The 144,179-nt window shown below is 35.6% G+C and overlaps 1 pseudogene; it reads right to left on the bottom strand.

The window, feature by feature from the left end:
• Positions 1 to 36,846: 36,846 nt before the first annotated feature.
• On the bottom strand, positions 36,847 to 112,067 carry LOC149145146 (mitochondrial import inner membrane translocase subunit TIM23-2-like; annotated as a pseudogene).
• Between the last annotated feature and the right edge of the window lie 32,112 nt (positions 112,068 to 144,179).

The raw sequence follows: 144,179 nt of genomic DNA, 5'->3' as shown, positions 1-144,179 counted from the left end.
CCCAGATTGAATAGTTGTTTATAATTTTACTTTTAGATTAAATCATCCATCCAATATCATTAGATATTAGAGAATCAATCACTTATCCATCCTATTTACCAATCATTGGGAAACTGGTCCCATTATATCCAGTCGGAGCCACCACACCAAATAGAAAAGGAGCTGCCTTTAATGTCTGGACTGGGTGGTTATCCCCGATGTTGATGCAGTGATTTTCGAGGCATCAACATTTTTGGCACTAGAAGGAGGGCATGAACTGTGAATTGCGAGCAAACCCAAACCTATAATCGATTATGAGAGTAAATCTCCCTCCACCTCAGCTCGTACCTCCCGTTTGCATGCTGGATCTCCAATATCCAAGCGAGAAGAAGAGGAATCAACTACCACTGCTCAAACCCACCATACTTCAGAACGATTAAGTTGTGAGTCCCCTGAAGTTCAGTCTCTCATCCATAAACTTCAAGGCTTTTTGATATCTCCACAAAAATCTGAGGTATCTCAAGTTAGTGAGACTTCACAATTTAATCTACCTCACCCTCTCACTAGACTTCAGAGTGGAAAGCTCGGTATCAAACTTACTGAGTTGCCTTTACCTAAAAGGAAAAGGGAAAAAAAGAATATTGAATGATCTGACAGTGAAACATTCTCATCAACATCTTCCATCTCATCTTCCCCAGTGCGAAGTCAGCCATCCACTCCTTCATTACATATTGTTGTCCATCAGGGATCAGGAACTTCAACATCCCAACCTATTCAATCCTCAATATCAACTCCTTCCCAAACATCTGGAATTTCATTAGCAATATCATCCACTACTGGTGTTTCAATGGCGGATCCATGGAATAGTCTTGGTGTGGTCAACATGCCTGCACCATTGCATCCATTGCCTAACTCTCCTAAAAAGTGTTTACCCAAGTTTAATCCATATGCTAGAACATAAGCCGAAGAACATATTAATAACTTCATGTTATCAGTTAATTTGAAAGGAGTGATAAAGGGAGATGATGTCGCTAGGTTTTTCCCTTATACTTTGCAAGGATCAGCGGGATCTTGGTATTTTTCCCTACCCTCTAGATCCATTACCAGTTGGAACATTTGCCAAGAACAGTTTCTTACTAAGTATGGCGATGATAGATCTTTAGCCACATTAATCAATGATCTCTCCAATCTTAGGATAGAGCCTAAAGAACCTATTAAGGAATTCAACTCACAATTTAATAAACTCTTGAATAAGATTCCAACCGCCTCCAAACCAAGTGAGAAAATCAAAAGCAAATGGTATATAATTGCCCTACCCTCAAATATAGCTGTTTTTGTAGACAGGGCTGCAAAACCAACTTTAGCTAAAAACATGAAAGAGGCACTTGCGGTAGAGAAACGTATTAATGCTTTAGAAAAGAAAGCTGCTCTTGAAGATAGAAAATCCAAAAAAGTTTCTTTCAAGGATGATTCAAAGAAGAAAACCCCTAAAGATCCATATGATATGGAAGGTTTACAAAAAGTCCTCAAGACTATGTCAAATGAAATGGTCGAAATCAAGAAGCAAGTAGCTGAAACCTCAAAAAAAAGGCCATTTAGAAATTTTAAGAAACCTGAATCAAAACCACCAAATGTTATATCCAATGCTGATTCAGATCCTGAATAAGAAGAAGAAGATGAAACAGTCTTGCCATCCGAGGGACCTGAAGAAGAAGAGACTGTCAAATGCCATGGGATGTGGGATTTTATTTTACCCACCATCGATACAGAAAATGAACAAGAAGCTTTCCCTGTGACTACCAGGAGTAAAGGTACTCCTGAACCTGTCCAGACAAATTCGAAGAAAAGGAATGCAAGTTCCACTACTACTAAAGAAAAGATTCCTACAAAAAAATCTTCAGCAATACCATCCCAAAATCAACCATCGTCTTCAAATCTACCTTCAACATCTAAGACATTGGTAGTATCAGATTCTATGGACTACAATATTATCGAAGATATGAAGAAGACTAAGGCGAATATTACTATGTTTGAACTTAGCAAACTCAAACATCGGCAGAAGTTACTTCTTAAGGAGTTAAATGTCGTTCCTTCTTCACCTCTTCCCAATGCTATATTGTCCAAAGCCGCTAATGATTTAGGCCAACCACCTTTTGGTAGAGTGGAACCTACTGATGCAGTCTTAATTGGGGATCGATCAAATTCTCATACTCCTCCCTTCCTCTTAACCTATGAGATCTATAATAGAAACCTACACAACTGTTTGATTGGCTCAGGGGCTTCCTCTAACATAATGCCAGCTTTAGTTTGTTCGAAACTGAACATCGAACCCCAAAAGTCTGCAATTCATATTGTACAGTTGGATAGAACTAAGGTCTAGGTTTTAGGAGAAATCAACTTAGTAACTATCAGGTTATCAACTGATCCTAGAGTGGTTCAAAGAATTGATATTTTAATCGCTGATACACCTGAATTCTATGGGTTGATTTTAAGTAGAGATTGGTTCGAAAAACTCCATGGTTATATTTCCACTGATTGGTCTCATATGTGGTTACCTTATAAAGGAAAACAAAATCAGATCAAGATTGATTGGGAGAAACAAATGACCCATACAGTTACTGAATTTGAACAGGAAAACCATCCAATAACATTCAATAATAATATTTTGGGGAATTATTCATCTGAATCATTCTTTAGCAATTTCACTGCCCAACCATCTCCTTTCCCAGTTAATAATTTCACATCTCAGATCAAAAACTTTTCACAAACAGATAAGTCATGATGTTTTCATGTTACTGAGGAAACTATGAATAAAATTGTTGATAATTCTTTATTTTGGTCACTATATTTTGACAGGTCTAAATCTAGTGAAGGCTCAAGAGCAGGATGTATTTTAGTTAGCCCTCAGGGAGAGAAAACGATGTTATCATGCAGATTGGAATTTGAATGCACAAACAATACAGCTAAATATGAGGCCCTAGTTCAAGGACTCTACAAAGAAATTGACCTCAAGGTTCAATATCTGAAAGTTTTTGGTGATTCATAAATTGTTATTAAACAGGTTAGAAATTCAATCCATTGTCTTTCTCGTCATCTCAAACACTATCAGTCTCTGGTTCAGGAACTCATCTCACAATTTTTAGCATTCAATATTTCTCCCTTCCCTAGGTCCCAGAATGCAGCAACAGAGCTGCTAGCTAATGTTGCTTCCAGACTCCTACCATCAGAAGATTATAGCCCAGATAGATTTTTAGTAGAGTTAATTTTTAGACCATCAATTCCCGATAATGTCACCAATTGGAGAGTTTTCAATCATGATGAAGACATTTTAAATTTCTTGACTTCTGACAAGTCCTAGGATGACCAAATCATTGATGAAACTAATCATGACCTTCAAATGAAAGAAAAGCAAGAGGAAAACTCAATACAAAAACCAGTGGTCAAGCTTGAAGATCTTTATGATATTAAAGACAGGTTTAAACGGGTGACCAATTCAAAACTCCAAAGTTCTACTTTAAGATTTGAATTGATAAACCTAGGTACTGAGGAGAACCCTCAAAACATCAATTTAGGACTAGGAATTTCTTTAGATGAAAGAACAACATTCATTAGGTTGTTAACAAAAAAAAAATATGTCTTCACTTGGAAATATGATGATTTGAAAACATACGATACATCAATTATTCAACATACTATTCCAATGCTTTCTGAACAAAAACCAGTGCAACAGAAGTTAAGAAAGATTCATCCTAACCTAGAGAGTCAAATAAAGGCTGAATTAAATAAACTCTTGAATGCTAAGATAATTTTTCCTGTGAGAAATTCAAACTGGGTTTCCAACATGGTGCATGTTCGAAAAAAAAATGGCGATATCAGGATTTGTATTGATTTTATAAATATTAATAAGGCAAGTCAAAAGGATAACTTCCCTTTACCTACTATGGAGCAAACATTACATTCAGTAGCGGGTTCAGAACTAATGTCCTTTTTAGATGGTTTTTTAGGATATAACCAAATTTTTGTTCATCCTGATGACAGGCTTAAAACTACCTTCAGAACTAAGTGGGGAACGTATGCCTACCAAAATATGCCTTTTGGACTCATTAATGCAGGAGCTACATTTCAGAGAGCAATGGACATAGCATTCAAAGGATTGCTCAAATAATTAGTAGTCGTCTATTTAGATGATATTACTGTATTTTCCAGGAAAAAATCTAATCATTTACATGATTTAAAACAAATCTTTGAACATTATAGAAAGTATGGTATCTCTCTTAATCCAAAGAAGTCCCTTTTTGCCCTTAATCAAGGAAAACTTTTAGGTTTCATTGTTTCAAAAGATGGTATCTATATTGATCCAAACAAAATTAAAGAGATTTCTGAAATTTCATTCCCTCACAATAAAAAGTCCATGCACTCATTTTTGTGCCAAATTAACTTTGTTAAACGTTTTGTTCCAGATTTTTCCCAGATTATTTTACCATTGCAAATGATGATTAAGAAAAAATCGGTGTTTAAATGGGGATCTGCAGAAAAGGAGGCATTTGATTCCATCAAACAATCAATAATTAATGCCCCTGCTTTAAGCACTCCCAATTTTTCTAATCATTTCATACTATATACCCTCGCATCCGCTTCATCATATGCACCAGTGTTGACTCAAATTAATGATCAAAACTTGGAAGCACCAATTTCGTTTTACAGCTCAAATCTTCAAGGTGATGAACTAAACTATTCGGAAGATGAAAAACAAGCCTTTGTTTTGTACAAAGCCATAAAACACTATAGGCCCTTCCTCTTAAAATCTCACACAAAAGTTATAGTTCATTTTTCAGTAGTAAGACAATTACTAGTTCAAATGGAATTAGGAGAAAAGAGAGCGAATTGGGTCACAACATTACAAGAATATGACTTGGAAATCAAGCCAGCAAAGATTGTCAAAGGCCAAGGTTTTTGCACATTGTTAGCAGGAGCATCCAACATTCAAGAACCTGAAAGTATAGAAGATACTGAAGAAATCAATCAGATAACTACCACAGGTTCTGAATCACAATATACATATCTGATTTTCTATTTAAAAAATGGGTACGCTCCTTCCAATCTCTCCTATAAAAACAAATGTGCCATTAGATTGAAAAAAAAAAAAACTTTACAGTTATAGATGATGTATAGTTTAGGCAAAATTATGATTCAATTTTATTAAGATGCTTAGGAAAATCTGAAGCTCAAAAAGTTTTGCAGGAACTTCATGATGGACCAGCAGGAGGACATTTTGGAGCTAACACCACAGCTCAAAAAATCACTCGTGTTGGGTACTATTGGCCCACCTTGTTCAGGGATACTCATGAATATGTAATAAAATGCCAAAGCTGTCAAACCTCCAGTGGAAGACAAAGAAAGCTAGCTTTCCCTTTGCAACCAGTCAACATAGAGCAACCATTTGAGCAATGGGGATTGGACATCATTGGAGAAATCACTCCACATTCATCCAAAACAAATAAGTATATCCTTACTGCCATTGATTACTTTACTAAGTGGGTTGAAGCGATTCCTTTGAAGACAACAAACTCTGAGGCAATTATGGAATTCATAGATCAATTCATTATTACTAGGTTTGGTGTCCCGAATGCTCTCATTTTTAATAACGCGTCTTATTTCTCTGGAAATTCTATGTTTGAGTTTGCTATCAAAAGGGGATTTAAATTGAGGTATTATGCAAAATACTAGCCCCAGGGCAATGGTTTGGAAGAATCCACCAATAAAAACCTTATTAGAATTATTACGCGAACTATTGAACAGAATCATAAAAATTGGCATAAATCTTTGATATTTGCACTATGGGCTAATAGAATAACTCAAAAAGCCTCTCAATCTAGTGTATGTAAAGGAAGCTATCATACCAGCTAACTTAGTGCTTCCATCCTTAGCTTTAGTGCAATTTATTGAAGAAAGCCCCTCATCTTCTATTGAACTAAGACACGATCAAATTTTGAAACTAGAAGAAGAAAGGGAAAAAGCCAAAATTATTCGCGTGAAACATCAGCAAATTATCAAGTCATATTTTGATACAACTTCAACCAGTTCAAAACAATTACAAGTTGGTGATCTATTTTGAAATGGGACAAAGCCCATGAAGATAAAGGAAAACACACAAAGTTCCAGAAAATGTGGCTCAGACCATTTCAAATCAATGAGAAGATAGGCCCTTCTACTTTCATTCTACAAGATCTATCAGGAAAGAGAGACTCTCTTACTGTTAACGGCCTTATCTTGAAAAAATTCTTCAATTGAGGAGGTAACCCCTTCTCCATTTGTAAATATTCAATTTCCAGCTAAAATTTTGTACATAGCTTAGATTTTTAGGATTTTAGAAGAATAAAGTTAGTATTCCATTGGTCTTTACTATATTGAAAAGTTTCTCAAAAGAAATGGTTATGATATTCGCTTTTAAAATGGAAGCCTTAAACGAAAGGAAGATTTCTAGGAAATTAGGTATATGTAGATTTTGAAACCCCATTTTATTTCTGTAAACTCTTCTCAAAGATTAGAAGTACTGTAAACCATTTCAATCTTTTTAAGTAGCCTGAAAATGGTTATCAATATAAAACATATACTGATTCAATCTTAGCATCTTCAACTCTTATCCTGTCATCCATCTTCTCTTGAGGAGAAAATTGTTCATCCCATTCATCAAGGGTTATAATTACTCATAGTGTAATTCTAAAATATATTTGAGGTGAAAGATAAGAGGTCTTATCACAAGCCTACTTACCATGATCATAGGGAAATAGTTCAACTGACATTACCAATACTGCATACCAAAACAGGGTAAAGGCTTATAATTATAAGACAAGGGGTCTCATCACGAGCCAGCTTGTTCAGTTAAATTATCACTAGTGAATGGCATTGTCAAATAGCTCGGCACCAAACCAGGACAATGGCCTTTTATCTTACAAAATAAAGAAAAAGAAAAAATGATACAAAAATATGAAAACATATTTCTAGATTCATTCTTTTTAATTATACTCTGAAATGGATGGGATAATGAATGATCAAATGGCTAAAAAGTATCCTTGTTGAGACTATAGACATTTGCTGGCAGCAGAGGCTCTACCTATGGCAAAGGAGTCATTATAAAGCTAAGTTGGAAAAGGTTTTGTTTTATCATTAGCAACCAAGCAAGGCTAGTTTGAAACATAGAATGTATTTAATTGTAACATGAGAAGAGGATAGCAGAAATAGTTATCATTACATTCAGAATTTATGTTTGCCTAGTTATATTGGATTTTTTGCTCGGATTAGATTTTCAGATTAAAAAGTTTAAATATATGAACTTTTCCCAGAGATAACTGTTTCTCCAGTGAATCACCAATTGTGGTGTTGTACAACAACCCCCCATTTCATAAATGTTTTCTTAAAAAAATCATAATATGAAATGGGTCCCTTTTAAACATAGATGTGTGAATAAATTGGTATTAACTTATTATTATAAAAAACCCTCATCATAAGGTCTGACTGAAATATGATATCCCTTTTAAACAATGATAAAAGAGGCCTTTTAAACAAATCATAAAGCTTTTTATTATTACGAAAAGGTGATCACAAGATCGCATGTCGCAATAATAAAAGGAACATAAATAAAGGCCCATTGAATTACTCCGATCCGAAAAGGGAAATCGCTATCGGATATTGGGGAAAAGTAAAGCGCATCATTTATAAGGCATCCCCCATTCCTCCGATGCGATAAAGGGCATCGCTATCGACAATCGGCTGTGGTAATCAATGCGTTAATTGTGACACCTTCAAATTCCCTGATGCGATAAGGCGTATCACCATCGGCGATTGGCGATTTGGCAAAGGCATAAATAAAGTGACCTGAGCCCTATCCCGATTGCGATGCATTAAATCAGGGTGTGTGTTTCTAAGCATATTAAATATTGGCATGCATTATATCACCTTTGGTGATTGAACGATATTTTGGACTATTATGAAAACCCTCCCTTTCATGTCACCAATCATCAAATGCGATTAACCGCCAACAATCTAAGCCACGCTTGAATCAATAGACATTATGATGGATTATTTAAAAGTCTCCTTATCATGATTGACAGGTGAAGCGGCCAATTAATGAAGCAGTTATGCCGAGATTTTCCACCTAGATTCTATCTGCAGCAATTTTACCACGATCTTTGATTACTCGTTAAAAGATATAACTATTCCATATTGGCTATTGCTATCTATTTCTCTGTATCACACTGGTTTCCTTACTTGTGCAGAATTCATCAAAGTATCAAGTTTCCAGCAAATGGGAAAGAAATCTAAGAGATCCGCTACGGCAGCGACCCCTGCAGTAACAGTCCAGCCCACCAGTGACCCAGGACCAAGCAAAAACGGCCTAATTTCGGACACTACATGTGTCGGCCTTGGAAATACAAGCTGGAAAAGCATCTATAATTTGATTGAGGTAGAAGAACTGGAGGAAGTGTCAAAAGAAGCTACGGCAGACTCAATTAGCAAATCAAAAGCCTCGCTGAAAGATTTGGCCGACTCATTTTTACACACGATAGCAGCTCGAGAGAAAATTCTTCGTTACACTGATGTGGTCAGATGGGTGGTCGAACAAATTCCTATTTCTAATAGGACCTTTTACACAGTTGATGGAAGAGTTTTCGGTTCATTTCAGCCTGACGACTTGAGGAAAATGTACCGTTTCCCCGAACATGAAAAGAAATACAACAAAGCTTTTCGAAAGAAATTCGCAGAGGAGAATGTGATCGAATCAGCCCCGATTAGACAGTGGAGATAGAATCCCACAAAGCACAAACATGAATCATTGGGTAAGTACTCCATGGATTCCTTAGCATCTCCTTACTGTTACGCTGGAGCAATGATGTGTAGGATATGGGGAATGCATGATTCAGCAATATTTGATATCGACATGGTTCCTTTAATGGAAGCGGAAACTAGTAGTTATGTCATGGATTGGGCCAATATATTGTCTGATAAATTAGCCTCTACAATTCTTGATTTTAGATTCAATTCACGCAAAACCACCAGGACTATTCCTCCCTTCTATTACAGTGCTTATGTTATGGATATGCTTTTTCTAATTCCAAATACCTGATACTTGGGTGGAGGTGGATGCCACAGGACCCTAAGCCAATCCACATCTACCATCGGATGTTATGGAAGGCACATTATAAAGACCACTTGTATCAAATCTGTAATGGTTTCATGTTGCTTATCTATTATGCCATTTTTGATAAGCCTGCCCTAAGGATTTCTGAGGAGGCAGAAGATGACTTGACTGTTGTGGGAAATTGGTTCGGGGAAGATAAATTCACATATATATGGGTGTTTGGTAGTGCCACAAAACCCCATGTCCCCCCATTGTATGTACTGGATAAAATTTTGGCACGAGAATTAGCTTACCAAATCACAACCGCTGGAACGTCCAAAACTCTTGGGACTTCCAAAAAGCAGCTATGGCCCATATTCCCATTAAGATGCAGTGTTTATACCATACTTGATTGGAAACATGCTGAGAAGGAGGTAGGAAAAATAAATATGCTCAATCTTGCGACCATCCTAACAGGCAATTCAATCCTCGGAGGGTTGCCTATAATGTGCTTGAACAGGCCAAACTTACTAAGTTTGACCATGAAAAAGATGAATTTGATGATTTATTTTCTTCAGCAGAATCATTGTCTCAGGTTAAAACATTGGCCAAGATGAAATATAATGATGAAGGACTGGTAGAATTCAATAGGCTCAGAGAACAGAGGTTGCAAACTCTTCCTCTGGACTTGTTGGCTACTGCACCAACAACTAAGTCAAGCGAGCCTGGGTAGAAGAGTATTGATGAGTCTCCTGCTATAGAGAAAATTCTTGGAAAGGAAATAGAGCAGGAGAAAGGAACAGAACAGGAGAAAGGAAAAGAGCAGGAAATAGAGCAGGAGAAAGGAATGAAGCAGGACAGTGAAGTTATTGATTTAGAGACTCAAATTGATCCCAAACTCCTCCAAGAGTGGCAGAAATTTGACTCTATTATAAAAAATCCTGAGATTTCTCAAGGATTCGGCACACCCCAAGTGACAATCAATCAAGAAACAACCACAACTACGGTTCTGATGGAAGGAACCAGCGGGCTACCCAGTAGTAAAGATGCAGAAATAATTCCCAAAGATCGATCTGATCAGATTGTTTTACATATAGAAGACATACCACCATTAGACGTCTTTTACAGTCCCAAACACAGGGCTGTGATGAAAAGACAGAGGAAAAGGAGGAGACTTGATCAATCTTCCCTTTTGCCAGATCAAACAGAGATGGCTAATGTGGTGTGGAAGGAGGAATTGAACCCTTTCGATGACCTTACAAAACTCTCCTAGTATGCCAGAGCATATTCGGCAGCCACCATGGATAAAGCCTCGGAAGTGAGCAGTCTCCTTAAGGAAAAAGATCAAATAATTGATTCATTGCAGTCGCAGGTGTCTGAAGCACACTAGAAAATAGAACAATTGGAACAACAACTATCAACACATCGGCAGACAAACAACCAATTAAATGAGCAATTACACAAAGAGAAACAGAGGATAGATTTGAGTGCAGTGCAGAAACATAAGGAACTATCTGAAGTAGTGGCCAAATTAAAGGCGATGAATGAACAAATGAGCAAGACTAAGGATGAGTAAATCGCTCAACTGTCACAAGAAGTAGAAAAGATCAAGAGCCTTCCTCAAGTAGCAGAGTTGATAACAGAAGCTCTACAAATCAATAAGGCATTGATTACACAGCTGAAACTGCTATGTCATAACATTTCTCTGGCTGAACCTCTTTGTGAGATTACTACATCAACAGTTGATAAATCAGTTGAAGCTAGACAGGATTTAGAATAGGCCAATGAGACCTTAACCAGTTTTCTTGCTTGGCAAGATTCCCTTGAAGGACAGGCTTCAGATCTTCCCAAAATTCTTGAGTCACACAAAGACATCTTGTTCCTCGAATGGTAGATGCAACTAATGAAGGCAAAAAGAGAATCCTCAAGATGTTGGTTATCTACTAGCAATTTAATTAAATTTGTCAATGACACTCTTTATCTGTCTAAGATGATTTCACAGTGTAATCCAGGAAAATTGACATCGGCCAAAACCTTGGAACAAACATGCAATCAGGAATTGGAAAAGAAAGGAAGACTAATGCTGGTATCCAAAGTTTAACTTGGGATACCGTTTGGTTTTTCTTAATCAAGCGATATAGTCAGAGGGCCACACTCAAATGTTTAACTGATCCTATCAGTTGCATGATCCCCGAGATCCAAGCTACCACATATTCAGCTCAACTAAAATCTCGCCTAAGCCACCCCCCCAGAGTTGCAACCGATGCTAGATATCTGCCAGCTCAAGCCGAAGGGAGATCATCCGAAACAATGAATCATGCTGCCGACTGAAGACAAGCCGATTTTGAGGAGATATTCATATCATAGTTGTACCAATTAAATATCACTTTTATTTTGTAATTAGTTAGCTCAATTTGTATTTATAGGCCCTTTCATGCATTTGGAAAGGGTCCTCAATTTTGGTATAAACTCAAATCAGGAAGTCACACTATTGTGCTTCTGATCTATTTTTTTATAAAGACTAGGCTAGTATTCTAAATTTTAACAAAGAAAGCTTTGATGATATGTGCACTATTTCCTTTCGTGGAAGTGTTTCTAAGCTGGAAAAAGGAATTTGAATGCGATTGATATTGGGAGTGACTCGAATAAACATATGGTACTATTATCTATGCTCTTGTGTCATTTTTATGTGAATCAACATTTGTTTAAATTTTGCTATCATTGAATATATGTATGTGTTTTAACAGCAATCCTTGTACCTTTCACTATTGAATGTCTGAGGACTGTTATTCTTTCAATCATATCTGTGTCTATGATATATATGAAGAATAGTGTAATAATGTTTCCTTGATTTCTTTTTTCAACTATTTGGGCTTAGTAATTATGATATGAGTAAACATCTTTGCTTACCAACAAGAGTCATCTATATGCCTGTTTTTGAATGAAGACCATCCAAAGTTACACTAAAAAGCAGCAATTTCCCAGGATAGAATAGTTGTTTATAATTTTACTTCTAGATTAAATCATTCATCCATTATCATTAGATATTATAGAATCAATCATTTATCCATCCCATTTACCAATCATTGGGAAACTGGTCCCATTATATCCAGTCAGAGCCACCACACCAAACGGAAAAGGAGTTGCCTTTAAGGTCCGGACCGGGTGGTTATCCCCGATGTTGATGCAGTGATTTTCGAGGCATCAACACATTTATAAATATTTTTTAGGGAAACAAACATCCATAGAAGTTAAAACCATCATTTTCATAGACATATTTGCGCACTACAACGCCAAACTCATATGTCAATAAATTAATGGCTCCTTAAGTCCCTAAAGGAGTTGTTTCACGCCCTAAAGGATCATGGTCAACTGATTACATCATTTCCCAAAAGTTCCACCTGAGAAGGTACTCAGAACTGACCAAAACTAGACCATACAGATTGCTCCATGGGCAAGGTGTGATGCATACTAATTGCCAAACTGGCCAGGTGCAATGCATACTAAAATGGCCTTCTATGGGGTGCAATGAGAGAGAATAGACAAATGGCAGAGACAGTTTGCTAGCTGGATGATCATGGAATCTTCCAGAAACTTCTCCTGTGACACTTGCCTCTTTGAATTCGCCCAGGGATGAGTAAGAGATCAATGAAATCTCCAAGTGGAACCAAGAACTACCAGTGGAATGACACTAATCAAAAGCCCAGAGCTAACTCACACCCTTGTAAGACATTTATAAAAGGATCCCTCATATGAGAGATCTAGAGGCTAGAATTTTCTATTTTGTAAGGAAGTGTTGTTGGTTTGTTGGTGAGAAGAGACATTGCATTGTTGGGTGATTTGCTTGTTCATGAGGTGAAGAGGGCTTCTACAAATAGGAGGATGATGCTGGATCAGAGAGCTGGGTTGTAATGCTCTCTTACATTACTATTAATAAAGTTCTTTGAGTTTTCCTCCATATAATCGTGTATTTGTGAATCTTGTTGTTTATGAATGTAATTATATGATCAATGTGTTTCTGATTCTGCATTGTTTATGATGTTTTAGATAGAGATGCTTTGGTAGTTTGTTGTTACTTTGACTCTACAGGTACTCTTTGAAGCAGGACAAGTAGGAGAGAAGTGGCAAATTATATCAAGGAAAGGAGAAATCAAGCTAGGATCAAAGCAGAAGATCCAGGATGGTCCTCTTTTCTCCTCTTTCATCTATCACACTTAAAGGAACTCTTGAAAAGCTTTCATTGTTTTTTCTCTAAGATAGCTACCCATCTTAGTGGGACTAGTAGTTTGAATCGACACTAGTTTTCCGGAAACAAAATGGTGACTCCATTGGGGAATGAATAGTTTGTTTATTGTTTTCTTTATAAACTACAGACGAGCCTGAAGTTAGCCGACTAGCCTTCGAAACACCTTTTCTATGAAATTGCAAAGTAGATGAATGCTGCTTCAGTCAATCTCTGGATTAGTTTATGAACTGAACATCTTACTTACAAAGCATTCTAAGTGCCCTTGTGGTAGCTTAGAACCTCATCAGATCTTACCCCTATGCTTTGTTTTACTGTCCATCATTACTTAGCCTAAATCATTGAACTTAGCTGCAAATTTTGAGCAAAAGCCAAGCTCAATTTCACTTCCTGACCCATCACACTGTCTATAACTGTGCAACCTGGATGCATCGCACCTTCTGTGTGTTGTAGGTGACATGCATCCTTGTTTCCCTGTGTTGTAGGTGTGATGATTGAGTGATACTGTTTTCATTTCTGAAAGTTTGTTTTTTCCTCGTTGTTTTCAGCTTTATTCAGTAGTTCTTGCTTTTCATGATCAATACCCTCTTGCTGAAACCTTCTTCCTTCAGATATTTCAGCCTCCATCAGTTAGGAATTGTAATTTTGTTTGTGTATTTGTCAATCATTTACTGTCTTCCTTTGTCAAAAGTAGCCTAATCGAACTGTCGTTTTTAATGCAAGTGTCATAATTGTCATTCTGAATCAGAAGAAGAGTGTCGTAAAGTCTTCCTCTTCAAGAGAGTTGATTGTACTTTTTTCATTGCACTAGATTTTGAAATTATTAGTATTTGAAGTGTTGAAAAAAAATTTAAATTCAAAATCAAAAAGTGTCACCTTTGTCTTCCTTTCGTTTTGAAAAGAAATTGTTTGAAATGTCGCTTTGAAAGAAAGTAGTTCAGATTTGTACTTAGCTTTCCTTCTTGGCATTCACACATTAAGGAGGTGGAAAAAAAATACATGCACATGCATTTGTATTTTGACTGCATGCAAAATTTGATTTAGGAAAGTGCATTTAGTGTGTGCTCTATGCTCTCTGCTAAAAGAAAATCATAATCTTCTTTCATTTGTAGCTAGGATTTTCATTGCTAAAAGAACATAAATGATTGTTTATCAATTTAGATTGCATATTTAGGAATGTCACATCTACATCATCCGCTGAACCTTGAAATACAAACTTCTAAGCAAGATCAACTCTAAAAAAGGCTCAATGAACATAAAAACACTTTGGAACCTAACGCAACACATCTAGAAGTCTAGGCTAGAGACGTGTTCCAGCTTCGTAAAACTTGGTAACTATCGTTTTCATCGAAGGTTGGGTGATTCCTCATCTTTGATATGAAAAGTGCCAATACGAACTTGTGCTCCCCGTACCGTCAAGTATATATTGTGAGACCACAATAGGCTGATATCCTTTATCCTTAGGAAGCCGTGTATGCCGCCCTATCGATCACAACTCACTGAACACATCATTCGAGAAGATTGACTGTCGTACATAAGTCCTTGGTAATTTCTTTATCATTTATCACCATGGTGTATTTTGCGATCGGTTTGGTCATCGCTCTGTCTAGACTTCCAGAGCAGTGACTTTCATCCCTTTTCAACTCCTTAAAAGAAAAGGTCCATCTAAGCACTTGTCACTTTAGGCTCATTAAAAATCGAAGGCGACTACAGTCACCTTTAGCTTTTTCTTGACTCTTAAAAATTGAAAAAGTAAGTTGCGTCAAAGTGTCTTTCAGATTTATTTTAATCAGAATAACATCCTTGTTCCTTCGTTGATCTGAGGTTGAGATAATGGAGTCTACCAATCAAGGAATCCCTCTTGGAGAGAATCCTAGTACTTTCTCCTCTTGGGGAGACATTGGTTCTCCATATATGGCTACATTGTCCCTTTCAGGAATCACAATCGACCTGTCGGTATGGCTTTTCTTGACCTCTGTCATTCAAAACACCATAATTCGTCAACAATCTAATTAAAAACCAGATGATACTGAAGTTACTCACAACTCACTGAACACATCATTCGAGAAGATTGACTGTCGTACATAAGTCCTTGGTAATTTCTTTATCATTTATCACCAAGGTGTATTTTGCGATCGGTTTGGTCATCGCTCTATCTAGACTTCCAGAGCAGTGACTTTGATCCCTTTTCAACTCCTTAAAAGAAAAGGTCAATCTAAGCACTTGTCAGTTTAGGCTCATTAAAAATCGAAGGCGACTACAGTCACCTTTAGCTTTTTCTTGACTCTTAAAAATTGAAAAAGTAAGTTGCGTCAAAGTGTCTTTAAAATTTATTTTAATCGGAATAACATCCTTGTTCCTTCGTTGATATGAGGTTGAGATAATGGAATCTACCAATCAAGGAATCCCTCTTGGAGAGAATCCTAGTACTTTCTCCTCTTGGGGAGACATTGGTTCTCCATATATGGCTACATTGTCCCTTCCAGGAATCACAATCGACCGGCCAGTATGGCTTTTCTTGACCTCTACCATTCAAAACACCATAATTCGTCAACAATCTAATTAAAAACCAGATGATACTGAAGTTACCCCTTTGCCTTATACTTCGTTTATTTCTATTTCCCCTTCTTCCTCTTCGCTTGGTGAAACTAGTGACACTAAAAACCAAGTAACTAAGAAGAAAAAGAAAAGGAAGGAGAAGAAGAAGAAACCAAGTAAACAAGGGAACAACAATGCATCATCTGGTGAAAATCCGCACACAAAGATCCCCAAACCAAAAACTCCATGCACAATTTGCAAGGAGAAACATTACCATCAATATTTCCCTAGCATCCCGAGGATCTTGAGAGAATGGTCTCCTCGGTTGCACCATTCGGTGTCATCAACCCTAGATAGTCAGGTTGATAGTGCACCATCAACTAGTGAAAATGAAGTTAATAGGCAAAAATGAAAAGTCAGAGTTCCATGTAGGTTATGTGAAGGTGATCTTACTCTTCACCATTGTCCTTTTCTGGATGAAGCCAAAAGCATTTTGGATAGTCGTCCTGCTTCACCGCAGCAACTTCCACCTGGATACAGGAAACTCTTGCCATGTCCTTCACTAGTTGAAAACCCGGTTGACATAACTCAATTGTCAATCGAGCTACCTATCATTAAAAGTGAATCTCCTGAATCCACACTGGACCAAAGTCAACTGGTCGAGATGGCAGTTGACCCAGTCTTGCCTTCAGAAGGCCACCTTCAGATGATACAGTTTCCAAAGACAATGAGAATGACAGCGTTCAAATTGTTTTTGTCGATACAGAGTCTAATGAACTTGGGGGAAATCCACCCATTCCTTTACAATAGGAAGAGATCCCCTCAGTCCATGAAACTTATCCGGACATTTATCCGATACCTGGTCCGAGCAGTCTAGTCATTTTCTTTTGTTGCAATCAACTAGCAAAACCCCTCCTTCCATCTAATGTATCGTTCCGCATCATAGTACAAATTACAAAATGATCGTGTCTGGCACTGTCATAGATGAAGGGGCTTCAGTGAGTATCCTTTCCTCAATTTCTTGGAATGTGCTTGGTTCGCCATTGCTTTTGCCTAAGAAACAAAATTTGTCGGGCTTCAACAAAGGAACAACTCGACCATTAGGGATCCTTCCAAAGTTACTGATAACTTTGAGAAAGAAAATTGTTCACTTGAATGTGATGGTAGTCAAAGGTCCACAAGATTACAATATACTCCTCAGACGTGACTATATATATAGCATGGAAGCTATTGTTTCCACATTCTTTTGAGTGATGTGTTTTCCACATGAAGGCGGACTAGTGCAACTTTTCGACCAACTTTCATTTCCTGGTTCAAACACAACTATAAATCAACCATCATCCCTAAATGGTCTCTTCGTGTCAACAATGTCTCTTCAACCTTCATTTCATCCACCTAATTGCAGTGAGTAGTTCGGTGAGTGTGATGAAGTTTAGGGGGCATGCACCCTAGTCTGCTTCGATAGGAAAACCAAGTGGAAAAGAGAGATTTTCTTGAAAGGTCATAATACTTGGACAGAAAAACATTCCCGTATAGGTTATGTGATCATTCTGACACACTTATTTCCTTTGTACGATTGTGAGAGGAAGCTCACAGTGTTCACCTCTGTACATTATGTGATTGGAAGCTCACAACAATCACCTTCTCCCATTTCGATGGACAAAGCAAAGGAAGAGATTTTGTCTGCCGACAGAAACAATCCTGCCTAACCGCAAGGACATCCATTTGGTAACTGGAAACCCTCCTTTTACTAAAACACTTGGGGGCATGCAAACCTTTGTATGCAAGTGAAAAGCAACCTTTGAATTTCTTAGTTTGTAGGTTCTCAACCCTTTAACCTCGTAGCTCGGTCGTTTCTAGCTTGCATAAAAAGGCAATGAGCACATGTTATAGTAGTGTTCAAGCTCATTAAAAAATAAATATACCAAGAGAAATTATCAAAATACTAGTAAGAGCAATGTTCCCACAAGGTTCAATCTCGTTAAAAAATCAACCTACACTGAGCACATGTTGGCACAAGGTTCAAGCTCATTAAAAAAATAAACCTGCCTTTAGTAAATAACCTTTGTGATCACTGTGATATCAGCCCTTTTGAACTTTGGTTGTGTTCCTTCTGTCAGTTCCATTCATTTGGCCGACCATACACTTCCACTTGATTGTTTACCCTTTTGAGGAACATCTGCGACGAGTGATTCTGATTGCCACCCTCTTCACACTGCCATGTTTTGACAAGTGCCAAACTTACCTGGAATCAGCTGCTACCCAGAAATACCACTCGTTCCTAACAAACGAGTCCCTTTTAAAATCTTTTTAGACTCATTAAATATAAAAGGATTTTCGAGCCATTGGCCTTTCTAGCTCGTTAAAGTAAAGGGAACGCCATCCCTCTCATATATTTTAATCTTTTTGGACTTGAGGGATTATTAGATAAAAATATCAAGCACTTGTCTTTGTCAACTCGTTAAAACTATCAAAATGTCATCTCTTTTGTATTATTTTATACTTTTTCAAACTTAAGGGATTATGCCAAGAAAAAGAACTATTAGAGTCTCCTTTTAGTCTCTTTTCAAACTCTCTAAACATGAAAGGAACCGAGTTATCTTTATCATTAAACTCGTTAAAACAATAGTGACAAACTTGCCCACCTAGACAAGAACGAGTCTTACTGATGCTAGGCTCCCTAAACACAAAGTGAAAGGTTTTCCCGAAGGGAAAATTATAGACCAAGCATATGTTATCCTCCTCAAGCTTGTCAAAAATAAAGAGGTATTGGTCAGAAATGACTAGGGAAAAATGGGAAGAAAACTTGAAGAACTTTATTGGTAACAGGTCGCTCTTAAACATGACACTTTCACTCCATCACCGTGATTCAGTTGGGTTGGGTTTTTCCATTCACCATCACCATTGGTCCTCTGTACCCTGCATGGGGTTAATGCTACTAGTCCATATCAGTGTCGCCAATATGTTCAAGAGAATTCATTCAGAGAATTCACCATCCAGCAAATGCCTCATCCACTATAGTACATCTGCACTTCATTTTTCATGACTACAATTCCTGAACCTTATATCATCATATCATTTTCACCTCCAAAAAAATCATTTGCTCCATTTTGCGTCGTAGATATGGGATATATCAAAGACCTCCTACGACAGGTCACTTCTTGTCGGCATCAGCTCATTATCCAAGAAGTTGACTTAGAAACAACCCTTTGAATACTTTGAAGCTTGCATGCCTCGATGGCATGTTTCTCACTTCCAGTGATAGGTTTACATCAATGACCTTCGATCGAAAGACTTTGCGTGGTGTTCGACATCATCTCATATATTCACACCATGTGAATTGTACTATAGTACCTTGAGGGTCATCATCATTGTTGGTGACTCCACTCGCATCTGTTAACAACTTACATCATTGGCTAGTAATCAGGCGATGTCTTTCCATGTTCTACTTCAGAACATCTTTTCACATGGATCAACTTTTACATCAGATGAATATTGGACGAGTTTTGAAGACCTTGGATCTAGTTTCATCCATCCGGGCTACGATATATTCAAGCAAATAAAGACAATTGTACACAGAAGCTACACAATTAGTCATCTAAGTCAGGGAAGATGACTCTTCATGTGAAGAATCACCAATTTGCAATAGTAGACGGTTGTCTGTCTTGTGTACATGAAAATGAATTTATAAAGCTAAACATGGGAATGTCTGCCTTAGCTAGATCATGAAAATAATATGATGATGATGTATTGTATTGTATCTTATACAGGTCACCTTCCAGTATGAATACCTCAGATCCTCATGATAAAGCATTTCACCCGACATCAGAAGATTTACGACCTCATGCTTTAGGGGCAGCTGTTATAGACATATTTGGGCACTACAACCCTAAACTTATATGTCCATAAACTAAGGGCTCCTTAAGTCCCTAAAAGTGTCGTTTCACACCCTAAAGGATCATGGTCAACTGATTACGTCATTTCCCAGAAGTTCCACCTGAGAAACTACTCAGAACTAGCCAAAACTGGACCATACAGGATCCTCCATAGGCAAGGTGCGATGCATACTAACTGCCAAACTAGCCAGTACAATGCATTCTAAATGGCCTTCTGTGGGGTGCGATGAGTGAGAATAGACAAATGGCAGAGACAGTTTGCTAGGCAGATGATCATGGAATCTTCCAAAAACTTCTCCTGTGACACTTGGCTCTCTAAATTCGCCCAGGGATGAGTAAGAGATTAATGAAATCTCCAAGTGGAACCAAGAACTATCAGTGGAATGACACTAATCAAAAACCCAGAGCTAACTCACACCCTTGCAAGACATCTATAAAAGGATTCCTCATCTGAGAGATCTAGAGGCTAGAATTTTTTATTTTGTAAGGAAGTGTTGTTGGTTTGTTGGTGAGAAGAGACATTGCATTTTTGGGTGATTTGCTTGTTCATGATGTGAAGAGGGCTTCTACAATTGGGAGGGTGATGCTGTATCAGACAGCTGGGTTGTAATCCTCTCTTACATTACTATTAATAAAGTTCTTTGCATTTTCCTCCATATAATCGTGTATTTGTGAATCTTGTTGTTTATGAATGCAATTGTATGATCAATGTGTTTCTGATTTCGCATTGTTTATGATGTTTTAGATAGAGATGCTTTGATAGTTTACTGTTACTTTGACTCTACAAGTACTCTTTGAAGTGGGACAAGTAGGAGAGGAGTGGAAAATCCTATCAAGGAAAGGAGAAATCAAGCTAGGATCAAAGCAGAAGATCCAGGTTGGTCCTCTTTTCCTCTCTTTCATCTATCACACTTAAAGGAACTCTTGAAAAGCTTTCATTGTTTGTTTCTAAGATAGCTACCCATCTTAGTGGGACTCGCAATTCGAATCGACACTATTTTTCCCTAAAACAATCATACTTATTAAATCTCCATCAAAATAGAACCTACAATGTCCAGTATATATAAAATAACAAGATAATTATTGTAACATGATCATCATATATAATTAGTACAAGTGATTCAAATATCTATAACTTAAGTGAATTTGACAACATCCATCATGAATAGTAAATCAAAACAATCATACATAATAAATATGCCTCCAAATTATCAAACACTTTCAATATATGAAATTTGACAAGTCAATATTGATAAGATCATCATCATATATAACTGAAACGAGTGAAATTCACCTATACTAGTAGATCCATAACCTGTAAAAAAGATACATGTCCAACAATCAACATAAGTCAAAATGATATATCATGTACAAATGATATAAATAAGAATTATAAATTATGTAATGAAAAATGATACAAGTCAATATGATATGTCATGTCTAAATGATATAAGTCAAAATGATACATGTCAAAAGGATACAACTCAATAATGTGAAAATGATACAAATCATATTAACCATGGAAATCAACATCATAACAATATATCAAAAATGATCCATGATGTACAATCTATATGATCCTAAATGTCAATAGCTACTACCAACAATTTCCTCATGATCATCATCCTCATCATATGTATTAGTATCAACTTCGTTGTCATCTGTATTTGTGTCATCATAAGCATCATCTTCCATCTCAGCATCAAACACAACATGGTCTAGATCTATTTGATGAGAATCATTCAATTCTTCTGGAAGATTCTTGCTCTGCCAAAAAATGTTTAGAATGAAAAGTTATTATTTATTTCATGCAATAGTTAATTTCTCTCATATATATCTAATATTACAACATATGAAATGAAACAATAATCATATTACATCATATCAAAATATAGATATGATAATAAAATTTCAAATAAGTTACAACGAAAATTTCTTTCCTATGATATAAAACATTAAAACATTCTAATAAATTTTAGTAAAGATCATAAAAAATTTGTTATACAATTTAGCTATTAATTGTAGATTTTATTACATAATTTTAAGTATGAGCCCTCTTTGTTTTCTGCTATATATAAACTAAATTTCCACACTCAAGTGAAGGGATGGTGATTTTTTCCTTTCAATGTTGAGTAGCTAGATGTAGTAAAGGTGTTGAAGAAGGCATGGTTATGGGGAATAAAACTAGAGTTAACTCCAGGATAAGCAGAATGATCATTAGGAATTGCACAAGTGCAATTTCAACTATTAGTGCTCACTCTCTAGTTGCAAGAAGTGATGAAAGCGAGCTTCCCTTTGTCTATGTCACTTCCTGGAGAAATGGTTGTGTTTGAATCTCACTTTTAGAATAACTAGGAGATAGAGGGAGCGTTCCACCCTAGGCTTAGGCTTAGATGTAAAAAAAGTTAATGAATTGTGGGAGGATGAAAGAAATTGACTTTAATTGAAGAATGAAGGCAAGAGAGGTGACTTAGAGGTGACCAAGGGTTGTCCTAAAGGGCTGCTACAAATCTGCACTAAAAGTGTAAGTTGATTTTTCATTGCAACTTCTAGAAGGGAAACACTTTCCATATAGATTATTGTTGCAAATTATTTTTGTTTGCCTAAGAGTTTGAAGACATATTCAATGTAAAGTTTTTCAGGGCTCATGATTAAGGGTCAAAGTAAAAATCAAGATAATTCTTGGAACTATGAATTGGCATTGGTCACGTCACAGATTGGGCGTGATGCACCTCTATTCATTGGTGAACCTATGGATTTTAGATGCGACAATAATTTTCAACTAAATAAATTGAAATTCCTTATGAAATATCGTCTTATTGATGAATTATAATGGTGTTGGAATACTTTTGGAATTAGGTTTGAAACCTAATGCAAACATAGTCGATTATGCCCTTTGGTGATCAAGGGCATTGATCCCAACAAATGTTTCTTTTGGTCAATTGTATACAAGTTGAGGGTTGAGCACTGGTTACGTGGATTGCAACCATATATCATGGGTAGGATCCTTTAACTGGCTTGGACTAAAAGAGGATCCTCAAAATTGACTTGGCAAAGTTATGGAAATGAATTGCTTTGACAACTGACGAATAAATTTCATTGGAAACAATCATTGAGTTTTAGAGACACCATTCTTTTATTTTATATTTATTTTCAAAATTATCCATGTTGATGAGATAAATAGGCCATTGGCCTATTGTTTATGGATCATATGTTATCGAAGAGAAATTTGTGGCCTTGAAGGAGATGTAGCACCTCGAGGATAAAATTGAGGGGGTAGAAATCCATTTCATATTGTTTGGAAAAGATTAAAATTGGGCATCCAAAGAGGAGTTTCTGACACCCAACACTACACCAACACTTGGGGGATGAAGGAAACAAATTGAGAAGAAAAAACATAGGTAACATCGTATTGAGAAGCAGATGTTGTAACAACAAATGTTGTAACAGTAGATGTTGTACCAACATGTGTTGTAACAATAGATGTCATAACCACATTTCAATGTTAAATATTCTAAAAATGTTGTAACAGTTGATGCATAACACCCATTACTATTGAAAATGTTGAAACTACTACAAATGTTGATTTTATAAAAACTTCTACTATTGAAACAATGAAAATTACAATGAATTATGTAACAACACATGTTATAACAATAGATAGGGTAAATCCATTTTATCTTTCTTGTCAAATCTTGAAAGTGAGCAGCGAAATAAGTGTTTATGTCGCCTAACACTACACCATCACTTGGCAGATAAAGAAAACAAGTTGAGAAGCACAAAGATAGGTAACAATGGATTGAGAATCAGATGTTATAACATCGGATGTTGTAAGAACATATGTTGTAACAACAAATTCCATAACAAATATTGTAACATCGAATGTTGTAACAACAAGCCATTTCATCTGGCTTTTCAAAGCTTGAAAGTGGGTATCCAAAGATGTGTTTTTGACACCCAACACTACACCAACACTTAGGGATAAAGAAAAACAATTGAGAAGCAAAAACATAGGCAACCGCAGATTCAGGAGCATATGATGTAACAATGGATGTTGTAACAAATGGTGTTATAACAAAAGATGCCATAACAGAACGAATTTCAATGTTAAATATGTTGAAAATTTTGTAGCAACTGATGTTGTAACACCCATTACTATTGAAAATGTTGAAACTATTGTAAGAGTTGATGCTATGACCACTGCTACTATTGAAAATACTCAAATAGTGACCATTACACTCGATGATGTAACAACATATGTTGTAATAATGGATGTTGTAACAATAGAGGGGTTATAATGTCATTTCATCTTGCTTTTCAAATATTGAAAGTGGGAAGCAAAATAGGTGTTTTTTCCACCTAAAATGACACCAACACTTGGAGATGAAGAAAAAAAAAATGAGAGGCAGAAACATTGGTAACAATAGATTGAGAAATAGATGTTGTAACTATAGGCGTTGTATAACAAGTCATTTCATCTTTTTTGTCAAAGCTTGAAAGTGGAAAACCAAAGAGGTGTTTCTGCCACCCAACACTACAACAACTCTTGGGGGATCAAGAAGGCAAATTAAGAAGCACGAACATAGGTAACAACCAATTAATAAGCATATGTTTTAACAACAATATTTTAAACAACTAATTGAGAAGTAGATATTATAATGGAAAATGTTGTAATAACAGATGCCATAACAACATGTCAATGTTAAATCTCTTGAAGAAATTGCAACACCTGGTGATGTAACACCCATTACTATTGAAAATGTTGAAACTACTATAAAATTTGATGTTATAACAATTTCTACTATTGAAACTACTGAATGAGTGGTCATTAAAATGGATGATATAACAACAGATGCTATAACAATGGCTATTGTAACAACATATGTTGTAATAATAGAGAGGGTAGGAATTCATTTCATCTTTCTTATCAAAGCTTGAAAGTGGGAAGCCAGAGGGGTTTTATTACATCCTAACACTAAACCAACACTTATGGGATCAAGAAAACAACTTGAGAAGCACAAACATAGGTAATAGTGAATTGAGAAGTAGATGTTGTAACATTGGATGGTGTAATAGAAGATGTTCTAACAAAAAATGCCATAATAGATATTGTAACAAAGGATGTTGTAGCAAAAATCCATTTCATCTTGTTTGTGAAAGCTTTAAAGTGGGAAGCCAAAGAGGTGTTTTTTCTAGCCAACACTACACTAGCACTTGGGGGATCAAGATAACAAATTGAGAGGCACAAACACAGGTAACAATGGATTGAGAAGTGGATGGTGTAACAACTAATGTTATAACAAAAAATGCCATAATAGCATGTCAATGTTAAATATGTTGAAAATGTTGTAGCAGCTAATGCTGTAACACTCATTACTATTGAAAATGTTGAAAGTGTTGTAAAATTTGATATTATAACAACTACTACTATTGAAACTACTAAAATAGTGACCATTACAGCGGATGTTGTAACAACGTATGATTTAACAACGAATGTTGTAACAAAAAATGTTGTAACAATTGAGGGGCTAGAAATCCATTTCATTTTTTTTGTCACAACTTGAAAGCAGGTAGCCAAAGAGGTGTTTCTTCAACCAAATAATACACCAACACTTGGGGTGTTGTAACGTTTTCATGTTACATTGAAAATTTCAAAATTTTCATTCAAAATTTCAACAAATTTTGTTTTTATTGAAATTTATAATAGTTTGTGTGCAAATGTATAATGTCACAATATATTATTCTGTTTTATTTTAATAAATAAAATTCAAATCGCCGCATACTAACTATCGTGCATCTTCTATTGGTAGTGGTTGACGCTTTTGTGATCGAAGAATCTTGTTCTATTGTTAGACCCCTCCCCTGCATGCTTGATATTTAATGAAAGGGGGGGAGGGGGTGGGGGAGCATGCAAAAAGTTATTTTTCCAAAATAAATTTTGCAACGTGGTAGTGACATATGAATAATGCATCCTCCCTCACTCATAACCACTTACCACCTACCCCCCACGTAAAAATTCATTCTCTGTCTTTGACAACAAATATCTCCCACCACTATTTTATTGAATTTTTTCCATTTAATTCTACATATTGTTTTCCATTTAATTCAAAATGTGTTTGTTATCTAAACATTCATTTCATTCCATTTTCACTCTCCTTCATAACTTAATCACTCCCGCCTTTCTTTTCCCCTCTCACCTTTCCTTCAGTCGTCACACATAGAGAATCAAAGTGAAAAATTATAGTAAGCCCTCAACGACAACTCAGAAATACAACCATACATTTTAAAGGTAATTCTGCTCCTTTCTACAAGTGGATAGTTTAAAATGAGTTCATGATGTAGGAAAAACTGCCTAAAGGAAATTTCTCTTTCATTTCATAAATCCTTATGGGGCCCTGTGGGTTATGGCCCACACTTACATCGGAAGCATTTACGTTGGTGGGTTTTAAACAAAACCTTGACCAATCACCAAACAAGGATATAACACATAATCTGCCAACGAACATCGGTCCCACTCCGAACACACAAGACTGGACCCAAAATAAAATAAACTTGCATCCATAAACTTCTCAATTCCACTCAGGCTCAAGCTTTATTGGCTTCAATCTCCACCGTTGATCTCACCCTTCAATCTAATAGATGATGGTCCACCCGATCAACCAACCTAATCGTCGATCCTCCACCATTTGATCAAGGCACACTTAATCCAACGGTCAGCAGCGATATTGGATGCTTGCACAACGTTTACCTACCCTTACGAAGCCGATAAGGAATATAAATCCTTGACCTATAAATTTTTGGGTCCACTTTCGAAATTAAAGTTCGATCACTTTATGACCCGATATTCATTGGATATAAGAGGCCATCAAATCTACGGTTTGTGGGACTTCAACTAGCACACAGTTTAAAAACGGCCTTAACACCCGCAGTTGACTGTGACCTAAGAGGTTGAATATGAGATCGACAGCTATGAGCGAGTGTAGGACTTCAGCCATGATCAAGAAAATACGTACTCTCCTACCACCTTAATCGACTGGCCAACGTCGATCTAACACCTCTGTTGATCTGACAATCTAGATATATTCCTCCGCTATTCTTCTTCCACCATTAATATCTGTCGATCTAGACAATTTGACGACTCCCTCTATGCTTGTTCACTTATGATGGAATTCACATTGCCACCCAGATTAACTCTACCACGCTCTGTTTAAACACTCACACACATATATCATATTAATGCTGGATCGCCATCGATCCTTATAGTGATCGATGGTCGAACAACAATCCTGCAACATGTAATTTCACTTATTCAACACGGACATCTAACTATTGGTAACCACACACAAGAAATCCACATAACAAATATATTTATATTATACAGAACCAATTACAGTGTAAGGCATTTCAGCCTTAGTCACAATTTCTCTATCGATTACATTGTATTCTCACTCTCTATCTATGCTCTATCTACCTCACAATACATACTCTCTTTATATAGGAAATTACATAAGCATGGATCATCCCAGATCCATGATTTCCTCTCAAAAATCATCCAAATCTCTTTATTCACATATATGGCAAATAATTACATTAAATTAAATCTTCTCGAGACTTATCAATTCCATCAAATTAGCTCGTTTTTAACAGAAAATTGCTCCCGGTTTACGTGATTGTCCACATCTCCTCCTCCATAGCTATGAATTTGACTTATAATTAAGGGTGGTCGGATGCTCCTGCATCAGTTCAACTGAAGGAAAAGAGTCTCAGGTTCAATCTGAAACCCTCCGACAAATTGATGATTTTACCTTAGTTGATAAAGAAAGTAGAATAGAAGATATAAAATCAAAGTTTTACCTATATGAATTGCAGAATTTGGCTTTCTATATGTTTCAAGATAATATCGACGTGTTTCCTTTATGGGAGTCCTTTTTACCCTAGTTCATATTTTCTCAAACTCATACGTTTCTAGAATATTTAGTATGGTGTGCAGACATGTACTTACCCAATGAGAGAACCTTAATTTCTTGAAATGGTGAAAGCCTATTTTTTGTATCTTCTAAGTCCATTTTAAAGGCCCTGTGCATATTGTCTCGAAGTTATTTGCACCTATTCTCTCGTGAAATTCTCTTGGAAATATATCATAAGTTAACTTCTGAAAAAAGACGGACTATTTTTGAATTATTCATTCCTGAAGGGACTGGTATTCCCACTCACAATCAGCCTTATCCTTCACCAATGTTTCAAGAATTCTCAAGACAAATCATATCTATTGTATGTTTCATTTTAGGGTATTAGAGTGATGAGAACATAGATGAAGTAGTTCTATATTTTCTAACAAGTTTTTGTCCACATAGGAAACTGCAAATCTTATTCCATTTTAGTAAGTTTTTATCTAAGACCATTCATGACGAGTTTCTCAAATTTGGAGTTGAAAAATATTTTAAATATCAGCCAATCCTGGTGTAATTTTTTTTGTATTATCAATCGTACAGGTTCCCAAAATAATTGTAAAAGAAGGATATTCAAGGAAATTAATGACTTGTGATTCATTGGACTTCCTTGGTTAGAAGGAATTTTGAGGAATTTTCCTTCACTAATTTTGTGAACAAATTTATTCACATATTCTATAGTCTATTGATTAGTGATATTCCTCCAATATTTTCACGTGAAATCAAAAGGATTATGCATCTTAGTGAATAAACAAGGCTTGGTGATTAGTATTTGTGCCAACATCTTACAAAAAATAGATTGTATGGGTGTGAACATCCACCCTATCAGCTACCATTTTTTTTCCTTTGTGTATTTTTGCACTTTAATTCATCAAGCAAAGCCTCAAAGTAGATCAAGTACATTTTTTACCTAGAAGGAAACAAACCATGTTTAAACTGAAGGAACATGTAGGGCCATTCATAGTAAATCAAAGGTCAGAAAACAAAGAGGTCGAACAATTATTAGCACCAATGAAGTTTAAATTGAGGGTTATTTGGCCATATGACCCCATTAGGAGACTTTTAGCCATCAAAGTTTAGGAGAAATCCCCACCTTAGTTTTATGTTTCAAATCCTAAGATACAGAAGTTTTTTGATAAGGTCAACTCGGAGGAAAACACTTTGCAGGAAGTGACAAAAGAACAAACTGTGGAGAAGCAAGCGGGAAAAAAAATTTGGTTACACCTCAAATGAAAGAAAAATAACTTAAGAGGACCAACCAAAGCTTATCAGAGTCATAAATGGAATAATTCAGAGTATACAAGAGGAAGAAGACAAACAATATGGAGGGAGTGGTATAAGAAACTGTCTCATCTGAAATTTCTTCACCAGCTAATATGGTTGTTTCAGATGAGCCTATTTGCACAATGCAAGAATTGGATTGAGGGAGAGAAAAATATTCTCCTTCTTCTTATAACCAAAAATATATCTTCTGATTTTTTAGAAATCAATAAAAATAATGAGGCTTTGAAGGCAGTAGGTTATGCCTAGTTCTAGAAGAAAACTTCTTCAACTAAAAATAGGTTGCTTTCAGCTCTTGATATTGGAAAAGGTGAATTCAAGTTAGCATTTCATGAAACTAAAGTTTCTACTCCTAAATTTGTTGGAGATTATAATAATTATGTTTTATCTTTCAATACTAAATGGATGCATCCTATAGATCATATTGATCTGCATAGACAAAATGGTGAGATGACCTATTCCTCTCTCATTAGTTCTACTTCAAATGTATCAAAATTGCATAATTCTTTGAATAATACTCATGCAGAACTTAAAATGGAAAACACTTCTTCTCTAGCGAAGGATGTTAGGATCAAATCTCTATAATGTGATTAGGTTTGGATCCAAAAAATGTGGATGCAGCTCAAGAGAATGTTAAGAAGAAAAATGAAGATATTCAAGCACTTAGAACGGAGTTGAAGCTGCCCACAACAGAGAATTCCAAAAAACAAGAAATTAGAGAATTATATAAGGATAAGGAAACTTTATTATCCTTTATAATTCAAGAGAACCTACAGATTCAAAAAATTCAAGAAAGGTTGGAAGATTTGTTAAAACAGAAGGACCAAACTAATAATGTAGTAATTCCAGCAACAGAAACAGGGTCCATAAAAGATATTCTTGTAGAAATACTATTACGGGAATTACCTTCTCTTAACATAAAGGATGTTCAAATTCATAGATTAAGAGAAAAAATGGATAGAGATGAGATGGACAAAATTAAATCAGACAATTCCTTAATCAAGGAACTAAAGCAAAATGCAAATTTACAAAAGAAATTAGAACAATGTTTGAGCAACTCTAATAGTATTAAATGTTTATCACAAGCCAAAGAAAAAACTGGGATAGAAATTATGTTATTTATGTTTGATATTTCGCAGCCTATGGATACTATTGTAGAACAAGAGGAGTTGATTGAAAGAGCCAAAGAAGTTATTAATGACATAAAAATACAATTGGGAAATAAACCTAGACAAGCAAGTCAACTAATAAAAGCTCTAAAAATAAGATCTAGGGAAGAACTTAAACAACTAGGAATTGAAGATAGAACATAATCAATTATTCATACTAGAAAATTCCTCATGAAGAAAAATATGATGTTGAAGGCAAAGGAAACATTTAGTGGTTCGAATCTACTTCAAATCTTAGTTGATGACCTTTTAATCTACTATGAAATCAAACACTTTTTACTAGTAAAATCTTCTTTTGAGAAGTATACTGATGCAGATGAATCGTACAGAAATATGATTGATCTCAGTTACCCAACATATTAATAATGTCAGAAGTTGGTCAAAGATGATTAATGCATCATACTAGCAACATATCACAATTATTGAGAATTTTGAGGAACAAAAACAAAGTAGTTTCAAATACATTTAACCTGAATGGAAAAATCAAGAGTATTTGCAGACACTTTTGGAGCAATTTTCTATTTTTAGTTAAAAGTTGTTTAAACATTATCCAAAGCTTTGGATAAAGAACACTTTGAATGTAAATATGTTAAGAGATAAGATATTTTTTAAAGCACTCTATATAGACCTTATTTTTTTAATAAAAAAGGGTTGATATCTCGAGAAAGTGTTCTTAATATTGTTGTAATACATTCAACTTGGATATAATCGAAGTCTTCTAGTTTCTGTTCATGAAAACGATTATGACTTGTGAGTTACTTGTGTAATTTCAAAGTTTGTTTCCATGTATATTTGAGAATAGTACAGGACATTGGAAAGGGCTATATTGAGTATCAATCTCCCTAATGTCCCTCTGCAAATTTATGTTCACAACTAAGTTAGAAATGGAACAATTTGTTTACTTTACTGCCCAAAAATATTTAGATTGTTGCTTTAATGATGTATTTGGATATAATTGTGTTGACTATATAGGTACATCTGTACATATCTTATATTATTATATGATTAAATGTTCAGGGTGAATGTTTAGACTTCTAAATTTCTCTCAATTCCTCTTTCAAAAAAGACATAAAAATTGTATGATGTTATAATGAAACACCAGCACTTTGTTAAGTCTTAAGGTTAAAAACATTATAGGCATAAAGAAATCCTTGTTTCTTTGCGGTTCTCCAATCCATACAAATCCTTGACATTGATGCTTTGGAAAAGTTCTTTAGCCGAGGAATTTCTACAAAGATATAACATGGGGGATCAAGAAATGAAATTGAGAAGCACAAACATAGGTAACAATAGATTGAGAAGGATATGTTGTAATAATAGATGCAATAATACCATGTCAATGTTAAATTTTTTTAAAATGTTATAACACTCAATATTATTGAAAATGTTGAAACTAATGTAAAATATGATGTTATAACAATTGTTACTATTGAAACTACTAGAACAATGACCATTACAGTGGATGTTGTAACAACATATGTTGTAACAATTGATGGGGTAGAAATCCATTTCATATTGTTAGTCAAAGATTTAAAGTGGGCAACTAAAGAGGTGTTTCTTCCACCCAACACTACACCACCACATGGGGAATCAAGAAAAAAAATTGAGAAACACAAACATAGGTAACAGTGGATTGAGAAGTAGATGTTGTAATAACGGGTGTTGTAACAAGATATGCCATAACAACATGTCAATGTTAGATATGTTGAAAATGTTGTAACACCCATTAGTGTTGAAAATGTTCAATATGTTGTAAAAGTTGATGTTATAATAATTGCTACTATTGAAACTAGTGAAACAATTACCTTTACAACAAATGTTGTAATGGCATATTGTAATAATTGAGGGGATAGAAATCCATTCCATCTTGCTTGTTAAAGATTGAAAATGGGAAGTCAAAGAGGTGCTTTTTCCACCTAACACTACACCAACACTTGGGGGTTCAAGAAAAAAATTGGAATCAGAAACATAGGTAAGAATGAGTTGAGAAGTATATGTTGTAACAACAGATCTTGTAAGAGTAATTCTTGTGAAAATAGATGCCATAACAGATGTTGTAACAATGGATGTTGTAATAACGAATGTTTTAACAAAAAGTCGTTTCATATTGCTTGTCAAAGCTTGAAAGTGGGTATCCAAAGAGGCTTTTCTTAATAACTTTTCATTTGTGTTATTCTTCTTCTGATACCTGTGTAATGAAGTTTTTGGTTTCTTTCAATAGCATAATTATCAATACTATGAGATTAGTCGACATACCCATGCCTTTTATCTAAGAAACCTTAATGAAGTGTTCTGAAATCTCTACATCTTATTTTATTTCATTTCATGCTCTATGTTGTATATCTAATGCATAGGATTTTGTTTATCCCTTTGCTTTAAACCTCAAATTTCTTTATGTTCTTCTCTCCATACTACAATGACAATTCTAAAGGTTTTAATCACAAAAAAGTAGGCCAGTTGAATTTTATTCATTAATTTCTCCAAAAACTATCTCACATTTCATCTAAAGGTCTATCATCACTTGCCCCAATGGTTTGATTGTTTTAGGATTAATAAGGGTCTGATAGAGTTGGAATAGTGAGCAAACTCATGTTGTATTCTAGAATGTAGGAATAATTTTGTTTTGAAAAATCACCAAGTTGTGTGCTAACCATACTCCCCATAAGGCTATAAAGGGAAGTGTCCTATAGATTTTCAAGTCCTTTCTTTCAAACTAGGCCTTCAAAGTTAAAATCGGCTCCAGTACATGCCTACATCGTAAATTCTGATATTAGCACTAGTACAAATTGAGAGATTAATAACTACATGACTAAAAAAGTTAGTCACCACAATTATTTCAAGTGAGTTACTACTAAATTTGAGCAATTTTAAGTTACCCAACTAAAAATGATTAATTTAGTCTAGGGATAAAATATACAACTAGATAATAAGGGACCCAACTAAAAGAAACTAACTTAAATGAATAATTTAGTCTAGGACTAAAATATATGACTAGATAATAAGTGAAAAAATTAAAACCGATTAACATAAATGACTACTATAGTCCAAGAATAAAAATATGACAAACTAACAAGTATATGAATTAGTCATTTACGCTTGTCATTTATAATTGCCTCTCTAAATCCATCTACATTGTTAAAATTTAGATACAAAGGGTTCTTTGAATCCATCTACAATTTTAAAATTTAGAAACCCCTTTAAGGGGGTCTCTAAATATACCAACAATGTTAAAATTTACGTAGATGGATTCAATGAACCCATAAAAGGGCTCTATGAATCCATCTATAATATTAAAATTATAACAATTTTATACAATATACAAATTAAGTTTACAATATATAATAGTTTTATATGCCCTTTGGAAGGAGGGACAAGAAGAGAGTTTGAAACTACTATAGAAGTGTTTTAAGGGTTAATAAGAATGTGTTCCTCACATCTTAGAGACATGACACACTATTCGTTGTGGGGTTTTTGTGGCGTTCTTACATACCATGGTTGATTATTGCACTAAATTCATAGAGACAATGATTTTATTAATTTGAATTCAAAGTATGTTGATTTAAACTTGGTCAATTAATATAAATCTAGATTAATCTAAAGCCATATTATTTTATAAATATTTCTATAGATATATGCATTACAAAAATATGCACAAATTCTAATAGCTCACTCACATTCTTAGAATGTGCACACATTATTATTAGAAAACCACACATACTAACAATTCTTGTGGTTCTTTATGTAGAATAACATGCCATGGCTCTGATATCCAAGTTGAAATCTAAAGATACCTTAAACAATATCTATGTGGTTGTCTGAGGGTTACAATATGTTTTGAGGTACATATAGTGAGATGAGAACTACAACGTTTCACACAGTTTAAGGTACATGGCCTAGTTTTGGTTAGGACATGGTAGTTAAATAGAACATATGCAATACAAGTGGTTAGTAGTTATGCCTAACTAGTAAGGTCACATTGAATATGCTTGGTGAGCATGTTTCTTGAGTGGTATTAGATACTCAAGTGCAATAAAATTTCTAGCCCCATGAAAAATGTTATTAAATCCATGTTTGAATGCAAAATTTGTGGAATTTTTCTTCACTCTCCACACCCATTTCATTGGAGAAGTTGATCTGGATATATTGGTGAGGATGTTAACAATTCAAGTTGGGAAGAATGTAAGGACCTTCCTTGAGGTTCCATTGGAAACATTATCCTATATATCATGCTAAGAAAACATGATAAAGGGTGCATGCATGGTTTATATGTTTCATAGTCCTCATGACCAACTCAAAATGATCCCTGAGACATGTAGGATGACTTACTAGTTTAGTGTGGACTATGAGGATGAAGGATGTCTAGCCTAACAAGCATGGATGATCAATGAAGTGTTGTAGCAAAAATTCACCAAATGATAACACAATCTGGCAATGTGTTCGATAGTATTTTAGGCATGGCAAGGCAAAATCATTGATGAGTGTATTGAAGGTAAGTGGAAGCCTATTTCCACTAGGTACATGACCTTTAAAGAATTATGAGAAGTTGGTCTAGATGGAGACAACATATTCTTACGCTAGGTGGTTAGTTATTCAAGTGTGTTGGCTTGAGGGAGGTAGCAAAAGGTTGTTTTTGTGTGGGTGGTGATGATACAACATTGCCTATAATGAAACAAGAACTACAACATTTCCTATAGTTTAAGGTGGCTGACTTGAGTTCGGTTAGGACATGTTGGCTAGGCATAGTTCGAGTGATGCAAGAGGTTGAAGGTCATGCTCAAATAGTAATTTCATGTCAATTCCATAAAACAATTAGGTTTCTTGAGTGGTATTAGATTCTTGAGTGGATTGAAAAGTTTACCCTCATGACAAATGGTATCAACACCACATTTAAATGAAAAAATTACAAAGTATATCTTCACCATCAATGCATCATCCATTAGATAAGCCAATGGATCCATTTTGAAGAAGATACCAACAATTAAATTTGGGGGGTGGGGGAGCGGTCGGAATGCAAGTATCTTACTTGAGGTGACATTAGCAACGACACAATCGACAGAATGTTAGGTAAACATGACTAGGAGTGGAAATTGAGTTTATATGTTTGGTATAATTTTTGAGTGACTTAGGGTGTTTCATGAGAAAATTAGGATGGTGTACTAGTTTGGTGTGGAATAGGAGATCCCCCTACAAAGGGTTGATCATTAACAAGGAATTGTGACACAAACTTAGGGGAGGATGATGTAAATTGGCAATGTGTTGAATAATGTGTTAGCCATGGAAAGGGAACATCATTGATGAGTGAACTGTAAGTGGAATCTTGTTTCCATTAGGTACATGATCGTTGAGGACTACAAAAGGTTGGCCTTGATGGATATAAAACAATTCTATATTGGGTGGTCATTTGTCCAAGAGTGCTTGGCTTAGAGGAGGTGGTAAAATGTTGCCTATGTTTGGGTGGTGATGATGTAGCATTACTTACCATTAAATGTACATTTCAACCTTTTTTATAATTTAAGGTGCTTCACTTGGGTTCAATTAAAACATGTTGGTTAAGCATAGATCGTTATGCCTAACTAGAAAAGTATATCAATGCTATGCAATGACTAAACATTTATAACTATATAGGAATGTTTTAAAATAAAATAAAAAATTTAACTTTGTGACACCTCTCTCTTACTCTCTTTTTCTTCTTCTTAATTTTTTTTTTTTAAATAATCATAACTTAGTTTTATACCAACCGAGATCCATATCAATAACATATCTAACAAGCACATAGAGGGATCAAGTTTCTTTTCACTCTAAAAGAGATTTGCATCTCAAAGTGCTTAATAGGTCTAGTGTTAAGATGGATATAAGGTAGTTTAATTATTAATTATTAATTTAATTTTATTTTATTTTTATTAAGTCAAAATGTTTAACGAAACATTAGAACATCTCTATTATTTCGGGATTTTATTTATATTTATATTTTATTTTGTTTACTCTAGCTCCATCAAAATGTTTAACCAAACATTACATTTTTAACTAGACATAAAAGCATCTAGCCACAGTTAAAAGTGGAGGAGCTAAATTTCACTTAATAAATTAAAAACCTAAAAAATTAAAAAACTTATAAAATAATATTCAAAATTATCTTTTAATTGAAATATGTACCCATAAATAAAAATCTTAAAAAATTACAAAACTATTGAAATATGTACTAATAAATAAAAAACCTAAAAAATTACAAAACTAATAAAATAAGATTAAGATGATTTTTTCGTTGAAATTTACTTTCCCTCTCTTCCGACTTAATCGACGTCTTACTCGCATCTCAACGTTATTGCAATTGAAATATGTCCCGATAAATAAAAAGCATAAAAAATTGCAAAACTAATAAAATAATATTACGCATAATTTTTTCATTGAAATTTCGTTTCCCTCTCTTCTGACTTCGTCGATGTCTTACGCGCATCTCAATGTTATTGCTTGTGTTGTGTGGAGAAATTACATTCGTTTTTAAGAAGCAAAAAATTCTTTCAAACAAAATAGTAGCAGCATCTGCGTTATTCCTCGCTCACGTTTGCATGGAACAAGGAGCTATGACCAAAACTTCCAGACCGTTTCCTGCTACCTTCATAAAAATTACCCAATTTTTGCCAGAAATATATCTAGACCATACAGGAGAGCTCAGTTAAATTGGTACGTAACTCTTAAGAGCATGTTTTCGTGTGACGAGAGCTCCGAAATCAAGTCCCCAGATTGCGCCAGCGCCGATGACTTCAGCTGACCTTGGGCTAGCGGTGGCCTTCTAAATCACACCGGTGCGAAGACCAATGCAAAAGTTGTTGAAAATATCGTCAGTATCGCTGGGAGCCATGATCCCACTCTCCAATCCTGCGTAGAGGAGCCTTGTGATGCCCAATATGTTGCCAAACTTCATTCCTGTGTGGCTAGAGGCGTTCAAGACAATATTAACCCCGAGCATCACGGAATATCCTGGGCCTTCAATCCCTTGACCAGGCCAATGTTAGGACCAGAGATGACACCGTGGAGATACCCGCAACCCTTGTAATAGGTGAAGTACGGATCTGGTATATATTCTAAATCAGCTTGTAATCAATGGAACTATGCAGAGCTTTGTAGGGATTGTATAGGTGCCTACGACCTCCTCCTCAACATTCTCAATGATCAAATATTTGATTACTACTTTTGCAGGGGTATCCCTACCATGATTGTTTCCTATGGGCCGATGCTGTGACATGCACCTTTTATAAATGAAAAATAAATGATGACAAGGAAAGCGAATAGAGGCGCAAGAATGGAACCAGTATTGCAGGCCCATCATTTTCTACTCAATTAACGAAATAATTCCTTGTTTCAACACCTTATTTCCATTTTTTGGATAACTGATCAAGGGAGAATCTATTCCAAGAGGATCTCCTCTTAGAGTTTTGGAATCCACGATCTGAATTATGATCACTTGTTTTTAGACATTGATAATCCAATTGGGGTATAATAACATATATAATGTGAACTTCAATATATTCTCAAATTTGAATTTTTTGACGATGGCATGCCCCGATTGGAAAAGGTGTTCACTTCAACTTAATGGAAAATGAAGCAAGAATATATATTCATTAGTGAGGAAAGAGATGAGAGATGTAAAAGATGGAGGAGTCGTAAGAAAGGACGAGACACGTTAGATCTGGAAAATCCACCATAATAAGGGGAGGGAACAGAGAAAGGAGAAGGAGAAAAGGAGAAAGGAGAAGTCTGGGTGTGGGTATTATTTGTGTTCAAGAAGAGCTTGGGGTTCAATACCTGCTTGGGCTTCAATCACTTGCTTTGCAAAGTAGTCATTGGGCCTATACTCACTGGAATTTCCATGCGGCTACTAGGGAAGCTATTACACCTTACCCCATGATTATTGGGTTGGAAAAATATCAGTTGGGAGGCCTTATCCAAAGAGAAGAACTTTCAGCATTTTCTAAGTTCAAGGATAGGAGAGAAAGGCTTGTGCTTTCAACCTTTTCTAAGTTCAAGGATAGGAGAGAAAGGCTTGTGCTTTCAACCTTTTGGTTGGAAGGTAGTTTATCACTTGTAATTCTTCTGAAGTGTAATGGAACATTTATTTTTTAATGTTGATATTAATCCACAGTACCTTATGTAATTTTCCAAGGTGAAGTAGACCTCCTGGACTGGAGTTTATGGGTTTTAATAGTCTCTTTATGAATGTAGGGGTTTAAGTTCCCACTAATTTCATTGTGAATGCAGGCTGTAGTTGCATCCACATCGGCCACATAGAAACATAAAGACCAATGAATTGAATATGACGAGGTGAACATGGATCCTACAGTTAGTATCATATACTTGAAGTTTGTTTATTTCAGCCTACTTATTTCAGAAGAGGAGCTCATCTCTTCATAAATAGACATTGTTAGTGGTTAGAAACTGACTAATCAACATATCATCTCATGAATGGCTTTTTATTTTTTTCTCCTGTTCCTTTGGTTATTTCTTATCCTTAATTATTAACCAGACGCTCTAATAAAATAGTCTCTTTTGTTCCTGGATAAAAATATTTTCTCTCCAACTATTGATAGAGATAGAAATTTGGGGCCAGATATTATGCACAAAGTGTAATCTTAGAAGTATTTTTCAACAATGGTGAACCATGTCATATTGATTCTTCCTCCCATGTCAGCCAAAATGTTACCCTGCAAATGTATATTGGAAAGTTACAAATGAAAGTCACCTAAGACTGATATTTTATGATAGCCTTGATTCATTCTAAATTATTCAACAGGAACTCTACTAGTAATTTTACATTCTACCAATCCGTTTTCAAAAGGAAAGTCAAATGGATCAATTATCCCATTATTTCAACATCGAATGACCATAATTAGATACTATATATGTGAAAACTAATATAAATTGTAGGCTGTCTTCCTTTGGATTTCTACTAAGTTCAACATATCGTTCTCCCGTAAGCTGCAAAATTTCCTCCCACAAACCAGGAGTTGAAGCAGAGGTAGAATTGATCAGATTGGGGTTGCAGGCTTCTACATACCAGTAATCGAAGGATAAATCCTCCTTAACTAATTAAATTCCCAACCTGCATAACCATGAAAGAACCTGAAATTTTCGCATTGAGTCACTTCATTCCTCACAAGTTTATTTGCAGAGTGTAAGTTGTTCCTAGCACCATACCACAAACCAGGAATAACTTCATCAAAATTATATTTAACAACATTCTCACCTGTAGTTAATAGGAACATTATTTCTTCAAGAAACCCACCAAAACGCAGTGGAAAATCTACAAATATTATAGCCAAATCTAGATTAGTAGGCTTCATGTCTGTGATACACCTCTACAAAACACGATTAAGGATCACCCCAAATTCATCCTTTCTGGGGTCATTAGATCCTCCTTTAAGAATAAAAACTATTATTCTCTCAAAACTTTGTGTTCCATCAAGCATTTTAGTTGCAACAAGTAGACAACCTGATTTAGGTGCCTCAATTGGATGAGCCCATTTAGGACCTAATTCTATTGAGGATTCTCTCCCACTTCCTAGGTCACCATTTCGACTCTTCTGAACTTGCTCTGATGCCACATTTTTTTATCAAAATTCTCTCCAATTGTTGTGTGTGAGGTGAACCTGTTCACTGACATCTTCTGATCCAGGAGAGTTATACACACTTTTACCGTCCAGGTTATCCTCTTCAAGGACAGGTTTGTTTTCATTTCTTATTGAAACGCAGGGACCCTATAGCCTTGTGCTGCCCAAATCCTCCCTTGTAAAACCCCTTAGCTTATCTAAAGGGTGAATTTTGTGGGACCCAATACTCCATATGAGCCTTTATGTTTTCTCAGTCTACAGTGGCTTAATACAACACTTTTGTTGTTCGATAATCGTCAATTATAGGATGAATTTATTGTTTGGTTAGATTTGGAGAGAGTGGGATGGAGCGAGTGAGGGGGAGGTTCTGCAATTCGGCACACTGGATTTCCATGGAGGGGCCATTGTACCTGTTGAAATGTGAGGAGGAACAAGTAATAAGAGGTCTAATGGTGGTGATGAAAGCTATGAGTAGAATCTGAGCATATCCCAGCGGATCTTATGTAAGGATGGATGTGTTGAGGCTAATTTGAGGAATTTCAAAGAGCTTTCCCAATTCCTTCGTTTCTCTCCTCCAAACTACTATCCAATGGATGGGAACTCTCCAAAGCGCTAGAAAATATGAGGTATCATAATATTTGAGGCTTCTTCCATCAATACTTTAAATTGTTTATAATGCATAAAACTATGCATTGCCATTAAGAATTATAGCTTTGATCCTCTATCCACAATGGGTGTTAAATTGCATTAATGTAGATCTTCAGTTCATTAGATTTTCAACCTTGTTTGTTTACCAAGCATTCTATATGTAAAATTCTCATTGTATAACAACATGGGATTGCTAGGTTTCTAGTTATGTAGTTGTCTAACCTCTTTAGTATTTGGAGTCTTACTTGATACATATGAAGACAAATGGGATGAACTACAAACAAAGAGGGTGAGATAACTTGATACAAAGACTCTTATGCCATCAAAATGAAACTTACAAAAAAATTTGTTCAAGTTATCCTTTGAAAGAAGTCATTCATCCTTGTCCTTTTTTAACATGACTAGTTTTTGTGACACTTAATGATCACTAATTCATTTTCCGCTCACTTGAATTTATTAATTGAAACTACGATCACATATAAATTTCCTTCCATATGTTTTTCTTGTGTATCTCTTTCTCAATTGTTGCTTGCTTGAAATAACTTTTTGAGGAAGACATCATTGTATCTCTTAGCTATGTTATCTCACCTCTGAATCCACTAAAGTGATATCCCATATCTAAAGTGATATCCCATATCTTCAGGTAAATCTTGAAAACACTTACATTCATGCATCCTTTGGAGCACATTGAAATATTTCAAACAAAACTAAAGGATATTATGTAATTCAAAACTTAAAATGGAAGAACTATAACTAATCAAACAACTTTTTTGATGGATTACATGTTGGTGCATCTCTTCCTATTGTAAGTCATGCAGCTAGAAATTATTTGTTCCTCGAAAGAACTCTCTAATGAAGAAATCATCATTTCCCTTAGATATGTTATCTCACCTCTGAATCCACCAAGGTGATACCCCATATCTTCACTTAACTCTTGGAAACACGTGCATTCATGCAACCTCTCGAGGACGTTCAAATATAACAAACAAACAAAATTGAAGAAGATTATCTAATGCACATTTTGAAAATGCTATTTACAAATGAAAATGTAGTAGAACTAGCTAAGTCTCTCTCATGTAGTTAGTTGTATTCTAAACTTCCATACTCTTCCCACCCAAAACAAGTTTAGAGTTAGCAGTACCATAGTTTTCTATATGAGAATAAATTCTAGTTTATTTTTATTATATATGTGTACAGAATTATCATTCCCACAAACATTTTGCAAATGTCTTGCTATGACATTCAACCTCTTGAGTGCATTTTTTTTAAACTTTCCATTTGTCTGTATCCTAAACATATTCAGTCAACTATATCCTTTAGGGTCAGCATGAGCATCCTTCTCATGGGCATAACTCATTTAGGATCAAATATTGTCTCTATTGGAACTTTGAGCTGGTTCAAGAGCTAGTGCCCCACGATAGGAAGATAATTTGATGAAGAGTATCAAGAAAAGAGGCATGTACAATGTGATACCCATCTCTAAGACAATATGGTAAAAAAATGTATAGTAAGGCTCTCCAAATCCTCTATTTATGTAATAGGACAAGAAATCCAACTACGCAAGGTGAGGCTACACCTTTCCAAACAGCTCAATTATTTTGTACAAGAACATATGACCTCAATTAAAATAAGATATGCATATTTATAGGATAAATAAGGAGAACATTACAATACTGAGCAATAGTACCCCCATACTTGAGTAGCCATGACCCATGATAGCCACCTATCTTCACTCTAGATTCATTTTCTAATAGTATGTTCTACACAGTCTCTGAATTTTGCACAACATTTGTACAATGAATCATAAGCACAGTGTAGCCAGAGGGTAAATATAAAATTTCTTTAAATGTGTACTGTAAATTTTGTTTCATTACTACATGAAAAAAACACTATTAAAGTAATAAGTTCAGAGCGAGATATTGCTTTGAGATTCTTGGTTCAAAAGGTGTTGCTCTAAGATTCTTGGTTCAAAAGGTGTTGCTCTATTCACGTGAAGCTCAAATGGCCAGAAATTCTACACATCAAGTTAACAACACATAGACACTAACATGAAACAATCCTTATCAAGGATGTGACTTCACAGTTTACAAAAGAAATTTGTCATGCCTTTCAGTTGGATGAGGATCCTTGCATAGGTGTTTCCCATGTCTGCATAAAATCCACCTCTATGTCTTCTAAATTTCAATAATGAAGCCGAAAAACATCAAAAGTGGGCTTCTTCGTTGAGATAAATCAACGTCAACCAAATTGATAAAGTTCTAGCATGGTCGTGAAAAAACATACAAGACTAAATGCTACTATATCATAGTTGGAAAGTCTAAATTATGAATAGAAACTTATATAAGAAAAGAAATTTATAAGAACATAAGAACACCCCAACATTGTAGCACAATTGTCTGACCTTTTCAGGATCAGGAGAAAGATTGGTTAGACATTTACTTTCCACAAGGTTAAACAGGTCGTGTATGCTTTTTAGAGAAGATATTTAGAACAAGTTTGTTGTTGTTTCCTTCAATACCTTGAAAGCATGGCTTCAAGTTACATGCATCAGAGCTTCCTAGAAGTCTATAATAAGAGAAGCCTTTCAATCGGATTTAGCAAGGGTGAGTAAAGATCAGTAAGTTGCCCAAATCCATTGAATGGGGTATAGATTGTAAGACTGAAAAATGAATACCCATTTCCTATTGATACAAGGCATTGATAACTATAACTGCTATCATGGATGTCCTTTAAAAACAATAACCACAGTAATATCAAGCATTCTTAGGAAGGAGAAACCATTCCCTTTGGCTTTATGGCATTTGCAATATGGGAGATGATGGTTGGATGTCCTCGTGTAGTTGGTATTGAATTTCAAGGTATAAATACCTTTCAAAACTAACTAGCTCATTATGAAGAAGTATCCTTGTTTATGAAGAAATAATAACATATTTCTTGTGAGAGACAATGAGTTATATTTTATTGAAATTTAATTTAATGCGTATTTGTTAAGGATAACCATATATTGAACGCAAACATGCTTTCTAATCTCAATTTGTTTTTTTTGGACTCAAATTTTAAGTGAACGTGAATATTTAATAGTGGAAGTGGAACATCTTGCCACACAACGAAAGTCTTGTTTGGCTACTTCACATTTAACATTCGGACACAAATTTCCTTCTACGCTACATAAGTCTTCTTTGATTATTTTAGATTAAGACTCCCTAATGAAATATACTTGAAATGAATGCATTAAGCCCCCACAACATCCCAGTCCAAGGAACTGACTTAATTTCAAATTAATACTAATTATGACTAAAATAATTTTCTTATTGTACAATACAATAATAATCTTTCCAGAGAAGGCAAAACAATACAAGCCAAGTGAAGTGATACTAAATTTGGCTACTTCCAAGCATTGGAATTGGGCCTCCACCACCTTTGGTTCTTAGAAGTGTACTTCCAATTAAATTTGGAATATATAAAGGATTTTTTTGTAAAAAAAATGTTACAAAATGCCACTTAAGCGAATGTGGTAGACAAAAGAGACTTATATTAAAAAATTATGATTAATGCTTGAGAAAGGAGCTATGTGACAAATGTTGATTATATAGCTTGGCATCGATACAATATTAAATTTGCACATGCACATATGCAGAACACTTGTAATGAGAGGAGGGACATTTGATATAGTATTCAATGTTTAATTAACAATACATAATGATATCTCCATGAGAGAGAGATTTAAGGTAGAACAGTGCCACTAGAAAATGTGTCCATAAAGAAAATAAATGTAAATTAAATTCTTAAATCACTCCATAAATGCTCATAACTCAAAGGTACTCAGTATCTGATAGTGCAATTTTTCTAGGTCATGTTGGTGGTTGTTACTAGACTTATATTTTCTTTTCTTCAAGGACAACTTCATTAATGTCCAACTCTTCTTGGTGACTTGGGATTCTTGTATTTATCTCAAGTATTAGTTAGGGCTTTGAACTCCTAGATGCTAATTGTGTAGCTAGGAATCATTGCCATAGAAAACTTGCACTTGCACATATGCAGAATAGTTTTAGAGATAGGAGATACATCTGATGTATTATTAAATATGTCTGAATTATCCATACATAATGATATATCTGTGAGAGAGATATCTATGGTAGATAAGAAATTATTCATAATGCAACCATCAAAAAGGGACATGTGACTTTATTAAATGTTTAAATCACTTTACTTATTTGAATGCTCATAATGGAAACACAATAAGTATTTGTCAGTGCAGTTTTGCGAGATCATGATGACATATGGTGTAGGATTGATATTATTTTTTGCTTCAAAGACAACTTCATTGGTGTGAAACTCTTCTTGGTGACTTGGCATCCATGGGTTTCTCTCACTGCTTGGGTATTTGGGGATGTCTTTGGATTTAAAATTTATTTGCAATCTAGTTTTGGATGTATTTCTCCCCTAATGAAAAAAGAAAGTACCAAGTATAATACAAAACATGACCTTTAAAACATTGACTCTAGTTTAAGGGTTGAAGAGTAAATATCACAAACAATTATATATGCCTTGTGTTAGAACATTCTCTTACCTTCCAAGCTCTAGTTTTGGTTGAATAAGGTCTTGCATTGAGTAAAATTACAATCTGAAATAAATATGGTGTAAAAGAGTTGGAATCTATTCATAGTTGAGAGAACTAAGCTCCTTTGGTCCTCGGTACTAAGTATAAGACATTATATGACTACTAACGGATAAAATATATAATTTAGTGGTTGAACGAAAGATATCGCTAAAAATTGTATCTGGTCTCTGTTGGAATATTTTATTGCCTTCTGAGAAACACTTTTCGTTAAATGAGGAAGATATCCTCCATAAAGGGAAACTAGGAGCTAAAATAATTATGAATTAATATATTAGAATCCATTTATAGTTAAGAAAGTTGAGCTCTTTTGATTCTTCGATATCTCATTTACGTAACTTTTTGTTGTCTGCCACTTAGCTTGAAATGAAATTTGAGCTTCTAATACTTTGTTTCTAATTTCTATTTTTCATCATTGGTGTCTATTTGTACTTAGGAACAATTTAAGGTTTTTGTTTTCACATTTCTACTCTCTTTTTAAATTCTATTTTCCATTTTATTTTCCACCCTAATTGCCAATTTGGCTTATACTCGTTGGCCTTTAACAAAATTAGGTCAATTTGGAAGCTAGAATTTTATATTCACAATATTTAATAGTTGGGTAGGTGCATGCGAAAGTCGCATGTGCATACAACTATGGATGCTAAGGAAATATGAAATCATTTAGCTCGGCAATTACCTTATGTGGGGTTTCTTGGTAAGGCATTCTTATCACCATTGGAAATTTCAAGGTAGACGTTCACTGAAGAATTGAAAAACATAGGAATGTTTGTATGAATTTTGAATTAAAATATCTCGACTTCTAATTGAAGAGCATATATTAGGATCAAACATTAAATGTAATTTTCTTTTAGACATTTGTGCCAAGGTTGAAGTATTCTGGTTTTCTTAGTCTATTTTTTTTTATAAGTACATTACTTGTTTTCAAAAAGTTATTTTTATTACTTTTTATGTATGGCTTGTTTCTTGAGATTTCCTCTCATCAAATATTTTTATTACACCCATGCTTTGGAATTTATGGTTTTGGAGGCCTTGTCGCTTCCATGCATTGGGGAGGTTATGTCACAACATTTATAATTGTTGTAATTGGCAAGTTTCCTATATGAAACTATGAATATTATCTCTAGACTCAATATTTGAGTTACAATATTGTTTCATTATTCTTAAGAAATTGTTTGTCAGGCTAGTTATTGGTCCAAAATGGATTTTGGATAGACTCCTAAGTCTAAGTGTTCCTCACAGAGGAAAATGAAAGTCCACAGAAGTTCCTAGAAATAGCCCCATTGCAGAGATATTTTCACTCTGAATCTACTGCAACTTGAATTGGAAAACACTACTTTGGATGCAGAAGTTATCACAAAAAGGAGTTTCCCTTTATCCTTTGGAAAAAGAGATAAATCTTCCAAAAAAAAAGGCAAAAGCACCTCATAGAGGAAAATCGCATTGGAAGGGTGAGCGGAGGACTTAAACAGAGACGAAGAGACCCCCCTGATCACTGATTTTTGATATATCGGGTCAGAGATAGGCCTGTGCTCAATGGTGGGACCCTCGACCGAGTGATATTGCGATCGCTGATATCGGCAGATTAGCATTAGTGATGCCAAGAGGCAAAGGACGGACCCCCAGGCCAACGCGACTTGTGATTACGATATATCGCATCACAACGTCGCCTAGTAGCGATGTGAAATGGAGGATAACGCTAGACCCGATGGATTTTATACACGCGACAATATAAATTTTGAGATCCAATATACATCAGGTTTCTATGTATTGGCACATTTCGGCATGAAAATTGAAATACAAAGGAAAATTCCTCAAAGTGATGCGATGCGATCTGGACCGTCGGATCATGGGATCAGATCAAGGGCCATGATTAAATCGGCGATCGGTGGTCCCCAATAATAAGGCCAATATGATTTGCGATAGTGATCGGTAATCCCCGATGCCGATAAGGGCTAGACCCGATACATTTATAGGGCCGACTTCATAATTTTTGAAGTTTGATATGGAGCAATTTTACAGGTTTTCCTGTGTATTTGGGGTTATTAATTATAAACTCAAATACGAAGGAAACCACGACTAGTGACTTGCGATAGTGATTTAAACGCGGACCCGATGGAATTTACGGAAGAATTAATAATATTTCAAGTCTGAAAAAAGGCGTTTTGGCAGATTTTTACAATGTTGCTGTGTATTTCCTTGTGTAAATAGAGAACGACTATTTTGGTAATTCTAATGCATCGAGGTTCCCTTTCATTACAAAACAAGTGGCCACCATACCCAGAGACATTTAATAATGATTGTTTAACGCTTAGAGTGGATTTGAGTAGACAGAGGCCAAAAGCGAGAGAGCCCAAAAGGGAAATGAACAGACAAGTGCTGACTGGCTTAAAAGCCATGAATGTTAGATACGGGAGGGGGTTTTTGTTGAAATCGAGCATAAGTAGGCAGCGTAGAGAGCCGAAAGAGTGAAAAATCCTTAGAGCATGATTGACATGCAGCAAAGCTGCAAAAACCTCGCTGGAAGGTTGTCAAGGAACGCTTGGAGGTCAAGCGAATCATAGAGGCACACAGAGGCCGACATAGAGCTCAGAGAAGCCACAGCCATAAGCCTGAGCCAAGAGCTAGAGTGAGAGCGCAGAGCCAGAAAGATTGAGAGCTTCAGGGCCATGGATGAGATGGTGTCTGAGCCCATTGTTTCTATGTAAACATTGGAATTAAGTGTAGAGCTTGTAAAAGGACTCATACCATAATTCCAGAGAGCCTAGTTGAGTTGACTAGAGCTCTAGGAGACGTATCCCAAGAGTTTTAGTGAACTCGAAATTAAGATTGTTGTCCATGTGTTTGTTATTTGCTACATTGCTTCACTGTCATATGTTTTATATATTATTTTAAGCAATTGATTTACCACAGATAAATTGTTTTAAAATAAACATCAGCATACACCTATATTTTCAAGCATATTATCAATTCCGCATTGGTTAATCAATAATTCTTGGGACTTTTTAAAGCTTTGGAAGTGGGAGAGGTCCTTTTAAGTTAGACAAGAAGTCTAAGTGCCCCATTTTCATATCAGGTGGTATCAGAGCTTGAGATTGATTAACCTCACCTTCAAAGAAGTTTATATCATAATTTTTGATTGACGGAGCAAATATTTCTTGTCTAAAAGGTGTTTAAACAGTTAGAGGTTGATTGTATGCTTGTTTGTAGACTGACTATTTTCTGAGTTTGAAGAGGTGAAGGGAAAGCTATTGATAGCTCAGTCCAGGAAGGACAAGAATGAAGAAGGGTTGAAGGAATTCTTTTATTCCAAAGGACCTCAAAGCAATCCTTGAAGCACAAGAGGTTGGTTGCAAAAGTTTTCTTAAATAATCTCTTTTTTCACCTTGTTTGAAGTTTTTTTGTTCATTGGTATAATGGTAGCTCCTACAAGTGAGTACTCAAATTCTTCTTTCTTCACAAGGGTCTTTGATGAATACATGAAGGAATATTTGGCCACCATGATGGATATGGTGGGAGAAATATATGAGGATGGAAGGAAGAGCAACATACTTAGAGAGCAGTTGAATTCCGTGGAGGAAGAGAAGCAGATGCTTTCTGAAAAATTGCAGGAAATGGAGAGGAAACTTCATATTACAAATATGAACCTAGAAAGGATGTATGATTTGGAGGCACATCACTTTGTTGCACAAGAAGCCTTGGTCAAGTATTGGCTTGCGGAAGAGGTAAATAGTTCCTGTTTGTCTTCAAATTCTTCTAAGAATTCTTATATTTGTTTTTTTGAAAAACATATTAGAGGCATAGGTTCCAAGCTAATATCCAAGATGGGCTATGAAGGAAAAGGCTTGGGCAAGCATGCACAAGGTATTGTTGAGCCAATAATGGTTGAGGAAAGGCCTAAGTATTTGGGCCTTGGCTATGGACAGTCTTCTGGAGAGAGTTCTAAAGATACCATGAAGGCCATTGAAACAGTTCCAAGAAGGAGCTTCATTTCATGTCCTCTACCTTAGAAGTGTGGAGATTGTATTCAGGATGAACACAATAGCTTGAAACATCATTTGCAGGATGTAGGTGTTCAAAAGCACACACTTGAACCAGAGAGTTGTGGAAACTCTGACATCCTTGAAGAGATTGATGGTGTTCCAAAAGGAGTCACTTCTTCTATCAATTCACCTCCTCATGAAGGCAATAAAGGTGAAAGAGAAAGGTATAAATTTGGTTCTAATCATATTCCTTTTGATTTTGCAAAGCATGATAAATTTCCACATAGATATGGGAAAAGAACTGCATGTTCCTTTTGTGCTTTGGATAACCATAATGTTTCTAGATGTTGGAAGAGAATGGCCACATACAGGAAACTTTTGAAGGAAAAGAAGCAAGATGCCAAAGGCCCATTGGACAAGGCAAATCATGCTATCAAGAGGATGCACATGCACTGAACTTACTGCCATAAGCAAGGGCATATTGCTAAAAATTGTTGGACTGTGAATCCAACAATGCTTCCACAAAAGCTAAAGAAGGTGGAAAGAGAAAATGGCAGAAATGGAAAGGAAGATTCCATGAACGATGTGTCTTAGGATGATTCACATGTTGATGCCGATGTGCAGACAAAGAAGGGACCTTTGAAATGGATTGGTAAGAAATGGCTAGACTTCTTATCCAATTAAGATTGCATGCCTATTGATGCATCTATTTGAATTTCTTTGTTGATGAGATGGAAGTTTCAGGATTTTACCAAGAAGATGAGTGGAAAAGTTGAGTAGGAGGCTCACTTTGTTGCTGCAACATTATATTTCATTTTAGCTTTGAAAGTACCATGTGCTTAAGTGAAAGTTGAAGCATGAAATGCATGCATGAGCATGAGATACATAAACAGAGGGATGTTTATGTTTTCCTTGTATTTAAACATGTATATGTAATTGACTTAAAGTGTTGATTGCTTTGTTTTTAAACATGCATGTAATAAAATATTGACTTGGGAAAATTTGATTTGGTCTCCAAGATGGAGATAATGATGAAGTGTTTCATCTTTTGAAAAATGGTTCTAATGGTCTTTTTTTTACATGCTTGAATTGAAGGGTCATTTGTTTTAAAGGCATGTTTTGTGGGCTTGTTGTCTAGTCCATCATTTGTATGCAGATGTAAGACATGGAGATGTTCACAAGATGTGAAATTTATTTCTTTTGTTAGACCATCCAGTTGTTGTATGTATTTCTATTATTGTTAACAGTGGTTGTTGACAACTTTTCAAACATGTACAAATGAGAATTTTGTGGAGCACATGTACTTCACATTTGTTTGAGCCACCTTGGATCAATGATCAAGGCAGAGAAGTTCAAACTTCCTCTATGACCATCTCAGCAAGAGTTCTGCAGGAAGGCAAGGAGGAAGGCAATTCTTCCCATGAGGACCAGCATATCCAGAAAGGAAAGTCGTCAAAGGCCTTGCTTCAGAGGAACTATGCAAGGCAAGTGTATGGAGGCTAAAAGAAGACGGTGTTGTTACTCTTATTTACTATTCATATTAGTATATTAGTCTTTTGGAGACCAAAAGTTATTTTAGTGGGAAGGTGTGATCCAAAAAGGATTTCAGATAGACTCCTAAGTCTAAGTGTTCCTCACAGAGGAAAATGAAAGTCCAAGGAAGTTCTTGGAAATAGCCCCATTGCAGAGATCTTTTCACTCTGAATCTACTGCAACTCGAATGGGCAAAAACATACTTTAGATGTAGAAGCTATCACAAAAAGAAGTTGCCCTTTATCATTTGGAAAAAGAGGCAAAATCTTCAAAAAAATGGAAAAAGCACCTTATAGAGGCAAATCGCATCGAAAGGGTGAGAAAAGGACTTAAACAGAGGTAGAAGAGACCCTCCCAATCACCGATCTCCGATATATCGGGTTAGAGATAGGCATGTGTTCAATGGCAAGACCCCGGTCCGAGAGATATTGTGATCGTTGATATCGGCAGATCGGCGTCAACGATGCCACGAGGCAAAGGACGGATCCTCGGGCCAACACGAATTAAGATTGTGATATATCACATTGCAATGTCACCTAGAAGCGATGTAAAAAGGGGGATAACACTGGACCTGATGGATTTTATACACACGACAATATAAATTTTGAAATTCGATATATGTCAGGTTTCTGTGTATTAGCGCATTTCGGAATGAAAACCGAAATACAAAGGAAAATGACCTAAAGCGATGCGATGTGATCTGGATGATCAGATCACGAGATCAGATCGACGACCAGGATTAAATCGATGATCGGCTATCAGTAGTCCGCAATAACAGGGCCAATACAATTTGCGACAGTAATTGGTGATCTCTGATACGGATAAGGGCTGGACCTGATAAGTTTATAGGGTCGACTTCATAATTTTTGAAGTCCGATATGGAGAAATTTTATGGGTTTTCCTGTGTATTTGGGGTTTTTCATTATAAACACAAATACGAAGGAAACCACAACTAGTGACATGCGATAGAAATTTAAAGGCGGACCCAATGGAATTTAGGGCAGAATTAATAATATTTCAAGTTCGGAAAAAGGAATTATGGCATATTTTTATAGTGTTGATGTGTATTTCTCTGTGTAAACAAAGAATGACTGTTTTGGGAATTCTAATACGCCGAGGGTCCCTTCCGTTACAAAATAGGTGGCCACCATACCCAAAGACGTTTAACAATGATTGTTTAATATTCAAAGGGGATTTGAGCAGACAGAGGCTGGAAGCCAGAGAGCCCGAAAGGGAAAATGAACAAACAAGTGCTGATTAGCTTAAAAGCCATGAATTTTAGAGACATAAGGGGGTTGTCGCTGAAACCGAGCATAATAAGGCAACGTAGAGAGTGGAAAGAGCAAAAAGGCATGAGAGCATGATTGACATGCAACAAAGATGTAAAAAGGTCGCTAGAAGGTTGTCGAGGATCGCTTGGAGGTTAAGCGAATCAAAAGGCATGCAGAGGCTGAGAGAGAGCTCAGAGAAGCCAAATCCATGAGCCATATCCATGAGCTAGAGCCAAGAGCCAGAGCAAGAGCAGAGAGCTAGAAAGACTAAGAGCTTCAGGGCCAAGCATGAGATAGTGTCTGAGCCCATCGGTTCTATGTAAAATAGTGGAGTTAAGTGTAGAGCTTGTAAAAGGACTTATACCATAATCATAGAGAGCCTAGTCGAGTTGACTAGAGCTCTAGGAGATGTAGCCCAAGATTTTTTGGTTAACTCCAAATTAAGATTGATGTCCATGTGTTTGTTATTTGCTGCATTGTTTCATTGTCATATGTTTTATATATCATTTTAAGCAATCCTTTATAGCACATAAACAATTTTAAAATGAACATCAACATACACCTATCTTTTGAAGCATATTATCAATTCCGCATTGGTTAATCAATAAGACTTGGGAATATTTAAAGCTTTGGAAGTGGGAGAGGTTCTTGTAAGTTAGACAAAAAGCCTAAGTGCCCCATTTTTAGATCAGTTATGGTATCATCGAAGACAAAAATGTCAAATTAAGTTGTTATGTTGAACATGGAAAAGTTCATGCTTGTACAAAAATACAAAGAGAATCAGATTTGGAGGGTGTGTATTCTTCATCTCTCATTCAACCAATAGTGGATGAAAAGTTAAAACCTTATATCCATGTTTTTCTGAGATAAATACAAAAAATGGGTTAATTTGTCCCTTTCAAAATGGCCTGAAGTCAACTAGATCAATGTGACTACATTATACATTACTATTTGTTCACCAATTTTTTGTTTACAGACAACATGAGGCATAAGGCATGTCTCACAGGATGAACTTCGAATGTCTTCTCATTGGAGTTTTACAATGGTATGTGGTTTGAAGTGTTTGTATGTTAATTTTTTCTGGCCTCTATGTTTCATTCTGTACAAGGCATATGTACCTGGAGTCATGCTCTATTGTGTAAGATTCTATGGAAGTGGTTGTTCTCTTAATTATGAAACTATTTAGTTTTGTTGTAGAGATTTAATTGTAGCACGATTTTGAGTTCCAAATATGCTTGTCCATATTTTTCAAAAAATATATTGTTTACAATCATGTACTAAGAATGTCAAAATAGAGTAAGATATTTGTTTCTATATATAAATGCGCTTGCATGGAATTTTACATATTCACAATTTTTCAAGCTGCACCACGAAACACACTCACGTAGGCTAAGTGGTTATGTATCTTAGTATAATTTCTAAGATTTTGAAGTACTGGAATAAAAAAGATGATGACTGAAGAAACAATTTTGATAAATTCCATTGATGCCAAAATTGTATATTGATCTATAAAAATTATGAAACATTTGAATCAAATGCGAACACAAGTAATAGATAGTGAAACACCAAGGGCATCCTTAGTCCAATGATTATAAAGTGTATCATGGTTAGTGTGGTAAGTAGTCTTAAATTTGAAGGAGATTTTCCTTCAGCCTTTAGTTTATTTAAACATTTTGATGAGTATTTGATGTAATTGAGATTCATTTAGCAAATGTTCAATGATAATGCATTTACATTGAGTTTTTTGTTATGTTCAAAAGAGCTTGGATGAGATTAGTAAATGTAATTAATGCTTTCAATGACTCAACCAAATAATTTTAGTGGTATAGTGGGCACCCAAACTATATATTTTCTTGTAAATTCTTCTAATGGCGGGAACAATTATTGTGTGTATTTCTTTTTCCTCAAACATGTAACCAATTTCCTCACACTTTCGCCCTAAGCAAGAGTATGATATTTCTCTTCTCTCATGAAAAGCCTCATTAAAAAATTAGCTCATGAAGAATGAATATTATGGATATGTCACAAGTGGGATTAAACTGAGATGGCGAAAATAATGATTCTTCCTACCAATAACCCAAGCTACTAAATGTTATTGACAATTCTTGTTTGTAATTTATGGCTTAAATTTGTGATTCCATTATGCACCATGATATATTCTATGCTATCAAGGTATTATTTTATTCCTTTAAAAGAAATTAAATCTCATGAGGTTATATTATTGTTGAAATATCAAGCTTCAAAGAAGATTTGAGTACAAATTTAAAGCTTCTCAGTGAACATTGTTAGAAATACTTTTTCATGTTAGAATTGTTTAATTCTGTTATTGGTTTTTGAAATGCCATTTTAACACATTTCATATTGTGGTCATTGGAAAATGATGAGTGTAAATATCTATTTAAGTTTGAAATACGATATGTAACTATTACAGTAGAATCCTTGTTCAAGGTGATGGGTTTTAGAAGTTCAAATTTAGGTCATAATTGCTAATGATCGACATATTAATCTAGAAAGGATGATATATAAAATATATAGGATGATATTGAAGTAGGAGGTGCAACTTATGGTAATTACTAATATCATAATCAAATGCAACAATATGTATGTGTTTATTCATATGTATTCAATATACTATTTTTTTATGAATAATGTACTATTTTGGAATGCTAATAGGTGCATATATCCAAGTTAAAGTCAAATTATTGGAATGAAGACCAACTTAAGTGTATGTGAAAAGACATCTAATTTTCATATATTTAGTTTGAACCTTGTGTCTTATATGTTATTGTAATAGCATTTCCATCGGTTCGAGTTGAGGAGAGGTTTACACTCCTGTATTGTTTACTGTTGGAGAAGGTGGACAAGAGAGAAATTAATAAATAATTAGCATTATAGTTTGAATTGTACCTTATTTCATTTTCAGAAGAGAAAGTCAATATTGATGGTGAAACATGGGAATTTAAAAAAATAAGAGAACAATAAAATTGGACCAACGAATGTAGAAAGGGAGAGAGAGAAGACAATTGGTCTAGTGATACCCTTAAAGCGAACATCTTGCATGAGATCCAGACTGATGGTAAAATATTTAGAGTTGGGGAATTCACATGCAATGCTTTGGCAACACAGTGCTAATGTTTTGAAGTGATGAAACAATATTTCACGTGTAAATTGTATTCCAACCAATATTAAGATGGAAACTCATATTGTAATACTTGGCATTTCATATAATATAATTTATGTGGTTGAAATTATTTATAGTTAGACTTGATATTATTTAGTCTTGTTGTTAACATATGTAACTTTGTGTTTTCATGTTAGATGAACATGCACATTGTATGAGACTTTTTTTTTTAATTTAGTCACAAAATCATACTAAATAATTTAATTTAATTAGTAATGAAAACATGAAATCAATCTAAAACTACTAAATTAGTGCTCTATATTGATTAAATATTAGTACAAATAAAATGGAAATACAATGACTAAATTAGTCGTCTATAATGCTTATTAATTAAATTAAATTAAATGAGTATAAACTAATAAATTAGTTATTTATATAATGAATATGAATCTACCAAAAAAATATAAATGACTATTGTTAACAATAAATTTGTGATTCCAAATGACGACTATATTTTTCATATATATGACTATTAGTAACTAATTTAAAGTATGTTATAACATGACCAACATTTTTGTCATATTTCTTTAATCATTAATTGGATTTATCGGGTGATCATATAGTAGTATATTTTGTTGTGTATTTGGTCATTAATTGTGGCAATTTATGACTAAATATACTACTAGATGATAAATTTGAGGCAATCAATGAATGATAGATCTAGATCTTGGGAGGAGGCCCCCAAGATCTAAGAAATGAAATGTATCTTCGAGGCGGGGAGGCCCCAAAGATCTCAAAAATTGAAATGCCAAAAGTAAATAGGAGAACACACAATAATGAAACCACAAATATTTTTTTTTTAATTAAAACATATAATAATTGTAAAGGCTACATTGTGGTGGACAATCGCCACTTTTACAAAATGTGACTTATTATTTATAGCCTTTTTTTGTCATAATACCACAGGTAAATTCCATGGATGGGTAAATGCCATGGGTGAATTAATACCATGGGTGGAGATCACTTACAATACCACGGGTAAATTCCATGAGTACATAAATACCATGGGAGGATGAATACCTAGGGTAAATTCCATTCACAATACCATGGGAAAATATCATGGGTGAATGAATACCATGGGTGGATGCCACTTACAATATCATGGATAAATTCCATGGGTGGATAAATACCATGGGTGGATGCCACTTACAATACCATGGGTATATTCCATGGATGAATGAATACTATGGGTGGATGAATACCATGGGTGGATGAATACCATGGGTGGATACAATTCTCCATTCAGATCATTGTCTACAAACGAAGATCCGAGGATAGAGATACCCTATAATTCTTGTCATCAATTGTGATACTCATAGTGTGCGACCTAGCAAATGGAATTCTATGTAGCGTGGGTTTGTGGAATACCCATAACAATAAAAAATTAAGATTCGAGGATAGATATACCCTATAATTCTTGTGACCGACTATGATACTAACAATGTGTGGCCTAGAAAATGGACTATGACAGCAAGGATTTTGTGTGGTTGACCCATAATCATGATGTTGACTGTTGATGAAGTAGCAGTTACCTACAGAGCCTGGGGTGGGAGGCCACATCTCCAAATGACCCAAGAAGAATATTTCTATGCTGAAACTGATTAATTTTGAAGCATGTAGCTACTAAAGCAGGGTGGGGGGGCACATCTCTAAAGGGAACCCACTCTAAATGATGTTTAAGATTTAAAATCGGCATAAATCATCAATATAACTCTGAATGTATATTATAACCTATGTTTGGAAACATAATGACCATTATACATCTTCCCATGTGATTGAGATTGCAATCTGGACACTTGGGAAACTCAGATTCACACTGCAACACTCCCACCATCACAAAAGTTCTAAAAAAGATAGTTGATTTTAAGTCAGTCATACCCCCCTCATACGGACTCCAATTCGACCAATTTATTTTTTGAAATTGAGTGAATTTTTGGGAGGAGCTCATATCTATAATCATTTTTGTGAAATTTTGTACAAAAAATACAAAACATGATAGGAGAGCCACTGTCCACGAATTGTTATCAAAATAATTTCTTCAACATAGATGATTTTAAATCAATGATATCTCTTCATCCGGACTCCAATTCAACTGATTATTTTTTTTTTAATTGGGTATTTTTTCGCAAGGAATCTTGATCTATTATTTTTTTTAATAAAACTTTCACCAAAATTTTTAGATCGGATCTTCAAATTTCCTCCCAGCAAAATACCTGCAAAAAATTGAAAAACAAATTCTTCCCGCTTTTCCAAAGAAAGTGATCTTTGGAGGTCATATCACATGAATGAATTTTTTTGAAGATTTCTGCAAAAATTGGGAACTAAAATATGTTTCAAACCTTCATTCCAATGGAGACGTAACCTAGCTCTGATACCATTGATCTAGATCTTCGAGGGAGGCCCCCAACGTCTAAAAAATTGAAATGGATCTTGGGGGTGGGGAGGCCCCCAAGATCTAAAAAAATGAAATGCCAAAAGAAAATAGGAGAATACACAATAACAAAACCACAAAGACTTTTTTTTATTAAAACATATAGTAATTGGAAAGGCTACATTGTCGTGGACAATTTCCCCTTTTACAAAATGTGACTTTTTACTTATATTCATTTTTTGTCACAATGCCACAGGTAAATTCCATGGGTGGGTAAATACCATGGGTGAATGAATACCATGGTTGAGTTTCACTTACAATACCGTGGGTAAATTCCATGAGTGGATAAATACCATGGGAGGATGAATACCAAGGGTCGATGCCATTTACAATAGCATGGGAAAATATCATGGGTGAATGAATACCATGGGTGGATGTCACTTACAATATCATGGGTAAATTTCATGGGTGGATAAATACCATGGGTGGATGCCACTTACAATAACATGGGTAAATTCCACAGGTGAATGAATACTATGGGTCGATGAGTACCATGGTTGGATGCCATTTTTCATTCGGATCAATGACTAAGATAAATATGGCTAACAATTGGTCGCATTATAAGATACTGTAATTAGCCACTATTGGCCACCAATTGAAAAATGGTCATTTATATGAAAATTGTAATCATTTTTTTAGTAACTAATTATCCATTTTGTACTATTGTATAATAGCCATGTCCCTACATATCTTCTTAATTCATTCAATATATATCACTACAACAAATGTTTTAGATCTCAATACATCCTTCATCCCACCATATGGAAAATAATTTCTATGACAAGTGCTAATACTCAATATCATCCCTAGTGCTACCATTCATCTTCACTCCTTCTCTATGGTTTACATCACAAACTCTATTTCTTAGTCTATTGCGTCACACAAGCACTAAGCACTCTCCATGACGATTATATAGATGAAATAATGATGGCAATGTAGACAAAGACATTCTCTTCCCTCTATATAGAGTAGGTGAGGGAGGAAAACATTGGTGACGTTGACTAATTACATAAGAAATTTAATTTGATGCACAAGATAAGGTCTCCAAGTGAAGTGCTCTCTCCCTAAGGTATACATGTCAAGATACCAATCCTCATGTTGCACGCTCCCTAAGCATGGGTTGAAATTGTCAAGTGTTCTTCATCACCAAGCTTCTTACATTCAAAGAAAATCATCCCATGCTCCTCAACACATGTATCATGGGTCCATAATCAATCCCATGTAATTTACTCTCAACCAAAGCATCTATAATCAAAACCATGTAATATCTTTTTTGGTCTATGAATTATGTATTACATGGTCTTGCATCTCTCCTTTTGCCTATGGTTTTTGGGAAAGGACTTGATAAAGCCATGATTGGATATTGACTTGTAAGGACTTGATCATTGTAAAATGCTGGTGTTATATAAGGGTGTTATGACCGATGGGAGCACAAAAGAAGTGAAGCGGCATATAAGCAAACAACTCAACACAAGAAATGAAAATTGACATATTAATATAACAATATCCAACTAATTTATTGGAAGTAAACTAATGAAACCTTATTCTTGATCCAAATAAAAAAATAAAACCACTTTTTGTTTTGTATCATATTGAATTCCAATTGTTATGGATATTGGCCATATTGTTGCTCCTCTCAAAACATGGCATATGGACTAATTAAAGTAATTAAAATCCAATAATTTACATTTTTGTACAAAATTAAAAAAATATATAATTCCAGATATTAAATATACTTACAAATTTTCATATTAATGCTTCTAAGCCTGTTTGGCCACTGTGATGTGTGATATGATATTTGCCAAGTATGCCCTTCAAGGTGTTGTCCTGAAACATACACTAATTCAATTTATTTATGCACTGGTAAAATATAAAATTTGTTTCATGAGTTTGAAATAATGTTATGACCAAATTTTAATACCTATGTGCTCTCCTCATTGAAGTTCATCTGTGCATCTTCTCTATCATATTATTTCACAATCTCTTTCCATACTTTCATGCTTACATCAACTGATCTTATTTTGGTCCTTAGCTTGGCAAGAACTTGTTTTATGTTTTTCATTTAGTTGCAATGGAATCTATTGCAATTTTGTGTCATTTGTTTTTTTACTTACTTTACTCACCAACCTGTCCCAAATTTAGTCTCCATGTCATGGACGACTACGTTTTGAAGGTGCATGGTTATCTTTAACAATGGAATATTTAGATGCTATTTGAAATATTTCAGGCATCATTCCTTCAACTTCAATTTCATATCTACGAATGCAAGATGAATAACATGTATCGGTGGTGGAAGAAATATGTCCCAGGAGTGGCTGGGACATTGGACGTATTTGTTCCCTATTCCATATTATTAGAGGTTATTGTGATTTTTTTTTCCTATATCTTTTTCTCAATCTAGGATTTGATGGGGAATCAATCAATTCTCTTTGAAAGGGTTGACTTGCTTGGATTGTTTCAGTGCCTTTAGTAGATCGTTCTTCCACGAATTTGGCAACCATGGACAAGTCCATACCTTCTAGTTTTTTCATTGATTCTACCCCCAATATAGAAGTCATTGGCTCTTTCACATTCTCACTATCATGTCCCTATGTATGTATAATAATCATTCTATTTTAACTTTAGAAATAAAAAATAAACCTTAATTTCCTCTTTTATAATTTTGATATTAAAAACAAAAAATACAATTCAAACAAGAAATGAAAACATGTACAAATCTACAAATTGAGTATGAAAGGCCTCATTCTAGAAAGAATCAAATACCTTTCCTCATTTCCCTCTACTTCTTGACATTTTTTGGCATGCTTGGGTGAATTTTTTTCCTTCGGATTGTGGAAAATCCCTTCTCTTTTCTCCCTACATTTTTCTCCCTTCCCTTTAATTGTTTTAAACAACAGTAGTGAAAAATGGATGGATAGGGGTTTTATTTTCATCTCTTCTAGGGGTTAAATGAGATGCAAAAATTGATTTCATGATTGGTAGAGGTCGAATGACACCCTAAATTCATTTTTTTATTGAAATCCACAACAGCGGAGGATAGGTCCGTTAATATCTTTGCCCACCATCAACAAAGATCCAATCAATTAGTTATTTTCTTTCATAGCCTTAGCACATTGCCCTAACTCTAGTCTACTCCAACTATGGTGATATAGGTTGATATTGGTAGCCACCCACCTTTTTCACTTGGACCCTCGCCATTATTTCTTTCAATTTCCTTAATTGTAGCACAATTTACTATTTTGGGAAAATTTTCAGGTCGTGAACTTCCGCATCCATTTTGAGGCCCTAAACATTGTTTTATGTTCTTAGGGAATTCATGTTATTTTTTCTTGTATCATTTTTGATTCTATTTATATATGTATTTCATTTTGTTCCTTCATAAATCTTGATCACATGGTTTGCTCCAACACCGCAGAGAAGTTTAAACCTCCCTTGATTCGCAATTGGTGCGTATGAGAATGGAAATATGGTGAATGTATTACATTTTTTGGTTGAATAGATGGGATACACAATAGTTTTATCCATTACACATGTGAATTATAGATAGGTGGTGTTTCTTCTTTTAATTTATTCAATTTGGCTGAATATACAGCGCTAATTTGGGTTCCATTATTTATGGATTTAGTGCAAACTATTGGTTAGGAAATGTAGTCAGTTTGGGGTGCTAATTGTGCCTAATTTAGCACCTATAATATTGCATTTGTTCTCATTGTATAATTTCTATTCATTGTCATCTTTTCAATTTGCAATGTCGATGTGGTAGGCTTCCATGTTATTCTATTTTTTTTGAGGTCTTAGATACCAATATTGGATGTGTAATGTGCATAGGCACATGCGATAATCTGAATTGTTGGCTTATGTAAAGCCCTATAAATGGTTTTTTACATAATGGACGGTGTTTTATGTCATATTTTCCTAGCCCACTAATTGATTTGGTATGATTTCAAACTTTCTAATTTTATTTTAATAGCCAATGACTCATAATGTAACAATCCACTAGTTATACTCACATACACACATTTTCACATTTAAAGATTATGTTGCTTAGTGATTATGTATAAATGTGACACAAACATTTTTCGATCGCGGCACTCACTCTTTATTTATTATAGGGTGGATGGTGGAATTGAAAATTTGTCTCATCCACAAGTTAACTTATATTAATTATTATATTATATATTGAGTTCATTTAGAAGAATTAAAAATCAAAATTTGAAAATAGTATATTCTCTAACATATAGGGTCAAAGGATTTCTTTTAAATATACAAAAATAAAATATCTTAAAGTTTAAAATTTTGGATGAAGGGTTTGAATTAAGTTAAATAAAAATATGAATACAAACAAAAATAGTCCATTAGTTTTCATAATCCCCATCTAAGATTTATAATAGTTGTGTCATGTCGCCATATTGGGAGTAGAAATTAACAAAAAGGGTATATATTAAAAAAAGGGGCATTTTAGCTAGAAAGGTGTATTCAAAACTAGTTGAGCTTAAATCGATTATGTGTTTATGCAATTGGACGAAGAAACAATGAAGTGCATAGATTTTATATGACTAATGTCATTGTTCTGTATTACAGGATCTAGAGGAGGCCATCGACATAGGACGTGGGCGATGTAGAACTAATAAATCAACGAGAGGAAAGTGGGTGGCCATAGAATCACATACAAAATTTGCAAATATAATAAAGATAAGAAAAAAAATCAACCTAAGAAAAAGGAGGATGGTTTTTATGAGTTCACGAATGCTACAACATAGGAGAGATAAAGTTATATAAAATATGTTGTTTTTTTTTCAAATCCAAAACATGATATCGATATGTAAAATATATGAGCAAAGTGAGGTTTTGTGTTGGATATCATATTGGTTGAAATAATATAATTGGTGTGTGTTGGGTGATTTAATTGTGAGTTAAATCCGTGTCATTAATTTTCAACCTGGGGTTCGTGTACTAAGGTATACGTGTACTATATGTACTAGGTTGTTATTTATCATAATAGATTTATCGGATGCAATTAAAACTAATTACAAAGAAAATTAAATCAATCCAATCCAAAACATTCCAAACAAAATATAAATAAATTGAAATCAGACTTGCATAAAGGAAATCACACTTTCCTGAAATTGAAATGACTCTTGGATAAAGGAAATCACACCACACTTTCATAAACGAAAAAACAATTAAACAAAGTCTTTTGTAGAAATCACATGAGAGAATTTTTTGGCTTTTTCTCTCATCAAGTATATCGTAAGAAAAATCATACAGAACAATATCTTCATGCTAATTCGCATTATTTCCTAGCTCAAAAGCTTCGTGTTCTCAACACCTTAGCTACTAGAGCTTTAAGAGTTTCTGATGAGAACCATCTCAAGGAAGAGAAAGCACATCTCCTAAGTGTTTTCTTTAACAATGGGTATAGTAGGCACCAATGTACTAAGGATTTCCTCATAAGTTAAAAAGTTCCTAGTGCAAAGAACGATACGAAGGATCGATTTTCTGGTGTTCATCTTGCCTTTATCCAGGGGACCAATGACAAGATTACAAGGATCCTAAGGAAGCATAAGGTGGCTTCAACCTTTTGGCATTTAAATACCATACAGAGCTCCCTTAGATTTGTACAAGACCCAGTGAACCCAAGAATATGAAGGGTGTTTACGTTATCCCATGCTCTTGTGGGATTTCGTACATTGGTGAGACTCGTCGCTCGATTAATCAAAGGATTTGTGAGCATGCTGCTGACATCAAGCATGGCACGGCCCGCTCCTCTGCTTTGTTGGAGCATACAGATAAATCTAAACATCACATCTACATTGAGGAGGCCCAATTCATTGCTAAGGTTAGTCATTTTCATCATCGTAAATTGAGGGACGCCCTAGAAATTGAAAAAATACCCAATAATTCGAATAGAGATGATGGTTGGAATATGAGTGGAAGTTGGGTCCCTGTCTTGTCCTCCAATTTTTTTTTTATTTTTTATTACCTATGTAGTTATTGGCATCCTTTTTATAGTATTTGTTGTCGATTTGTTCTTCATTAGAGTTTATTTTCTTTATCCTTCATGTTTTTTATGTAGTTTACTATCCTCTTCGTTCTTAGCTCCTTTTAGTATTTTTGTTATTGGTTTAATGGGCCTGAGCCCCATATTTTATTGTTGACCACATTTTATTTATTGATTAATTTTCTTTGGATATATATATATATATATATATACATATACATATACATATACATATATATATATATATACATATATATATATATATATATATACATATACATATACATATACATATACATATATATATATATATATATATATATATATATATATATATATTGACTTCCGTATATTTTTGTTTTAATTTATTTATTTTTCCATTAATTATTTTTAATTTATTTTATTTTATTTCCATTAGTTATTTTATTTATCAAATGATCTTGTCTCGATTAGTGTCTTCACTCGTTTTTATAACTTTTGACTCCCCTCCTTTAAAGTTTTACTTTGATTATTTATTTATTTATTTTAAAAACTAGCTGTTTAATATAGCGGTTACTTATTAATAATCATTTTTAATAAATTAATAAACTATTATCTTTATTTAAATATTATTTTTCAAGAACTAGTAATATTTGGTTTTTAATAAATTAATTTAAATATTATTTTTCAAAAAGTAGTCGTTTAATATAGTTGTTACCTATTAATATTTTTAATAAATTAATGAAATAATATCATTATTTAAATAATCTTTTAAAAAACTAGTTGTTTAATATAGTCGTTACATATTAATATTTTAATAAATTAATAAACTAATATCATTATTGAAATATTATTTTTCAAGAACTAGTAATATTTGGTTTTAATAAATTAATTTAGATATTATTTTTCAAAAGCTAGCCGTTTAATATAGTTGTTAGTTAATAATATTTGTTTCTAATATATTAATAAATTAATATTATAATTTAAACATTATTGTTCAAATATAGCCGTTACTTGAAATTATGTCTTCACATTGCTCTCTATTTAAGCCTTTGCCATGGTCTGCCTCTTCATCTAGTCCGAATAATGAACCACACTTGTGTGTTCGAAACACGTGGACCAAAAAATTCTCTCATGTGATTTCTACCGAAAGTCTTTGTTTAATTCATTATGGATCACAGAAGCTTGAATACAGAAATAACACTTGCTAAATTGAAATGACACCACACTTGCGTAAATGAAATAACACTTTCTGAATTGAAATCACACTCACACATGCTAAAATGAAATCACACATGTTGAAAGGAAAGGCACACTTGCATAAAATGAAAACACACTTGCTGAAAATAAATGAAATAGCATAACTACACTATGCTACCAATATGCACAACAAATGTTCAAACTGTGATTGATGGGGACCCTCCATTCCTCAGCAAGCACAACGAGCAACTATCACATCTTGGAGATCAAAGTAGTAGTATGTATTTCATGAAATGAAGTTACAAGATATTACAAGAATTCTCTATCCTCACTTTACAAATTACATCCTGAAACATGGAACTTGGAACCTCCTAAATAACAACCTCTAACCAACAACTTCTAACTAACAACTATCAACCTCCAACTTAAGAAACCTTTGTATGAAAGATGCACTCCTATTTATACAAAAATTGAAGGTAAGTATTTAATAAATATAGATCCTTAAACCTCTCCTAAATCCACATTTATCTCTTGGGGTTACAACCAATCACCTGAAAATATAACATACAAATCCTCTCAAAATTATCTCTTATTTTTTATAAGAGACACATATCAAAACATCCATGATTCTTCTCCTCTAAATGTTCTTAGTTAACGATCCACATCTTCTACAAATATTCCCCAAATATTCACTAGTTGGAATTTGAAATTCGAATTTGTGCTTGGGTAGCCAAATAGGATTCTTCTAGAATCTCCAAGAAGGCCTACAGTATCACAAAACTCATACCACATTTAGATATATATGAAAACATGTTAATTTCCTAATATTTAATCATAAATTCTCTTAAAATACTTAAAATAAATGACTTTGAAAATACTAATGATAAACCCATATGATCATGAAAATGGTTACTAATGTAGGATTATGGGGCTATAGAGTTACGGAGTGAGGGTAAAATGATGGAAATGTGGGTAAAAGTGGATGATATTTTGGAGACCCAACATACCCCCTAACTGAAGATGTTGCATGTCCTCATGCAACTACTGCATTGATTCCCTTAACCATAAGCTGATTTTCCTGAAATGTTTTCTTTCTATATCATCTTTGGCTTTGCATTGATTCTCTTTTAACTTTCCATAATCATATCATTTGATAACTTTATTCTTTTTATAAAGTGTTCTTTGAAATATATTTGATTGCAACAAATTTTTATGGTTGGTTCTTATGCGACAAACAAAATTTATGAGCATTGGTTCTTGTGTAACACTACTTTTCTTCTTTTTGTTGCATCAAAACATCGAGAATTCCTTTTTAAGTCCCCATAGTGGTTCTCAGCCATTTAATGTGATCATCAATTGATCATTTGAAAAACATATAAAATTTCGGAATCAAAATGAAATAATACTTGACTAGGAAAAATATGTTGCTTAGGATGAAATGAAATGTGACATATGACATGAAATGTGAATATCCCTTCCCCCCAACTAAAGGTGTTTTCAGTTTTTGGAAAATGAGAAAAGGAATATAAATGAGGTCAAGGATTTTCCAAAATCACAATTTTAGCATTTAAGGAATTACATGATTAAATGTTAGAAAACAACATACCTTCACCTACCTGAAAAGTGGACAAGCTAAGTATATAGAAGAGTGTGCCTGCTGCTACTTGATCATGGAATGTGAAGTACAAGAATTCGATTTTCTTTTTCTTTCTTTTGTTTGTATGAATAGAGGATGAAATTGGAAACTTTATTGCTATGGATGTTGAATTCTAAATTGAGTCTTGTTGCAAGCTGCTGAAATCACGTAGTTTTCATTCATTCCCGCTCAATGGCATAATTCTTATCTATGTGAATAGATGTGTCAATGTCGAACATAGAAAATAAATTGTTGGATTATTGGCCATTAACGAATTCCATTAACCAACACGAGACTAATCACCATTGATGTCAATGAGAGTCAGGATGCCTAAGTACATCTTACTAGGTACGAATAGATGCGTCGTAGTCCAGTCACCTAGAAGATCTAACAAATAGGGGACATTGATGTATTCCCACTATTTATTGTTGAGAGAACTTGCCATTAAGGCATGAAAGCCTCAAGGTACTTGAAATACCTCAAGCATTGATCCCATATGATTTGTCGGAGTCGATTGGACAAGACTTGTTAGAAGGGAGGTCTTAATGGATACTCCATCATCTAACACGAGTATAAAATAATAATTTGAAGGACTATAGATGGAAAATTTTCATTGAAGCAATGTTTATTTGACAAAAGGGAAAAGGAAGATGGGGTGACTAGACTTTATAAGGGAGTTTAATGACTTTATTTTTGGGTTAAGGGTGAGTGAAAATGAGGTATAAAAGTATGAAGATTGGAAAGGGAAATTAGATTTGGGTAGTAGGGAGATGGAAATTTATGGATCGATTGTAAGCTTAGAATTAGTAGAAATGGTAAAATTGGTATATGTTTACTAGAAATGGTGTAATTGATGTAATTTGAAATAGAATTATCATGCTCTTCTGAACGAAACTTGGTCTTTAAAAGGAAATCATATATATAGTGATATTGTTTCGTCGTCCTAGAACCTGCAAAAACATAACACTTTTCTATAATAAAATGTAATACTATTGAGAGAGAGAGAGAGAGAGAGAGAGAGAGAGAGAGAGAGATGATTAGTCTCTCTTCATCTGATACATGGAAAAAAATAAAATAGAAATAGTACTATTAAAAAAAATTCAAGGAAGAAAAATTAAATGCACTTTTCCTTGTTTGGAAAGCAATACCTTGGATCACCTGTTACTGTTTTGTTGGTCATTTTGTCATTGTGTTTCTAACCAATTTTGAGCTTGACACCTTTTATAAACACACTTAACACTTCAATAATAGACCTTAAACCAAATTTTCATAAGTAATTAAATTGTGTTGACTCTGTATCTACCAAAAAATCTTGATCGTTACACTACCTTGCCTCTTTTCATATTGTACTTAGAGTCGGATCGTGGTTTGTCAATTATCGAAGTTGGGTTTCTAATATTTGAAAGCTTTTATGAAGGTTGAATCATGTGATGGCATTTGTCCATTTTCTCTAGCACTCCACCGTTACCCACAATCCCATGGATCAAGAAAATGCTTAGAATTCAAAATTCTTGGATCATATTGAAACCAACACAAAAGCGTAGATATCATCACTCCAAATCAAACTCAATTCATTTCACTAAAATCCATATTTGGATGATCCATAAATCACATTCAATTAGTTTTAGGAAACAACTAAAAAAATGGATTTCGAGTTGCAAGAGTGTCTAGTTAGTATTCTGTACGCTGACTAGGTCATGACTTTGCAAGTTTGCTATTCCTTCATCGGCCAATGAATAGTTCACACTTGTCATAATTTGACTAGTTGTTTATATTTTATTGGTTATGATTTGCAGTGGTGGCCCAATGAGGGAGTACCACGTGGTCCAACCAGTGGTTGCCACGTGACCTCATCATGGTGGACTAAAGTTTGTTAAAGGTCGAATCACCCTCCACAGGAATGAAGCAACAACCTCATGCCTATCAACAAAGCTCCTTTACCAATCTGCTCACATATGTTTCTTTTTAACTAAAGTTCTAAATGTCCAATTAAAGTTGAATGTGTGGAACATTGGGGGAAGGGGTTGGGGCTAAGCCTTAGCCCTTGGCCACTCTAGAGCCATGGAACCACTGGCGGGGGTGAAGAGCTAGCCCTTAGCTCGACCAAAAGTTCCATGCATCTATAATATGATGAGTGCTAAACTTAAAGGGTGTTACAGAGGAATTGGGGGCTAGCCCCAAGTCGTATGACCCTCCATATGACCACACCGGTAAAGTAAAGGGGTACAAAAATGCATTAACCCTCAAGGCAAGATATTCGACACCTAACATGTTCATATCACACCACGTGTCTGCTATTTTTAGAACTAGGGGCTAAATGGCAGATTTATCCGTCCTACAAGTTCAACCACGGATCAAGAATATAGGCCAAGTTTGCTTGCGGATTCCGCGTTCGCAACGCATAGACCAGGTTTAGGTCGAATTGTAGGATTCTTAACAATAGAATTTGAAAAAAAAACTTGAAACAATGGTATTTACTCAAAGTTTAGCCAAATGAGGTGCATGAAGAGTCAAAACAAGGGTTTTCGATAGTGTTGGATCCATTGGAGACATCATTTTTGTTGTTTGAGCTTTATAAAAGCCTATAGTTATATATTTGAGTATGAATTTAGATCTCTTACCCAATTTTTATTGTAAAATTTTAAAACTAACTTTATTCAATTTTCTTTTATGATCTTCCAGGTTGTAGAGAGCACAATAAGAGAGCATACTCAAAAACATTGAAATTCTTTATTCATTTGGAATGTAAAATTTAAAAGACAAATTGAAAGGATTCGATCTCTAACTTCAAATTTTGGCTCTCAAAATTCTGTTTGTTCTCCTTCTTCACAAATATTCCTTCTCTTTCTACATCTTCCTGCAAATGTTTAGTGAGTGGGGTGGATCTTACTGCACCACCAACAAATAAAATTGCAAATAATATCAAATCTAACTTAAAAACTTAAAAAAAAAAAACATCACCAAACTTGGTTTTATTCATTGATTCTACCCTACTCTACTGTATTGGAAATAGATTTTTTTTCCAAGTGTATGCATATTTCTAGTGTAACCATGTGTGTAATAGGAGTAAAAATATATCCATGCTTAATTTTCAAAAATATGCATTAAAATACATCAAAGCATGAATGTTATAGATCTAACCTAGAAATATATGAGAATACAAATAAACCCAATAAATAACAAGATCGAAATAGATAGAATTGCTTCTTTATTAATATCAAACCCTTAAGGTAGGGCAACACCATACATTCACTCCTTAACCAAGGAGAACACTCCACAAGCCATATGCATGTTCATACAATAATCCTTGGCCTCTCAAAATGGGGAGTCTCTAGCCTCTATATAGGCCTCATACATACAATACCATGGGTCATTACCATGGTTCCCTCAATGTCATCTATCTAATACCATGGGCTTATTACATTATTGCTAACTACCTATGGTCCCTTACATGATACATGTTAACCACCTTATTTATTACTATGGCCCATCCCATTATTACATTATTCCCTTGGGTACCTCCCTTTGTACCCCATATTATCCCCCCTAGATATACTACATTCCACCCCCCTTAACACGTTTCATCCCCGAAACATGGGAAGAACACAAATAATAATATCTACTCAAAAGAGTAGTCCATTGGTACCATGCAGGTGCATCTAGCCATCCAAGAGAAAGGTGAACTCTCGATCTAACTGGTGCCTAGCTCGCTTGAGATGGAAGTTGATCCTCGTAGCTCTTTTGTGTTGATGTATAGTAGGTGGATCGTCGCCCCTCTCTATATGCAATGTGGGGGTTGTTATCCTTGTAGCAAATTTGTTGCCATATTTTTGGTTGTTTTCTTGTCGGGTGACATGGGTGGTGATATGTTGAATTTTTAACCAACAATGTATCTTTCTTTAATTTACCACCTAAAGGAGCCTGATTGGTATCTATTACATGTTGTGGTGCCTATTGTTGTTTCTTATCTTCCAATATTATTTCAACCATTGAATCCTCATCTGATGTAACATTTTCTGCTTCAGCCTCCTTGGACTCTACATGTTCTTCTGGTACCTGGTTTGATGTTTGTGTTTGGTTGTCGACCATCAATGATTCATCATCTGATATGTTTGTCCCTAGACCATCTTCTACTTCAGCCTCCTTGGACTCTACCTGTTTATTGATGGAAATATCTTGTAATGTAATTTTCTTCTTTTTATACTAGAGCTTTAGGAATTTCTTCTACACATTAATATTTATAGTACCCATTGATTCCATCCAAGGGTATCCCAAAAAAACATCCTCATTAGACATATCTGAAGCATAATAATTAGAATTCAATACATACTTGTCCATAAAAATCTTCAAATCTTTATAAACTTGAACATCCTCATTATCAATCTATGCAGTTTCAATGTGTTTTGCTGGAACTTGCAATATTTTTTCCAAATTAAGACTTATAAGATTTTGCTTGCAACTAGGATTTATAAGAAAAATGTTCTTCTCCTTCTGAATCAATCCATGAACATGCAATAAGGAGATATTAGCAGAAAATAACCCTTTAGGTTTCTTGGTTTCCTTCTTTCATGTACAAATAAAATATTTGCTAGCTTTTGTGGTTTTCTCCTTTCTAGTATGAGACCATTCGTCCAAAAGTAGTTCTTCTATTACATCAGTGCTACATAACTTCAGAAACTAACTGTCAAGTGATTGCCACCACATAGCGGCGTCATTTCTCAAATAAGACCCTATTTTGTCCTTACAACACCTTGGAAGGTCCAACTTATGATATGCTATAAATTTTCAATAGAAGTCCAATCATATTGTCATTTAAAAAACTTACTGCTATAAGCCATGAAGGGGGTTTGTAAAACAAATCGCTTACCTGGCGAAAATTTGAAATGGAAACAATTTCATCAATATTGCTCAGAATCCCTTTTATGACCTATTTTCGGAAATGGAACAACCATTCTGCATCTTCCCATGTGGTAGAAATCCTGATCTAAGGACTGGAATTTCAGATCCGTGGTGCAATTGTCCCACCATCACAAAAACTTTCTGAAAAAAGAGCTGATTTTAAATCAGCGATATCTCCCTCATCCAGACTCTGATTCGATTGAATTTTTTTTTTGAACTTGGGTATTTTTTCACAAGAAATCTAGATCTGCATTTATATTTTTCACCAGAATGTACAGATCTGCTCCGAAAACTCGCTGCCCTGAAAATGTCTACAACCCAACTGATTTTTAAGTCAGCAATATCTCTCTCATTCGGACTCTGATTCGGCCGATTTTTTTTGAACTTCAGTATTGTTTCACAAACAATCTAGATCTGCAATACATTTTGCATATTTTGCACCAAAACGTACATATCTGATCTACAAACTCACCGCCCAAAAAGTTCCTGCAAAAATAAAAATAAAAATTCCGCTTTGCCCAAGAAAGTGCACTGATACCACTTGTTATAGATCTAACCGAAAAATATATGAGAATACAAATAAATCCAATAAATAACAAGATCTAAATATATAAATGCTTCACTTTATTGATCAAACCCTTAAGGTAGGGCAACACCATACATTCACTATGTTATGAAACCAACTCAAGAAAAGATAGAGAAGATAGATCAACGCCTTAGAATTTAGCCTCTTCGAGGGGGCAACCTCCTTTACATTACATAAGTGAACAATTATTTGATGATTCAAATGACAAAACCTCCTTTCTATATATAGGAGTCTAAGGAGTAACAATATAATCTAGCTGACCTAACAATAATAATATAAAGCCACAAAAATAACAATAGTGGGATTCTATGGGGCACAGTAATAACAATATGGGGGCAATAGGGGCACAACAATATTAATAAGGGGTATAACTACAATAGTAATGGGTTAATCATTAGTATTATAGGGACCCAACATGCTCCTCTCCTTCAAAAAAGTGTTGTCCTCAACGCTTGAGTAGTTCTGGATATTTCTGCATAAAATTCTCATCCTCCCATGTGGAATCTTCGGCGGATAAGTTATTCCACTTGATAATATACTCTGAAATTGATCGATTTCGTAGCTGTCAAGTTCTTATTTCTGTGACTGCTTCTGGTTCCAATATAATTTTTACTTCCTCGTCAAGTTCTGGAAATATTGTTTGAACTAGGAGCTTGTCTCCTATAACCTTCTTTAAACATGAAACATGGAAAACTGGGTGCAATCGACAAGCTGCAGGAAGCTCCAATTTGTATGCCATAGTACCAATCTTTTGCAACACCTTGTATGGACCATAATACTTTGGTGATAATTTATTATCCTTCTTAGCTTGCTTGAGGGACATTTTATTATATGGTTGTAGCCGTAGGAATACCCAATCACCTACATCAAAACTTCTTTCACTGCGATGTTGATCTGCCTGTTGTTTCATTCTATTTTGTGCCAACACGAGGTTATCCTTTAAGATTTGGAGGACTTGTTTTTGATGTTTGATGTGATGTTCCATTGCCTGAACCTTAGAATTTTCTCCTAAATATGATTTGATGGATGTTGGTTGATACCCATAAAGTGCCATAAATGGGGTCATTTTTGTTTATGTATGGAAGGAAGTGTTATACCACCATTCAGCCAGAGGCAACCATTTAACCCATTGTGTTGTTTATCAGATACAAAGTAACGAAGATATCCTTCCAAACATTTGTTTACTATCTCAGTTTTCCCATCAGATTGAGGATGATAAGATGAGCTATGAGCTAACTGAGTACCAAGACAAGAAAATAATTCTATCAAAAAATTTCCAGTGGAAATGTGATCTCTGTCACTTACAATAATCTTTGGGTTTCGATGTAGCTTTTGAATTGTTTCCATAAATGCAGTAGAAACTGTACTGGCTTTAAATGGATGTGATAATGCACAAAAGTGTGCATAATTGGTAAGTCTGTCAACTACCACCATCATGACACTCTTTCCCTCAGACTTGGGTAAACCTATGATAAAATCCATTGAAACCTCCTCCCAACGTTGGCTTGGAATGGATAAAGGTTGTAATAGACCCGGTGTCTTAATTGTTTCAACTTTATTTTGTTGGCAAATCAAACATTCTGCCACAAACTTTTGAATATATGATTTAAGGCCATCCCAAAAAATTCTTTCTTAACCCTGTGGTAAGTTTTTAAAAATCATGACTGCCCTCCTAAGGGAGAAGTGTGCAATTCCATAAGAATCTTTTGTTTTAGCTAGGAATTATTATAGAGGTATAAGCGATCTTTGTACCATAACGAATCATTTTGTCAGCTAAATGTATCAGACGTACTGGAATCTTGTTGTAACTTTCGAATAAGTGCCCACACTTCTTCGTCATTCTTCCATTCCTCCCTTGCTTCGTTTATCCAATCTGGTTGGATAATAGAAATGGCGCACAACAATGCTTCCACATCCTCATCCTTTCTTGAGAGTGCATCTACCACCACATTTTGCTTCCCTTTTTTGTAGATGATTTCAAAGTCATAACTCAACATCTTTGTGACCCACTTTTGTTGCTCTTCAGAGGATAATCTTTGTTCTAAAAAGTATTTAAGGCTATCATGATCCGTTTTTACCTTGAAGTGTCTTCCCATTAGGTAGGGTCGCCATTTCTTAAGTGCATGGAGTATTGCCAACATTTCCTTCTAATAAATAGCTTTGCTTAAAAACTTTCCCTTGATTGGACGACTTTCAAAAGCAATGGGTTTTTCATCTTGCATTAGAACAACACCAATTTCATTTGCTGAAGCATCACATTCCACAATAAAGGTTTTTGTGAAGTCTGGTGTAGCTAAGACTGGTGTTTGGCACATTTCCTCTTTAAGATGTTCAAAGGCCTTTGCTGCTTCCGGAGTCCATGAAAATGCATCTTTCTTCAATAATGTAGTTAGAGGTGCTGCTATTCTCCCATAATTCTTAACAAACTTGCGATAATACCCTGTCAACTCGAGAAATCCTCGCAGATGCTTTATGGATGTGGGGATTTTCCATTACTTAATGGCTTTAATTTTGCTAGGGTCTACCTTAACTCCTTCATGAGATACAATATGACCCAGATATTCCACCTCCTGGACTCCAAAGAAACATTTGGATCTTTTTGCATATAATTGTTTCTCCTCCAATAGTTGCAGCACACTGTCAACATGTTCAACATGATCCTTCCAAGACTTTCTGTAGATTAGTATATCATCAAAAAATACTAACACAAATTTTCTAAGGAATGGTTTGAAAATTGAATTCATCAAACCTTAAAATGTTGAAGGTGCATTAGTAAGGCCAAAAGGCATGACCAAAAATACATAATGACCCTCATGAGTTCTAAATGCTGTTTTCGGAATGTCTTCAGTCTTCATTATGATTTGATGATATCCTTAACGAAGATCCAACTTGGTGAAGTAAATTGATCCATGCAATTCATCCAGTAATTCATCAATGACAGGAATGGGGAACTTATCTTTAATACTGAACTTGTTGAGCTCCCTATAATCTGGACACATGCGCCATGATCCATCCTTCTTGTGCACCAATACTACTAGAGCAGAGAAAGAACTTTGACTCGGTTGAATTATACCAATCTCTAGCATTTCTGCAACCATACGTTCAATTTCACTCTTTTGGACATAGGGATATCTGTACGGCCTGATGTTTGGAGGAACACTTCCTGGAATCAGATGAATAGCATGATCATGATCACGCATAGGTGGGAGACCTTTGGGAGTCTCAAATACCTTGGAATGATTGTCCAAGACTTTTTGGAGATTTAGAGAAATAGATGATTCTGATGTGGAAACATCCAATGAACATAATTATGCAATTACACCTCTTTGCTCCTTTTTTAGAAGCTTTGTCATACCATTAGAGTTGATTATATTTCCTGGTTTCCCTGCAATACCCCTTAATTCAACTTCCTTTCCTTCCATAGAAAATTTGATGAAAATTTCTTGAAAATTAAAAGCTATTGTACCCAAGGATTGTAGCCATTGGACTCCTAGTACAACATCATCACCTCCCATTGGAATGGAAAGCATTGGGCTAGTCAATACATATTCTCCCATGGATAGCTTGATATTATGGCACTTTCCATAGAAATTTATTGTTCCTCCATTTGCAATCATCACTTGACACTCTGGTGCTGGATATAGGAAGCAATTCAATTCTTTTTCTACCTTACAATGAATAAAATTGTGGGTTCTTCCTGAATCAATCAACACTATTACCTTTTTCTTCTTGATTTATCCTTCTATCTTGATGGTTTGAGGGGTGGTAATTCCTACCAATTCATTACAATATATGGTCGGATTTATTTGTTCTTCATATAGGCTTTGTTCCTGGAGTATATCCTCTTCTTTTGCGTTTTCTTGCTCCTTTTCTTCTTCCTCTTCACAATCTATGTAGAATAATTTCTTCTCAACACACTTATGACATTTATATATTTGCTATCACAACTGTAACAAAGCCCTTTTGCTCTTTTTTCTTCCAATTGTTGTGGTTTCAACCTTATAGGTTGTGGAAGACTAGGGGCAACAACACTTCCGTCTTTATAGTTGTGAGTGGTATGCTTCCTAGTTTCCATAATTTTGCTTTCCATTTTTCTTGCTAACCTGAATGCCTTCTCCAATGAATCAGGTTCCCAAAGGCGAACATCGTGTTGGATATTATCCTTTAAAGACCCTATGAACACATCAATCCTATGCTCCTCTGGAATGTCTTTTACCCTTATGTTCAATTTTTGGAACTCCTCAATGTGCTCCATTATTGAACCCTTTTGTTTGAGACTTATGAATTGGCTAAGAAAAGTGTTTCTTTTTGTATCCTCATAATGTGCTATCAATTCTTCCTTAAAAATTGCCCAAGTGATAAATTGTTTACGAGAGCAAAGCCATTGATACCATACAAACTGATTTGGTTCCAAATATAAAGTTTCAATACGTACCTTTTGTGTGTTTTGCACATTATTGAGAACGAAGAATTGCTCCATCTGTAATATCCATGTGGTGGGATCCTTGCCATCGAACTTCCTCATATCGATTTTTAGAACATGGTGAGTCTTCGATCCAACATTTCTTTTGTTCTCATCATGAGTTTCCTTTAGTACCCTTTCACCCTTAGTGACCATTTCTTGTAGCAACGTATTCATATTTATCTTCAATTCTTCCATCTTCTCATCCATGCCATCAATTTTAGCGTCCATGCCATTCACTTTAGCTTCCATGCCATCCATCTTAGCTTCTACGCCTTTCCTTAAACCATCCATCTTAGCTTCTACATATTTCCATAAACCATCCATCTTAGATTCCGTTGCTTTTTGTGCAAGTGACACTTGTTGCACTTGTTCTTATAATTTTGATATATCATATAGCATTTCTTCTTCTTCTTCATGAGTCATGCTAGAGCTTTCAGGTTCATTACTCGGTGTCTGCATTTTCTTTCCTCGGGGCATCAGTTACCGATAATAATGCTCTATTATGCCCTTTGAATTCCTTCAAAATAAATTTTCAAACCAAGCTTAAGCAAAAATTTAAGAAAATCTACACACCTTTTTTCACTTTGTAGGAGCTCGATATTGCCTCTGATGTATCTATGTACTTTTCAATCATCTAGTTATGAATTTGTGATCTGCAGTAGCCCTCTATGTCCTCTTTCCAATGCCACAAGTCTGGCCCAAATTGGATTCTCCAAGGAAGAGTTATGCGAAATCTCCCACAGTGACTTGATTGTAGACTAGTTCAGTAGAGCGAACTTGTACGACGTGCCACGAGTCACTGTTTCGACCTTTCGATCTGAAAAATGCATACAAGAAACTACAGTCCATCTTCTTTCTGTACCTTCTTACAAAATTTCAATCTGATCCCCAGAGAAAACGTTATGATGATTTTCCCCAGGTCACTGGTTTGGAATGTAATTCAGGAGTCTACAAAAAGACCAACTTCCTCAGATCATATCTCTAAAAATATAGCGCGAAAAGCTCTGAAATTTTGACCCGAGGTGCAAAGTGATTTCTTCTCAAATGGGTTTTTTTGTAACTTCTGAAACATCGCAAAAAAAAGTTATAGGGAAAATGCCACGATGACTTGTTTGGAGCAGTGAAACCCTAGAATCCAAAGCTCTGATACCAAATGTTATGAAACCAGCTCAACAAAAGATAGAAACGATAGATCAACGCCTTAGAATTCAGCCTCTTCAAGGGGGAAACCTCCTTTACATTACATAAATGAACAATTCTTTGATGATTCAAATGACAAAACCTCCTATCTATATATAGAGGTCTAAGGAGTCACAATATAATCCAGCCGACCTAACAATAGTAATATAAAGCCACAAAAATAAAAATAGAGGGATTCTATGGGGCATAGTAATAACAATATGGGGGCAATAGGGGCACAAAAATATTAATAATGGGTATAACTACAATAGTAATGGGGTAATCATTAGTATTATACAGACTCAACAAACTCCTTAAGGAAGGAGAACACTCCACAAGCCATATGCATGTTCATACCATATTCCTTGACCTCGCTCAATGGGGAGTCTGTAGCCTCTATATAGGCCTCATACATACAATAACATGGGTCATTACCATGGTTCCCTCAATGCCATCTATCTAATACCATGGGCTTATTACATTATTGCTAACTTCTTGTGGTCGCTTACATGATATGGGTTAACCACCTTATTTATTACTATGGCCCGTCACATTATTACATTATTCCCTTGGGTACCTCCCTTTGTACCCCATATTATCCCCCCTAGGTATAATATAATGAAAGACCAGTTGTTTTGATAATGCAATCAAGAATTAAGGAAGAATGAAAGAGTGTTGTGAATTGATCCTTGATTGGAAACATGTTTCAATAAGGCCACGACATTCCTCATTCCTTTCTTGGTTTAGATCACATTGAATATCCTTCTTTATTATGCATTATTTAAATTTAGATTCTAGTGGTTTCTCCCCATAAAAAGTATTGCGTGATTCTTTAGTCTCTTCAAATGATTGACAAGAGGAATCAAAAGAGACTTGAAGATCTTCTTGGGTAGGTGGAGAGATAGAAAAGTTTCCGAATGCAGTTAAAATATAATCTTCATGAGAGGTAGATATCCCGGTTGTTGCTAGAATTCGACAAAGTTCTTGGAAGGACATTCTTCAAACTCTTAATCGTCTATGAATTACTCCAATTGGTTGATAATTCTTGTCGTGCACACAGACTAGTAAAAAGCTTTAAAAAAATATTTAATATTGAATATGCATCATAAATTATTTTAATATTATTTTAACCATGCATCTAAGAATGAATGCAACTATCATGATTTTTCTAAACTTTCAAACTAAGCATCTATGTATACCTCCCTCGCAATGGCAAAAAAATATTGGCTGATTTAATTATGAGTTAAATCCTTGTCATTAATTGTCAACCCAGGGTTCATGAACTGATGACGTATAGGTGGTTATTCATCAAAATATATTAATCTAATGCAATTGAAACTGATTACAAAGAGAATTAAATCAATCCAATCCAAACCAAACATAAGGAAATTGAAATCACACTTGCATAAAGGAAATCACACTTGCTTGAAATGGAAATAATAGTTGCATAAAGGAAATCACACCAGACTTGCATAAATGAAATCACACTTGATAAATTGAAATCACACTTTCAGAATCGAAATTACACCACACTTGCATAAATGAAATCACACTTGTTGAAAGGAACAATACACTTGCATAAAATGAAAACACACTTTCTGAAAATAAACAAAATAAAATAACTACAATATGTTACCATTATATACAACAAATTTTCAAATTGTGGTTGATGGGGACCCTCCATTCCTCATCAAGCACACCGAACAACTGTCACATCTTGGAGATCAAAGCAGTAGTATGTATTTCAGAAAATGAAGCTACAAGATATTACAGGAATTCCTTATTCTCTCTTTACAAATTACATCTTCGACCCTCCTAATTAGCAACCTCTAACCAACAAATTCTAACTAAAAACTAGCAACCTCCATCTTGGGAACCCTTTGTTGAAGAATGCACTCCTATTTATAAAAAAAATTGAAGATAAATATTCCATAAATATATATCCTTAAACCTCTCCTAAATCCACATTTATCTCTTATGGTTACAACCAATCAGCTAAAAATATAAGATACAAGTCCTCTCAAAATTATTTCCTAGTTTTGATAAGAGACAAATTTCAAAACATCCATGATTATTCTCCTTTCAATTTTCTTAGTTAATGATCCACATCTTCTACAAATATTCGACAAATCTTAATTACTTGAAATTTCAAATTCGAGTTTGTTTTGGGTGGCCAAATAGGATCATTATAGAATCTCCAAGTATGCTTACAATATCAGAAAACTAATACCACTTTTAGATATATATGAAAACATGTTAATCTCATAATATTTAATCATAAATTCTTGTAAACTACTTAAAATAAATTATTTGGAAAATAATAATGATAAACCCATATGATCATGAAAATGGTTACTAATGTAGAGTTATGGAGATATAGCGTTGCAGAATGAGCCGAAAATGATGGAAATGTGGGTAAAAGTGGATGACATTATGGAGACCTAATAATGTACTAAACATTATTGAATAGGTTATGTATTATAGGGGCAAGACGAGACCATGGAAACAAATTTGTGCCATATAAAATAAGGAGACAGTAAATGTTGTAGGACATTAGGTAATAAAATTTTGACTTAACTCAGGAAGCATATGTCCATCCATTTTCATAGTATTATTATAATTTATAGTGTATTATACAATCTTGAATTAAATTAATACATGTTTTTAATATTTCAGATAGAGATTGGAGCAAGTGCATAGCCTAACCATTCAACTAGCAAAAGAAAAAAAAACATATATACGTGGGTGCGCATGTAAAGTTATTAAATCATGAATAACATAGTGGGTGCAAGATGATATGACAATGGATCCTCCATATACAACAAATAATTGCACTAGAAAAGAGGTTGGTCAAGACTGTAGTGCATGGGACGGGATTAATTAAGTGATATTTGATTATATTTCTTTAAAATTGATACATTTATGATTTATCTAATTCTTGCAAAACATTAAACAACAGTTGTGCTTGTTGATAGCTAGAGGATGATGAAGAAATAATGGCTACTGATACCCAAGCTAATCCAACTAGTCTATTAAGATTTGGACGGGATGATCCAAGCCATCCTTTAAACCATACTAGGGTGAAAAAAGCATATTTAAAGAGAAATCTACCACCTAATAAATTTGAACAACAGATGAGCTTAGCATACACTCATGACATGCCACCTAGCCATAATGATGATGATCATGATAGTGAAAATGCAATGCATGAAGAAGGATTGAATGAAATGCTTACAAGTTTCTTTGGGGATGGAAACAATGATGACAATAATGATCATATGGTTGACAGTAACAATGATAGCAATGGTAATTACCATCAATGTAATGTTGATGATAACAACCAGAAAGACTCCATCAAGAAAGCAACAAAGATACATGTGTTCAGTTTGGGTGCAAGTAGAACTTTAAAATTGACATGCTCATTAATATTGTTTGAAATAAAGTCACTATTTTGATTTTAGGACAAAGGATTCACCACCCTACTCAAGCGAGTTGAAATCTATTTCTTACAATTCATTGTCAATTGGTGTATGTAATTCGTAAGCATTCGTCAACTTTAGTTATATTTGTTTAAGGGGATTTTAAAACCATATCTTGTATATGAATAGTCATATTATATATTATCATATAAATCATGTTGATCATAAGTCAAACATTCAATTCCTCTAATCTTTGGAAATCCTACAGGTGTTTCCGGGAAAACTAGTGTCTTTTCGATTCGCTAGTCCCACTAGGATTGGTAGCTATCCTAGAAACAAACAATCAAAGAAAATTTTGATTTCCTTTATGTATGATAGATAAGAGAGAAGCAAAGGGACCAACCTGCATCTTCCACTTAACTCCTTGCTGGATTTCTCTCTCCCTTGATAGAGCTTGCACCTCTTCTCCTACTTATCCCGCTCAATGAATACCTATAGAGACGAAGTAACAAAACACCACCAAAGAATATCGATCTATTATATCATAAACAATGTAGAATCAAAAATACATTGATCATACAATGACATTCACAAGTAACAACATTCACAAATACACGATTGAATGGAGGAAAACTCAAAGAACTTTAGTAATAGTAGAAGGGAGAATTACAACCCAGTTGTCTGATCCAAAATCATCCTCCCAGGATCGAAGCCCTCTTCACCTCATGAAAAGAAACATCACCCAACAATACAATGTATTTTCTCAAAGATAAACTATCAACACTTCCTTACAAATTACAAAATTCCAACCTCTAGATCTCTCAAATGAGGGATCCATTTATATATGTTTGCGAGTGTGTGAGTCATCTCTGGATTTTTGATTAGTGTCATTCCACTTGTTGTTATTGGTTCCCTTGGAGATTTCTTGGATCTCTTACTCATCCTTGGGTGAATTCAGAGAGGCAAGTGTCACAGGAGAAGTTTCTAGAAGATTCCATGAGCATCCACTTAGCAAATTGTCTTAGACATTTGTCCATCCTCATTCATCACACCCTACAGAAGGTCTCTTTAGTATGCATCACACCTAGCTAGTGTAGAAGTCAGTATTCATCGCACCTTGACAGTGGGGCAATCAGTTTGGTCTAGTTTTTTCCAGTTCTGAGTGGTTTTTCAGGTGGAACTTTTGGGGAATGATGTAATCAGTTGACTATGATCCTTTAGGGTATGAAACAACACTTTTATGGGTTAAAAATCCTTTTTTTATCGACATATAAGATTGTGGTTCCAGTGCCCAAATATGTCTATAACAATTGCCCCTTAAAGAATGAAGTCCTAAATCTTTTGATGTCGTGTGAAATGCTTTATCATGAGGATCTGAGGTATTCTAACTGGAAGGTGACCTGTATAAGATACAATACAATACATCATCATCATATTATTTTCATGATCTAGCTGAGGCAGGCATTCCCATGCTCAGATTTATAAATTCATTTTGATGTACATAGGACAGATTATTGTCTACAGTTGCAGACTGGTGATTCTTCATATGAAGAGTCATCTTCCCTTGGCTTAGATGACTATCCGTGCAGCTTCTGTGTACATTTGATGTCTTTATATCCATGAATATATCGCAGCCCGGATGGATGAAACTAAATCCAGGGTCTTCAAAACTCGTTCAATCTTCACCCTATGTACAAGTCGATCCATGTGAAAAAATGTCCTGAAGTCGAACATGGAAAGACATCACCTGATTACCAACCAATAATGTAAGATGTTAACAAGCGAGAGAGGAAACACAGATAATGATAATTACCCTCAAGTTACTACAGTACAATTCACGTGGTGTGAATATATGATTCAATGTCGAAAACCATGTAAAATATTTCCGTAAAAGGCCATTGATGTAAACCTATCACTAGAAGTGAGAAAGGGTTGATTCTAAGTCAACTTCTTGGATAATGAGTTGATGTCAACAAGAAGTGACCCGTCATAGGAGGGCCTTAATGTATTCCACATCTACGACACAAAACGAAGCAAATTATTTTCTGGAGGTGAAAACGATCTGATGATACAAGGTTCAAGAATGGCGGTCATGAAAAATGGAGGTTGAAGGTATTGCAGTGGATGAGGCATTGACTAGATGGTGTATTCTCTGAATGAATTCTCTTGAACATATCGGCGACACTGAGATGGATTGGTAGCATTAACCCCAAAAGATGGATAGTATGGAGGACCAATGGTTATATGACCGGTGAATGGAATAACCCAACCCAACTCAATCATGGTGATGGAGTGAAAGTGTCATGTTCAAGAGTGACCTGCTACCATAAAATTCTTCATGTTTTCTGCCCTTTTTCCCCAGTCATTGCTAACCAGTACCTCTTTACTTTTTTTCAAGCTTGAGGAGGATAACATATGCTTGTTCTATAATTTTCCCTTCAGGCAAACCTGTCACTATGTTTTAGTGAGTCTAGTGACAGTAAAACTCGTTCTTGTCTGGGTGGACAAGTTTTTTGCTATTTTTTTAACAAGTTTAACGACAAAGACAACTCGGTTCTTTTCATGTTTATAGAGTTTTAAAAGGGAAAAAAAGGAAACTCCAGTAGTTCTTTTTCGTACCATAATCCCTTAAGTCCGAAAAAGATAAAATAATACAAAAGGGATGACCTTTTCATCACTTTATCGAGCCGAAAAGGACAAGCGCTCGAAATTTTTCATGAGATAACCTCTCAGGTCTGAAGAGTTTAAAATACACAGGAGGGATGGGGATTCCCATTACTTTAACGAGCTGGAAAGGCCAATAGCTCAACAATCTTTTCATATGTAACGAGTCTGAAAAGAGTTTAAAGGTGACTCCTTTTTGAGGAATGAGTGGCGTTTAGGGTAGCAACTAGTTCCAGGTGAGCTTGGAACTTTTCAAAACATGGTAATGTGAAGAGGGTGGCTAACAGGACCACTTGTCGCAGTTGTTCCTCAAAAGGGTAAACAATTAAGTGGAAGCATATGATTGGCCAAAAGAATGGAGGTGATGGTAGGAACACAACCAAGTCTCAAAAGGCTAATATGATGGTAATCACAAAGGTTATTTACTGAGGGTGGATTCATTTTTTAATGATCTTGAACTGCTAGAAACCATGCTCAGTGGCAGGTTTATTTTTTATCGAGCTTGAACCATGTGATAACATTGCTCATGAGGGTGCGGGTTCATTTTTTAGTGAGCTTGAACCTTGAGGAAAGTATGCTCATTACAATGGTCAAAAGATGTCCCTCATTGGTAGGTTCATTTTTTAGTGAGCTTTAACTCTATGATAACATATGCTAAATTCCTCTTTATGGAGGCTAGAAACGACCAAACTACAAAGCTAGAAACAATAAAAAGCTAAGGAACTACTGAGGTTAGGTAGCATGGTTTTGTCTTCCTTCTAGACAAAACACTTCCTTTGCTTTGTCCGTGCATTGCAGACAAAGGTGAATGGTGGATAAAACCAATCACCTAACCTAAGAAGTTGAAACTAAAAATATAAAAAGCTAAAACATGAAATTGGTTGATTTTTGCTTGCATAAAAAGGTTTGCATGCCCCCAAGCATCGAGAAAATGAGAGTTTGTAAGTAACCATATGGAAGTCACTGTGGTTAAGAATGATTGTTTCATGAGAAGACAAAACACTTCCTTGACTTCATCCACATAGTGGATAAAGGTGAATGGTGTTTCAAACCAATCACATAACCTATGATGAAATGGTGTTTCAGACCAATCACATAACCTAAAAGGAAATGGTGTTTCAGACCAATCACATAACCTACAAGGAAATGGTGTTTCAAACCAATCACATAACCTACAAGGAAATGATGTTTCAGACCAATCACATAACCTATCTTTTCACCTAACTACACGCCGCAATCAAGGAAAACTTATCTTTTCTGTTGGGTTCATCTCAAAATAGACAAGGGTGCATGCCCCCTAAGCTTCATTTCATTCACTGGACTACTTGTTGAGTCTTGAAAATGTCATTCATTTCCATTACACTTTCACTATTATGTCCATTATATCACCTCCATTTCACTACTATGTCACCACACTCATCCCACTTTCATTATCATTGAGCCACATTTATGTTTTTCCAATCTTTATCAATTCTAAGCCTTTTAAGTGAATTTGTCGTTAAAAATTAGAAAATAATGTGCATATGCTTATACCTAACAAATGGGTTGAGATTGTTAACATGTGTAGGTTGAAAGGAGGCTTCTAGAAGACCCTTATGTGGCACTCTAAGGCCAAATTCGAATTTGAGTGGAAAGAATCATGGGATCATGAGGATATGTGTCACATCTCCTAATTATATTGTAACTCTAAGAAGACATGTGTCTTATTAGTTCCTATTTTTATTAGGACTCTAGAGGTAGAGGGAGAGATTCATGGACTCTCATTAATGAGATGGCTTCTCATCTTTTTTTATAAATAGGAGTCTCTCTCCTTCGTTTGTTAGCTTATTAGTCTTTTAGCTTGTGAGTTCTTTAGCTTGGAGTTTGTAGTTCTTCCTTGATGGCTTTTGAAAGCTTTGGAGAAATTTGTTGTACTTTGTAATTTTGAAGAATTTGAATAAAGCTTTGATGAGAATTTGAATTTCATTTTGTAAATTTTTCTTTGATTTCATTATGTCATTTGATTGCTTTCAAGTTTGATAGATTAGATTTTTCATTCATGCAATTTAATTCATGCAAGTGTGTTCAACCGGTTGATTGTAGATTAGTAATGCACATAGCTTTTTAATGACTAATGACATGATGGAATTATCTTGTCCTTCTGCTGATTTATTTTCTTAGTTCTAATTCCAGCACTGTTTATTTCTTTCAGTTTTGTTTTGTTCATTTACTTTTCTGCAAGATAGATATTAGATTGCTCATGTCATTTTCAGTTACCTCCTATAGCCAGAGCGACTCAAATAGTGAGGGATTGAAGTATGAATGCGTAGTTTGATATTAGTTTATTTTTCTGCAAGTTAGTTATTGAATTACTCATGTCATTTTTAGTTACCTCCTATAGCCAGAGCGACTCAAATGGTGAGGGATTGAAGTATGAATGTGTAGTTTGATATTAGTTTATTTTTCTGCAAATTAGTTATTGAATTGCTCATGTCATTTTCAGTTACCTCCTATAGCCAGAGCGAGTCGAACGGTGAGGGATTGAAGTATGAATGTGTAGTTTAATATTAGTTTCATTTTATGCAAATTAGATATCAGATTTCTCAATTTGTTTATGATTACCCCTATAGCCAGAGCGAGTCGAATGGTGAGGGGTCAGAATATGAGTTGATGTAATATGATTTAGTTTACTTTGCTTACAGTTTTTGAATCGCTTTAAGTTCAGTTTTCTTTTTATACAGCAGCAAGGATACTGGGTTTCATAGTCACTAGCTCATTGTTTGGTTGTTGCATTATATTTTGATTGAAGTAGATGCATATTTACACTTTTATTTAAGTACTAACTCCATCAATAACATGTTTTAAGATCTTTTGAAGTGCTAAGTTTTGGAAATTACCATTAGGGACATAGACTTTTTCTTGAAATCTACATCCATACTTATCCTTTAAAAGTATTCTTAAGACCTTAGAATAGGATTTCCATTTGCATTAGGCACTTTAGGAAACCAAAGAAAAACAAAACCCCAAAACAAAATAAAATCTATAAAACAACGAAGTAAGAAAAAGGTTAACTAAGCACATATAGTGCACCACACTTCATCAGTTTACGATACCCGGATTGATAATTTATGTAGAGTAATTTAAGACGTTAAATTGACTAGACACTACTCGTTGCAATCAGGTGGATGGAATGAATGTTGAAGAGACACTCTTGATGCAAAGAGATCATTTAGGGATGATGTTGACTTGGAGTTGTGTTTGAACAGGGAAATGAAAGCTGGTCGATAAGTTGGATGATTTTTCCTTCATGGGGGAAACACATCACTTGAAAGAGTGTTGAAATAATAGCTTCCATGCTATAAACATAGTCACATCCGAGGAGTATACTGAAATCTAACAGTCGTTGGACTAACATCACGTTCAAGTGAACGATTTTCCTTCTCAAAGTTACTGGAAACTTGGGAAGGATCCCTAATGGTCGAGTGGTTCCTTTATTAAAGCCTAACAAACTCTGTGTAATAGGCATAATCGATGGTGAACCAAGCACATTCCAAGAAGTCGAGGAAAGAATACTCACTGAAGCCCCTTCATCTATGATAGTGCCAGACACGATCATTTTGTAAACTTGTACTATGATTTGGAATGGTACATTATAAGGAAGGCAAGATCTTGCTAGTCGATTCCAATCAAAGGAAGTCATTAGACTACTTGGAGGGGGTACCAAATAAACGGGTGAAATAACCCCTTGAGTAGCGGGAACTAGGGCATTCTCTTCCTGTTTTGAAGGAACGCGTGGATTGCCCCCAAGTTCATTGGACTTTGAATTGACAAAAAGAATTTGAACAATATCATTCTCACTCTCTTTGGGAATGACATCATCTGGAGGTGGATCTTCTGAACGCAAGACTGGGTCAACTGCCATCTTGACCTGTTGACTTTGGTCTAGTGTGGACTAAAAATATTTACTTTCAACGATAAGTGTTTCGATCGACGGTTGAGTTATGTCAGTAGGATTTTCAACTATTAAAGGACTTGAGTTGAGTTTCTTATATCGAGATGGAAGTCGTTGCGGTGAAGTAGGATGGTTATTCAAGACTCTTTTGGCCTCATCCAAGAAAGGACAATGGGGAAGACGATGGTCCCCTTCACATAATCCACATGGAGTTCTCACCTTTCCTTTTTGTCCAAGAATTTCATTTTCACTAGTTGATGGTGTGTTGTCAACATGATCACCAAAGGTTGATGACACCGAACGGTGCGAACGGGGAGACCATTTTCTCAATATCGGTGGAATGTAAGGACAATATTGATGAAAATGGTTTCCTTTGCAAATTATACAAGGATATTTTGGAGATTTAGTGTGCGGACTTTCACCACATGATTCATGGTTGCCCTCTTGCTCAACTGACTTCTTCTTCTTCTTCTCCTTTCCTTTCTTCTTCTTCTGAGGCACTTGGTTACTAGCATCAATATTTTCACTAAGCGAAGATGAAGAAGGCAAGGGAGAAAAAAACGAAGAGGAAGGTGAGGGGTCAACTTCAGCATCAACTGGATGTTGATTCGATTGCTGAGGAATCATGTTATTTTGAACCACAGAGGTTGAGAACAACCATACTGGCATGCCAATAGTCGGACCTCGCAGAGACAATGTGGCCATATGAGGAGCACCAATATTTCCCCAAGAAGAAAATGGACTAGGATTCCCCTCAAGAGGGATTCCATGATTGGGAAACTCCATTAACTCAACCTAAGATCAACGAAGGAACAAGGATGTTATTCCAAATTTAAATAAATTTTAATGACGCTTTGCAACAACTTTGCTTTTTCAATTTTTAAGAGTCGAGAAGAATCTAAAGATGACTCTAGTCCCCTTCCATGTTTAATGAGCCTGAAGTGACAAGTACTCAGATGGACCTTTTCTTTTAAGGAGTCAAAAAATAACAAAAGTGAATACTCTATAGATCTAGATAGAGGGATTACCAAACCGATTGGAAAACTGCAAAATACACATTGGTGATAAATTAAAGAGAAATTAACAAGGACTTATGTACGACAGTCAATCTTCCCAAATGTTGTGTTCAGTGCATTGCGATCGATAGGGAGGCAGACATGGATTCCTATGGATAAAGGATATCAACTTATTGTGGTCTCCCAATATATACTCGACAGTACGGGGAGCACAAGTCCATACTAGCACTTGTCGTATCAAAGAGGAGGAATCAACCAACCTTCGATGAAAATGGTAGTTACTAGATTTTATGATGCCGGAGCACGTCTCTAGCCTAGACCTCTAGATGTGTTGCATTAGGTTCCAAAGCATTGTTAAGTTCATTGAAATTTATTTTAGAGTTCATCTTGCTTAGAAGTTTGCTTTTGAAGGTTCGCCACATGATGTATATGTAAAATTCCTAAATATGCAATCTAAAATGATAAACAATCATTGTTTATTTTTTTTTAGCAATGAAAATCCTAGATACTAAGGAAAGAAGGTTACGATTCTTTCAAACAAAGAGCAAACAGCACACAGTAAATGCACTTTTCCTAAATCATTTTTCGCACACAGTCTAAATACAAATGCAAATGCATGTATTTGTTTTCGTTCCCTTAATGTGAGAAATGCCAAAGAGGAAAACTGAGTATAGATCTGAAATATTTTCTTCAAAGCGACATTTCAAAAATTTCTTTTTCAAAATGAAAGGAAGACTTAAACGGAACTTTTCAATTTCGAATAGAAAATGCTTTCGACACTTCAAAATATCAACAAATCAAATCAAATACATGACAAAAATTTCAATCGACTATCCAATGAAGGAAGACTCAACGAAACTTCTCTTTTTCATACAAAACAACAGTTATGACACTTTTTTGCACCAAAACGACAGTTAAATTTTATCAACTTTTCGATAATGGATTGTAAATGATGGAAAAATACATAAAATAACTTGCTAATCCTAATCAATGGAGGCTAAACTATGTAAAGCAAGGAGGCTTCAAGAATGAGATATTGTTCATAAGCAGCAAAGAAAACTAAAGAGAGCTGAAAACAAGGACAAAAACCAAAATTTCAAGGAAAGAAATAGGATTACTCAGTCATCGCACCTGTGCTTCACAGAAACAATGATGCATCTCACCTGCTACACTCAGGAAGTGCGATGTATATTGGTTTCCAGTGGTAGACAGTACGATGGGCAAGGGAGCGCAACTGAGGTGGGTTTTCGCTCAAATTTACGGCTGAATTCAGTGAGTTATGCTGAGCTATTATGGACAATAAAGAACAAATTACAGGGATATGATCTTGGGAGGTTATTGAGGTACCAACAGGGCATCTAGAATGCTTGTAAGTCAGATGTTCAAATCATAAACTAAACCAAAGATTGACTGAAGCAGCATTCATCTACTTTGCAATTGTAGAGCAAAAGCGGTTCGAAGGATATTTGGCTAAATTCAGGCTCCATCTATAGTTTATAAAACAAACAATCAACAATAAACAAACAAACTATTCAATCCCTAGTGGAGTCGCCATTTTGTTTCCGGGAAAACTAGTGTCTTTTCGATCTGCTAGTCCCACTAGGATTGGTAGCTATCCTAGAAACAAACAATCAAAGAAAATTTCGATTTCCTTTATGTATGATAGATAAGAGAGAAGCAAAGGGACCAACCTGGATCTTCCACTTGACTCCTTGCTTGATTTCTCTCTCCCTTGATAGAGCTTTCACCTCTTCTCCTACTTATCCCGTTCAATGAATACCTATAGAGATGAAGTAACAAAACACCATCAAAGCATCTTGATCTATTATATCATAAACAATGCAGAATCAGAAATACATTGATCATACAATGGCATTCACAAATACACGATTGTATGGAGGAAAACTCAAAGAACTTTATTAATAGTAGAAGGGAGAATTACAACCCAACTGTCTGATCCAGCATCATCCTCCCAAGATCAAAGCCCTCTTCACCTCATGAAAAGAAAGATCACCAAACAATACAATGTCTTTTCTCAAAGATAAACTATCAGCACTTCCTTACAAATTACAAAATTCCTGCCTCTAGATATCTTAGATGAGGGATCCATTTATAGATGTCTGCAAGGGTGTGAGTCATCTTTGGGTTTTTTATTAGTGTCATTCCACTTGTTGTTCTTGGTTTCGCTTGGAGATTTCTTGGATCTCTTACTCATCCCTTGGCAAATTCAGAGAGGCAAGTGTCACGGGAGAAGTTTCTGGGAGATTCCATGAGCATCCACTTAGCAAACTGTCTCAGACATTTTTCCATGCTTACTCATCGCACACTACAGAAGGCCTCTTTAGTATGCATCACACCTGGCTAGTTTAGAGGTCAGTATGCATCGCACCTTGACAGTGGGGCAATCAATACGATCTAGTTTTGGCCAATTCTGACTGGTTTTTCAAGTGGAACTTTTGGGGAATGATGTAATCAGTTGACTATGATCCTTTAGGGTATGAAACAACACTTTTAGGGGTTGAGGTTGAAGAGCGCTTGGTTTATCGACATATAAGATTGGGGTTGTAGTGCCCAAATATGTCTATAACAACGGTGCACAAAAAACTAAAATATTTCCTAAAGAGAATGTGTTTCTATCAACTTGTAGAGGGGCGAATCATTTGTTGGTTGAGTTGGTGATTGGATATAGGAACATTTTCTCATGTAAAAATGATTGCATTTTATATAGATATGAATATCAAGACAAGGTGGAATTCCCTCTATTCGAAGAGAACAGATATGTAAATAAAACTTGTTGAATTGAAATCATGCTTTCATAATTTAAATGACACCACACTTGCATAAATGAAATAACACTTTCTGAACTGAAATCACACTCACACATGTTGAAATCAAATTGCACTTGTTGAAAGCAAAAGTACACTTGCATAAAATGAAAGCACACCTGCTGAAAATAAATGAAATAACATAACTACACTATGTTACCAATATTCACAACAAATGCACAAACTTTGGTTGATGGGGGGCCTCCATTCCTTAGCAAGCACATCAAACAACTATCACATCTTGGAGATCAAAGCAGTAGTATGTATTTCATAAACTGAAGTTACAAGATATTACAAGAATTCTCTATCCTCACATTACAAATTACATCTTGGAGCTTGGAACTTGGAACTTGGAACCTCCTAACTAGCAACCTCTAACCAAAACTTCTAACTAATAACTATCAGCCTCCAACTTAGGAACCCTTTGTATGAAGGATGCACTCCTATTTATACAAAAATTGAAGATAACTATTTAATAAATATAGATCCTTAAACCTCTCCTAAACCCACATTTATCTCTTGTGGTTACAACCAATCACCTAAAAATATAACATACAAATCCTCTCAAAATTGTCTCTTAGTTTTTATAAGAGGCACATATCAAAACATCCATGATTATTTTCCTTTGAATGCTCTTATTTAATGATCCATATCTTTTACAAATATTCCCCAAATATTCGTTAGTTGGAATTTGAAATTCAAATTTGTGGTTGGGTGGGCCAATAGGATTCTTCTATAATATGCAAGTAGGCCTATGATATCACAAAAAGCATACTGCATTTAGATATATACAAAAACATGTTAATTTCCTAATATTTAATCATAAATTCTCTTAAAATACTTAAAATAAATGACTTCGGAAATAATAATGATAAACCCATATGATCATGAAAATGGTTACTAATGTATGCTTATGGGGCTATAGAGTTACAGAGTGAGGGTAAAATTATGGGACTGTGGGTAAAAGTGGATGACATTTTGGAGACCCAACATACCCCCTAACTGAAGATGTTGCATGTCCTCATGCAACTATTGCATTCATTCCCTTAATCAGAAGTTGATTTTCTTGTTTTTTTGTCTATATGACCTTTGGCTTTATATTGATTCTCTTTTAAATTTCCATAATCATATCATTTGATAACTTTATTCTTTTTACAAAGTGTTCTTTGAAATATAATTGATTGCAACATATTTTTATGGTTGGTTCTTATCTCACAACCAAAATTTATGAGTATTGTTTCTTGGGTAACAATACTTTTCTTATTTTTGTTGCATAAAAATATTTGAAAACATTGAGAATTCCTTTTTAAGTCCCCATAGTGGTTCTCAACCATTTAATGTGATCATAAATTGATCATTTGAAAAACATAAAAACTTCTGGAATCAAAATGAAATAATACTTGAGTAGGAAAAATATGTTGGTTAGGATGAAATGAAATGTGACATGTGACATGAAATGTCAATATTCCTTCCCCCCAACTAAAGGTGTTTTCAGTTTTTGGAAAATGAGAAAGGGAATATAAATTAGGTGAAGGATTTTCCAAAATCACAATTTTAGAATTTAAGGAATTACATAGAGAAATTTTAGAAAACAATATACCTTCACCTACCTGAAAAGTGGACAAGCTATGTATATAGAAGAGTGTGGCTGTTGCTACTATATCATGGAATGTGAAGCACAAGAATCTGATTTTCTTTTTCTTTCTTTTGGTTGTATGAATAGAGGATGAAATTGGAATCTTTATTGCTATGGATGCTAAATTCTGAATTGAGTCTTGTTTCAAGCTGCTGAAATCATGTAGTTTTCATTCATTCCCACTCAGTGGCATAATTCTTATCTATGTGAATAGATGTGTCCATGTCGAACATAGAAAATAAACTGTTGGATTATTGGCCATTAATGAATTCCATTAACAAACATGGGACTAATCACCATTGATGTCAATGAGAGTCAAGATGCCTAAGTACATCTTGATAGGTACGAATAGATGTGTCGTAGTCAAGTCACCTAGAAGATCTGACAAACAGGGGACATTGATGTATTCCAACTACTTATTGGTGAGAGAACTTGTGATTATGGCATGCAACCTTCAAGGTACTTGAAATATCTCTAGCATTGATCCCATATGATTTGTCGGAGTCGATGGGTCAAGACTTCTTAGAAGGGAGACCTTAATGTATACTCCATCATATAACGAGAGTATAAAATAATAATTTGAAGGACTATAGATGGAAAATTTCCATTGAAGTAATTTTTATTTGACAAAAAGGAAAAGGAAGATGGGGTGACTCAGCTTTATAAGGGAGTTGAATGACTTTATTTTTGGGTTAAGGGTGAGTAAAAATGAGGTAGAAAAGAATGAATATTGCAAAGGGAAATGAGATTTTGGTAGTAGGGAGATGGAAATTTATGGATCGATTGTAGGCTTAGAATCAGTAGAAATGGTAAAATTGGTCTATGTTTAGTAGAAATGGTGTAATGGATTTAATTTGTAATAGAATAATCATGTTCTTCTAAATGAAACGTGGTCTTTGAAAGGAAATGGTATATATCGTTATCTTGTTTCCTCGTCCTAGAACCTGCAAAAACTTAGCACTTTTCTACAATAAAATGTAATACTATCAAGAGAGAGAGAGAGAGAGAAAGATGATTACTATCTCTTCATTTGATATATACAAAAGAAATTAGAAATAATATTATTAAAAATAATTGAAGGAAGAAAAATTAAATGCACTTTTACTTGTTTGGAAAGAAATACCTTGGATCACCTGTTAGTCTTTTGTTGGTTATTTTGTCATTGTGTTTCTAACCAATTTTGAGCTTGACAACTCTTATCCAGACACTTAATGCTTGACTAATGGACCATAAACCAAATTTTCATAAGTAACTGAATTGTGTGGATTCTGTATCTACAAAAAATCTGGAGCCCTACATTACCTTGCTGCTTTTCATATTGTAATTAGAATCAAATCGTGGTTTGTCAATTATCGTAGTTTGGTTTTTAATATTTGAAAGTTTTTATGATGGTTGAATCATGTGATTTCATTTCTCCTTTTTGTCTAACGCTCGACCCTTACCCACAATCCCATTGATCAAGAAAATGCTTAGAATTCAAAATTCTTGGATCAGATTGAAACCAGTCCCGAAGCTTAGATCTCATCGCTCTGAATCCAACTCAATTCATTTCACTGAAATCCATATTTGGATGATCCATAAAGCACATTCAGTTTTTTTTAGCAAACAACTAAAAAAAGTGAATTTCAATTTGTAGGAATGCCCAGTTAGTAGTCTGTATGTTGACTGGGTCATGACTTGGCAAGTTTATTGGTCCTTCACTGGCCAACGAATAGTTGACGCTTGGCATAATTTGACTAGTTGATTATATTTTATTGGTTACGGTTTGAAGTGGTGGCCCAACAAGGGAGTTCCACATGGGCCAACCAGTGGTTGCCACATGGCCTCCTCATGGTGGACTAAAATTTATTAAGCGTTGAACCACCCTCCCTAGGAATGAAACAACAACATCATGCTTATCAACAAAGTGCCTTTACCAATCCACTCACATATGTTTCCTGTTAACTAAAGTTTTGAATGTCCATTTAAAGTTGAAAGTGCGGACCATTGGGGGAAGGGGTTGGGGCTAAGCCCTAGCCCCCGACCACTCTACTGCCATGGAACCACAGGCAGGGGTGAAAGGCTAGGCCTTAGCCCGACCAAAAATTCCATGCATTTGTAATATGATGAGTGCTAAAGTTAAAGGGTGCTATGGAGGAATTGGGGGCCAGCCCCGGGTCGTCTAACCCTCCTCCATATGACCACATCGGTAAAGGAAAGGGTGCAAAAATGCATTAGCCCTCAAGGCAAGATCTTCGACACATGATCTTCGATACCTAACATGTTCATATGGCACCATGTGACTATGATTTTTAGAACTGGGGGTTAAATGGAAGATTTATCCGTCTTACAAATTAGACCACGAATCGGGAATATAGGCTAGGTTTTCTCGCAGTTTCCGCGTTCAGGCCGCATAGGCTAGGTTTAGGTCGAATTGTAGAATTCTTAACAATATAATTTGAAAAAAAACTTGGAACAGTGGTATTTTACTGAATGTTTAGCCAAATGCGTTGCATGAAGAGTCAAAACAAGGGTTTTCGATAGTGTTGGATCCATTGGAGACATCATTTTTGTTGTTTAAGCTTTATAAAAGCCTATAGTTATACCTTTTAGTATGAATTTAGATCTCCAACCCAACTTTTATTGTAAAATTTTAAAGCTAACTTTTCTTTTCTGATATTCTAGGTCACAGAGAGCACAAGAAGAGAGTATACTCAACAATATTGAAATTATTTATTCATTTGGAATGTGAAATTTGAAAGACAAATTGAAAGGATTCGATCTCTAACTTCACATTTTGGCTCTCAAAAATGTGTTTGTTCTCCTTCTTCACGAATATTCCTTCTCTTTCTACATCTTCCTGCAAATGATTAGTGAGCGGGGTGGCTCTTACTGCACCACTAGTAAATAAAATTGAAAATAAAATGAAATCTAGCTTAAAAACTTAAAAAAAAACATCACCAAACTTGGTTTTATTCATTGATTCTATCCTACTCTATTGTACTAGAAATAGATATTTTTTTCAAGTGTATGCATATTTCCAGTGCAACCATGTGTGTACCGGAAGTAAAAAGATATCCATGCTTAATTTTCAAAAATATGCATTAAAATACATCAAAGCATGAAAGACCAGTTCTTTTGATAATGCAATCAAGAAGAAAGGAAGAATGAAAGAGTGATGTGAATTGATCATTGATTGGAAATGTGTTTAAATAAGGCCATGACATTCATGATTCCTCTCTTAGTTTAGATCACATTGAATATCATTCCTTATTATGCATTCCTCAATCTTGGATTCTAGTGGTTTCTCCCCGTCAAAAGTATTGCATCATTATTTAGTCTCTTCAAAATATTGACAAGAGGAATCAAAAGAGACTTGAAGATCTTCTTGTGTAGGTGGAGAGATAGACAAGTTTCTGAATGCGGTTAAAATATACTCTTCATGACAGGTAGATATCCTAGTTGTTGCTATGATTCAACAAAGTTCTTAGAAGGACATTCTTCAAACTCTTAATTGTCCTTGGCTCCAATTGGTTGATAATTCTTGTCGTGCACACAGATTAGTAAAATGTTTTGAAAAAATATTTAATTTTGAATATGCATCATAGATTATTTTAATATTCTTTTAACCATGCATCTAAGAATGAATGAAAGTATCATGAGTTGTCTAAACTTTCAAACTAATCATCTATGTATACCTCCCTAGAAATGGGAATAAAATATTGGGTGATTTAATTATGAGTTAAATCCTTGTCATTAATTGTCAACCCATGGTTCATGAACTGATGAGGTGTATGTGTATTATATGTACTAGGTGGTTATTTATTAGAATATATTAATATAATGCAATTGAAACTAATTACAAAGAAAATTAAATCAATCCAATCCAAACCAAACATAAAGAAATTTAAATCACACTTGCATAAATGAAATCACACTTGCTTGAAATGGAAATAACACTTGCATAAAGGAAATGACACCACACTTGCATAAATGAAATCACACTTGATAAATTGAAATCACACTTTCAGAATTGAAATTACACCACACTTGAATAAATGAAATCACACTTGTTGAATTCAAATCACACTCAAACGTGCTGAAATGAAACCACACGTGCTGAAAGGAACAATACACTTGCATAAAATGAAAACACACATGCTGAAAATAAACGAAATAACATAACTACACTATGCTACCCTTATGTACAACAAATTTGCAAATTGTGGCTGATGCGGGCCCTCCATTCGTCAGCAAGCACACCGAACAACTATCACATCTTCGAGTTCAAAGCAGTAGTATGTATTTCATAAACTGAAGTTACAAGACATTACAGGAATTCTCTATCCTCACTTTAAAAATTACATCTTTGACCCTCCTAATTAGCAACCTCTAATGAGAAACTTCTAACTAACAACTACCAATCTCCATCTTGGGAACACTTCGTTGAAGAATGTGCTCCTATTTATAAAAAAAAAATTGAAGATAGCTATTCAATAAATATAGATACTTAAATCTCTCCTAAATCCAAATTTATCTCTTATGGTTACAACCAATCACCTAAAAATATAAGATACAGGTCCTCTCAAAATTCTCTCTTAGTTTTGATAAGAGACACACTTCAAAACATCCACGATTATTCTCTTTTGAATGTGCTTAGTTAATGATCCACATCTTCTACAAATATTCAACAAATCTTCATTATCTGGAATTTCAAATTCGAATTTGTGTTGGGTGGCCAAATAGGATTCTTCTAGAATCTCCAAGTAGGCTTACAATATCACAAAACTAATACCACTTTTAGATATATATGAAAACATGTTTATTTCATAATATTTAATCATAAATTCTTGTAAAATGCTTAAAATAAATGACTTGGAAAATAATAATGATAAACCCATATGATCATGAAAATCGTTACTAATGTAGGGTTATGGAGCTATATAGTTACAGAACGAGCGTAAAATGATGGAAATGTGGGTAAAAGTGGCCGACATTATGGAGACCTAATATTGTACTAAACATTATTGAATAGGTTATGTATTATTGGGGCAGGACGAGACCATCGAAACAAATTGTGTCATATAAACTACGGACACAATAAATGTCACAGGACATTAGGTAATCAAATTTTGACTTAACTTAGGAAGCATATGTCCATCCTTTTTCATAATATTATTATAATTTATAGTGCATTATACAATCTTGAAATAAATTAATACATATTTTTAATATTTTAGATGGATATTGGAGCAAGTGCATAGCCTAACCATTCAACCAGCAAAAGAAAAAAATATATATATACATTGGTGCAGACGTAAAATTATTAAATCGCAAATAACATAGTGGATGGAAGATGATATGACAATGGATCCTCCATGCACAACAAATAATTGCACTAGAAAAGAGGTTGGTCAAGACTTTAGTACATGGGACGGGATTTATTAAGTGACATTTGGTTATATTTCTTTAAAATTGATACATTTATGATTTATCTAATTCTTTCCAAACATTAAATAATGGTTGTGTTTGTCGATAGCTAGAAGATGATGATGAAATAATGGCTACTAATACCCAAGCTGATCAAACTAGTCTATTAAGATTTGGATGGGATGATCCAAACCATCCTTTAAACCATACTTGGGTGAAGAAAACATATTTAAGAGGACTCTACCACCTCAGAAATTTGAACAACGGATGAGATTAGCAGACACTCATGACATGCCACCTAGCCTTAATGGTGATGATCATGATAGTGAAATTGCAATGCATGAAGAAGGATTGAATGAAATTCTTATAGGTTTCTTTGGGGATGGAAACAATGATGACAATAATGATCGTATGGTTGATAGTAACAATGATAGCAAGGGTACTTATCATCAACGTAATGTTGATGATAACAACATGAAAGACTCCATCAAGAAAGAAACAAAGATACCTGTGTTCAAATTGGGTGCAAGTAGAACCTTAAAATCAACATGCACACTAATATTATCAGAAATAAAGCCACTATTTTCTTTGTCGGACAAAGGATTCACCACCCTACTGAAGTGAGTTGAAATATATTTCTTACAATGCATCATCAATTGGTGTATGTAATTCATAAACATTCGTCAACTTTAGTTATATTTGTTTAAGGGGATTTTAAAACCATATATTGTATATGAATAGTCATAATATATATTAACATATAAAACATGTTGATCATAAGTCAAACATTCAATTGATCTAATATTTGGAAACCCTACAGGGCACTAAAAACTAAAATATTTCCTAAAGAGAATGTATTTCCATCAACCTGTAGAGAGACACATCAGTTATTGGTTGAGTTGGTGATTGAATATAGGAAATTTTATTCATGTAAAAATGATTGCATTTTATATAGATACGAATATCAAGAAAAGGTATAATTCCTTTTATGCAAAGAGAAGAGGCATCATATATATGTACAAGGTCTTATAGTTCCAAAGAAGGTTTTACCTCACATGCCAATTATACCTAGACTTCAACAAATGTTTCGTTGCAAGTCACTTGAACAATTCATGGAATGGCATGTAAAGAATATGAGTAAATATGGATTCATGCGAATTTCGTTCTAGTCCAAAGCATTCAAACACATAGAGGAAGAATGACCAAGAAAAATTGAAGATGAAACCCGTAGTATCAGGTTCCGTCTTGCAATTGATAGAGTGTACCCTTCTCTTTCATGAGCTCAAATTATAGTTTTTGTCCTACCAAATTGATAGTATGCAATATTCCCCCCATTGAACCGGATCTCTTCAGCTACGATAATTAACTAAGATCTTTTACTTATGTGATGTTAGAAGAATTGCATATAAAAGAGTATGAAACGACCACATGTGCATGATTTAAGGAAGATGAAACATAACAACAACAATCAAATCACATGACACAAACACATTGATAACGAAGCTCACCTCGTGTGGGTTACATCTTCAGGCCATGGTGTCAAGAGTGGGAAGGTCGCTTCATTAAATTTTGCGTAGTACATTCTTTGTCCTTACAAGGATAAATTTTCTGAATCAGAGTGGCATGTATCTCCATGAGACATTCTCCCTATAGGAACTCTCACTCAAATGGACCCTCATTCAGCCCAACACGCTAATAAAATCTCACATGATGTGGCATACAAGTGTCCCTCAACATAATGGTAATCAAGGATCTCAACAACAAAAACATCATCTCAACAAATCAAAAGAAAGGGATGGCGTGAATGCATCATATACCGCCACTTTTGGGGATGGTAAAAAAATTCAAATCTCAATTGACTAAATGGACTACACTGTTGAGTCCATGACATGAAATCATGTCAAAAAACTATAAACTTTGCCCCTTTCTCACACAATCAAATTCTGGACCCTTGGGAATCTCGAAGGTTCCCCTAAGGATTCCTTCCCAAAGATGGCAGAAATATTCACTACTCGAATGAAAATTCTAAGAACACCACTATGCTCCCTATGAAATTGTGTGAAAAATGACTACAAAGCTAGCATTATTATGCCTCTATCAAAAATCAGCCTCCGAGCAAATCTTTTAGATTACGTAAGATTCTACAAAGATTCCTTGCTGCTAGAAACCTTAATTTTTACTGCTTAAATGGGGAAAACAACCACAACATCACATTCCCTGTGAAATTCTAGTTCTTTTGAGTATTAAGTTGACATGTTTCTGTCACTGTGAAAAATCACCCGCTAGGGAATATTTTTTCGGAATATTCTACAAAATATTCCAGTGGAATATCCTCTCCTCAAAAACCGTACCTATACTGGGAAGAATTTCTCATCTCTTAGTTCCACAGTCCGTCATCACTCCTCCAATTCATTGCTCGAACGAAAAATTGGTGGGTTTTTATATTTGTTTGAGGGTGGAGTCAATGAGGATGACCTCATTGGCGCATTAATGGAGGGCTAAATTTGGAGTGCGTGCGGTCTGGGTTCAAAACATACCCGCTTTCATAATTTTTGCATTTAACCTCTAATTCCCACTGAGCAGCGATGTAATATTGTCATATAACTATTGGGTGTTATGTCTTAACGTTTGTGGTGATGTGTATTGAACACGACATATAACTATTATGCCTATGTTCGGTGGTGTGTTTATAATGCGTTTTCATGTATGTTAATGTTTCTGTCTTATTTGGTATCGGGTCGCCGCGTGTCTGGGCCAGGCACTGAAAAACGTGGGTTCAAGCCTTGACAACCCCGCAGATCAGGCGGCTTATGTTAACGAATATGAGCAATGGTCGATTATATGATATGCGTTGGGTTGTTGTAATGTGACGGGTGATGGGGTTTGACCACCTACCACCCATTTAATATATCTATATCTATATATATATATATATATATATATATATATATATATATATATATATATATATATATATATATATATATATATATATATATATATATATAGATAGATATATATTAATACAAACGGGGGTGGCAGGGGTGGCAGACGACCACCCTAATTTTAATATTTTTTTATATAATAACAAATTGGCTATATTCTTTCAATCGGATTTTAAGGGTCACTAGCGAAATTAAGTAGGAAAAAAAATCAGCATTATGGAGGCTGGATTCTATGCATAGGGACTTTCCCAAATTCTTAGCTATTTAGTGACTGCCACTTGGCTTAGTTTGACCTGAACTTTGATTGTCAATACCTTGAGCATATGAACTCGGATTTGAATTTCGTTCGTGTTGTTGGAATCAGGACAATGAGCACTATGATCTAGTCCTCACTTCATTTCAATCTAAGGACTTTTATTTTTGAGCTTTTGTTGAGCCAGTTCTGAATTATGAGCGTGTTTGGAGCCACTTAGATCACCCATGGACGTGTTATAAAGGAGCACCATTTGCTGACCATCATTGTTTGATGAAAACATCAAGTTAAAAACATGGATATTTATCTTGCACCTTTTATTGATGAGATGCAATAGATATGGAAAGTGTTATTTTGTAGCGTCGTATCTGTTATAGCCTTGAAATTTTATGGAGAGTGTAGAATACATGCGATATCCAAAACCCATAAATTCTTTTTCCCAATTTAGCATAGAAATGACATAATTATATTATTAACTAGTTTTTAAATATTTACTAAGTCTAAACTTAAGGAATATAGTTAATTAATGAGTATTAGTTAATTCAAGGTGGGAATCATATAGAAAATCACACAGATCAATCTAAAGATGATCTTATCCATAGATTATGTTTTAATATTAGTATTTGGTGCTCCAACAAAGGGTTATATGAGGAGGTCGATGTGGTGATGAAGAATACACTCGAGAGGTTTGATTTCTAAGAAGATCGATTTCCAGAGTAGCAATAGTTAGTTGTCGGAGAGAGAGTTAGAGACCAAATCAGTGTGAGAGGGGTAGAGATAGTGAGGTTGGAGGATGCATTCTAGATCCAACGAGTGCATTTGTAGAGAGGAAGAAGAGCCACAAAGAGGTTGATGTTGGAGCAATGTAGCAGATTCTAGAGGAAGAGTCAAATTGTTCAAAAAGATTGGCATTTTCAGTTCCATAGATCAAGAAGGAGCCCCAGAGTGTTGGAGAAGCATATTTCCAGTTAACAAATGGTAGGATGACTTCGTCAGAGACCAGTCTGAGGTTAGACATCGAGCAGGCTGAGCAGAGAAGCACATAGGTTTACATAGAGGTCAGGAGGGTCAAGTTTCAGAAGGCAAGTCGTGTCATGAGTTTTCCTATGGTGTGAGGAAAATTCCTCAATAGGTTTTTTCCAGTATTGTTCTCTATAGAATTCTCAAATTTCGGCATCCAGTTGTACTCAGATTTTTCACTTCTACATAATATTAAAACCCTTAGCTGTTGCACTAGTTTTCCCAAGTTGGGTTTTTTTGTGGACTTTTGTCCAAAAATAAGTGTGTTATTTTTATGTGTGTGTGCTAGCATTTATTAAAGTGTTTATTCTTCCATGGTTTTATTTGTGTAGATTATAGTGTGATTTATTTAGTATGTGTCGTAGAAAACATGAAATAAATTGTTAAATTAAATTAACAACTAAGAGAATATTTTCCAGTATCTCTAATAAGATTCCAGTTTGGAATTTTTACATGGTATCAGATCACAATTGATCAACCAGAGAGCTCAGGAAAACAATGGAAATGAATTTCTCTTCTTAGAAAGGGCCATAGGAAGAAATTGCCAAGGGAAGCACAATTATTCTTCCAGGAGGTCGAGTTACATGTGGGGGTTCAATTTTTTCTGATTGCGGGGCAGAAAAAATTGGTCTCTCATGATCGAGTGATTCCAAATTTAGAGGGAGTAGCCCAGTAATTTCATTGGGTAGATCTATAACTGGTCGCGAGGTTTTTGCAACAATATGTTGAAGCATAACTAACATGAGGGTGGAAGAGAAAAGAGCACTCACAATAGAGTGAAAATTTCTCTAAGGGGATGTAACAACCCCGATTTAAAATATACAAATAATTACATCAATTTATATGATTAATAATCAACACCAAATAATCAACTATTTAACATAGAATTTTCAAAAACACGAGTAGATATGACTTACCTATATTGACGATATTACTTACTTGTTATTTTGGAATTGAATGCTCTTTTAATTCCACTAACTGCAACAAATATTTTGGGGACGAATCTCCACCCAACTATAGGCTCAACTGCACGTAATACTTCTACAACTAGCCACCCCCGACCCCTCAATCAACATACTCCTACTACAGAATCCTTTGTCTCACAACACAATTCTCCCAAGAGAATGGATGAAGGAATGGATGAATCGCATCCTCATCATCGTTCATTAAATATACCAAAAAATGGAAAGGGGTCCTCATGCATACATTCAATGTGTCAACATGCAACTTTATTTCATTATTTTAAGTTTTACTTAATTTAATATTTCTCTTAATTTAACTTTTTCTTTTTTATTCCTTTTTACTTTTTGTTAAATTTACTTATTTTTACTATTTATAAGTTACTTTTATATATATTTATTTAGAACTCTAGTTTATTATTTACTAATTTATTTATTTATTATTATTGTATTCTCTTCATTATATATATACTAATTTTACCTTTTCTTTGTTATTTATTATTTATTTACTGTTATTATTTTTTGTTTTTTGTTTACGATTTATTTACCACTGTTATCTTTTCTTTATTGTTTATTATTTATTTACTTATATTTTGATATTATATTATTTTATTTATTTATTATTATTATTTTTTAATATTATTATGGGACATTACATACTCCCCCTCTTTAAGGAACTTTGTCCCAAAGTTAATTTGAATCATTTAACATTTTATTTTATTTCGTTATTTATTACTTCACCTTTTCCCTACACCCTTTGCTGAACTAGTATAACGAGTAGGCATTGAAAGTTTCCACAACACTTGGGAAATCCCAAGGAATATCTATCCTTTTTCCCACTTTCAGAACTAGGAGTAAGCCTCATCGGTCTATACCATAGCCCAAGGTTGGCCCCAAGGATCACACGTGGCTCAGACCTCATCTTCTCCAAGGCAGGAACCTGGCTCAGTACTCTAGGCATCTCAAAAGACTAGCCCACTCCCTCTACACTCACTAAGGTGCACAGCCCCAGGCATCGAAGTCCTTACGCCCCCACTAGACTTCGGTATTCCAATCCAATATCAAGAACTTGGTCTACAATATCAGGCACTTGGCCTCGTCAAGATGATCCCATAGCCCCTCAAGAGCTATCCATCAAGAGCTATACAAGACAAAGGAACCACTATCATATGTAGTGTTGATTGAGTATGTCCCGAGCCCATATGGTGTTACTTATTCTCCCTCGTATGTATGGGCTCCCACAAGATCATCAAATAAACCAGCCCTCTTAGCCCATTTGTGGATTTTCTATCAATCACCACATCTCAACATGCATCTAATACACTAGTTATAATCATAACATAAAAAAAATAATCCACATGCCCAATCTTGCATGTCATCATGATAACATAAAATCATTGATAACCACCACATTCGGAATAGTAAATAACTACATGCTCATGTATGTCAGTAAATATGTGTGCAATTACGACATGCTTCACATCAAAATATCTCGATAAGTTATAACATCAACATCTCAACATCAAAGACATGTCATCACATAACAAAAGAGCCTTGTGTCAATATACCTCATATGATAACATCATAATCCCTATGAATATCATGCTCATCATGATCATACAACATCCTTATCATAACAAATAAATAAATAAGAACCACGTGTGCACGATTATCCTCATACCATGATATCATGAAACATCATCAATATGAGAATCAAATTAACAATTATCAAATCTGTAATAATAATACATTATAAGCATTCTTATCATGATTCATCAGAAAAATAAAATTCATTTGCTTATTTAAATAATAAATACCAGCTATGAAATGATATTATTCAACATCTCTCTAGGATCTAGGCTATCTTACCAATATTCTTAGTGTCGTGTTTTCATCAAGATACGAATTACTTTTCAATAATCACTTCCCCTTCCTTTAACTAAGAAAATGTCAATTACGTAGTATGTATAGTCATTTATTTACAGTGTTGAATCATCTTGAGCTTAACTTCTAGCCATGTATTCTTTTTTCCCAATGAAATTTAGTGAAATTCATCATTAGGATATTATTGATTGTACAAGCGAATAATTAATATCTAGTGGTTTATCCATCAGCTAGTAATCATCATTGTCCACCTTGAGAAATATTTCCTTATCTCATTATGTTTCTTGCTCAATACCACTTGATCTATTTTATTATAGGTCCACCATTCCTCGAGTTCCACTAAGGATTATTTCCCTTCACTTTTGGTTTGTCAAACATTTTCTATGGTTTCTATTTCAAGCATGGAACCAATACTACCATTATCATCCACCAAAAGGTTTTATATGCTTATTATGCTTGAAAATAACTTCTTCATGACACAACTCAGTAAGTTGTTTTATGTGAAGTATCACTAGGTCATCAATCCACACGTGAAATAATGAGTATAGTTTAGTCAAATTCATGTCAGGTTCACCATTTATTAGTTGATATGTTAATTTCTGCATAATTCTTCTCACGATCTTGTTATATAATTTCCATCAACCTTCCTTCTTACACTTCATGTTAGGATTTTTTTTGTTAATTTTCATAGTCAAATTATTTTTCCAAAGGTAGATAATTGTTACCCTTGACCCTCTAAATATTTAAACATGTTCCTAGTCTATCACCCCTCACTCCTCACCAATTACAAGTTTCACAACTTTCTATCTAGACCATTTAAATTATATCGGTTATCATTATGACCCTTACCAATCATACTTCTTGGTCCACTCATCAATATCCTTAACAAAACTTTCTTCTTGGTAGAAACATACCTTTAGCTCCTCCTACCATATATTCATAGATATACTTTTATTATTATTATTATTATTAGTCTCAATTTCCTAATATTCCATGTCTAGTAGCTTCAAAAATGGAAATTTCTTCACTTCATTTAATTTCAAAAACACATCACTAGATTGGATTTAATTTCTCGCCTCCAGTCATTGTCGTTTCCTTTCTTCTTCTCTTAAGTGCATAAAATTGATACACTTTCTGGAATTTTTTTACATTTCCCCAACTTTGGTAATATCCTATACATAAATAATTAAAGTGGCTAACAAATGTAATCCAGTTATCAATTTGTCTTTTAAGGCATCAAAGAATAGAATTTCGTAATCATACATGTCTTGATATCCATAGTTCATGCATATAGTTAGTCACTTATGGAAACAATTACAATGCAGCTCTTCCACTAAAGGGAAAGACTATTATAGACGTTGTCATGCACTCAACTTATATCCTTCAATTGATTTATTTTATTATGGATTTACTTCTTCAATATATTTCATCATACTTTCTAGGTTCCTTCGAAAATGACCTTCATTATTACCATAATTATTCAACTTCATTAGTTGATTGCTAATATTTTCTTTGTTATATGAATCATCCTTAAATAGACCTTATAGTAATTCTCATCATCTTCTTATATGGATATAATTCTATGATTCGACAACCATTTTCCTCCGAGTTGTTCATTCAAAGGATATCTTCAGAGTACCAAGTTATGATTATTCCAACATCTTCCATTATGTTTTAAAATAGGTTGCCCCTTCTTATTGATTTCTTACCCTTGTTGTCACGCTTCCACTCAACCACCTAAAGTATTTATCTAGCACCCCCTTTTTTCTTTGTTCATCTCATCATTCCAAGTTGGTCATAATCACATGAGCTACCATTAGTTATCATCATTATAAATTTTTCAAGTTTCTCCTTTCCATTTCTCCTTCGACACTTTAGAATTAACCTTGGATATCAATCCTAAAACTTCCTTTTATCTATTAAAACCCTTAAAACCCTTGTTGACATACGTATATTCCAATATCTCATTCTAATAATGGGTTTATCCTTTTAGGGATAGTTTCCTACTATCTCCCAAAAAATATGGTTATTAGTTATCCCAATAAGGTACCAAGTGAAATTTCATTTCATATAAAATGGAAATCTCATAGACCACCATGGTATATCTATTCATCCAAATTTTGATCCATTATCATTTTTAAATATTCTCAATTTCTTTCATTAAAATACAATTCATAACTCAAAATGTAAAACATAAATAAAATAATCATATAGGATTAAAAATAAAAATTAAAGCCATACAATCTTGTATACTTAAAATAATAGTTTATAACTAAATTAAAATAAAAATAATATTAAAACAACTTTATTCATAAAAACTTCAATAAATAATTAATTTCAACTATTTAAAAAGAAATTCAACATAAGAATATTAATTATCTAAACTCAATTCCCATTCAATTCATAAAACAATCCCAAATTTGGCTTTTTATTTTTAATTAGATATAAAGGTTTTCTCATATGGGTAAGCCATGTCAATGACATAATTGTATCATCACGTTACAAAAAATTTAAAATTTGTCAATCTTACACGTTACCAACTAGAGGTAAGATTTAACCAGACGTAAGATTTAAGATTTTGACTTTTTTTTTTAATTTTCCACCCATGTTATTTATTGCTTGATCCATATATTATTGTACTATCACCAAATTGGATGACTATAAGTTAAAAAGCCACACCAACAATTTTATACTCCAGAAAATCCCCTAGTTTTTAACTATGCCTGGTAAAATCCATGTTTTTGAACTTTTGGGACACTTCTCCATGTTTTTCAAAACTTTTGGGACACTTCCAAACCGCCAAAAATTTCACAACAAAAACAGTTACCGTATAACGCAAAATTCTTGGCAACAAAGATTTCACATTAAAGTTATACCAATGCAACCTTCTCTAGGGTCCCGAATGCTACATATTAAAATAGAAGGATGTGCTTCTACTCCGATAGGCCAGACTGACCTTCCGTATTAAGAAATAAATTTCAATACATGAACAATCTACTCACTTAGAAACCTAAACATGACACCTAGGGTTTTAAGGTCAATAAAATTCCAATGCTAGCACTGGTTATGTGGCTAATATTCATACGAAAACATAGGCATTCCCCAAAGGTTGGGTTTTAAAGGTAACATTCACACAAAAACGTAGTCAAGGCTCAATCCTTGTGTTAGTGTTAATCGAGTTTGAGCCTATGACACTTTGAGTGACCCAAGAACATTCTATGTGACTCTTTTAACTCAACTTGTTTTCATGTTTGAAGGGTAATCCATTGCATTTTTTTAATTATTTTATAAAACCAAAATCTTATTATTGAATATGCACAAGAACTTGTCGTTGTTGTAAAAGGAAAAGTATATATATACTGATTGGGCATATATATATAAAGTTTAAATTCGATTATAAAACAAGAATATCGTAGATGTATTTAACGAGATTTTAATTCAATTTACATATAGATTATTTTTTCATGTTTCTCGAAACATAAAAATAATTATGATTTTCAAAATGCAAATATATAGTTAAATTAACCCAAAAGACCCTACTATTACAACCACACTTTCATATCATATGTAACAACCCTCATTTAAAATATACAAATAATTACATCAGTTTATATGATTAACAATCAACACCCACTTATTCAACTATTTAACATAGAATTTTCAAAAACACGAGTAGAGATGACTTACCTATATTGGCAATAATCCTTACTTATGCTTTTCAAGTTGAATGCTTTTTGAATTCTACTCACTGCAACAAATATTTTTGGGGACAGCTCTCCACCTAACTGTGGGCTTAGCTACATGTGATTTTTCTATAACTAGCCACCCGCAAGCCCTCAATCAACGTACTAATTCCAGAGAATCCTTTGCCTCTGTTGGCTTAGGGGGTCCTTACCCATGTTAACAGTTATTTTGCCAAACAAATCCCTACACTACTAGCCCTTTCGGCATCAACTCATGGAGCGTGGACTCAAATCTCACAAAAAGCAGTATGGGGGGATACTGGAACCAAGTTTTCGCACCAAGAGATGAGCATGATGTCATTTTATTTCCTAAACCTACCTTCACATAGATCGATAAGCCTCGAGGGCTTATCAATACAACTTCTCTTAATCAGATTCTATACCTCCGCGAATGTCTACAATTGTCTTTCGTGGACCCTAAACAGTTCAATCAACCACTTACATGCCTCTGTAACTGTTCCTATCTTTGTATCTACCTAGATCAGCTTAAGTGTCTGATAATTTTAAGGTACATTAATATATTCTTCACGAAAACAGATAGTATTACTTGCATTCTTATAACAATGTGAAATATGCAGAATCATGCATCAATACAGTATTAAATCCTATCCCCATTATTTATCATAACATAAACGCATTCATTCATAAGAGAAGTAAATGGACAAAGCACAGATATTTCTGGAATAGCCTCTTTATTGGTACTTCAGTTCTACTTACAGAGTCAATACTACCCTACGTACTCAGCGACAGAGGTCCACGCACTCAGTTGCGGGCTCTACTCTAGGTCTCTGCGCACTCAACTGCAGATCCTCTCCTCTACTCTAAGACTTTTCACTTTTCCTTCTAATGACCCATTAAATTCATCTTCATGAACTTAACTTAACCTAACTTAACTTAACTTAACTACCTTAGACTCTCCAAGGCTCTCCTTTTTATACAATCACATGTTCTGTAGACCATGGGTGTCTATACAAGCTGACACAACTTACATAAAAAAATGGTAAAACGCTTTATGACACTTAACTATCTACACACTTTGCGACCACAAATTGCAGAGACTTTACACTTTATATATCAAAAACTTAGGCTTTCTGCCCAAAAACTTGGGCTTTTGCCCCAAAATTGACTGTAAGGGACCGTGTCCCAACATGCCTGCAACATAAATATCATTGCTCACCCTCGAGTCACTCTGCTGGCACGGAGATCTTACTGCGGAGACCTCCCAACTAGACTTGCACCACTGCTACCTCAGCCGCTCTTTGCGTTGGTGCCTGCTTGATATGCAACACCAACTGCTCTGTTGTTGGTCCCACGCTGTCTTCTTTTATCTTCTGTTGTGTAATTTGTAGGATCACCAGCTTCTCCTCAATGATCGAAAAGATAACATAGGCCTCATCCAACCAAGGCCCCAACCTGGTCTTGAGGACCGCCTATTTCCTTTGCACTACCTCCACCTGCTCGAGCAACTTCTTCACCTCATGCAACTTAGCAAATCGTTGTGATATAGCAATAGTGCACACTATTGCTCTTACTTCATCATACTGTTGTTGCAATTCACGGGCTTCCATGTTCAACCTCTGTAGCTTAGCATCTTCTTGCAGAGTTGTAACTACCTCCATAGATTGCTCGAAGAGTGCAGTGCAATCCGCTACTACGACATCTACTGCTGCAACTCCCTCTTTCACAACAACGTCATGTTGTTCACTAATCTCTCGTGGAGTTGAAGGTTGTGACTTAAACTCGAGCTCTATGATGCATAGGTTTAGTTCAAACTGAACCTTGACCACTTTGACTTTTGCATCGCGCACACCTGCGTCCAACTTCCTAATCTTAGCACCCAATGATGCTTCTTCTGGTATATGTAGTTCTGGAATGGTTCTACATGCTTCGGCTACCACGACTATGGTTTTTCTCGTTCTCCTCCTTCTTCCATGCTTCTAGCGATGCTATCTTCTTAATGAACATCTACTCATTGTTGACCTTGTACTTGCTGATCATGCTTAGTGCGCACTACTCTCAAGCCTAAATCTCTGCAATCACACCTACTTGTAGTGTGTGAAGGAATTCAATGGGCAGCGCAGCCAAGTTCAAACCAATATTCTCTAAAGTGCTGATTGTAGCCTTGTCAGCATCCGCCTCCATGCTTAGAGCTCCATCAGGCAGCGTGAATCCCCAGAGATCTAAGGATTGAACCAACTTTGATGCTTGGGTGTGCCCTCGTGCCAAACTAGTTGATGTCATGCTGCTCTGCCCTGCACCTACCTAGAGTCTATTCGTTTGGATCTGTCACTCACATAGACCCGTCTGTATGGTGCTTAGTGCCTGCTTCTGCTATTTCTCAAACTGCTGCATCAGTTCTGCTATCATATGCCTTACCTTATCTCCAATATTATCTAAGTTGCCCTCTGTCAAGGTGATTGGGTCGAGTGACGACTTGAAGGTTTTGGTATTCTTTTTTTGTCCCTCCTTTTCTTGTTCCCTATGTTGCTTGACATGGAAGGGAGTGCTCTCCTCATCTCCATCACCTTGTTCTAACCATTCAACTTCCTCCATTTGGGGCAAAGGGGTTTCTAACTTGTGTCAAAGTCGTTCTCTTCATACTCTGCTTGTTTCTATATGGTGCGCTCTGCTTCCGCTAAAAGCTTCCCCTTAATATCCTTCTTCCTCTCGTTTTCCAACTGTTGAACCTTCAATCAAGCTGCTACCTTTTTCTGCTTTTCCATGGACTTTCTAGTCCCGGAGGCCAAATCTGATGTTGTGTGCCAATCTGCTAGCCATCCCTTGAGGAATTATTCAATGGCATCATTTGTAGCCAAGTAGGGGAGATCATACCACTTCTGATCTGAATCCTTCTGCACCCGGATGTAAACATAGTGGAAGTCCACTTTGAATTCCACATAGCCAGATATCTGCTCAAAGACAGTTGGTGGCAACCACGACTTTCGATTGATGGTTGTGCAGATTCTTGCCTCCATTTGTACCCAAAACACCTTTCATTCCCTGACTCAGTCAGCATCCTTAGTGGCCCATAGAGATGCAAACTTTTCAGCTTCGGGAAAATCCATCTTGATCGAAGGAAATTGGTTGTCCTCCAGCAATTCCCATGTGACCAGCATGATCGAGAGTAATAGCGATGAATAATGAAATCTCTTACTATGGTCTTGTGCCTATCTGTTGTTCATGAGGAACTCGCTACACAAGTAGCATGCCTAGTTGAACTGTACGCCCTCCGCTCACTGAGACGCTAACAAAACCAGTGGTACCAGCACCTCGCCCGCACGACACTTTCTTATGACTTTTCCAGCCAAAATTTGGGTGGCCACCTTCAACTCATGGTTAGTAATACTAGAAATGGAATACCCACGCGGTTTCTTGACAAGTTTGAACTTGTCCTTCATCTTCTCGGCGAGGTCGCGCTTGCCTGTCTTTCTGCCAAATGCCTTTGCTCGATTCAGTCTAGAATGAGGTAACAATGTGATCTGATGGATCACCATATTAGTGATTGGTATCGGCTCACTCAACCAAAATCACTCGTCATGTACAAGGCACAACAACTGCTTAATGAATGTCAAATTTATATAGGCACGGTAGTAGTGAGGCATCCATAGCATGTTCAACAACCTTGCCTTGCTTACCCCACGAATCCATTCCACTGGCTCTAGCACATTTACACTAGACTCCTTGTAGAAAACTCACTTCATGAAGGCATCAGTACCTAGGTGGGGGAACTGCTTGGTGTCCCCCAAATCCTAATCTTCAATCTTTATATACGGGATCCGCGCCAAGCGTGGACCTTCAAAAGTTATGTTTTATGGCAGCATGGATGTGTTGAGGATGAATTGTCCCTCATCTGGGTCCTTTGGGACCTTCAACTTGCGCTAGCGCGGAGGTATATACTCTGGCAGCTTGGAAATAGGGTCTATCCCCTCAATATCTATGTCTTTCGCGCGCTCCTCAGCCTCCAAATCTACCACTTTGGCTTTCTCCTGCATGGTTGGCTTTTCGTTTCTCTGAGCCTATGTAGCTGGATGTTTCCTTGGTGACTAACACACCAGCAACGTCTTCTTTTGTTTATCCTTCTTCGGCTTGGGAACCTCCCTCATCTATATAGGCTTCAACCTAGGCGACCTCGACGCCTTCAGCACTACAGTGGGAACCTCCATACTCACGACCTCAGGGGTAGGTCCCTCAGAGGCAACAACGCCCCCAGAACTAGCGTTCTCAGCTGGTGCATACATGAAGTTGTTAATGAGCTTTTGATCGGACTAAGGATATTGATCAGACACGAGACTTGTAAGCAAATTCTCAAATATCTCAAGCAAAAGAGATCACAACTCAAAACTTCTCAGAATGCAAAGTGTTTCTCACTGGATGGCCACCTGTAATTTATAGGTGAATTCGAATTTATATTCAACCATTCCCCCAAAATCCGTCCATAAATGTGAGATTGGCGGTAAATTTCCAAATATTTGACACTTGATTTTAGCCTTAAAATCCTTAAATTTCGACCGCTCACTCCTCCTAACCATCTTCTAGTAGTCAAATCATGAATAGTGATGGAAACAATCACTTTCTAGCTGTGCTACGTGGTCTCCACCCCTATGGCACAACTCCCTTCATGCTTATGTCGGTATTGTGACATCCTCTTGTCTCGCACAGACCCCTCGTTGTGCAGCTCTACAACTCGAGTAGTGTAGTTTATAGTCTGCGCCTCCTTGCACCTGCCTGGAGTGCTAAGACTATGCTACCTTCATATAGTCATCTTGTCAGATCCCCGATGTATGGCTTCAATCGAATTCAATTTGCCTTTCCCAGAAATGGATCTCCATTCAATTTCAGAAGTTGAATTCCTCCACGATCAATAATCTCCTTGATAACATAATGCCCCAGCCAATGCATCTGAAATTTTCCTTGAAACTTATCAAAATTTATGTCATTAATAAAAATAAATCTTTTACCTTGAAGGTGCGCAGTTTGATGTGTCAATCCTGTCTGTTACCCGGAATAGTGTCTATGCAGAACTGCTAAATCCACTAAGGTTGGTAGCTACCTTAGAAACAAACAAACTAAAACCACTTTCGTTTTCCTTTATGAAAGATAGATGAGAGAAGAATAAAGGAGAGCAACCTCTGTCTTGCGCTTGGTTCCTTGCTCGATTCCTCTCTCTTCTGATAGTCCTTTGCTACTTGCTTTCTTGTGTACCTATCTTCACAGAGTACCTCTATAATCAAAGCAGCATAACACTATACGAGAACATGGATCTATTATCATAAACAATATAGGATCAGATGTAAATTGACCATACAAATGCATAAAACATAAATCATACAAGAGTATGGACGAAAACTTGAATAGCTTTTTTGATAATCAAGAAAGAGCCAAGAGAATCACAACCAATTGTTCTGACCCAACATCATCCTATCAGTAAGAAGACCTTCCTCACCTCATGAAAATCTTAGATCACCCAATACTATGATGTTGCCACAAGAAACCAACAACAATTCCTTACAAGATGCAAAATTCTAGCCTTCAGATCTCTGCGATGAGGGATCCATATATAGATGTCTGCAAGGGAGGTGAGTCAACTTGAGATTTGATTAGTGTCTCCCCTCTGACAGTTCTTGATTCCACTTGGAGATTGATGATCTCTTACTCAACCCTGGTCAAATTCAGAGAAGCAAGTGTCACAGGAGAAGTTTCTGGAAGATTCCATGCTTCTCCACCTTGCGGATTGACCCTTCCATTTGTCCCTTCTCACCCATCGCACCCCATAGAAGGGATTTTTGAAATGCAACGCACCTACTGTGTGTATTTAGGTGGGATGCAACACACTTTGCCTATGGAGCAGGTGAAATGGTCCAGTTTTGACTAGTTCTGAGTAGTTTTTCATGGAGAACTTCTAGGAGATGTTGTAATCAGTTGACCTTGTTCTTTTATGGGTTGGAACAACACCTTTAGGGACTTAGGAGCCCTTGGTTTATGGACATTTATGCTTGGGGTTGCAGTGCCCAAAAATTTCTATAACAGTTGCCCCCTAAAGCATGAGGCTGTTAATCTATTGATGTCGGGTGAAATGTTTTATCATGAGGATCCAAAGTTCTTTCGAGCTGGAAGGAGACCTGTAATAAGATACAATACAATACATTATCTTCATAATATTTTCATGATCTAGCTGAGGCGGGCATTCCCATGCTCAGCTTTATAAATTCATTTTTCATGTACATAGGACAAACAATCGTCTGAGTGTAGACTGATGATTCTTGTAGAGCCATCATCCCTTAGATTGGATGATTATCTGTGCAGCAATGATGTACATTTGATGTCTTTATTTTCCTGAATATATATCGCAGCATGGATGGATGAAACTAGATCCGGGGTTTTCAATCTCGTTCGATCTTCACTCAAAGTACAAGTCGATCCATGTGAGAGTTGTTCTGGAGTCGAACCTGGAAAGACATCGCCTGATTACCAACCAATAATGTAAGTTGTTAATAGGTGCGAGAGGAATCACCAATAATGATAATGATCCTCAAGGTATTGCAGTACAATTCATGTGGTGTGAATAAGGGACTTGGCGTCGAACACCACGTAAAATCTTCGGTCGAAGGCCATTGATGTAAACCTGTTGCTGGAAGTGAGAAACTTGCCATTGTGGCATGCAAGCTTCGAAGTACTGAAAGGGTTGTTCCTAGATCGACTTCTTGGATAATGAGTTGATGTCAACAAGAAGTTATCCGTCATAGGAGGGCCTTAATGAATCCCACATCAATGACATGGAACAGAGCAAATGATTTTAATGGAGGTAAAAACGATCTGGTGATATATAGTTCAGGGTGGCGGTCATGAAAGAATGGAGCGAAAATGTATTATAGTGGGTGAGACACAGGTGAATTCTCTGAGTGACTTCTCTTGAACATATCGGTGACACTGACATGATGGATTGGTAGCATTAACCCCAAATGTGGATGTTGTGATGGAACCATGGTGATGTGACCAGTGAATGGAACAACCCAACCCGACTTGGATGCGAAGCGAAAGTGTCATGTTCAAGAGCGACTTGCTACCAACAAAGTTTTTTCAAGTTTTCTTCCCAATTTTTCCCCAGTCATTGCTGACCAGTACCTCTTTATTTTTGTCAAGCTTGAGGAGGATAACATATGCTTGTTCTATAATTTTCCCTTCGGGCAAACCCATCGCTATATTTTAACGAGCCTAGCGATAGTGAAACTCGTTCTTGTCTATTATGGACAAGTTTGTCGCCATTAGATTTTAACAAGTTTAATGACAAAGATAACTCGGTCCTTTTCAATTTTACAGAGTCTAAAAAGGAACGTAAAGGAAACTCCAATATCCTTTTTCATCATCTAATCCCTTAAGTCCGAAAAAGTATAAAATAATATGAAAGGGATGAATTTTTGGTAATTTTAACAAGCCGAACAAGACAAGCGCTCGATCTTTTTGTGTAATAATCCCTCAGGTCCAAAAAGATTAAAATCTAAAGGAGGGATAGCACTTCTGGTCGCTTTAACGAGCTGGCGAGGCCAATAGCTCGGAAATTTTTTCATATTTTACGAGTCAGTTGAAAAGAGCTTAAAGGAGACTTGTTTTTTGAGGAACGCGTGATAGGGTCGGGTAGCAGCTGATTCCAGGTAAGGTTTGGAATTTTCCAATCATGGTAGTGTCACAAGGATGGCTAACAGGATCACTCTTCGCAGCTGTTCCTCAAAAGGGGTAAAAAATCAAGAGGAGGTGAATGATCGGCCAATACAGAGTGGAGGTGATGATGAGAACATGACCAAGGCTTCAAAGGCTGAAGTACTACATTCACGATGGTTATTTACCGAAAATTGGTTCATTTTTTAATGAGCTTAAACGCTGGGGGAAACACTTGCTCATGGCTTATGTTTATTTTTTAATGAGCTTAAATTCCGCGATAAAAATACTCGATTAATCCTGTCGCCTAATAAGGATGTCTCATATATAAAAACGACATTATTTCAAAGCTTTGCCCCTCATCCTTTCTTTATGAAAGTTACGAAACAACCAATCCTACGAGTTTAAAGGGTTAGAGGACCTGCAAATTTTAAAAATAAATGGTTTCTCTTCGCTTGCACGCCAAAATGTTTGCATGCCCCCAGGTATAGTTACCCCTCAATTTGCAGACAAAACATTTTTTTTATCAGGAAAGGCCTACCTATTCAGGTTACCCCTCAATTTGCAGACAAAACATTTGTTTTATCAGGAAAGGCCTACCTTTCTCAGGTTACCAAAGATTGTTCTATTTGTGTCACGAACAAAACATTTCTTTGGCAATGTCTACCAAAATAGACAAAGGTGAGTGGCACAGATACCTCCACTCACATAACTTTGACGAAGGAATCTTATTCTAGTCTAATCCCCTTTTCCTAAACGGACGGGAGTGTCAGACTAGTCAGATATCCTTCGCGGAAACCTACCCTATACCGAATCACTCGCCCTCATTAGAAGGAAGGACTGGGGATTGATGAGACATTCCTTGCATGAAAAGACCATTCAGGGATGGTATATGACTATTTTCTATGAGTGAACCGGGGAATGAAAGCTGGTCTACGAGCTTGACCACTCTTCCTTCGTGCGGAAAAAAAATTACTCTAAAGAGTGAGGAGACAATGGCTCCCATGCAATAAATATAATCTCGTCCAAGGAGTAGATTATAATCCAGGGGTCCTTGGACTACCATTACGTTAATGTGAACGGTTTCCCCTCTCAATGTTATGGGCACATCGGAAAGGATCCCTAACGGTCGATTGGTTCCTTTGTCAAAGCCTGTTAGATTTCTCATTTCAGGCAAAAGCGATGGCGAACAAATCGCTTTCCAAGCAGTTCAGGAAAGGATACTCATACAAGCCCCTTCATCTATGATGGTACCGGCCATGACCATTCTATATACTTGAGTGATGATTCGGAATGGTATACTAGCCGGTAAACTGGGTATGCCTAGTAGATTCCAGTCAAAGGAAACAACCAAGTTGCTTGGAGGTGGGACTGAATAGACGACCGGGTATGACTCTGATGAACTTCCTTCCTGCGGTAAAGGAACGGGTAAGTTGCCCCCATGTTCATCGGAGTCTGTGCTTCCGAAAAGAATTTGGATGGTGTCATCCTTATTCTCTTCGATGATTGTATCATTTGAACATGGAAGCTCTAAAGGCAAGACCGGGTCAACTGCCGTCTCGACCTTTTGACTTTCATCTGGTATGGATTCAGATGGTTCTTCTTCAATGATAGATGCTTTGGCCAACCACAAGGGCGTGTCAGCCGGATTTTCAACTAGTGACGGACTCGGCAAGAGTTTCTTATATCCAGGAGGGAGCCGTAACGGTGAAACCGGACGATCATCCAAAACTCTTTTAGCCTCATCTAAGAAGGGACAACGGTGGACGGTGTGATCGCCTTCACATAGTTTACAAGGAAATTTACATTTTCCTTTCTGTCCGAGGGCTTCACTTTCACTAGTTGACGGTGTATTTTCAACATGATCATCAGAGGTTGACAACATCGGGTTGTGAAAACGAGTAGACTAGTCCCTTACGATCTAAGGGATGCAAGGACAAATTCGATGATTGTGGTCTCCTTTGCAAATGACACATGGCGATTTAAGTCTGGTCAGTGCAGTGTGTGGATTTTCGCTAGATGACGCTTGGTTGCCCCTTTTCGCCTTTGGCTCCTTCTTCTTCTTCTCTTTCTTCTTCTTTTCCTTCTTCTTCTCAGGTACTTGATTTTTGGTTTTACCAGCTTCATTAAGCGAAGAGGAAGGAGGAGAGGAAGAATTGGATGAAGTAGAGGGTTGGGGGGTAACTCTGCAATCGTTTAGTTGCTGACTCGATTGTTTAGGAATCGCGGTGTTCTGAACAACGGAGGTTGGGAAGAGCCATACGGGCAAGCCAATTGTCAATCCTAGAAGTGACAATGTGGCCATATGGGATGCACCAACATCTCCCCAAGAGGAGAAGGGACTAGGATTTCCTCCAAGGGGAACTCCTTAGTTGGTCGACTCCATTTTCCTCAACCTAAGACCAGCGTAGGAAAGGTGATAATTATTCCATTAAAATAAATTTTAGACTCTTTGACACAACTTGTTTTTTCAATTTTTAAGAGTCGAGAAAAAACAAAATATGACTCTACTCGCCTTCGATTTTTAATGAGCCTGAAGTGACAAGTGCTCAGACGGACCTTTTCTGTTAAGGAGTCTGAAAAGGAACGAAAGGGACTGCTCTGGAAATCTAGACAGAGGGATTACCAAACCAATCGCAAAACTGCAGAATACTTTTTATGGTACGACAGTCAATCTTCCCGAATGCTGTGTTCAGTGCATTGTGATTGATAGGGTGGCAGACACAGCTTCCTATGGATAAAGGATAAAGCCTATTGTGGTCTCCCAAAATATACTCGACGGTACATGGGAGCACAAGTCTGTACTGGCACTTATCGTCTCAATGTGGACGAATCACCCAACCAACAGTGAAAACAACAGTTACCAGGCTTTACGATGCCGGAATACATCTCTAGCCTAGACTTCTAGATGTTGTGCGTCAGGCTCCAAAGCGTTTTTAGATTCATTAAATTTATTTTATAGTTGGTCTTGTTTAAGAAATTTTCCTTTCATGTTCACCGCGTGATGTATATGTACAATTCCTAAAATGCAATCTAAGATGATAAACAATCGTTTAATCTTCTTTTTGCAAATGAAAATCCTAGCTACTAAGGAAAGAGAGATGGCATTCTTTCAACAAAGAGCAAAGAACACACACTATATAATCTGTCCTAAACCAAACCAACAAATAGTCTAAATGCAAATGCACATGCATGTATTTGTTTTCAACCTTCTTAATGTGCAAATGATAAAAAGAAAGCTAATGCGCAAATTTGAATTATTTTTCAAAGCAACAATTACTAACAAGCTTCTTTTCAAAACAAAATGAGGATAATGACAACACTTTGTGATTTGGAATTGAAAACTTGCTTTCGACACTAGAAAAACTACTAATTCAGATCAAATACAATAGTAACTGGGTAATCGATTATCAAGAACAATCAAATTCTCTTCTATGACTTAAAACGACACTTGCTACACTTTCAAATCAAGAAACGACAGTACAATTATGCTACTTCTTCGTAAACGAGAATAGAAAATGACTAAAAAAATACATAAAAACATTTACAGTTCTTTACACAATGGAGGTAGAATATCAGCAAGAAAAGGGGTTTCAAATAGAGGTGTACTGACTACAGGTAGCAGAACTCCTGAATAGATCTGAAAAGATTGAACACAGAGACCAAAATTAGGAACAAGGTCTTGTTTGATCAGTGCACCTGTAACACAGTGAAACTGAAATGCAACGCATCTACTACACTCAGGAAGTGCACTGCATTTGAAGTTCACAGAACAGACAGTGCGCTCGACCAGGGATGAGACTTTGATTGGATTCTGGGTCACAGTTTGCAGTTCAATACAGGGATTTAGGCTAATCAAGTGGTAATCAGTAAATCAATTACAGGGGTAGATCTAAGTAGGTTACTAGAGCCACCACGAGGGAAATTAGAAAGCTTGTAAAGCAATTGTTTAATTCATAAACAAAACTCGGAGATTGACTGAAGCAGAGTTGGTCTACTTTGCACTTGCATAGCAAACGCAGTTCGAAGGCTAGATGGCTTAACTTCAGGCTCCATCTGTAAGTTTATAAAGTAAACAAATGTAGATGAACAAACAATCTACTTGCTCCCCAGGGGAGTCGCCATTTTGTTACCGGGAATAGTGTCTATGCAGAACTGCTAATCCCACTAAGGCTGGTAGCTACCTTAGAAACAAACAAACTAAAACCACTTTCGTTTTACTTTATGAAAGATAGATGAGAGAAGAATAAAGGAGACCAACCTCTGTCTTGCGCTTGGTTCCTTGCTCGATTCCTCTCTCTTCTGATAGTCCTTTTCTACTTGCTTTCTTGTGTACCCAGCTTCACAGAGTACCTGTAGAATCAAAGCAACATAACTCTATACGAGAACATGGATCTATTATCGTAAACAATATAGGATCAGATGTAAATTGACCATACAAATGCATAAAACATAAATCATACAAGAGTATGGAGGAAAACTTGATTAGCTTTATTGATAATCAAGAAAGAGCGAAGAGAATCACAACCAATTGTTTTGACCCAGCATCATCCTCTCAGCAAGAAGCCCTTCTTCACCTCATGAAAAGCTTAGATCACCCAATACTATGATGTTGCCACAAGAAACCAACAACAATTCCTTACAAGATGCAAAATTCCAGCCTCCTGATCTCTGGGATGAGGGATCCATATATAGATGTCTGCAAGGGAGGTGAGTCAGCTTGATATTTGATTAGTGTCTCCCCTCTGATAGTTCTTGATTCCACTTGGAGATTGATGATCTCTTACTCATCCCTGGTCAAATTTAGAGAGGCAAGTGTCACAGGAGAAGTTTCTGGAAGATTCCATGCTTCTCCACCTTGCGGATTGACCCTGCCATTTGTCCCTTCTCGCCCATCGCACCCCATAGAAGGGATTTTTGAAATGCAATGCACCTACTGTGGGTATTTAGGTGGGATGCAATGCACTTTGCCTATGGAGTGGGTGAAATGGTCCAGTTTTGACCAGTTCTGAGTAGTTTTTCATGGAGAACTTCTGGGAGATGCTGTAATCATTTGACCTTGTTATTTTAGGGGTTGGAACAACAGATTTAGGGGCTTAGGAGCCCTTGGTTTATGGATATTTATGCTTGGGGTTACAATGCCCAAAAATGTCTATAACACTGTCATGCGTTTTCCCACTCCTTCTGAGCTTATTGATGGCATCTAGCTAAGAATCTGTCTTCCTCCAACTCTGTCAGCTACGCGAGCCTTTCTTCTAAGACTCTACGGTCCTCCATACATGTTAATGTCTCTATGCATAGACTAGCTTCATTATACTCAATCAGCATCACAGCTTCTATGACATAGATCAGCCTGAAAGGTGTCTGTCCAATCAGCTTCTTACAATTAGTTATATAGGCCCATGGCACCACTAGTATGTGCACATCCCCATCATTCCTTTGCGCATTGCAAACCTTTGTTAGCTCATTCTCCAAAATATTATTAAATGCTTCAACCGTCCCATTGGCCTAAGGATTATATGATGTACTTTTATAATGATAAGCTTTGAATTCTTCCATGAGCACACTGATCATTTCATTAAGGAAGTGCATACTACAATCACTCATCAAAATCTTCAGACAACTAAACCTAGTCAACACATATTCAAATAGGAACTTCGTTGTTGTTTCCCCTATACAGTCATTTACAGGTTGTGTTTCCGCCCATCTGGTGAAATAATTAGTCATGGTGATGATATACCACACACCCGTCTTCTTTCTTGGAGGCTGAATTGGTCCTACAAAATCAAGTGCCCACATTTCAAATTGTTGCAATGACACTTGCGGATTCAGACGAAGCTCATCCCTCCATGATGGCATGCCCGCCCTCTGACATGCATTGCACGCCCTATAATATGGTTTCAAATCCTTATGGAATGTTAGCCACCACAACCTAGCATGCAAAATCTTCTGCGTGTTTTCTTTTCCTGCATAATGCCCTCCTGCAGCTCCTTCATTAGCTTTAGCGAGGATACTACTACGTTCAAAATCAGACACATAGTGCCTCATTATCTGGTAAGATCCCATTTTATATAAGTGACCTGCAATTACAGAAAAATCTGTCACACGCACCACTAATTCCTTCTTCTATTGACTGGTGCACCTCTCTGGAGTTGTTACTGTAGTTAGGAAGTCGATAATGTCTACAAAATGATTCTCTGCAAAGTGTAGCACAAAGAGTTATGCATTAGGCAACCCCTCTACTAAGTTGGTAGACTCCTCTCCAATTTCAATGCGCGACAGATGATCTAGTCTTGCATTCAATTGTTCTGTCTTCACAATTACTTCGAAATTGTACTCCTCAAACAGCAGTAGCCATATCTATATTTCTGCCCCCAACACAGGCTTGTTGACCAGGTAATTTAGTGTAGAATAGTTTGTATACATCTTAAACCATCCACCTAGCAAGTAATTACTGAACTTCTCGAGCACATACACCATAGCCAACCTTTCGTGCTCCATCGTCGAATAGTTCTTTTTCGCTTTAGACAGCTTCTTGCTTGCAAACACTATTAGGTGATCCAATTCTCCTTCACCAGCCGGTGTTAGTACTGCTCCCAGTGCAATACATGAAGCATCCACATGCACATGAAACTCCTTCTTCCAATATTGGAAGACTAGGATCAGCGTGGTGACCATTTTCTCTTTCACTACATCCATACTCCACTGAAATTCCTCATTCCAATAGAATGTAGCATCCTTCTTCAACAACTTTTCCATCAGCATAGTAATCTGAGCATAACTCTTGATGAAATTTCAATAATAATCAGTATGACCCAATGTTGCGCATAGCTGTTTAACACTCCTTGGCACCTCCAAGTTAGTTATGACCACGATATTAATAGGGTCCACCATTAATCCTTGTATGAACAGTACAGGACCCAAGAAGATTATGAAAGGGACACAAAATAAACACTTATTCAAGTTTAGTGTGATCTAATACCTCCAGAATGTATCCAACATCAAGCACAAACTAGCTACATGGTTTAGGGGGTCCTTCCTAGGTTTAGATTTATTTTTGCCAAACAAATCCCTACACTACTTGCCCTTTCAGCATCAACTCACAGAGCGTGAAGTGAAGTCTCACCCGAAGCAGTATGGGGGGATGCTGGAACCAAGTTTCTACACCCAAGGATGAGCATGATGTCATTTTATGCCCTAAACCTGCCTTCACGTAGATCAACAAGCCCCGAGGGCTTATCGGTATGACTTCTCTTAATCAAATTTTATACCTCTGTGAAGGTCTACGACTGTCTTCCATGGACCCTAAATAGGTGAATCAACAACTTACATGCCACTGTAATTGTTCCTATCTTTGTATCTAGCCAAATTGACTCAAGTGTCTAATAACTTTAAGATGCATTAAGATATTCTTCGCGTAAACAGATAGAATTACTTGCATTCTTATAAAAATGTAAAATATGCAAAATCATGCATCAATACAGTTAAATCATAACCCCATTATTCATCAAAACATAAATGCATTCATTCATAACAAAAGTAAATGGACAAAACACAGATATTTTTGGAACAATCTCTTTATTAATACTTTAGTTCCACTTACAGACTCAAGACTACCCTGCGCACTCAGCTGTAGAGCCTCTCCTCTACTCTAAGACTTTTCGTTTTTTCTTCTAATGACCCATTACATTCATCTTCGTGAACTTAACTTAACTTAACTGCCTTAGATTCTCTAAGATTCTCTTTTTTATACAATGGTCTATACAAGCCGACACAACTTACATAAAACAAGGGTAAAACCCTTTGTGACACTTAACTATCTATGCACTCCGCGACCACAAATTGCAGATAATTTACACTTTATATAACAAAGTATTTGGCTTTCTACCCCAAAACTTGGGCTTTTGCCCCAAAGTTTTCTGTAGGGGACCCTGTCTCAACACTCTCATAGCATTTTTCTTCCAACAGAGTGGATGAAGGAATGGATGAATCTCATCCTCCTCATCGTCCATTATATAGACCAAAAAATGGAAAGCGGTCCACATGCACACATTCCATGTGTCAACATGAACTTTTATTTCTTTATTTTAAGTTTTACTTAATTTAATATTTCTCTTAATTTAACTCTCTCTTGTTTATTTCTTTTATTTTTTTGTTAACTTTAATTATTTTTACTATTTTTATAGTTTACTTATATATATATTTATCTAGAACTCTAGATTATTAATTATTAATTATTTAATTTATTATTATTATATTATCTTCATTATTTATTATTTATTTACTATTTTTTATCTTTTCTTTATTATTTATTATTTATTTATATTATTATATTTTCTTTATTGTTTACTATTTATTTACCATTATTATCTTTTCTTTACTATTTATTATTTATTTTCTTATATTTTGATATTATATTATATTATTTATTATTATTAGGGGACATTACATAGGATCTCGAGTCTTAGAGATCTAAAATTTTCCAATTTTAGATTGGCGTGAGCATATATTCTCACTCCAGAAGGGAGTGGAAGTAGCAGATTCAACAACCAATCAAAGGGAAAGAGGGATATCTTTTTGGTTTATTTCTTGAGTTTTGAGTTTCCATATTTTGCAACTTTGCGAGGATGGTTGTATGAGATTTCCAGAAGAGGTCATACGAGTTAGCCAGAATTCATATCTGGGAAACATATTGACTTCTAGTTTCTGAAGGCAGATGATGGGGAAAGTACGGGTTGCAAAGAAAGGAAGGGTTCCAGCTAGGGACTAGACTTGACAGGAGATAGTGGGGCACCGGATCTAGGTGGAGGATTATAAGACTCTAGTGTGCCAGATGGCAAGGGTCCTTGAGGAGTCCACCTCATGTATCTTTACCTAGCTAAGGGGGCCACAATATTTGGTAGCATGATGAATCAGTGACAATAGATGCAGTCAGAGACCAAGTGATAGTTGTAGAGACTAATAGTAGTCATATGTTGGTAGTGCAGTGCAGAGTTAGCAACAGTGTAGTTGGCACATTGCAGAGTTGGTAGCAATGTAGTTGGCATATTGCAGATTTAGCAGGAGTGAAAATTCTTCAATGATAGTGCAGATACTAACAGTAACCAGAGACTCGGGTAACAGATGCATTATATTGATCACAATCAATTCAATATTTTGGATACTTTTGAGTTGCAGATGCTACAGTTGCAACAACAACATACGAGAGGGAGTTACAGTGTAGATGTAGTGTCGTGAGCAGTTCAAAAGGGCCAAAAATAGCACAGTTGTAACATATATCAAATCTGCGTAGTGGTTGGTGTGAAGTATGGCTAGAAATCTGTAGTGTGTCAAAAGGTAATGTGGACATAGGGTGCTGCTACAGGGTGTGTAGTAGCACTAGAACACATTCCTGACTAAGGGAGCATTAGTTTTTCTAGCATCGGATGTTTCCTATCCTTGAAATTTTGTCGAGAGGCTAGAATACAAGAGATCACTAAAACACAAAAATTGTTTCTAGAGGTTCCACCTAGAAATTACTTAATTAGATTATTAATTAGTTTTTAAATATTTCCTAAGTCTAAACTTACGGAATATGGTTAATTAATCAAATATTCATTAAGTCAAGGTTAGAATCATATAGAAACTCACATACATCAATCCAAAGATGATCCTATACATTGATTATGTTATAATCTTGGTCATTGGTGCTCCAACGTAGGATTAGAAGAGGAGGTCGATGTGGTGATGGAGAGTACACTTGAGAGGTTTGATTTCTGAGCAGATCGATTTCGAGAGTAGAAACAGTGAATTTCTGCAGAGAGTTAGAGATAAAAGTAGTATTATAGGGGAAAAGAGAGTGAGGCTTGAGGAGGCATTCCAAATCCAGTGAGTGTGTTTACAGACGAGGTAGAAGAGCCACAGAGAGGCTAACATTAGGGAAACACAACACCTTCTAGAGGAAAAGTCAATTTTGTGAGAGCGATGACATTTTTAGTTACAGAGGTCGAGAAGGAGTCCTAGAGAGCTAAAGAAGCATATTTCTAGTCATTAGAAGGAAGAAAAACTTCATAAGAGATCAATCTGAGGCTACACGTCCAGCAGACTGCAAAGAGAAATGCAGAGGCTGATGCAAAGGGTCAATGGGGAAAGTTTCAGAAGGGAATTCCTGCTGGAAGTTTTCCTCTGGGGTGAGGAAAATTCCTCACTATATTTTTTCCAATATTTTTCTTTGCAGGATTGTCAAATTTTGGCATCGAGTTGTACTCTTAGTTTTCACTGTGGTATAATATTAAAACCATCATCCAACTTTCCCAAGTTGGGTTTTTTTTGTTGACTTTTGTCCAAAAATAATTGTGTTAATTTTATTTGTGTGTGCTAGGATTTATTCCAATGTTTATCCTTCCATATTTTTATTTGTGCAGATTTTACTATGATTTATTCAGTATTTTCAATAGCAAACAAGAAATAAATTGTTAAATTAAATTAACGATTAGGAGAATAATTTCCAATTGCTGCAATAGGATTCCAATTTGAAATTTTCACAAAAAGGTATAAGAATGTATGACATATAACATCCTCCATCAAATAGGTTCTTCATGTTTTATGGTGTGATATGTTGGTCTATTCATGATTTTCTAGGACTTGGTTTTTTTCCCGAAAAGATAAAAAACTATGTATTTACACTCAATTTAGTGTCATCACAACTTTGATACTTAGTTTTATGTTACTATTTTGATGTTATTAAGCTTACTTATTGATTTGCAGTGCTTAAAACAATGGGGATATTTTCATATCCAAGATGTGTAGAAGAATTTCAAACGAAATATCCTAAAGATATTTGTAAAATTATTTATGCAAACAACAATGTTTTTCTACCACCAAATCATAGGTTTAGAAACTTCCATAAGAATCAATTTGATGGAAATTTTGAAAATAGAGGCCCTATCATGATTATGGGTACAATTGATTGGCTTAAGAAGTATATTAATGATTCTAAATTGAAAACTTGGTAGGAATTTTTTGATGGGGGTGCTAATATTGAAGAAAGAGAACAAGTTGTAATTAATATGTCAAAAGGAATGAAAAGGAAATCAATATTTTATGAGCACCCATACTGGAAGGATATACTAATATCTCAACTATTATATCCTATGCACATCTTCAAAAATGTCCCAGATTCAATTTCTCGATATATAACAAGTAGAGAGAAGGGAACCGGAGAGGTATTTCCATTTCACGTACTAAATTTGATAGAAAACATTTGTGGAAAAATAGGGGAAATTAGAAATATGCAAAAGATCCATGGATTTTGAAAAAGAAAGAGCTAGGCCAACTAAAAAATACCATGCGTTCAATAAGGACACCTATTGGCTATGGGTCATGAATAGATCAAGATTTTACAGTTGATGGATATATAGATGGATTTAAGGCACATGATTTTCATAATTTTATGAATATATTGTATATCATCATTTAACATTTATTGGAAAAATTCATTAGGTACTAAATGTATTATGATATTCTATTGTGTGACAAAAATAACTAATGATGACCTTTAATAAATTTCTTTTACAACATATCATGTCATCGACAATTATGGGGGATTCATGTCTTACCCTTGACTTGATGAATGCCATAAATCGATTGTTATCATTTGCAAGCTATGTTGTATGGAATGTTCATGCGTGAGATACATAGAGATATTTTATTGCATTTTTATTTTTTCCAAAAATTTCATACTAATGTATTATTCTTATATTAGGCGGGTGACATCCAAGGAGATCCACAAATGTGAAGTGTCAAAATGGAAGAAGGAAAATGCAGAAATGGTATGTGTATTGAGAAGGATCTCCCTACAAGTTTCATGGATCTACAAGTCCATTTACTTATAGACCTAGTCAATGACATTGAATTATTAGGTGTCGTATCGACGAGGTTGATTTTTTTCTTTGAGAGGTATATGAGAAATCTAAAAAGATTTGTCCAACAAAAGTCACATCCAGAGGGTTGCATAGCTGAAGGGTATATATTGAATGAATCATTTATACACCTATGTCATTTCCTTGGTAAGGATTTTGATGATAGGCCATGCTTATGGGATGAAGAATGAGCATTAGACATTATTGATGGAGAAAATCCACAATCTAATGGTGTTCAAGTAGAAATTAGTAAGTAAATTCATGATTTTTGTGATTTTTTTATTGCAATCATTAATTTACTCTGTAATTTATTTTTCAAATTAACAACATGGCCTTTGGACTTTGGAATAAACATGTTGACATGTAATAGGTGTAGACGAAAGTGTTATACTCAACAAGTTCATTTTGTACCACATGGATTTTATGAACAAATGGATTGATTTGTATGATAAAAATAGAGAATAAGTGTTAGAAGGAAGGAGACAATTTAAGAGATCAAACCCTAGAAATACCCCATTTCCTATTGATCTGCAACGGGAATGTGGCAAATATTTCACACTGGAATGGGTTACTGAACAAATTCAAAAGAAAATAGAAGATGAAGGTATATATTCAAACATAAAATAATATGAAATCAACATTTCTAAAGGATGTGAAAGAAAGGTATAGTTGGAATTTTATAGAATGTTGTTTCCTTATAGTTTTGACACTATTAACTATTTTAATATTCGTCATTACATCTTTTTTAACCAAAATAAATGGTCTTTCACAAGCAAGGAAATATCTACCAATGTGGGCATATGGTTGACATTATCATGTAAAATATGTAGATATAATGAGATGATCCATCGATTGTGGCATCATGGTTGAATTCAAGCAATCCAGTTGATGAAACTCAAAATATAAGAATATTATTGAAGGGAATCTACAATATGTTGGGAAAATACAAGAAATTATTGAGTTGGATTACCTCTCTTTTGAATGTTGCATTTTTAAATGTAGATTCTATGAAGATTTTGAGAGGACACAAAGACATGATACACATAGTGGATTTTTTTCTATAGACTGCTCAAAGTTCCTACCAGAGAATAAGGAGTCTTATGTTCTACCAATTCATTGTGAGCAGGTATTTATTTAACTCAAAGAAGCAGTAGTGATCAATAATCTATTAATACATTTCCTATTTTTAATATATGCATGTTCTTATTAATCAATAAAATTTTTATAAATTATGTCTAATATATGTAAGTACTCTTTCATGTGAAGGTATTTTTCTATGAAGATATTTTGGACCCGAAATGGATATTTATCATACATTGTGATCCAAGATTAAGGAATGTATTTGATGATGAATTAGTGGATACTAAGAAAAACAATGGTGGCCAACAAAACGAGAGAGAGGGATTAGATAACATTGAAGAAATTGACATCCATGATGATGTTGAAGATGGTTATGTTCAGGCACAAGAAGAAAACAATACAAATTTAGATGATGTTATGAAATACAACAATATGGATGGTATAAAAAATGATGATCCAAATACATCTAGTAATAATATGGATGGTCTATAGTCAGATTGAAACGATGATGGAGATGATGCAGGTCAAGATGAGGATGATGGAAATATTAACTACTTGAAATATCATATGAACATTGGCAATGATACACTAGATCAAATTGTTGCAGACAATGATGTTAAGGACCAATACTTCTAAATTTTTAGAATTATTTGTAATCGATGTTTAAAATTATGATTTTTATGGTATAAACTTTGAAATTCTTCAGTGTTATTTGTGCCAATACAAATTACCTATTGTAATATCATTAAATTGTTCAAGATATGGTATGAATTATGGGCAGAAAAAATAAGCATTACTTGAATACTTCTTTCGTTCATTTTATATGAACATATGTTCGTGAAGACATAAAAGAATCAAATATTAATGCACGTATCTCAAAATGATTTGAATAAGAAACTTTGTTAAATTTATTTTTTTATATTATTTTCATTTTAATGTTGGTCAACCCACTCTTACATTTAATTATCAATCCAGGTAGGCTTTAATTTTTACATGATTGTCACGCAAATTCTATGTTAAGGCATATGATGACTAGTAAAAAATAATATCAACTCAAAGTCATTGCACACACACTCTTAGCAAGCAACAAATGTGTTACACACTCCATGCAAATTCAATCCAAAGAAATATTGCACTCTCATAGCACTCCTAAAATCTATCGCTCATTTAATATGCACACATGAAAGGAAGTGTAATCCAAACTATAACAACAAAGAAAATAGTTGACTACCATACTAAATTGAGTTATCGATCCAGGACGTAAGTTTTCACACCGTCCAAAGCTTACTACAATTAATTAAATTTCACACATAATTAACTATAATAGTAGAAACAATCACATAATTGAGAAATATTTATGTGATTTGTCATTCAACCACTCTCATAACACTCCTGAAAACCATAACTCATTCAATATGAACACATAAAAGGAAGTGCAACACAGGCTATAACAAAAAATCAAATAATTCACTGCCACATTAAACTGAGGGACCAATATAGGACTTAAGTTGTCACACCATCCAAAGCTTACTGTAATTAATTAAATTATACACAGAATTAATTGTCATAATACTAGTAATAACAATCACATAACTGAGAAATATTTATGAGATTAAGTATTCCATTCTAACTAACTACTCATCACTACTATGAAGGAGGGTCCTTCCTCTTCAGCAAGGGTTGGGGCACTAAAAAGCGAACAAACAAATCAAAGGAAATTATTGAAGATTTGTTTCTTTTGACTTTGATGCGCCCCTGGATTCAATTTGATTAGAAAAGGAAACACATTCTTAAGCAATTGTCTATGTAATTGAAACAACTCCCATTACCTTAATTAATCCAAATCAGTAAAGGAACTAAAATGTAATCTTGTAGCAGCAAACTTCGATAGACCATCCAAACCTGAAACAATCCATACATTAGTTTTAAGATATAAGGAAGCCTAAGACAATAGTTCTAATGTCAAATTATAAGTAGAGTTGGAATAATAATGCGATAAGTGAAAAAGGACATACTTAAGTGAATAACGGTTGTTACAGTAATAAGATATGGCCTTGTTGTTCAAAAAGTGATAAACGAAATAGGAAAATAAGTAGGAAAAATATGACAATTATGTGACCCAACATCTTCCCCCATCTTAAGATTTCGCATGTCCTCATGCAAACTCATGTCATTGATACCTTGCATGGTAAGAATCAATTTGTGTGAGTTTGTAAGTTCATTGCATGTCTTCACCTGTGACCCTGTATCCCAGATAAATAACTAATTTTTCCTCCCAAATATTATCTATAATACGATATGGATGTCGATATTGATAGGTGGGTAACCAAAGAAGAGGGAAATTGAATATAACTACTCTCTGGCTTGCACCACTCCTCCTAATAGCGTCAACATATTGATGAACTCTATAAAATGCTTTCTCAAAATTTTGATAACAATAGGGGTCTCCCTTCTTCAATTATTATTGGGAAAGATCCCATCTCAACTTGCTTCATTCCAAGGCACTAGTTCTCATTCCCTGTATATTTATCTGGCATCTCCATAGAACTGATTATTAATGGTCAATCAATAGTGTCTTAGTGGTAGGGAATTGCCATATTTTATTGTATTTGTGTGCAACAACTTCAGCTGAACTAGGTTCTCCTCTAACAAATAGTTCTACCTATTATTCAATAGTTTTTATAGTATCATGGGGAGCTTTCCAACCTATCTTAATTTTCATAGAAAAAACAAAATCCCTGAGTTGTACATCTCCCACATAGGGTGTAAAATTAAATGATTTTTCCCCAAAGAAAGTGATATCATGCAGGTATAGCTCGCATAATAAATGTTTTTTTGAGAAATTAGCACTTTGAAATGTTACCATGTAGTCTTGTATATTCCTTATATTATATGGTTTCTTTTCCTTCAATGTTGTTAATTAGAAGAGATAATGTTTTTCTTGTTAATATAAAGGATAAGAAGGAGGAGGAAGCCTACTACACAATAATCCAGTAATGAGCTCATAGTGAACTCCTTTTCTCTCTATAACAGCTTAACATCTCCTTGTAGTTCCTTCACCTATTTCATTGCTTGATTCCTCTTCTTGTGAATTTTCACAAATTATTCAATTCTTAATTTCTCAACCCACTCATTCTTAAGCTTATTGAACATTTCCTCATGTTTCTTGAAGAAGATGACTTATATTTGGGAAATAGTGCTAATTTACCCCACTTCTCTACTACCCCCATCAAATCTTCTAATTTAGCGTGAGTTCTTTTCGATTTTCTTTCAACATCCTCCTTTCGATCCATTCTCTTCTCTTGCTACTCTATCTCAATTGTTGATTCATGTGTAAAAGTAACATCATCGGTAGGTTCTTGTAGTACAACAACTTTTTATTTTTAGTCTTCTCTATTTCAACTATTGGATCTTGTGTAATAGTAGCATCGTAAACTGGTTCTTGTGGACTAGCATAATGCTTTTCTTCTTCCTTCCTACTTTGACTACTGGTTTTGGTTAGAAAAGGTGTTATCAACATTTTATTTTTGAATAGCAAGTCGAAATTCTTTGTCATGTTCCCCCACTTGTACTCCAACTAAAATAGTAATAGTCTCCATGATTTTAGCCTCCTCAAGGATTTTTTCGTAGCCCTTACAAAGTTTTTCTGAAATAGTAGATGATGTCATCTCTGCAGCCTCTTCCAACATAACAAATCCAATTTCCTTCTTAAAATGAAGTTATTCTTTAACCAAGGAAAGTTTTTTCTTTAACTCCTCATTTTACTTTAAAAGAAATTCAATTTTAATGAGAGGGTCAATTTTCATATTAGCCTGTGAAGTAACAACCTCTTGTTCTTCTATCTGCTCTTGTGTCACTGGGCCTTTTGTCTCCTATTGTTTGTCTAGTTCTTGTTCAGGATCTAGTGTAATAGCTAGGATTTTACATGTAGAGGGCCCTTATTCTGTATACTTCTCCTACTTTTATTTGTTATTTTTCTCCTCAAACCCATTAGGTCCAGTTATATGATCACATTCCCCTTTAGCTACAACAATAGGTTTTTGATTCTCTTATCGCATAACAGCTACTCACACCATTTTCAAAGTGGTTCTTCCACCAATTTTCTTTTTCAAATTCCTTTTCTGCAATTTTGGATTTTTTTATACTCCCATAGTCCCTTTAGGGTTATTCACTTCCGCAACTCCAGTTTTAGGAACAGTTATTGTTCCGACAATTTCTTTCTGTAGCACTTCCTCTACAATCGGGCACCCACCTTGTGTTTCCTATGATGAATCACTAGACAACATGACATGTTCTTATATATGTGTCTCACAACTAAATTCACCTCTAAGGGTTCCGCTAACCAGTCATAGGATTTGCATGAGCCCTACTCCACTTAGATTCTATGATTGTCTTTCTCCTGGAATATGTAGCAGTTTCAGCAATAGGTGGTGTTTTAGTGCTAGTTGTTGCTTCAGTACTTCATGTTGTTTCAATGTTGGGTGTTTCTTTAGAACTTGGTGTTGTTTTTGTGTTAGGTGTTACTTTAGCGTTTGGCACTACTTCAACACTCTCTTGATGCTCCTTATTCGCACCAGCAGAAGTTCTCATTATCAAATCACGCCATGAGGTCCCTTGTCTCTATAAATAATTCATGATAATTAAGTTAATGAATGCATGGTTAGTGAGGAATGTTTTTGGATGTTTTTCCTCTTTCACAACCTCCACCATGTGTTGTAATGACTTCAGAAAGTACTATGGTAAATTAACCAACCGCCTCATCCTTAAGTGTGCCAACAATTGGAAGTGATTGTAACCAATCCCTCCAACATTTACCCAATTTCACTGGCCTACCAGGGTAAACATGAGAGGAAGAGTTACTATGACATGACCTAACCTCCAAGCTCTAGTTATGGAAGTGGGACCAACAACTGACAACTCACAACATCCCTCAGGGCTAGAGGACACTGAGGGGCCAAAGGACCACCCCAGGTAAAAATTCCTTATGTTGGAACTCTTTTCACATAGGATTAACCCACAACCACATGCATGACAAGACCTAGGTGAGGTTATGGGCCTCCAGCTACATTCACAACACTGCCTCCATGAATTTATGAAACAACTTTCATAGTTCAGAGGCTGTGGTCCTAGGATTTTAACCACATTTTGAGGCCATCCTCTAAACCACTCTACAGAATTGCACAAGACTTTCCATAATCAATATTAACATGACGAAAAAGCTAACATTCAATCTTGAATAAAAAAACTTGACCTAGATTGCCTAGAATACACTAGACATTTCATCAAACACATGGAAAACATGTAAGATATAAGTCATGAATGCATATCTGATCATAATAGTCGAAGATTCATATAATAATCACCAAAAAAGCTCTAAGTTGTCTCCACATAACTGCAACAACACTTATTAGTTAATACATTCATCAACCAATAAATAACTAAATAATTGATGATGAGAGCCATAGATAATACACATCATGTAACCAACATATAACAAGAAAATAATCAACATAGAAAACATGGTAACCCAGCCATAATATCACCAATATAATCACTACAAGTATACATGAATCACAATAGAACAATATATCTTATTAATATATGAAAATACCAACCAAGTCAAGGACTTCAACGTACCACTTGACCATATATTGGGCTGAAAAAATATCCCTTTCATCCAATCATTCCCACCCCATATTCCAAGCATGAATGTGGGATTTCATGGAATAAACCAAGCCAAAACCGACCAGGGTTTCTAGAGGGCAACCAACAATTCCACCTCTGGAGTGGGAAATCACTAACAACAACTAGATCGGTCTCCACCCAAGTTGTATAGGGCTCTAAGAACAAGAAACACAACTGTCATTCTTCCAGGGCTCCAAAGTGTTTGTCTAACTCGGCTCCAGGGACTAGTAACTCAACCGACCAAGGGATCTACAACGTTTGTCCTAACCTATGCCCCAAGTCCAGTAACTCAACCCAAAATATTCTAGGGCTTCCAAATAATTTGTTCCAACCCAAATCCATAAGGAAACTAAGCACCAATCAAAAAAAGAACAAGTGGAAAACCCATAGCACCATGGTTATCCAGGAAATGGCAAGGCAAGGCTAAAACCACTATCAATTTACGAAAATCTTGATGCTAATAACAACACGTAACCATAAAATCACATGCATATACCATGCATCCAGAAATCAAAAAGGAAATCAAACATGCAATCTATTACCGACAAATCAATCTAGTTGTAGTTGTTGAACCTATTGTTTCCTTGCACTCCTTGTTTTCCTTTATCTTCTTCCTCCAATCCAATGTATGCCGAAGTGCTCCAACAATATTCTAATTGGGAAAGAGAATGAGAGAATGAATGGGAGATCCAAACTTGAAATGACAAAAGGTTAACAAGAAAAAGTTGTGAACTAACCCTTAGAAGCCTTTTTATCATTGAGTCCTCTATTTTCTTAAGTTTCCTTAATTTTTTTGGCAATTTTCCTCTCATGAAAATATGTGTCTCTTCACCTTTCTTTTCTCCTATTTTCCTTTATTTCATAAGTAAAATGTTAATTAATTCCACTTTTCCTTTTGCAATGGCTTTGTCAGTTACCTTATCCCGTAATTAATCACAAGTGATAACCCATCATTATGTTTTTATGAAAATTCAGCTTCAAATATGTGTTTCGTGACCTTGGTCTTATTTTGTTTACATGGAAAATCACCAATGGCTATTACAAACCCCTCCCCCTTGGGGGAACACCATCCTCGGTGCTCAATGAACCCTATGGCTAGAAAGTTGTCGAAACAACCATACTTTCCATGGAGCTTTATAACACAGCTTGATGTAGCATTATAGTGAACAACTACTGCAAACCATGAACAACATAACAAGCATGAAAATCATACATCTTATTGGAGCTTTATAACTGTTGTGGCATCTACAACACCCTCTAAAAGTTTGTCATGCACCAATTTTGGAGCCTCCCCTGAAGAGTTTCAATTAATGATTGCACACACTTGGGTTCACTCCGTGAGCTCATGTGAGTATTTACATTCACCTTGCTTGTTCATTACATCCAAGTCTTTGCATGCTGATGTCTAAGTCATGCATGTGACCATGTTCTAGTTATGCTCAAAGTCTTTGCTTCATATGTGTCTGTTGTGTTCACCGTGAAAGCATCTATCGCACTGACACACGGAGTCACATTCACCGTCAAACAAGTGTCGTCTCGATCATGAATGATCAATCAAGAGTGTCTCACTTGTCACTTGTATCATTGGTTAGTCATGTTGAACATGTGTATTTGGATGGTTTGGTTGTTTCACTGTCAATTCATGTGAGTGTGTGTTGATATGATCACCTATGCATCTTTCGACTATTCACACACTTAGTAATTTTTGTTGAAGTTCTGATGACTAGAGTCCTCACTGATAGCCGGACCATCACCCTAGTTCTGACTCGATCGAATATCAACCATAACAACGCAGAAGCACCAAGCTTGCCCTTTCAATTTGTGCTACCCGCAAGCAACTCAATCAACTCTCATGTTGGCCACCCAGACAATCGAACCCAGCAGTCACCCTGGGACTAACTCCCCTCAAAATTTGCACAGAGACCATTAATCTAACCCATTCAACTAACTAAGGGAATTGCGTAGACATGTCGGATAGACACAAGTGCCCATCCCTGTCTCCTTCAAAAAATTGGGTAGTTTTCCCAGTCAGTCATCTGGATAGTCGACCAACTGTTCATCTCAGAAATTGTGCAATGCTCATGAGCAGGACTTCTGTTGCCCATCAGTCAGCTCATAAATTGCACATAGATGATCAATAAGCCGGTCTCTAGGCCTGAGTGCATTTTTCCGATCCAAGAGCTCTCAACCACAGATTGCTTGCTCCCTCTAGGAATTATGCAATTTATGTTGTCAGTGACTAAGAATCCAACTGCTAGTTCCCTATGGGAATTGTGCAGTTTTGGTTGCCAGTGACCCTAGTAGCCAACTGTCCGTTCCCTCTATGAATTGTGCAGTTTTGTTTACTAGTGACCCAAGAGCTAGTTGGCAGTTCCATCCAGGAATTGAACATTTTTGGCTTCCAGTCTCTTGCGTAGTTACCCAAAAAAACTGCGCAATCCTTGCCCGCTGACCCTTCAGGCATCCCAACCTGTTCCTCTGGAAAATTGTGCAAATCTAGCTATCCAACCCCTGCTTACTGTTCATTCTGGAAAATGCATAGAGCATGCCTACCTTGCCCTCCTATAGCCCAGATTGTCCCTCCCAAAATTTAAGCAAATTTGCCTCCCATCCGAGCCAAACCTTGCAGATAATCACTGTGAACTTAGATTGTCTGTATCCATATCTTAGTTACTCTTGTGCAGTTTTCATCAGCGTTTTCCTGTATCCATCATCCTGCATCATAGCCCTGCTGCCAATCCTGGTCACCTGCATTTAAATGATCATTTGTCATGGTAGACTAGGAGACACTACAAGAAAAAAGGTCATTGGTGAGGGTCATGCTTGCAACAATCCTTTAAGGTCCATCACCAATGTGACATATGGTGACAGTCTTTAAAAAATCATTGTTGTAATTTTATATACTGATGGTACTTTAACGTTTGTCACCAAAGCCATTTTCAATGATACTTTTGGTGAGGGTTATTAAAGGCCCGTCACTAATTCTCTCTTTGGTGACACTTTTGGTGAGGGTCGTTAAATGCCCATCATTAATTCTCCCTTTGGTGACACTTTTAGTGACGATATTTTATTGACCATCACCAATGATGTTTTTGGTTACTTTTGGTGGCGGTCAATAAATGTTTGTCATCATTGATCATTCCAATGAGTTTTTTATGACACTTCATTCCTGTGATAGACCTTTAAGGTTCATCACCAATGTTGCATATGGTGACCATCTTTAAAAAGTCGTTGTTGTAAGTGTATATAGTGATGGCCCTTTGAGGTTTGTCACCAAATCCATTTTCAATGACACTTTTCGTGAGGGTCATTAAATGCCCGTCACTAATTTTCTCTTTGGTGACACTTTTGGTGAGGATCGTTAAAGGCCCATCACTAATTCTCTTTTTGGTGACACTTTTAGTGACGATATTTTATTGAACCTCACCAATGCTCTTTTTGGTTACTTTTGGTGACGGTCAAAAAATGTTCATCATCATTGATCATTCTGATGAGTTTTGATGAAGCTATGTACTTTTTACTATATTTTTTGTCAAAAGATAATGATTTAATACCATGGTTGTGGATTATTTTTTATTATGTGTCCAAGGACATAGTGGTTATAATAGTTAGTCAATATGTTGAGAATTAATTAGTGTGTATCATTTCCCTCAAGTCATAAGAATATAGTTTTCCTATGAGTCAGCATATGATTTATCTCTATTAGGTTTATTATCTAGCAAATTTCCTTTAAATAAAGTTCCTCTAATGTGTGTGGGAAATATATTATTTAAGACATAATCAAGCTCTATCAATTCTATTAATGAGAGATACATGGCACTCCTCCACAATCATTGCACACCTTAACATGCTTCGGAATAGTACATTAACATTCCTTGGCACCTTGCATGTCTTAGAACATCTTTGTACCTAGAACATCTTGCCATGAGTAGGACGCCCAAGCACATGCTGGCATGCCCTACCATAGCATAGCACTCCCCTATCATGTGTTGGAATGCCCTAGAACACCTTGGCATAATATTTCATTGAAAAACATTAGCACATGGCACACATTGGCACTTGGCATGTATTGGAACATATTATTAGTGTGCCTAGCATGCCCATTTTGAAAAAGATAAAGTCCTGACTTATTAACCCTCTTATGTGTTCATTCCCTTGCATTTTAGCTCGGTTATTCCTTTTGTTGCCTTGAAACTCCTTGATGCATATTAGCATACCATAGCACAATGCACATCCTATCATGTCTTAGCACCTAGAATGCCTTGGCACTATTTGGCACATGCTAGCACACCCTAAAAATACCTAGCACACTCTAGCACTTCTTGAGATTCCCTGATATTCCCTAGCATGCCTTACCCATGCTTAGCATACCTTGTCACTCCCTCCTTGGCATCACAGCTAACACTCATTAACACTCCCCGAAACACCCTTATATTCATTCACTTCCATGAATTTTGACCTAGTGCTCCTTTGTGTTGTCCTAGTGCTCCCTAACACTCCTCAGCATGCATTGGCACTCTCTAGCAAGTTGGGTTGTGTTATATTCTTTCCACAACTAGCCCACGTAGTTAACTAGTAGGTTAGAGGGGGGGCAGAGCCCACCCTTCATTGGACTGATTCCGTACCAGGGGGGTCACAGGGGGTTTGAGCAACGTAGGTAACCCCACTCTATGGGGTCCGAGGTAGCGCCCTAGGAAATTTTATTTTTTGGACCCTATATTAGTTTGGGCCCACCTACCTATAGTTTTGTGCATGATTTTAGCACATGGTTTTGGACGCACTGGTTTTCAGTCCCTCGTTTTGGATGTGATGGTTTTCGGTCCATGGTATTGGATGCTTCGGCATGTATAAATATGTATTGTAACATTGAAAGGAATATAATGAAAAATTAAGCTGGTATTCCCGGTTTTGGGATCCAGGGAGAAATCTCTGTGTATATGTGTTTTATGTGTTATTCTCTCGCATTGTTTGTTTTTTGTGTTTTAGAATTCATATGCAGGTAATTTCTATATAGGTTTAAAACCTACATTTGGTATTAGATGTTTTGGCTTCAAGGGGACGCCTTTGTTGCTGAGGGGTTTCGCTCGGGACTATGGTAGACCTTTTTCAGTGGGAGATCTATGAGATCGATTATGGTGGTGAAAGAAGATGGCGAGTAGTGAAAAGATAGAGATAGAGAAATTTAATGGTCAGAGCTTTGAGTTGGGGAAACTCAAGATGGAGGATTTATTGGTGGATAAAGATCAATGGATCACGGTAGATCCAGGTACTAAACCAATGGGAGTGTCCGATGAAGAATGGAAGAAGTTGGATCAGAAGGCAAAGAGCACAATACGATTATGTGTCTCAGATTCAGTATTGTTGAATGTATCAAGGGAAGCTATAGCGAAGGCTTTGTGGGACAAGTTAGGGACTTTGTACCAATCTAAGTCTCTACTGAGTAAATTGTTCCTACGAAAAGAACTGTATAACCTGAGGATGAAAGATGGAGACTCGGTGATAGAGCATCTGAACGCATTTAATACTGTGGTAAGTCAGTTATTATCTGTTGATATTAAAATTTCAGATGAAGATAAGTGCATCAATTCTTTTGTGTTCTCTACCAGATTCGTGGGGTAGTCTGGTTATTGCAATAGGTAGCAATACGGTTGCCTTCGAGTTTGATGAAATAGTCTCATCCTTGCTAATGAAGGAGATGAGACGAAAAAATATGGAGAGCCAGAATGGTGATGTGTTGTCTGTACGAGGATGGTCCCAGAACAGAAACAAAAATAATTCATTGAGTGGGAGATCTAAATCTAGAGGGAGATCTAAATCTCTAGGAAAACCTATAAAGGTGGTGTGCTAGAAATGCGGAAAGGATGGGCACTACAAAAGGTACTGTAGATCTAAAGCTCCTAATAAAGGAAAGGGATCCGATGATGCTCCTTCTATAGAGGTGAAAACCACCTTAGATGAAGGTGGGGATGTGTACTTGGCTTCTTCAAGTACACATGTAGATCATGAGGCATGGTTGATTGACTCAAGTGCATCCTTTCACTTCACTCCCCATAAAGAGTGGTTTTGTGAGTATGAGAAATACAATGGTGGTGATGTCTTCTTGGGGGATGATGGGAAGGCTAGAATCGTTCTTCGCGGAAAAGTAAAGTTGAAGTTGCAAGGTGGAAGGATTAGAACACTTTCGGATGTTCTGCATATTCCTGCACTGGCCAGAAATTTGATTTCTGTAAGCAGGTTGGATGATGCAGGTGTAAAAATAGTGTTTAAGAAGGATACCTACAAGATGGTTCAGGGAGAATTGGTATTAATGTGGGGAGTTCAGATTGGAACTCTGTACAAGCTGCAAGGTAGCATTGTTGTTGATGGGTGCAATAGTTCTATGGTTCCTAAAAGTGGAGCCGAAAATATAGTGGTCTCTAGAGAGAATACCATGTTGTGGCATAAAAGGCTTGGACATATTGGAGAGAAGGGCCTTCAAATACTTCATGGTAAAGGTATGGTAGAAGGTATGAGTAATAACTCTCTAGATTTTGATTTCTATGAAAATTGTGTATATGGGAAGCAGAATTAGGTGAGTTTCCCCTCTGGTGGTAACAGGGCGAGACATATATTAGAACTTGTGCACAACGATGTGTTTGGACCTGTGAAGGTTCCATCACTGGGTAAGTCTGTGTACTATGTATCATTTATAGATGAGTTCTCAAGGAATACATGGATATATTTCCTTGAGAACAAATTTGAAGTCTTTGACGGGTTTAAAGAATTCAAGGCTCTGGCGGAAAACCAAATAGAGAAGAAGATAAAGGTGTTGACAACACATAAGGGTGGATATTTTTGCAGTAAGGAATTTGAAGAATTCTATACGAAGTGGGGTATAGCACGGCAGAATACTACTCCATATACGCCTGAGCAAAAAGGAGTTACAGAAAGAATGAACAAGACATTGATGGAAAGGGCAAGAAGCATGCTCAGTGGTGCCGAGTTAGGATAGGAATTATGGGCAGAGGCGGTGGACATAGCATGTTACCTGATCAACAGATCACCTTCATCAGTATTGGAGGATAAGACTCCACAAGAGGTATCGACTGGTAAGAAACCCTCTCTTTCACATCTGAGTGTATTTGGATGTGATGCATATGTACATGTTCCAAAGGAGAAATGAACCAAGTGGGATAGTAAATCTAAAAAGTGCATCTTTATTGGGTATAAGGATGTTCTAAATGGTTATAAGATTTGGAACCCAGTAACAAGGAATGTTGTGTACAACCAAGATGTGGTGTTCAGAGGGTTAAAATATGTTATTAAACATGAAGTCCAACCAAAGGAACCTGAGAAGATGTATTTTGAGCTTAAGGAGGAGGAATCATACTCTACAATTAGGGAGGAATCAGAAGATGAAGAGACAGAAACTCCGGGTGTGAGAAGGTCAGTTCGAGAAAGAAGGGAGCCAGAAAGGTATAGTCCATCTGCTTTCTATTCAAATTTTGCTTTATCTATTACTGACGATGTTCCTAGAACTATGAAGGAAGCAATATATTCAGAGGATGGAAAACTCAGGAAAGAGGCCATGGTTGATGAAATGGCATCTTTGCATCAAAATGAGGCTTCGGATCTGGTGGAGTTGCTGGCTATAAGGAAACCCATTGGCAGCAAATGGGTGTTCAAGAAGAAGACAAATGCAGAAGGAAACGTGTTGAAATACAAAGCTCGGTTGGTAGCAAAAGGTTATTCCCAGGTGCTAGGAATTGATTTTGGTGATATTTTTTCTCCTGTTGCCAAGGTAACTTCTATTAGATTACTTTTATCTGTTGCTCTTGCTTTTGATTTTGAGGCAGAACAGATGGATGTGAAAACAACATTGCGTCACAGGGATTTGGAAGAATAAATCTACATGAAGCAACCTGAAGGATTTGTGGTGAAGGGTAAGAAATAACAGGTATGCAAGTTAGAAGTCTCTGTATGGGTTAAAACAGTCACCAAGGATGTGGTATTAGAAATTTCATACATTTATACGGGGACTTGGCTTCACCAGAAACAAAGAAGATCACTCTCTGTATTTTAAATTCACTGGTGACCGTGTTATTTATCTGGTCTTGTGTGTGGATGATATGTTGAATGTTGGAAATGATAAAGAAATTATCCAAGATTTGAAGACCCAATTGTTCTCCAAATTCAACATGAAAGATCTTGGTGCTGCAAACTATATTTTGGCCATGGAAACTAAAAGAGATCGGGCAAAGAGGAAGCTCTGGTTAAACCAAAGGAAGTATTTCAAGACAATACTACAGAGGTTTAATATGTAGGATAGTAAACCAATGAAGGTCCCTATTCTTGTAGGTGTGAATTTATTTGCTGAATAATATCCCAAGACACAAGAAGAGGAAGAAGACATGTCCCATGTTAGATATGCAAGTGCAGTTGGTAGCCCGATGTATGCAATCGTCCGTATTAGACCAGAAATTGCACATGCAGTGGAAGTATTGAGCAGTTTTATGTCAAAACCAAGGAAGGAGCACTGGACAGCAGTGAAGCGAGCTTTCAGGTATTTCCGTCACACTAGTGATTATGGTTTGTGCTACTAAGGAAGACCAAGATTGGACAGAGCGTTGGGTATTCATGGCTTTGTTGATGCATATTGGGTTGGAGATCTGGATCAAAGAAGATCTACAAGTGGGTATGTGTTTAATTTATTTGGAGGTGCAGTCAATTGGATGAGTAAGAAACAATCTGTAGTGGCACTATCAACTACAGAGGCAGAATACATGGCAG

Source organism: Pinus tabuliformis, chromosome X (assembly GCF_031772625.1).
Source record: "Pinus tabuliformis cultivar Carrire ecotype Pingquan chromosome X, CPIR1, whole genome shotgun sequence".
In the NCBI taxonomy this organism is placed as follows: Eukaryota; Viridiplantae; Streptophyta; class Pinopsida; order Pinales; family Pinaceae; genus Pinus; species Pinus tabuliformis.
The sequence above is the reverse complement of the archived record's forward strand: the minus strand, read 5'-3'. Positions and strand labels throughout refer to the sequence as shown.